A 144,179-nucleotide genomic window follows, 5' to 3' on the forward strand; every position below is an offset into this window, starting at 1 on the left:
GTAAGAAGCGAGGACGTAAAATGCAATCAGTGGATAAGAGAAAAAACTAATTGTGGACATGATATTGACTGGTGCGGTATTAAAATGAAGGATAGCGCGAATGGGGTAATGAAGCGATGGGATATTGACTGGTTGGTACGTTTAATTCACCACGGTGAACCATACAGGATGGCGTAAGGATGGGCACAACACAGAAATAAGCAGGACAAACCTGAAGCCGAAAAGCTTAAGATGCTAATCGATAGAGAAGTGTTAAGGAGTTCTGTAATAAGTAATGGACGACAATCGTTGACGACGCCGAAGAACACAGCAAACTAGATCGATTCTGCGTTTCTCGACTTATATAAAACTAGTAATTGCGTAGTACATCATCATCATCTAAACGACATCTGTTCGTATGAAATAAATGACCAGTATGAGAAATATCATGCGTCTTGAATCGCGATCGTAGAACTCAAATTCATTAATGCTGATGAGAACTGCCGTCCACATGTTCCCCAGTGTATACACACATAGCTTGACGGAAGGAGTGAAGCTCCCATATGACATGGTCGGATGTCTATGTAACTTCGTATACTTACTCACACGAACGGTCACGAGAGTGCATTAGTATTGTTCGTTTTTAGTGTTTTAACCAGACCTAGTAGGTTATATAAGGGGGTGAACTGTTGATAAGTTACTGGGAAGCTCTCCTTGTGTAAAGTCTGGAAGGTAGGAGACGAGGTACAGGCAGAAGTAAAGCTGTGAGGACGGGGCGAGAGTCGTGCTTGGGTAGCTGAAATGGTAGAGCGCTTGCCCGCGAAAGGCAAAGATCCCGAGGTCGAGTCTCGGTCCGGCACACAGTTTTAATCTGCCAGGAAGTTTGACAAGGGAAATATTTCTTTTCTTAGACACAATTACTGATTAAAAGTTTTCTGATTTCTTTCCTACATCTGTACTGTGAACCTTGTTTCTTTCCAGATGTCATGTTTTGTCGTGGGCCAACGGGAAGTGCCCTATAGGTTTTGATGAGATCACTAGTACGAAAATGGGACATAAATGGCCGTATCTTTCCACTGCACTCATGTTGAAGTTCCAAAATTTTTGCACCTCCAACTGGTCGTATACCTTACTGTGCGACATAAATTTCAACTCGATATGTCTAGTCGTTCCTGAGAAAAAGGAGTGTTAACGGTGGGAGAGATAGGCAGACGGACGAAAAACTGATCCTGTTAGTGTTTGGTTTTACTGATTGAGACACGGAACCATTAAAAGGAAAACTCGTTGAAATATGTTGCTCAGTTTGTCGGGAACATCTTGTGCGTTATGCATATTTATGTCTCCTACCAATAAAAAATATGAGACAAATACCGTTTTTCATGCGAAAATTCGAGTTCCCTTTTCATATTTTATGCTTCCGCAGAGTGTTCGTGCTCCATTAAGCAAGCTGCTAGGAAGCTAGAGTTACGTCATTACTGATATTTAGGCTGGAAGGGATTGCTCAAACCGGGCCGGAAAATTACGCGCAGCCATTACACGCTACGAATTTAATGGAGCTATCCGCGCCTGCGTCTTAGATGCCGCGGCACTCGCCTTGATAAAGAGACGGGCAATATTGCCAACTTGCCGGCAGCCGCAAGGCGAAGCTAGCTGCCGCGCCGCGCCGGTTTAATCTGCCAAGTTTCAGCCGAAATTCGTTTAGACCTCGTTACACCGTCTGACAGGGTTCGTCTGACGAGGGCGTATAGGGGCGGCGAAATACGGTCTAGAGCAAGTTCCTCGCACGATGAGTAATGCGAGGCGAAACGTTCCGGCCTGCTGTGGCGGTTAGGCTAATTGTTTTGAGCGTGCACGCGCGCGCGCCCTCGCTGTCGTACACACACACACACACACACACACACACAAGAATGGTGACATCGGAGAATCTCTGGCGAAGACCTGGCCTTGGCGGTTTCTGTCTGAGGAAGGGATGGGGACGTTTTTAGTTACAGCTGACAGGTAGTGCTGACAAATGCTCGTGTGTTTCATCTCTGATAATGGACCATCTGGCATCGCTTGAGCAATATGGCTGCAGTTCACTCAGATGTCACAGGTGGCAAAACGGTTAAGATACTGAACATCATTGCGGAGAGGAAGGAGAGGTAGGAGTGGGATAAGTGGAAAGAGAGGGGTGAAGAGGGGGGGAAGGGAGGAAGAAGAAGAGAGGAAGAGGGAGGGAGGAGAGGGAGACGGAGAGAGGAAGGGAGACGGGGAGAGGGAGGGAGACGGGGAGAGGGAGGGAGACGGGGAGAGGGAGGGAGGGAGACGGGGAGAGGGAGGGAGGGAGACGGAGAGAGGGAGGGAGGGAGACGGAGAGAGGGAGGGAGGGAGACGGAGAGAGGGAGGGAGGGAGACGGAGAGAGGGAGGGAGGGAGACGGAGAGAGGGAGGGAGGGAGACGGAGAGAGGGAGGGAGGGAGACGGAGAGAGGGAGGGAGGGAGACGGAGAGAGGGAGGGAGGGAGACGGAGAGAGGGAGGGAGGGAGACGGAGAGAGGGAGGGATGGAGACGGAGAGAGGGAGGGAGGGAGAGAGGGAGGGAGGGAGACGGAGAGAGGGAGGGAGGGAGACGGAGAGAGGGAGGGAGGGAGACGGAGAGAGGGAGGGAGGGAGACGGAGAGAGGGAGGGAGGGAGACGGAGGGAGGGAGGGAGGGAGACGGAGGGAGGGAGGGAGGGAGACGGAGGGAGGGAGGGAGGGAGGGAGGGAGACGGAGGGAGGGAGGGAGGGAGGGAGAGGGAGAGAGGGAGGGAGGGAGGGAGGGAGAGGGAGAGGGAGAGAGGGAGGGAGGGAGGGAGGGAGGGAGGGAGGGAGAGGGAGAGAGGGAGGGAGATATTCCCCATATATATATATATATATATATATATATATATATATATATATATATATATGTTCAGAGAATGAAGAGAGAGAGGGTGAGGAAAAAAGAAAAGGGTGTGCGCAGTGTGTTTGAACCTTGTATACGTAACAGGTATTTCATATTAATCAGAAATTTCATTATCAGTCTCTTTAATGCAATGGTTACGCGGTGTAGTATAATGGTTACAGAATAGATCAATCACAAGTTTCGGTTCTCGCTGTTTGCTATATTCCAGATGGGCCAGCTACGTAATCGCTTTGCGCCTTTTTTCTAATTTCCTTTTCGACGCTGCCGTAACTCTCCCATTCGCTCCGCACTGGACTTTTTTTGCTTTTTGTATTCCTTTCCACCTGAGCTTTCTTCTGACTGGTGTTCTGTACTGGGTGTAACAGAAACGTACAGCAGACGTTTCAGGGAACATTCCCCGCACATAGAAGAATGAAATGTGTTGTATGGACCTAGGACCGGAAATGCTGCATTTCAGTATCATAGTTCGTCTTCTACTTTTCTTCATGGTCACAGTAATCACGGGAAACAGAACGTACGAGCTTAGTATCAAAAGTTTCCTTACATGAAATGTTCATAATATCATCTTGGTTACGTTTGGTTACAATATACAGGGTGTCCATAACCAAAGTTTGTTTCAAAACGCTGTAGGAACAGAACAGCTGCTCAGAATGCCGTCAAATTTGAACAGCATGTTATTGACGCATGGGGAAAAGTCGTGGGACAAAATAATTTAACGAAAATATGACGGTGTAAGCGACAGAATATTCAGACCAACAGACGGGCGGCACATTGCTGTTCCTCAGTCTGCGTTGGAGACGAACAGTGTGGATGCCTCCATGAAGGATCGCACGCTGCTGGTAAAGCTGAAGAACGATCAGTCACCGTGTGCCATTAGCATTGCAAAAGGTACGAACAGTGAAGCGTTTGAAGAAAGATATTGGTCCGTTTCTGCTAAGAACTAAGACTAAACTCCGACGGACAGGCCATGAAGACCGCAACGTTGCCGACCGGCCGCCATGTCATCCTCAGACCATAGGCGTCACTGTAGCAGATATGGAGGGGCATGTGGTCAGCAAACCGCTCTCCCGGCCGTATGTCAGTTTACGAGACCGGAGCCGCTACTTTTCAGTCAAGCAGCTCCTCAGTTTGCCTCACAAGGGCTGAGTGCACCCCGCTTGCCAACTGCGCTCCACAGACGGGATTGTCACCCATCCAAGTTCTTGCCCAGCTCGACAGCGCTTAACATCGGTCATCTGACGGGAAGTGGTGTTACCTCTGCAGCAAGGTCATTGGCTCCGTTTCTGCTAAGGGGCTGGAGGAAATGGTGACAAAATTCTAAACGTCAGATTCACTTAAAATGCATTGTGGCAGAGGGAGAAAAGTCTGCCGTGCGACATTACATTTCAGCTTCAAGTTTCCTCCCGTCTTCCCAAAGCGCTGAAAACCATTGTGAGGATTATATATATATATATATATATATGCCCTCTATTCAGCCCATCCTCATTCATCATCTCCCCCATTCCGTTTGCTTGCCTGTAGATGCTGCCTGGCTGTAGCATTAGAACTATACATATCGGACCTGTGATTTTTCTGAAAATTTTGCTTGGTTCGGCATCTACTATCCTGCTGTTACATTCCCATGCGTTTGATTCCCTCCACACTGTATACTCTGCAAGAAACATTATATATATTCCATATCTATCATCACATTTGTCTAAACTGAATAGGAGTTCCAGTTTCAGTAATATCACACACTACTACTACTACTACTACTACTACTACTTCTTCTTCTTCTTCTTCTTCTTCTTCTTGTTCTTCTTCAACTCACCCGCTCCCTCTCTGTCGCTGTGTGCGTGCGCACGCGCGCTTTCTGCCCCCTATTCAGCCCATCCTCATTCATCGTCTCCCCCATTCCGTTTGCTTGCCTGTAGATGCTGCCTGGCTGTAGCATTACAACTGTACATATCGGACCTGTGATTTTTCTGAAAATTTTGCTTGGTTCGGCATCTACTATCCTGCTGTTACATTCCCATGCGTTTGATTCCCTCCACACTGTATACTCTGCAAGAAACAACCTACCTTACGGTACGTGGCGGACGGTACTCGTGGCACCGAACTTTTTTTCCTCCTTTCCAGTTGCATTCCCGAGAGGTGTGTGGGAAGAGCAACTGTCGTGACGACGTCAGAGTTGCTATTACCCTCGTTCTCTCACTGTGCGAGGTATAGGTGGGCCGAAAAAATACAGGGTGATCCAAAAAGAATACCACAACTTTAAAAACGTGTATTTAATGAAAGAAACATAATATAACCTTCTGTTATACATCATTACAAAGAATATTTAAAAAAGGTTTTTTTCACTCAAAAACAAGTTGAGAGATGTTCAATATGGACCCCTCCAGACACTCGAGCAATATCAACCCGATACTCCAACTCGTTCCACACTCTCTGTAGCATATCAGGCGTAACAGTTTGGATAGCTGCTGTTATTTCTCGTTTCAAATCATCAATGGTGGCTGGGAGAGGTGGCGAAACACCATATCCTTAACATACCCCCATAAGAAAAAATCGCAGGGGGTAAGATCAGGGCTTCTTGAAGGCCAGTGATGAAGTGCTCTGTCACGGGCTGCCTGGCGGCCGATCCATCCACAGTGCTTGAACCAATTTCAGACGATAAGGTTTCATAACTAACCTTTTTCGTAGGACTCTCCATACAGTTGATTGTGGAATTTGCAGCTCTCTGCTAGCTCTGCGAGTCGATTTTCCTGGGCTGCGAACAAATGCTTGCTGGATGCGTGCTACATTTTCATCACTCGTTCTCGGCCGTCCAGAACTTTTCCCTTTGCACAAACACCCATTCTCTGTAAACTGTTTATACCAACGTTTAATACACCACCTATCAGGAGGTTTAACACCATACTTCGTTCGAAATGCACGCTGAACAGCTGTCGTCGATTCACTTCTGCCGTACTCAATAACACAAAAAGCTTTCTGTTGAGTGGTCGCCATCTTAGCATCAACTGACGCTGACGCCTAGTCAACAGCGCCTCAAGCGAACAAATGTACAACTAAATGAAACTTTATAGCTCCCTTAATTCGCCGACAGATAGTGCTTAGCTCTGCCTTTTGTCGTTGCAGAGTTTTAAATTCCTAAAGTTGTGGTATTCTTTTTGAATCACCCTGTATTTTACCCGATGGTTCTTGGAACCAACTACGCTCTGGAAATTTCAACGGAAAACCTCTCCGCGAAACACAAATTATCTCATGTAACATCTACGACCTTAATGTTTTTAACATATCCTAAGGCTCTCGCTGCTTCTAATACGATCCCGTCACGAAACTTGCCACCTTTTGTTGGAACTTTGTTTTCCTTTGTAGTAATTCCTTCTGTTATTGTTCCCAGACCGATGATCAGCTCACAAGAACCAGTTGAACGACGGTTTCGTAGCCAGATTCTTATAGGGTGGAAGGCATTTGTTCAGATTCTTTCAGTGAAACATAACCTGTTCCCTAGTTTTATGTGGCCATTCCGCTCTGTACGATTCTTCCCAGGTATTTTATTGTTGTCTCCGAGTATTGGTTCAAATGGCTCTGAGCACTATGGGACTTAACATCTATGGTCATCAGTCCCCTAGAACTTAGAACTACTTAAACCTAACTAACCTAAGGACATCACACACATCCATGCCCAAGGCAGGATTCGAACCTGTGACCGTAGTGGTCACGCGGTTCCAGACTGAAGCGCCTAGAACCGCACGGCCACACCGGCCGGCTCTCCGAGTAATGCAGGGTAACGATGTATCCACTTCTTTTAATGTAAGTGTCTCATTCTTATGTTTTGGAGTGTGCTATATACTACCGTAATAAAACATTTTTTATTTAATGACCACTCAGAATTAGTTATATACAAAAATATGAGCTCGTTGTCTTTCCAGGAGGGTGGAAGTAATACAAAGCTCTTAGGCTCTATAAATATTTTTTGTTGCTTCTGTCTTGAGTTTGTGATTTAAGGAAGATCACAGAAATGTTACAGATTTCTTGGAAAATTATGGGAAGCAGTTTTGGACATGGAAGAAGTATACCTAAGGACACGTGATTTTTTCTGCTCGGTGTTTCAGTATAGTGACTGTATAAGAGGCGGTCAAAACGTAAGGAAACAGATCGAAAAAAATTTCGGGTAACAGCGGCTAGAGTTCGCGCACCAAGGGTTCCGTACTGCAGACTCAATTATGTATACAGACAGTTCATCCATCCAGGAAATCGAGAATCTCCTCGACCTTTTCCCTGTTATCGATACTGGCATGGTATAGGTGCCGTGAATTGCAGGACTTTCGAGAATGTTTTAATTTCCAGTTTAAAGTTCAAATTTTTTGTATAATTTACTTCTTATCATTGCAATTTCTGATTTATTTTACTAATTTTGGAGTTGCATTAACATGCCATGCTAACTGGCAATTGTAAGCATCTTACGTATTATGCTACTCGCTAACTGACTCACCAAAACCTATAGGGTACTTCCCCGTTCACCTAGAAACGTGAAGTTCAGCAAGAAGCAAGGTTTCATATTAAAGGCAGGCGATAAAAAATCCTAAAATTGCTAATTACACCGCCAAGGGACCGTAAGGCTTGGTACGACACATGAATTTGAACTTGATACAAGTTCCTAAAAAGTGGTCTTAGCATACAGACAGACATTGATAACAAGTTAAAATGGTTCAAATGGCTCTGAGCACTAACAGCTGAGGTCATTAGTCCCCTTGAACACAGAACTCCTTAACCTAACTAACCTAACTAACCTAAGGCCATCACACACATCCATGCCCGAGGCAGGATTCGTACCTGCGACCGTAGCATCCGCGGTTCCGGGCTGAAGCGCCTAGAACCGCTCGGCCACCGTGGCCGACATATAATAAGTGACAAAAAATTTGTTTTGTGTATGATGAAATTATATATTAACAATTTCCGATTTTCAATTTTCTTGTCCTGCGAAAGACTGGTACCTGGCTAATTTCGTGATTATGGGTCAACGGAAAATACCACACACGTTTTGATAAGAGAGCTTGCGAGAACAAAAATATGTGAGATAAAGAGGAGTGTCTTTTGATCTCCGTTAAATTAGAAACGTAAATATTTTATACCGCCAAGAGACAGTAAGCCATAATATCTGACAAATTTGAAATTGATACGTATACTAGTTGCTCGAAAAAAGGGTGGTTTTAGAGTCTTCACTAAAGAGGACAAAGTAAATGTTCCAAAATTCGAATCAAAAACGACTGCCACCACGAGTAAGAAGTAGATATCCTCGGAGTAGTGAAGCAACATATATCACTCGATAAAACCAAGTCTTCTGGTTCAGATTGTATACCAATTAGGTTGCTGTGAGAATATGTTGATGCAATAGCTCCATACTTAATCATATACAGCCGCTCGCTCGACGAATGATGCGTACCCAGAGATTGCACTGTAGTTCCTTCTCTAGATTGTCACACAGATGACAAAATGGTAGATATCGAAATAGACGACAGAGGGATAGAGAAACAATTAAAATCGTTCAAAAGAGGAAAGGCCTCTGGACCTGATGGAATACCAGTTCAATTTTACACAGAGTACGCGAAGGAACTTGCCCCCCTTCTTGCAGCGGTGTACCGTAGGTCTCTAGAAGAGCGTAGCGTTCCAAAGGATTGGAAAAGAGCACAGGTCATCCCCCGTTTTCAAGAAGGGACGTCGAACAGATGTGCAGAACTATAGACCTATATCTCTAACGTCGATGAATTGTAGAGTTTTGTAGCACGTATTGTGTTCGAGTATAATGACTTTTCTGGAGACTAGAAATCTACTCTGTAGGAATCAGCATGGGTTTCGAAAAAGACGGTCATGTGAAACCCAGCGCGTGCTATTCGTCCACGAGACTCAGAGGGCCATACACACGGGTTCACAGGTAGATGCCGTGTTTCTTGACTTCCGCAAGGCGTTCGATACAGTTCTCCACAGTCGTTTAATGAACAAAGTAAGAGCATATGGACTATCAGACCAATTGTGTGATAGGATTGAGGAGTTCCTAGACAACAGGACGCAGCATGTCATTCTCAATGGAGAGAAGTCTTCTGAAGTAAGAGTGATTTCAGGTGTGCCGCAGGGGAGTGTCATAGGACCGTTGCTATTCACAATATACATAAATGACCTGGTGGATGACACTGGAAGTTCACTGAGGCTTTTTGCAGATGATGCTGTGGTGTATCGAGAGGTTGTAACAATGGAAAATTGTACTGAAATGCAGGAGGATCTGCAGCGAATTGACGCATGGTGCAGGGAATGGCAATTGAATCTCAATGTAGACAAGTGTAATGTGCTGCGAATACACAGAAAGATAGATCCCTTATCATTTAGCTGCAAAATAGCAGGTCAGCAACTGGAAGCAGTTAATACCATAAATTACGCATTAGGAATGATTTAAAATGGAATGATCATATAATGTTGATCGTCGGTAAAGCAGATGCCAGACTGAGATTCATTGGAAGAATCCTAAGGAAATGCAATCCGAAAACAAAGGAAGTAGGTTACAGTACACTTGTTCGCCCACTGCTTGAATACTGCTCCGCAGTGTGGGATCCGTACCAGATAGGATTGATACAAGACATAGAGAAGATCCAACGGAGAGCAGCGCGCTTCGTTACAGGATCATTTAGTAATCGCGAAAGCGCTACGGAGATGATAGATAAACTCCACTGGAAGACTCTGCAGGAGAGACGCTCAGTAGCTGGGTACGGGCTTTTGTCAAAGTTTCGAGAACATACTGAAACGTCCCCTTAGAACAATTATACAAGACTGTGCTTAAACTGACACACAATATTTTTTTTAGCGCAACGCAATCTGACTTTCAAATATCCCTACAAAGGAATGGCCCTGACTAACATTAACCTGTACCTTTCACAAATCACTTACCTCACAAAAATCTTCGTTACTCGAACTACTGCAATACAGCGAGCGCCACTATTGCCAGCTAAATAAAAGTTTCAAACTACAGAAGGCACTAACTACTGATAGTGATAGTTAGCAAATGAAAGATATTAATAGAGAACAAACAATGTATTTACCTTAATAGTCATAATATATATAGCAGTTCATGACAAATTACAAAACTCCGCCATCTCTCTCCTCACATCCACCACTGCTGGCGGCTCACCTCCAACTGCGCAACGCTACGCGCTGTTCACACCCAGCTGCCGCTGCCTAACACTACAATGGCAGACAACAATGCAAACTAACCACAGACTGCACACAGCACAGCCAGTGATTTTCATATAGAGCGCTACGTAACGTTGCCAATAAGAAAACATAAACAGCCTACTTACATAAAGGAAACATAAACAGCCTAGTTACAATACCTTCACCGAAGAGTCAAGCAGTATATTGCTCCCTCCTACGTATATCTCGCGAAGAGACCATGAGGATAGTATGAGAGAGATTAGAGCCCACACAGAGGCATACCGACAATCCTCCTTTCCACGAACAATACGAGACTGGAATAGAAGGGAGAACCGATAGAGGTACTGAAGGTACCCTCCGCCACACACCGTCAGGTGGCTTGCGGAGTATGGATGTAGATGTAGATGTAGATTGGAAAGTTGCACAGGACATACCTGTATTGATGAAGGTAGTATGAATAATCCACTGAATTACACGCCCATATCATTGACGTCGATACGGAGAGGGATCTTGAAACATATAGTGTGTTCGAACATTATTATTTTCCTCGAAGAGAACGGTCTATTGACAGAGTCAACAGAGATTTAGGAAATGTAGTATTGTGAAACCCAACTATCTCTTTAGTCACACGAAGTGTTTAATGCTATTGACAAGGGATTTCAGATTGATTCCGTATTTCTAGATTTCCAGAAGGCTTTTGACATTGTACGACACACAAGTGGCTTGTAGTGAAATTACGTACTTACGGGATATCGTCGCAGTTATGTCGCGTAATACGTGATTCCCTCTCATAGGGGTCACAATTCGAAGTAATTCACGGAAAGTCATCGAGTAAAACGTAAGTTATTTTTGGTGTAACCCGAGGTAGTGTTGTAGGTCCTTTGCTGTTTCTTATCTGTGTAAACGATTTAGGAGAAAATCCGAGGAGCCGTATTAGGTTGTTTGCAGATGACGTTGTAGCGTTTATCGTCTAGTAATCTCATCAGACGATCAAAACAAATTGCAAAGCGATCTAGGAAAGGTATGTGTATGGTGTGAAAATTGGTAATTGAACCTAAATAATGGAAACTGTGCGCCATCCACGTGAGTGATAAAGGGAATCTATCAAATTTCGGTTACACGATAAATCAGTCAAATGTAAATGCCGTAAATTCAACTAAATACGTAGTAATAACAACTTCGGACAACTTGAATTTTAAAGAACACAGAAAATGTTGTGGGGAAGGCAAACCAACGACTGCGTTTTATTGGCAGAACACTTACAAAATACAGGGTGATTCAAAAAGAATACCATAACTTTAGGAATTTAAAACTCTGCAACGACAAAAGGCAGAGTTAAGCACTATCTGTCGGCGAATTAAGGGAGCTATAAAGTTTCATTTAGTTGTACATTTGTTCGCTAAGGTGAACGTTTTCTGTGCCATTTCAGCCAATAAAGTTTTTGGTTCCTTTTTCTTCGAAGGTGCTACTGTAACTGGACTACAGTATCTGGAGATGTTAGAGAATTGCTCGAACAAGAAGCGCAACAATTCATATTTCAGCAGGATGGAGCGCCACCACATTGGCACTTATCTGTCCGTAACTACCTGAACGTCAACTACCCGAGGCGATGGATCGGCCGCCAGGCAGCCCGTGACAGAGCACTTCATCACTGGCCTCCAAGAAGCCCTGATCTTACCCCCTGCGATTTTTTCTTATGGGGGTATGTTAAGGATATGGTGTTTCGGCCACCTCTCCCAGCCACCATTCATGATTTGAAACTAGAAATAACAGCAGCTATCCAAACTGTTACGCCTGATATGCTACGGAGAGTGTGGAACGAGTTGGAGTATCGGGTTGATATTGCTCCAGTGTCTGTAGGGGGCCATATTGAACATCTCTGAACTTGTTTTTGAATGAAAAAAAAACTTTTTAAATACTCTTTGTAATGATGTATAACAGAAGGTTATATTATGTTTCTTTCGTTGAACACACATTTTTAAAGTTGTGGTATTCTTTTTGAATCACCCTGTATAACGCATCTACTAGAAAGACTGTCTACACTACGCTTGCCCGTCCTCTTCCGGGGTAGTGCTGCGTGGGGGAGGGATCCTTGCCAGATATCCCGAAATACGGGCGAGAGCGGCACGGGTGTGATACATGAGTCGGGGTAGACGTCATTAAAACGAAAGCGTTTTATGTTGCGGCGTGATGACCTCACAAAATTTCATTCATCAATTTTCTCCTGCGAATGCTAAAATATTTTGTTAACGCCGACCTACATAGGGAGAAAAGATCATCATAATAAAATGAGAGAAATCAGAGCTCGCACGGAAAGGTATAGGTGTTCGTTTTTCCACGCGCTGTTCGAGTGTGGCCTAATAGAACATGATTGTGTAGGTTATTTGATCAACCCTCTGACAGGCAATTAAGTGTGGTTTGCAGGGTATTCATGTAGATGAGTCGGACAGACGGATAACTGAGTAATCCTGTGAGGACTCGGTTTTTACCCACTGAGGTACGGAACGCCGTAATTGTCAGTACATTTATTCAACTGTTAGATGAGACAGTCAGTGGCTTTATGGAACGATGTGAACAGTTGCCGACGGAACCATGGTTATACGCAGGCGTGCAGCTCTTCGTCCGAAGCAAATCTACAGCCTCTAACCTCTTTGCTCAGGACTCCAAAAATACGAAAATCGCGAAACTTCTTGTTTGCGTTCTTCTGTTGCTTTTTTTTGACCGTGGACGAGTGCCGCCTATCTTTGGGCAGCAGTGCCACCTAACAGCCTCCTCTACTTTAAACAGTGTTGTTACCAGGACCAAAGTCCTGCGTTACACTCGTCACATACCGTCCTCCTCCTACTTTCTCGATGATTCTCCCCCGTGTGAAGCAATGCAGATGTCTCCGGGCAGTGTAGAGATGATGAACTCCAGGACAGCCCATCGTTCCTGGTTCGAATCCTGCCTCGGGCATGGATGTGTGTGATGTCCTTAGGTTAGTTAGGTTTAAGTAGTTTTAAGTTCTAAGGGACTGGTGACCTCAGATGTTAAGTCCCATAGTGCTCAGAGCCATTTGAACCACCGTTCCTGCTCACCGATTAACCCAGATGCTAATCCACTATTCTACACTGTTTTGTCATTTGACTTGACTTTTTAAAAATAATCTTGTCACATTATGACGTATTTTGCATTATGTCTACGTCTTAGTTCCTCCTTGCTCTTGCATGATCTAAGCGAAGTATTAAACCATTTTTTTTTTCAAAGGTGCGTTTCAGCCACCTAACAGCCTCATCGGCAGGTAAAAAAATATTTGTTTCTTATTTTGCTCTGCACTACTAGACATTCATTCAAACCCGATTAAAATCGAAGTGTATCCTTTGAGTACGTTTTCTTGCAAGAAACCATAAGAACTATGTAAAAGTTTCTGGCACCACAGTGGGCAGACAGACGTCCGAATTGTAGCAAACCTCGATCGCGAGGCAACTGGGAGAGAGGGAGAGGGAGAGAGAGAGAGAGAGAGAGAGAGAGAGAGAGAGAGAGAGACCGCAGGAACGGTGGGCGAATAACGGCGGAGGCGCGGTCTTGGTAACACGTCCGCTCTGCCGCAGGCTTCCTTATCTGCGAGAAACCTGCGCGGACCGAACTCCCCGCGATGTTTTTTGCTTCCCTTTCCGGGAAATTTCCTTACGGCGGCGTCGGCGTCCGCGTCTCCAGGGCCGCACCGCGCGCGAGCTAACCTTTACTGTGTTTTCCCTGGCGGGACGCGAAAATATGGAGGCAAATCTTTTAAAGGCTCCCGCGCCGTCTTTATTTCCTGTGTTTTTTCTTATTTTTTTTTCCTTATCTTCTGCGATGGGCCGACTTCTGTGCCTGCCTCCCCCGGCACCATCTCTTAGCAAGAATCGCAACTGGGCTACAATTTACATAGCTAAGTGCACGGCGGCGATGAATATTTTATTCACGGTGACGCTAGCGGACCCACCCGCTGCTGCTGCTGTTCGGTTGCTCGGTGTGTGTGTGTGTGTGTGTGTGTGTGTGTGTGTGTGTGTGTGTGTGTGTGTGTGCGTGCGGGAGGGGGATTCAGAGGGAGCAGAACGGCATCGGGAAAGCGAACGAGAGCTGTTTCCTGCCGTATGTCACTGCCCTTCGTACTGCCTGTTGATAAATAATTCATGTCGGCGAGAAACCTTCGATACGCAAGCGCTAGACGCGTTTTTAATAGCAGGTCTAGGGCCCGACAAAACAGAGGTCGCTTGAACCCTGTTGCGTGGTGTCTGCCGACCTGTGAATTAGCCAGGTCGTATCCTGACGTAGTGAAACTGTGCCGGCCAAAGTGTCGACAGCTGGCGAGAGAGCGTTATGGAGATGCTGAACAAACTCCACTGGCAAACATAACAAGAGAGAAGTTGTGCATCACGGAGAGATCTACTACTGGAATTTTCGGACAGAACTTTTCTGGAGGAATCGACAACGTATTACTTCCCCACCACATCTTTCTTTCACTTGCGCCTGTGTCCCGTAATGTTCGCAAGGTCGGCATGGTTACAACGGATTTGGCAAGGTTAATTTAAAGGGGTGGCCGGATGCCCTTCCTACCACCACCCCATGCCCCCCAGGACAGAGTCAGTGTACCCCAGCTGTCTGCGTCTAGTGTAAACCATGAAATAGTGCAGAAGTGTTACAAATGTGTGCGTGCCGTGTAACTGACGTGGGATGTGCGGACCAGCCCAGTTTTCACATAACGGGATGTGGAAAACCGCCTAAAAACCACATCCAGGCTGGCCGGCACATCGGCCCACGTCGTTAATCGGCCGGGCGGATTCGATCCGGGGCCAGTGCGCCGACCCGAGTCCAGGAAGCAGCGCATTAGCGCTCACGGCTAACCTGACGGGTTTACTTACCCCCCACATACATCTCGAATATTAACCACAAAGAGAAAATTCGGGAGACTAGAGCCAATACAGATGGTTACCGACCATTGTTCTTCCCACGCTTTGTATGCGAGTGGAACAGGATTGGAGGGATCAGATAGTGGTACCGAAAGTACCCTCTGCAACACACCATTAAGTGGCTTACGGAGTATGACGTAGATGTAGATGCAGTACACCGATTGGCAAAGATGTAGCCAGAAGATCGATAGTAGGCGCTGGATCAAGCGCGCCTGTCAGGAGAGATTCTCAAGACAGATTCCCAAGCGACGCCCAAGCGACGCACAAGCGACGCCCAAGCGACGCCCAAGCGACGCCCAAGCGTAAGCGACGCACAAGCGACGCACAAGCGACGCCCAAGCGACGCCCAAGCGACGCCCAAGATACGACCAAGCGACGACCAAGCGACGACCAAGCGACGACCAAGCGACGACCAAGCGACGCCCAAGCGACGCCCAAGCGACGCCCAAGCGACGCCCAAGCGACGCCCAAGCGACCGCAAGTGTTTAGATCGCCGCCGCTGACCGGAGAGCTCTGTCTCGGTCTGTCTACTGTCAGTCTTAGTTTCCAGCTCAGTCACTGGCGCACTTAGTCGCATCCTAGTTTGGCGACTGTCTTTCATCTCATAGTGGGACTTGCACTTCACTAGCAGTGAGGCTAACATGGACTAATTTGGAAGAGCTTGTACCACAACACATGGACACTGTTAAAGTTAAGTAGCAGCTATCTGTTTAAGTACATAAGGAACCCTGTTAAAGAGACATTGTATGTCCTATCCCGCTAATGTTAAATTATCGAATTTTGTGGCCAATTATCTTGGAAACTTTTTAAGACACCAATCTACAATTTTCCATAGTTATTGAATGCACCTTTCTATATACACTGAACTAGAATTATTACTAAAATTGTATTGTGGAGCATGTTATCTTTTTTTCAAACACTCATTCTTTTGAAAGAATTTTATGAATAAATGAACATAAAAACAAAACCACTCAGGATATATTAATTATTCCAGCTCCACATGTGTTGAATTTCACACTTGGCATGCTATGAAAATTTAATCTGTTTACCATCAGTACTTTTCTAGAAAACGGGTCATTCATTGCAAAAAATGTATTTCGGAGATATTGAGGTTTAAAACGATTTTTATTACAAATTCTTATACGGACTTATATTTCTGCGTCTTTTACGCACTAGAGTTGCTCTGGCCCCATAGTCAGTCTTCTTCAGTGTCACAACAGCCCAGTGCCTGCCTCCTTTTCTTTCTTGCTTCCTTGCTTCGTTTGACATACCCAGTTCCCGCAGTCCTTTAGCTGTGCTGTGTCCAAATCTTACCCCTAATTTCTCCAGAACCTGAAGTCTTCCATAGTTCCCACAATTAAAAATTACAGCATCAGACACACTTAACTTGAGTCATAAAGCCAAAAAATACATTTTTAGCCACACGGCACCACTCAACATTACTGAAGGACTCATTCACATTCTGGGTCTTCACATGTAAACACTCCTTTGGTAGCTCAGTATTTGTCAAATCTCAGTAAATAGCTTAGATTGCCTCAATTACTGCCAACGGTAGAGAATGTAAATGCATGCAGGGTGCCAGAAAATACAGCTTCCCTGTATTTACACTACATGTTTGGTGGAGGTGGACACAAAGCATGACATGGCTTTTCATCAGTTGATATTCGATGAAAGAAAGCGCCCCACACAGCTCTTTTCATCTTCTCTAAATTACCACAGTTAACTCTAATGGCCTTCTCTTAATTTTCCTGTACTTAAGCTTACTGCAAAAATCGCCTATAATCACACTACTTTCAATGAGAACTAGTATGAGAAACAAAGGACTAATTTGATTTTTCGTAATGCGAACTTCTGATACGTAGCAGCAGGCGCAAAACAAAGCAATTCATAGCCTTTTAGACTCTGTAGTTCCCAAGGTATGACTGCTCAACTATGGCAGTATATGTGTAGACGCGAAATTTGACAGTCACACATCAACATTCAAAACATTATTTGAAGGTCTCAGAATTGTCTGATTTTAATGTATTTCATACCAAAATGTTCAGGAAAGTCCAAAGTACATTATGGAGTAGAAAACAGAAAATATTAAATTTCAACGAATTTCACGCACAATGTCCCCTTAATACATGTACGCAGTTGTGTTGTAGATGGAGGATACCGGCCACCGAACAATATCCACTCCCTTATGAAACTTCCTGGCAGATTAAAACCGTGCGCCCGACCGAGACTCGAACTCGGGACCTTTGCCTTTCGCGGGCAAGTGCTCTGCCATCTGAGCTACCGAAGCACGACTCACGCCCGGTCCCCACAGCTTTACTTCTGCCAGTATCTCGTCTCCTACCTTCCAAACTTTACAGAAGCTCTCCTGCGAACCTTGCAGAACTGGCACTCCTGAAAGAAAGGAGTCTCGGTCGGGCGCACAGTTTTAATCTGCCAGGAAGTTTCGTGTCAGCGCACATTCCGCTGCAGAGTGAAGATCTCATTCTGGATGTCTAGTTTTGAATATAGGCTTGGAAGTTACGCAGAGACGAACAGGTTTCCAAAGGACGGACTACCGTGCAGACCTGTATCAAACAGTTCTGCAGACGACAACGATAAGAATATCGTGGCAGAGACGCGCGAACGGTAAACTTATGACAAAGGCATTGCCTGAGCTTATCGCCGCATCGCGTCGCTGTGTGCTGTCGTGCAAGTTTGTACTTTACATCAGATCTCCCGCTTTCGCGATCAGTTGGCGTCCACCCACAAAGCAAGTGCTGGGCTCGTACCGGCTTATTGCAGGATTTAATTTCCCTCTGTACCGCGCACACGCAGAGACCCGTATTTGTGCACGGCCGTGCGTCTACGGGCGACATATGAAACAAAAACAAAAAGGCAAGATAAAAGAGAGCACCATTCAATAAGGGGGAAGCGCTGTTCATTGCGAGGGAGCACGGAGCGCGCGGCACTAAAACTTTTTTTTTTTTGAAAAATTTTGTTCTGAAAAATAACTGTAGCCAGCAAAAGCTTAATTCTTTGCCGGGTGCGCGAGGGGCTCTTTATTCCGCGCGACCAATGGGAGGCGCGCATACGTTTTTAATGAGAATTTCATTCCCATTCAGAGCCGGTATGTATCCGTTTTTATTAACATTTTATTGAGGGTTGCGCGGCGTGCGTTTCATCGGCCGAGCGGACGTCCATTTGATATTGGAAAATTTCCCGTCGCTAATCGTATTAGTCACGTGATCCCGGGCACGCGGGTTCGCCCGGCCTTCCTTCGCGCGCTGGACAGACCTTTTATGCTTCCGGTCGCGGACGTAATAACTGCGTTTTCCATTACACCCGTCGCGAAATTGCCCCGTCACTGAAGGAGTATCTGGTAATCTGGGTACGAATAACGGCTCTCTTCCCATCCCCTTCCGCCCTTTCTCCTCCCGTAGTAGTGCTCGGAGCCGGCCAAAATAGTCTGTGTACAGTTTCCGAGAATATCCGTTTAATTGCCACCGCTGCGCGCGGACAGATCGAATATTGCGTTTTGATTGTCGTCCGATTGCTACCGAATTGCACCAGCAGTTTGAGCCCATTTATGAATAATTCCGCTTTGCTCGTAACACTTCTCCCGCCGAATTGCTACATTAAGCGATGTTTTTGTCTTATGTGAGCGATAAAACGCAGACATTTTCCACCCAATCTAGGTCTGAACATAAGCTTCCTCATAGCACATTACTTCCGTTCTGTGACCAAGGTCTTCGAGTTCTTCGCAGCTGCTTGCGGTACCTAAGTAATCAACACCCTGTTTCTCGTCTACACTCCTGGAAATTGAAATAAGAACACCGTGAATTCATTGTCCCAGGAAGGGGAAACTTTATTTACACATTCCTGGGGTCAGATACCTCACATGATCACACTGACACAACCACAGGCACATAGACACAGGCAACAGAGCATGCACAATGTCGGCACTAGTACAGTGTATATCCACCTTTCGCAGCAATGCAGGCTGCTATTCTCCCATGGAGACGATCATAGAGATGCTGGATGTAGTCCTGTGGAACAGCTTGCCATGCCATTTCCACCTGGCGCCTCAGTTGGACCAGCGTTCGTGCTGGACGTGCAGACCGCGTGAGACGACGCTTCATCCAGTCCCAAACATGCTCAATGGGGGACAGATCCGGAGATCTTGCTGGCCAGGGTAGTTGACTTACACCTTCTAGAGCACGTTGGGTGGCACGGGATACATGCGGACGTGCATTGTCCTGCTGGAACAGCAAGTTCCCTTGCCGGTCTAGGAATGGTAGAACGATGGGTTCGATGACGGTTTGGATGTACCGTGCACTATTCAGTGTCCCCTCGACGATCACCAGTGGTGTACGGCCAGTGTAGGAGATCGCTCCCCACACCATGATGCCGGGTGTTGGCCCTGTGTGCCTCGGTCGTATGCAGTCCTGATTGTGGCGCTCACCTGCACGGCGCCAAACACGCATACGACCATCATTGGCACCAAGGCAGAAGCGACTCTCATCGCTGAAGACGACACGTCTCCATTCGTCACTCCATTCACGCCTGTCGCGACACCACTGGAGGCGGGCTGCACGATGTTGGGGCGTGAGCGGAAGACGGCCTAACGGTGTGCGGGACCGGAGCCCAGCTTCATGGAGACGGTTGCGAATGGTCCTCGCCGATACCCCAGGAGCAACAGTGTCCCTAATTTGCTGGGAAGTGGCGGTGCGGTCCCCTACGGCACTGCGTAGGATCCTACGGTCTTGGCGTGCATCCGTGCGTCGCTGCGGTCCGGTCCCAGGTCGACGGTCACGTGCACCTTCCGCCGACCACTGGCGACAACATCGATGTACTGTGGAGACCTCACGCCCCACGTGTGATCAATTCGGCGGTACGTCCACCCGGCCTCCCGCATGCCCACTATACGCCCTCGCTCAAAGTCCGTCAACTGCACATACGGTTCACGTCCACGCTGTCGCGGCATGCTACCAGTGTTAAAGACTGCGATGGAGCTCCGTATGCCACGGCAAACTGGCTGACACTGACGGCGGCGGTGCACAAATGCTGCGCAGCTAGCGCCATTCGACGGCCAACACCGCGGTTCCTGGTGTGTCCGCTGTGCCGTGCGTGTGATCATTGCTTGTACAGCCCTCTCGCAGTGTCCGGAGCAAGTATGGTGGGTCTGACACACCGGTTTCAATGTGTTCTTTTTTCCATTTCCAGGAGTGTATTTGTATACCATCAGCCCGCTATACTGTAAGTCCCAAGCGTCCCAGAATATTTGTTTCACATCGTTACAAAGTTCTCAGTAATACAGTACCTGTAGCATGCTGTTTTGCTGCTACCACAGCGTTTAGTCAGAGGCGGAATATTTACAGATAGTGGTAGCGGAGGGGGAAGTTAGAGCGAGGAGATGTGGGGGACAGTTCAATGAGAGATACAAAAACGGGTCGGACGAGAAAGAAAAAGAAAAAGGACGAGTGTAAGAAATTATGTGAGGATATTGTGGCGTCACCGCCAGTCACCACACTTGCTAGGTGGTAGCCTTTAAATCGGCCGCGGTCCTTTAGTATACGTCGGACCCGCGTGTCGCCGCTATCAGTGATTGCAGACCTAGCGCCGCCACACGGCAGGTCTATAGACACTTCCTAGCACTCGCCCCAGTTGTACAGCCGACTTTGCTAGCGATGGTTCACTGACAAATTACGCTCTCATTTGCCGAGAGATAGATTGATGCTGCAAAACGTGTACCATCAAGAGCGATGTTCACCAATTATGGATTAAAGTTAAGTATTCCAGCAGCTACGTACTTTATTTGCTAATCTCATATCCCTATCCCAGACCTCACGCCAGTCTGCGTGAGCTTAATCGCGTGCCTTTCGGCTTCCTTTCATAGTGGATTGGCTGTCTTGCCAGTCCACAACAGATATTATGAAGACAGAGGACAATAAAAAGAAGAGGAAGACAAGAAGAAGAAGAAGAAGAAGAAGAAGAAGAAGAAGAAGAGGGGCAAAACCTCCCAAAAAGAGAGATTTTAAATGACGGTGGGGAAAGGAGGAGGTCATAATGAAACAGAAAGGGCTGCGCACTGGAAAACAAAGTTTGACTAACCACTACTGTAGTGCCATATTTTTCGGTTCGAATTACTCATTACACGAACAATTTTCTCTAGTTGTGGTTAGGAACGGCTTACAAATTCTTCCAAGTTGACATGTGTTTTTTGAAACGATGACATTTATATTTTGAAACTTCCTTTGTGGTGTACGGGAAATACTCTACATTGTTACTGCAGATGATACGGTCATAAGCTATGAAGGGCAATGTTCATATACTCTCAACTTTACTGCTTTGCTAGAACCGTTAATATACTGCTGAAAGTCCGCCTGCTTAGCCGAGAAGTAACGCGCTTGCCTCCCATGCAGTGGGCCCGGGTTCGATTCCCGGACGGGTTGGGGGGATTTTCTCCGCCCACGGACTGGGTCATCAGTTATCATCCTTTCATCCTTATCACCGACACGCGAGTCGCCCAATGTGGCGTCCACAGAAATAAGACTTGCACTTGGCGGCCCAACTTCCCCGAATGGAGCCTTCTGGCCGACAGTGCCACAGAGTCATTTCATTTTGCCGCGCGGGGCAGCCACGTGGTTTGAGGCGACTTCTCACGTTCTGCGCGGCTCGCCCCATCGGCAGTTCGAGTCCTCCCTCACAATTTTTTAAAAATACTGCTGAAAGCAACTGGTACGACCAAAACAACGGATGGAAAGAAAGGGGAAGAGAAGAAAAGGAGAAATGCAGGTAAGGGTAAAAGAGTGGGGAAACTGAGTGATAATTGGTTGGGTTGCTTTGTTTGGGCAGGCGTTGTGCATCACATAGTCTTTTATTGATGACTGATGACTTTATAGAAGAGTAAACTGGGTTGGGTGGGTTGTTTGGGGGGAAGAGACCAAACAGCGAGGTCATTCGTCTCATTTGATTACGGAAGGACGGGTAAGGAAGTCGGCCATGCCCTTTCAAAGGTACTCCTGGGGGTCCCAAGGTCACGTGGCGGCGGTCCCTGTCCCGCTGAGATAATTTGTCCTTCTAGGACAATTATCTGGGCAAGCACCCACGCCAGCAAAAGTTGGCGCGTGTAAAAGATGTCTTTTTGGAGTGACAGACATGTGAGTATTGATAACTGAAATTATTACTATTAAAAACAGTCTTGATCACGATTTATTTAACAACAATCAGTTGTGATTCTCCAACAGAAAGGGGTTCCTACTCAATGGTCTGAAGATGACCACAGTAGTGGTCGAAACCGGTCACCTTGTTAAATAAATCGTGATCAAGACTGTTTTTAACAGTAATTATTTACAAGACATTGATCACTGCTGTTCCCGTAATGCATTCAAAAGTAATAACTGAAATTGCTTAGCAACCAATCCAGTATACAAGGGGCATGAAATTGTTGTCTTCACAGTATGTCCTCTGAATCCACTACGGGAACGTCTATTGTCTCTGACGAGCTGCCAGAAATAGTAAGTACATTTCTGTATAATGGAAACTTTGTACAACCTTGCACGAATTGCCGTTTGTGGAAGACTCCAAAATGCCTTGGATGTTTATCAATTGGAGTTGCCACAAACTATACGGGAAGATATTTTATTGGAATTTCGTTATTAAAAATTTAATTTCATGTTAAATTCGTATAGACTGCCAGAATGTTATATATTTGATAAAAGTGAAAATGTTCCCATGATTAATGAAATAGTAAATGATGCAGTAGAAGCTTGTGCAAAAATAAGAGCGGGAATTCCAGTTCCGTGGGAAACACTCGGTTTGATTACAATGTCTTTTTTTTATATTACTACATTCTGGCAAAGTAGATTTAAAATTAAAGTATTTTTTTACGAAGTTACTTACAAACATTTCGTATATACTATTTGTGAGAATTGTTTATACAAATTATTTACCTGAAGCGAGTTAGGGAAATCACGGTAAACCTAAACCAGGATGGCCGGACGCGGGATTGAACAGTCATCCTCCCGAACGCGAGTCCAGTGTGCTAACCACTGCGCCACCTCGCTCGGTCGAGTGATAATTGAGGGTAGATATGGGGGAGTGTAAAGAGAGCTGAAGGAGTATAGGGAGATGAGAGGAAGACAGGGACGGATAGGAGGTGAACGATAAAGAGGCAAACAAATGGAAAAGTCTGAAGAAGATGAGCAAAATGTTTCAAATGGAAGATGATAAATGAGAACCAAGAGAGATGGGGATAATGAGGAAGAAAGACATGAGAGCGAGAGTGTGTGAGCCAGAGGGAGAAAGGCCAGTGCATTAGAGGAAAGTAGATAAAAGTGATATGGAGAGAGAGACAGGACGGTATAAGTCCCATACATGACGTCATTAAATGGAGCTCTTACTCAATTTGGCCAAGTGTGAGGATGGATATGCACCATGGTCTTTGCAAATGAATCATCCTCACTTTGGTCTTTGTGTTGGTGTAGTGTTCATTGGATGTTAAGGGTTGTGTTACAAAGTTTACCATCATCTTATTTCACCCCGTTTGGTGATCAGTTGCTTGTTTCTTTTTATTGAGTTTTGCTATTGTATTTGCTGTTTTGCAGCAGGTTTCTAATTTTTTTTTATATTATTGCCGTTCCTGCCGTGTAAGGCCTTCAGCCGTGATTGTGATCACTTGCCTTAAAAATCTAATTTGTATTCACGCAGTAAGTCTTGAAAACCTTATTTACTGCCATTCCTGGAGTCTGATGCCTTCTGCTGTGTTTGTGACGATTTGCCTTTAATATTTCAGTATCTGTAATTTTAAGCTGCACCGAGTTGTAAACTATTTGTTGTGAATTGGCAGGAACCAATTCACGGAGTTTGGAGGAAGCCGAAATGCACGCTATAAGCTCACGCAGAATGGCGTGAGGTCTGGAACAGTTAAAGGAGATGAGTCTACTAAATAAAGTACGTAGTTGATGTAATACTTAACTTTAATCCATAATTGGTGTACATCGGTCTGATGGTTCATGCTTCATTAGATACATAGCAAAGGATAAATGGCGCCTTGCTAGGTCGTAGCAAATGACGTAGCTGAAGGCTATGCAAACTATCGTCTCGGCAAATGAGAGCGTATTTGTTAGTGTAGCTTCGCTAGCAAAGTCGTCCGTACAACCGGGGCGACTGCCAGGAAGTCTCTAGATCTGCCGTGTGGCGGCGCTCGGTCTGCAATCACTGACAGTGGCGACACGCGGGTCCGACGTATACTAGCGGACCGCGGCCGATTTAAAAGCTACCACCTAGCAAGTGTGGTGTCTGGCGGTGACACCACACTATTCTTAATTTATTACCATTCCTGGCGTGTAAGGCCTTCTTCCCAGATCACAGTGGCTTGCCTTTAAAACATTATCTGCTGTATCTGTATTTAATCGTGATTTGCTAAATTGTAACTCACTGAAAACACTATTATTTACACAGTTGTTTATTCCTTCATTAATAACGTGTGGTATTTTTATTTATTGTTGAGTCTGGAATCGCTAGTTTAAAATAAATTGTGTGTCACTGTAAAAGGCAATCAGTAGTAACTGATTACGGCCCCGTCCACAATAGTAACCGAATCCTGCCTTCCTTCGACTACCTGGTTTCAACGGGGTTTCTTTACTAAAGTTACATGCTACAAATTTTATTATTGCCTGTAAGACCATTGTGTCGGATAGCTATTAGGCATAGATGTAGATTCACTCTGTAAAGTACCGGCCGGTTTTCTCGAGTCTCCATCCGGCAATAAGAATTACCTTAGCGCCAGAGTTAGTGCGCAGAAGTCGTTGCGGTCAGCTAAGCACCTAACGGCGCTGAATGACGGATCCCTGAATGGACGCTGATGGTGTCGACGGAGGTGTGAGAGAACCGGACGCGGCCAGAAGAGAGCGACGCCGAAATCCGGTCGACCTATTAAGCGTGTTTTACTGCCTCGGAGACGGGCCAGAAATCCCAGGAAGCGGGTGGGGGGGAAGGAAAGGGAACGGAGAAATTCACGTAAAGTGAGACGCGAAAAGGGAGGTAAACAGGAGACGCGGCGCTGCGGCAATTAAACAACAATTTATTCCGGTCATTTCGTTCCCTCACTGCGAAACAGACACAAGCAACCCGTTATTTGCCGGGTCTGTGCGTCAGGGAATTCTGCCGCTGCAACAACTAGGTGGAAACGGCGCGACAGACCTGCGATCGTAATGGTTGCCATTACACCGCGTATCGTCCCCGGAGAGAAGGAAAACAAAAACAGCGCAATTAAAAAGACGCGGCCGCCTTAATGGGTTTACGTGTAATGCAGTTAAACAGCGTAACTCGTCTCGCCGACGGATGCCTCCTTACCCAGGGTAGGCGTTATGGGGAGTGAGAGAAACGGATGGGATTCTGGTATTGAGGGATCAGTACTGTAGCCGTCTGTGGTGTGAATTGGCAGGAGCCAATTCACGGAGTTTGGAGGAAGCCGAAATGCACGCGATTAAGCTCACGCAGGCTGGCGTGAGGTCTGGAACAGGTCAGAGAAATAAGACTAGCAAAACAAGAGTAACTGGTAGAATACTTAACTTTAATCCACAATTGTAGAACATCGCTCTTGTTACTGTACAGGCTTCACAATATTAATTATCAAATGCTATGGCGCCTTGCTAGGTCGTAGCAAATGACGTAGCTGAAATGCTAACTATCGTCTCGGCAAATGAGAGCGTATTTGTCAATGTAGCATCGCTAGCAAAGTCTGCTGTCCAACTGGGGCGAGTGCTAGTACGTCTCTCTAGACCTGCCGTGTGGCGGCGCTCGGTCTGCCATCACTGACAGTGGCGACACGCGGGTCCGTCGTATACTAGCGGACTGCGGCCGATTTAAAAGCTACCACCTAGCAAGTGTGGTGTCTGGCGGTGACACCACAGTCTGAATTTTGGTTTAAGATTTGCGAATGACTTAAAAGGCCGTCAGAATGAAACAGAATGCTTACTTCGTTCTGCAATGTCCTGGAGGTAATGAACACACCGAAGCAGATTTCGCATTGCATTAGCGGTCGCATTCATATCAATGATACTGCTACGAACAGAGATGCGTTGCTCAACCTTCTTGGTAGTCTTGCCGACCAATGTCTGTCGATTTCAACGCAGAATGCAAAATAAAATACTTCCAGGCCAACAGTAAAAAAACAAGGGGTCGACAGCAGTAACATATAACCTAGATTAGTAACCACCACATCAGTCAGTTTGAGAGAAACTACACTAACAGAAAAATAAATATTTAGGTGAGTTACAGGGAGTGGAGAAAAATACGAAAATACCAAAATCACAACACATTACCATTCCCAATAAGGCGTAGGAACATGGTTGGTATCTACGACGTGCATTCAAGCTCTAAGGCCTCCGATTTTTTTTCTAATTAACTACTCACCCGAAATCGATGAAACTGGCGTTGCTTCTCGACGTAATCGCCCTGTAGACGTACACATTTTTCACAACGCTGACGCCATGATTCCATGGCAGCGGCGAAGGCTTCTTTAGGAGTCTGTTTTGACCACTGGAAAATCGCTGAGGCAATAGCAGCACGGCTGGTGAATGTGCGGCCACGGAGAGTGTCTTTCATTGTTGGAAAAAGCCAAAAGTCACTAGGAGCCAGGTCAGGTGAGTAGGGAGCATGAGGAATCACTTCAAAGTTGTTATCACGAAGAAACTGTTGCGTAACGTTAGCTCGATGTGCGGGTGCGTTGTCTTGGTGAAACAGCACACGCGCAGCCCTTCCCGGACGTTTTTGTTGCAGTGCAGGAAGGAATTAGTTCTTCAAAACATTTTCGTAGGATGCACCTGTTACAGTAGTGCCCTTTGGAACGCAATGGGTAAGGATTACGCCCTCGCTGTCCCAGAACATGGACACCATCATTTTTTCAGCACTGGCGGTTACCCGAAATTTTTTTGGTGGCGGTGAATCTGTGTGCTTCCATTGAGCTGACTGGCGCTTTGTTTCTGGATTGGAAAATGGCATCCACGTCTCATCCATTGTCACAACCGACGAAAAGAAAGTCCCATTCGTGCTGTCGTTGCGCGTCAACATTGCTCGGCAACATGCCACACGGGCAGCCGTGTGGTCGTCCGTCAGCATTCGTGGCACCTACCTGGATGACACTTTTCGCATTTTCAGGTCGTCATGCAGGATTGTGTGCACAGAACCCACAGAAATGCCAACTATGGAGGCGATCTGTTCAATAGTCATTCGGCGATCCCCCAAAACAATTCTCTCCACTTTCTCGATCACGTCGTCAGACCGGCTTGTGCGAGCCCGAGGTTGTTTCGGTTTGTTGTCACACTATGTTCTGCCTTCATTAAACTGTCGCACCCACGAACGCACTTTCGACACATCCATAACTCCGTCAGATGTCTCCAACTTTCGACGGGCGTTTCGTAGGATGTGGAGGACGTATAAATTGGTCAGCCCGTTCTCCTGATCTTACACCTCTGGACTTCTTTCTGTGGGGTACGTTAGAGGAGAATGTGTACCGTGATGTGCCTACAACCCCAGAGGATATGATCAACGTATTGTGGTAGCCTGCGACCACATTACGCCAGATGTAATGCGGCGTGTATGACATTCATTACGCTAGAGATTGCAATTGTATGCAGCAAATGATGGCCACCACATTGAACATCTATTGGCCTGACATGTCGGGACACACTCTATTGCGCTCCGTAATTGAAAACGGAAACCACGTGTGCACGTGTACCTCACCCCTCATGGTAATGTACATGTGCGTCAGTGAAAAAGACCAAAAAAAGGTGTTAGCATGTGGACGTAATGTGCTGTTCCAGTCTCTTCTGTACCTAAGGTCCATCACCGTTCCCTTTGGATCCCTACGTAATTCGGTGCTCTCCGATACACACGATCGAAGAGCGGAGGAGTGGTACTAGAGCGTCAACTTTAGGTTACAATATCTCCGGATGTAATTAACATTTTACAATGCAACAAACGCCACTGATTACGTATTTGTTTATATATTCAGATGTGCTAACAAAACTAACGGGGTTCCATTTAAAAAAACGTAGGTTTGTGTTAAAAAACATACTTCCGTGCATTTTTGTATGGTTTGTATTAAACAATTACTCTAGCCCCTCTCCTTACGTTCGGCCTGTGGAATCGGTTCGTCAGTATTTGATGTGGTTTACGAAATATATCCAGCGGTAACGTTAGGTGACTCACCCTGTATATTCCCCTACACTGATCACTTAAAGCTCCCAAGTTTTACTCTGCATTACCGGACTAGGGGGAACGAGACGAGGTATACCCACTCGTAACACAGATGAAGCCAAGAAATTAGCATAAGCGGGATTCAATTCTTAATAACTTCGTACCGCTGTCTATCGGCATTAATGTCTGACTCTCTCAGACATGAAAATAAAAATTAATGTAGAGTAAGGGTACTCAGTCGAATTGGGTGAAAAGATATTCACAGCAAAGTTTCTGTAAAAGAAGATATTCTGAGGCATGGATGAGTCGACATGTTCAAAAGCTGTCGTAGGCTGCAGTCGTTATGCAGGAATGAACAGGCTTGCACGGGACAGAATAGCGTGCACAGCTGCGTCAATTCACTCTTGCAAACGATTACTGCAAAAACTAACAAATGGTCATCCTGAAAGCGTGTTTCCCCATGTACTCGTTCGATAATAGGAGAGGAAATGTGTGTGTGTGTGTGTGTGTGGGGGGGGGGGGGGGGGGAGGAGGAAACATTGATTAGTGCCTGTAGTACCCTCCACTACACATTGGGGGCTTCGCATCAGACTGGAGAAGAAAGATTCCCTGGTTCCCTGGGATGCCTATGCACTGACACACTATTGTGGCATCATGTCAAACACGATATCTTTTGCACGAGGTAGACTGAATATCGTCATTAAGCATATTCATTACTGCACGTGTCTCAATGCACACGCATGTGCACACGTCTCTAGAAACTTTTGTAACGTTATTGCTTTAATTTTCCATGAAAGCGGTGCTGATAGACAATAAAGCGGTTTAAAAGCTGTGAGCTGTCTGGGGAAGTTAACCTCGCATTACTGAGCAACTGTTTCACCAGGTATCCAGGCTAGCTTACCAAATTCCCAACCAGACTAACATTAATTATAATCTTTTAATAGTCATACGACAACCGGTGATTTTTTATATATATAAAGAGAATTTAAATAAAAAGAAATAAATCACTTTATATTTGGAAATTTATTTTAACATTGATCATTGAAATTTCAGCATATTAAACTTGAGTCATAACTAAGCTGGTGCCTTATTTAGGATTGTGTAAATGTGAGTTTGTAATCTTACAGAACACATCAAATAGGGAGCCAAGATTGGGAGACTACATACAACACTGCATTCATAAAATAACACACGAAGAACGTTGAAACATATGCAAGAGGAAATTAACCACAACCAACCGATTCAATTTTCACCCAAAGAAGTTACGTTCATAGCGCAATCCTGTCCGTCATGTAATTACCACACACTGGTATACTAAATTCATACTAACACGCTGTGAAATCTTCCTGAAAAGAATAGCTGAGGGCTACTTTGATGATTACACCACATGCTTCACGTGGTCAACTTGGTTTACACAAATAGTGTAACTCCACAATAATTATGATAATTAAAATAAATTAGACCGAAAAGCAATTTACAAAAGAAAAACCTCGAACTGGTTACTACCGTCTTACTATTAACCTGATGGGTCAAACAATTGTATAAGCACGTGGTACTGGTCTCACAAAGTACACCCCACGTGGGTGTAAAGAAAAGTTGCTATATTGAAAAATATTGTCAAGACGAGACCTTATAATCTCACGCACATTCGCATTTAAGATTGATGATCTTAGTTAGAGTTACTGATCAACACGTGCTTCAACTTTACTCACAAAGTAGTGACAAAGTAACTATTGGAAGATATTCTGAACTTCACACTCGAAATACACTGCGTTGCAATCTAAGATAACATTAGATATTTTAGAGCTAAACCTGATATAAAGGTGATTAAATTTTCAGTCAGGCTGAACTTAAGAAATCCATTGTCCTACGGACTTAGCAGACACGCGCTTAGCCAGAGATCTTACCACTTCAGACGCTCGCCACGGGCAGACTGACCTGGTCCCTTCCTGAGGGTGGCTCACAAATACAAACGGAAGTGAGCAGAGAGGCAGCTTCCTATACCAACATGACAAGGGACGGACAGGACCTTATTAAGGATAGAAACCCCTTTGCTTTTAGAAAGCGTAGCTACCTGTTCCGACGTTGGTCCTACTGTTCTCTAGCAGACAGGCTTGTCTGCTACCCTCAAGCATGCAACTAGGAATACATTTTCTCATTCATCCTCTCACACAGAAGGGAAGGGGGATGACAGTATCTTATCATATACAGTATATAAAAGAAAGCGGATGTAGGTTCCGTATCAGACCGTGTGACATGAATTACATATAAACTGTGCTTTAAAGTGTAGTAGTGTGACAGATCGTTCTTGTTTATGTGTAAAAGCAACATGTTTCATGCTCAGTCTCCTCCCAGATAGTCAGAAACACCACAGTACAATTAGAAGAGGAATTTATGCCGTAAATGACAACAGATTTAAGAAATTAACATGAAAGGAATCCAACAGAGACCTTTCACTTTGCGCTTTTCATGCATGTTTGTAATCTGAAGTTCACCAGCAAGCAACAGTAGCCTACGCCTCTAAACATGGCAACACTCCATACAAATACTTTCAGAAGAGACTTCCTGACTCTTTCATCAATACTCGATGTTAACAAATTTCACTTCTTCAGAAACGCTCTCCTTGCCGTAGGCAGTCTACATTTTATGACCTCTCTACTTCGACCATAATCAGTTCTTTTGCTTGCCAAACAGCAAAACTATTCTATTACTTTAACTATCTCATTTCCTAACCTAATTCCTTCAGCATCACCCGAATTCATATATGGAACAGCTCCCCCTCTGCTCAAGTGAAAAATATAAGGCCGACGTCTACTGAAGGCAACGGGCCGTACAAGTGAGCCACTGACTTCGGTAAAGCAGATAAAGAAATGAATGAAACCGTAATGACTTTGAAAGAGGGAACGTCGTAACAGCGTCAAATTTTAATTCAAAGTTAACGACTCCAAGTTAACTGCATCCTCCACCTCGAGACAAAAATCGCCTGGACCATATGTACGCGCTTTAGGGTTAATCTGTCTCGATATTTCCCTGTGGACCACAGAGATTTCGGTAACAGTGAGGAATCTGTTTACAGGTGGATCTAATCAGGAGTAAGTCTCCAAAATTTTATTTTTTTTCAGCTGGACATAAAATTTAGCGAGCGCGTAATTTACTCAGCGAGACCTAGTACTGCTGGATACGAGTGCAGGGAAGGGAATAGCTACCGAGAGATTCCGTCTTCCTCCTCCACCCCCCCCCCCCCCCCACCTCCGGAGACGGTGCTAACATTTAATTGTTGTTTTAGTACCGGGGATTCCCCCGTCGGCGCTTTACGACAGTTAGTTGTCCAGCCCCTTCTCCCCCCCCCCCCCGGTCTCCACCCACCACTCTTACCCCTGACAATTATTGTTTCGCCATTCTCCCATAACCCCCACCCCCTACCCATCCCATCGCACGTTGTCGTAAAACGGTCTCAACTCGCAGTGGGGCAATCCTAGGATCGAGCGGCGCAGAGACGATTAAAACGCATCGCAACGCAACACGACGTAACGTAGCGGAACGACCGCCCGTCAGCCTAACGAGGGGGAGACAAAGCAGAGTGGTCGGACAAAATACGAGTAATGATGCGGGGAAGTAGGGGAGACGTATTTCCGTTTATTGCCTCAAAAATTTTAATTTAACGAAGCAGACGGAAGAACAATACAGACGAACACCGAAAAGTGACAATACGTTGAATATTACAAATACCTTTGATATTGAGATGGACGGACAGGTAATGGTGAAATGGAATACACAGGCTGTATCGTAACTAATGGCGTAAACGCACGGGCAGAACACGATGCTAGAAGAAAAAGTGTCTCAGTAAACATGGGCTCTACAACACATACCTTACGAGCTATGATCACTACATATTCTATAGTGTGGAACGTATCTCTTCTGGTGCAAGATCATTGTTTTCCATATTTTGCAATGAGGTAGTATGGACAAGACGTAGATGGCCAGTGAATATGTGCTCTAAAATGCATACCTTAGGAGCTATGAGCAACAGTAGAAGACATCTGTTTAACAGCAGCGAAGATGTGCTCGTTGCTCTTAATATGTGTGTTGTAGTGCCCATGTTTACTGAGAATTTTTTGCTTGATAAACTGTATGTGTTTACCCCACTGACTAGGATACACAGCGTACAGACTCGCAAGATGTGGACGATATACGCATATAAGAAATTACGAAGTATATGATCACCGTGAAGACGTGTGAAATACGAGGTGATTTCAAGTACTAAGGCCTCCGATTTTTTTTCTAATTAACTAATCACCCGAAATCGATGAAACTGGCGTTGTTTCTCGACGTAATCGCCCTGCAGACGTACACATTTTTCACAACGCTGACGTCATGATTCCATGGCAGTGGCGAAGGCTTCTTTAGGAGACTGTTTTGACCACTGGAAAATCGCTGAGGCAATAGCAGCACGGCTCGTGAATGTGCGGCCATGGAGAGTGTCTTTCATTGTTGGAAAAAGCCAAAAGTCACTAGGAGCCAGGTCAGATGAGTAGGGAGCATGAGGAATCACTTCAAAGTTGTTATCACGAAGAAACTGTTGCGTAACGTTAGCTCGATGCGCGGGTGCGTTGTCTTGGTCGAACAGCACACGCGCAGTCCTTCCCGGACGTTTTGGTTGCAGTGCAGGAACGAATTTGTTCTTCAAAACATTTTTGCAGGATGCACCTGTTACCGTAGTGCGCTTTGGAACGCAATAGGTAAGGATTACGCCCTCGCTGTCCCAGAACATGGACACCATCATTTTTTCAGCACTGGCGGTTACCCGAAATTTTTTTGGTGGCAGTGAATCTGTGTGCTCCCATTGAGCTGAATGGCGCTTTGTTTCTGGATTTAAAAATGGCATCCACGTCTCATCCATTGTCACAACCGACGAAAAGGAAGTCCCATTCGTGCTGTCGTTGCGCGTCAACATTGCTTGGCAGCACGCCACATGGGCAGCCATGTGGTCGTCCGTCAGCATTCGTGGCACCCACCTCGATGACACTTTTCGCATTTTCAGGTCGTCATGAGGATTGTGTGCACAGAACCCACAGAAATGCCAACTCTGGAGGAGGAGAAGGAGGATATTAGTGTTTAACGTCCCGTCGACAACGAAGTCACTAGAGACGGAGCGCAAGCTCGGGTGAGGGAAGGATGGGGAAGGAAATCGGCCGTGCCCTTTCAAAGGAACCATCCCGGCATTTGCCTGAAGCGATTTAGGGAAATCACGGAAAACCTAAATCAGGATGGCCGGAGACGGGATTGAACCGTCGTCCTCCCGAATGCGAGTCCAGTGTGCTAACCACTGCGCCACCTCGCTCGGTCCCAACTCTGGAGGCGATTGTTCAACAGTCATTCGGCGATCCCCCAAAACAATTCTCTCCACTTTCTCGATCATGTCGTCTGACCGGTTTGTGTGAGCCCGAGGTTGTTTCGGTTTGTTGTCACACGATGTTCTGCCTTCATTAAACTGTCGCACAAACGAACGCACTTTCGACACATCCATATCTCCATCACCACATGTCTCCTTCTACTGTCGATGAATTTCAATTGGTTTCACACCATGCAAATTCAGAAAACGAATGATTGCACGCTGTTCAAGTAAGGAAAACGTCGCCATTTTAAGTATTTAAAACAGTTCTCATTCTCGCCGCTGGAGGTAAAATTCCACCTGCCGTACGGTGCTGCCATCTCTGGGACGTATTGACAATGAACGCGGCCTCGTTTTGAAACGATGCGCATGTTTCTATCTCTTTCCAGTCCGGAGAAAAAAAATCGGAGGCCTTAGAATTTGAATGCACCTCATATAATGCAACTTCTATTCAGCTGAGACTGGTAAGCCTATTCGATGTGTATTGGAAATGTAGAGTCATTTCAAGAGTATGGCAACAAACAAAAGTTACCAGTACATAGCTGTTTGACGAAAGGAAGTACTGTGTGATCAAAAGTATCCGGTCACCCAAAAAAAAGTTCGTTTTTCATGTTAGGTGAATTCTGCTGCCACCTACTGACAGGTATTCCGTATCAGCGACCTCAGTAGTCATTAGACATTGTGACACAGCAAAATGGGGCGCCCCACAGAACTCACGGACTTCGACATGGTCACGTGGTTGGGTGTCCCTTATGTCATACGTCTGTGTGGGAGATTTCCGCACTCCTAAACATCCCTAGGTCCACTGTTTCCGACGTGATAGTGAAGTGGAAACGTGAAGGGACACGTACAGCACAAAAGCGTACAGGCCGCCCTCGTCTGTTGACTGACAGAGACCGCCGACAGTAGAAGAGGGTCGTAATGTGTAATAGACATCTACCCAGAGCATCACACAGGAATTACAAAATGAATCAGGATCCCCTGCAAGTACTGTGACAGTTAGGTGGGAGGTGAGATAACTTGGATTTTATGGTCGAGCGGCTGCTCATAAGCCACACATCACGCAGGTAAATGCCAAACTACCCCTCGCTAGGTGTAAGGAGCGTAAACATTGGAAAACCGTTGTGTTGAGTAACGAATCACGGTACACAATGTGGCGATCCGATGGCAGGGTGTGGGTATGGCGAATGGCCGGTGAACGTCATCTGGTTCAAATGGCTCTGAGCACTATGGGACTTCTGAGGTCATCACTCCCCTAGAACTTAGAACTACTTAAACCTAACTAACCTAAGGACATCACAAACATCCATGCCCGAGGCAGGATTCGAACCTGCGACCGTTGCGGATGCGCGGTTCCAGACTGAAGCGCCTAGAACCGCTCGGCCACACGATCCGGCCGAACGTCATCTGGCAGCGTGTGAAGTGCCAACAGTAAAATTCGAAGGCTCTGGCCTTATGATGTGGTCATGTTTTTCGTGGAGGGGACTTGCACCTCTTGTTGTTTTGCGTGGCACTATCACAGCACAGGTCTCCATAGATGTTTTAATCATGTTCTTACTTCTCACTGTTGAAGAGCAATTCGTGTTGCATCTTGCAACACGATCGAGCACCTGTTCATAATGCACGGCCTTGTGACGGAGTGGCTACACGACAATAATACTTCGACACGAACGGTCCAGGAAAGCTGTGTAGAACACGAAAGACACACCCGTCTGCGGTAACGTTTAAAATCAGCAGTAGCAAAACATTGGATTTCCATGGGACATTCAATGGAATACAATAATACCAAAATTTGAGCACCGGTTTCCAGCTTCTGGGACTGTGTGATTAGAGAATCCGTGGAAATACTAATGAATAGTGATAACTGCTTTCAGATGGATAAAAAATGGAATCAAGCTATTAAAATTATGTGGTCACAACGGGATGGACATGCTCAGTCGATACTCGCCGATTAGATTGTTCTTACTTCACCACTGGGGGCAGCATACACAAGTTGGCTGCCTCTCGTATGTCACCCCCTACTTCATGCGCCGTAAACCGCCAGTCCGATTCGCATGCGCGGAATTCGCTATAAATACCATAACTGCATCAGGTGTCTTCAGTACCTCGTCTACTCACCTGAGGACAGCCGGACGCCTCTGGGCCGAAATATCAGGGCTGAATATTGATGGGATCCGGCTGCAAACCAGAAGAGTACTGGAAGAATATTGATGATAATGACAGTGAGTGTTGTGTCGGCAGATTAGCCAACACAACGTACACTAATTTAGAGAGGAGGCCGAAATGCACGCGTCAACTCACGCAGGCTTGCGGTAGGTCTGAAACAGGATACGTAATGAATGCTATAAAGAAAAGTACGTAGCTGCTGGAATACTTAACTTTAATCCATCATTTGTATACAGCATTCTTGATGATACAAGTGAGACTCTCTCTAGAAATGGTTAATGGCGCCTTGCTAGGTCGTAGCCATGGACTTAGCTGAAGGCTATTCTATCTCTCGGCAAATGAGAGAAAGGCTTCGTCAGTCTAGTCACTAGCAAAGTCGGCTGTACAACTGGGGCGAGTCCTAGTACGTCTCTCTAGACCTGCCGTGTGGTGGCGCTCGGTCTGCAATTACTGACAGTGGCGACACGCGGGTCGGACATGTACTAATGGACCGCGGCCGATTTAAAGCTACCACCTAGCAAGTGTGGTGTCTGGCGGTGACACCACAGTGAGAATGGTGATTACACATGGATATTAACATGAAGGGAAACTCTCCATCTGTCGGAGGAGGAAAAAGAAGTTCAGATGAACTACTGTAGATACACTGATGGTTCGCTTTTTGTACGCAACAATGGCTGAGTATCGCCAACATCGAACAGAAAAACAAGAATGTGCTTTCCGTGTAAAATGTAAATACCGACACCACTGAAACAACTGCACAACATAGTATGTCTCGCTTGACGTCATAGTGCAAACAGGAGTTACATCACTGGCGGCTATCGAAGCACATAGTCGCCAGTAAAAAAACGTGGGTACTGCATGCTAAGCAAACGCGAAAAGGTCAAAGAGACATAATGACTGGCATATCAGCGGTGGTGTTGAGCGACCGCAGATTGGGGTGTACATTTTGGCCTCCTTTGAATATCATCCTGTTCTTACCATGTTTCGAGGATTATGCCTCTCCTAAATGTCCCTTAGTAGAAAAGACATCGACATGGTATGCTAAGGAGCCGGCATACTACTTTCCGTGTCTATACATGTACCGAAGTTCCAAAATGGCTCTGAGCACTATGGGACTTAACTGCTGTGGTCATCAGTCCCCTAGAACTTAGAACTACTTAAACCTAACTAACCTAAGGACATCACACACATCCATGCCCGAGGCAGGATTCGAACCTGCGACCGTAGCAGTCGCGCGGTTCCAGACTGTAGAGCCTAGAACCGCTCGGCCACCATGTACCGAAGGAAAACAGCTCTGTTAATGATTTCTTGCTCTGTTCACGAACATGAAATGACTTTTAGATAGTATTATCATCAATGAAAATATTAAAATTTAACTATGTAAAATATTTTGAATGATTATACTGGTTGAGAAATCCAGTGGAGTCTAAGGTGCATTTCTTCATAATTCTTTTATTCCGACCGACCATCGAGAACAATGACTATTTCATAATGGAGGAGATTGTTGACAAAAGCAGATAAGGGAAAGGTAGAACTTGGATGGTGTTAACTATGTGGATGGCTTCTACAGGGTGTTACAAAAAGATACGGCCAAACTTTCAGGAAACATTCCTCACACACAAATAAAGAAAAGATGTTATGTGGACATGTGTCCGGAAACGCTTAATTTCCATGTTAGGGCTCATTTTAGTTTCGTCAGTATGTACTGTACTTCCTCGATTCACCGCCATGATTTCATACGGGATACTCTACCTGTGCTGCTAGAACATGTGCCTTTACAAGTACGACACAACGTGTGGTTCATGCACGATGGAGCTCCTGCACATTTCAGTCAAAGTGTTCGTACGCTTCTCAACAACAGATTCGGTGACCGATGGATTGGTAGAGGCGGACCAATTCCATGGCCTCCACGCTCTCCTGACCTCAACCCTCTTGACTTTCATTTATGGGGGCATTTGAAAGCTGTTGTCTACGCAACCCCGGCAACAAATGTAGAGACTATTCGTGCTCGTATTGTAGACGGCTGTGATACAATACGCCATTCTCCAGGGCTGCATCAGCGCATCAGGGATTCCATGCGACGGAGGGTGGATGCATGTATCCTCGCTAACGGAGGACATTTTGAACTTTTCCTGTAGAAAGTGTTTGAAGTCACGCTGGTACGTTCTGTTGCTGTGTGTTTCCATTCCATGGTTAATGTGATTTGAAGAGAAGTAATAAAATGAGCTCTAACATGGAAAGTAAGCGTTTCCGGACAAATGTCCACATAACATATTTTGTTTCTTTGTGTGTGAGGAATGTTTCCTGAAAGTTTGGCCGTAACTTTTTGTAACACCCTGTATAGAGGACTGAGAAGGAACTGAGGGATCACTGATAGCAGAAGAATTCCCATAAACCTCATGGAGATACTACAAAACTTCTGCAACAAGAGCCACGTGTCGAAAATATTACCCTGCCCTATATTATTATTTATGTAACTTTCAGTTTTTTCCGTTAGATTGTTTCATAACCCCCACATACTTGAAAGACTTACATCCACTGATCTTATTGGTACCCACCGCTATATCCCCTATGGTATTGTTGCCAACCTCCATATATTCGGTTTCTGAGAAGCTGATTGTTAGGCCCCATGTGTCAACTACACTCCTGGAAATGGAAAAAAGAACACATTGACACCGGTGTGTCACACCCACAATACTTGCTCCGGACACTGCGAGAGGGCTGTACAAGCAATGATCACACGCACGGCACAGCGGACACACCAGGAACCGCGGTGTTGGCCGTCGAATGGCGCTAGCTGCGCAGCATTTGTGCACCGCCGCCGTCAGTGTCAGCCAGTTTGCCGTGGCATACGGAGCTCCATCGCAGTCTTTAACACTGGTAGCATGCCGCGACAGCGTGGACGTGAACCGTATGTGCAGTTCACGGACTTTGAGCGAGGGCGTATAGTGGGCATGCGGGAGGCCGGGTGGACGTACCGCCGAATTGCTCAACACGTGGGGCGTGAGGTCTCCACAGTACATCGATGTTGTCGCCAGTGGTCGGCGGAAGGTGCACGTGCCCGTCGAACTGGGACCGGACCGCAGCGACGCACGGATGCACGCCAAGACCGTAGGATCCTACGCAGTGCCGTAGGGGACCGCACCGCCACTTCCCAGCAAATTAGGGACGCTGTTGCTCCTGGGGTATCGGCGAGGACCATTCGCAACCGTCTCCATGAAGCTGGGCTACGGTCCCGCACACCGTTAGGCCGTCTTCCGCTCACGCCGCAACATCGTGCAGCCCGCCTCCAGTGGTGTCGTGACAGGCGTGAATGGAGGGACGAATGGAGACGTGTCGTCTTCAGCGATGAGAGTCGCTTCTGCCTTGGTGCCAATGATGGTCGTATGCGTGTTTGGTGCCGTGCAGGTGAGCGCCACAATCAGGACTGCATACGACCGAGGCACACAGGGCCAACACCCGGCATCATGGTGTGGGGAGCGATCTCCTACACTGGCCGTACACCCCTGGTGATCGTCGAGAGGACACCGAATAGTGCACGGTACATCCAAACCGTCATCGAACCCATCGTTCTACCATTCCTAGACCGGCAAGGGAACTTGCTGTTCCAACAGGACAATGCACGTCCACATGTATCCCGTGCCACCCAACGTGCTCTAGAAGGTGTAAGTCAACTACCCTGGCCAGCAAGATCTCCGGATCTGTCCCCCATTGAGCATGTTTGGGACTGGATGAAGCGTCGTCTCACGCGGTCTGCACGACCAGCACGAACGCTGGTCCAACTGAGGCGCCAGGTGGAAATGGCATGGCAAGCCGTTCCACAGGACTACATCCAGCATCTCTACGATCGTCTCCATGGGAGAATAGCAGCCTGCATTGCTGCGAAAGGTGGATATACCCTGTACTAGTGCCGACATTGTGCATGCTCTGTTGCCTGTGTCTATGTGCCTGTGGTTCTGTCAGTGTGATCATGTGATGTATCTGACCCCAGGAATGTGTCAATAAAGTTTCCCCTTCCTGGGACAATGAATTCACGGTGTTCTTATTTCAATTTCCAGGAGTGTATTTACATTGAAGCAGTTAAGTTTTCCGAGTGAGTGCCATAAAACTAGGAAATTCAGGGTCACTGGAGTTTCCTGTTCCAAAAGACTAGTCTATAGGTGTACTCTAGTAACGACACTATTGAAATCTATGTGGAGGAAGCACTTAAAGCCTGGAGGAACAAATGTGAAGGCTTTAGGGGTGGGGGATGGAATCTTTTACACACCTCTCTTCGCTGGTGACCAGCTCACCGCAGCAAGAGATCGGACAGATGCTCGGTACATGCTTCGGAAATTAAAACAGGAGTGTGGAATATTTTGGTTAGAACTAGAAGAGGGATTCAGGGTTGATGGGATGCATCCTGAGGCCTCAAGGAATGGTCCATTTGGTAAATGAGTGGAGTGTGTGTGGTAAAAACCTTGGAGGGAGACCATGGTTTGACTGCAATAAGTAACTGAAAATGGGTGTACGTTGCAGTAATCATTCAAAGATGAAGGTGCTTGCACAGTGTAGACTCGCACCCAGCTCTGCATCGGATCAACCTTCCGAACGAAGACTATGAATGTAATTACAGCAACACGTGTACGGTATGGAACAACGAGGGTATGCTACATAATCTGCTGTGTAAATCTGTTTGGTACCACAGTTGCGGCTATTTCCTCCACCATATTAATTCTAGTATTCATCTTTTCCGAACGTAATCTGCGCAACACCTTAGTAACCATCTGTAGCGATGCATTTCAAACGCTACAATTTCCGTCTGCTCCAGTTTTCTCACTGCTGTAAGGGCTCAACAAGATGCAGTATTATTTCGAAATCACCAATTCAGTTATTGAACAGAATACTCCGTGTCATCTTTATCTCTGCCTCCACGCTCACACATACACCACGCGAAGATGTTTATTAGTCCAGCACTTGGGCTTCTCTCTACGGCTTTGTCTCGAAATACGATGACTGTTTCCGCTGGCAAAGCGGACATGCTTATTATTGTGAATCTTCAGGTTTTCGCGGCGCAAAGACTGCTCCATTAAGTTTCGGGAATGCAGCCGCATGACTTCTGCTTCTTCTTCTAATATTTCGGCTGTATATCTTTCAGCCATCTTCAGAGAGAGCCGTAAAGATCTCAACCCGCCAGGTTAGCCGAGCGCGCTAACGCGCTGCTTCATGGACTTCGTTGGCTAGGCGCGCCGGTTTGCCGGCCAGCCTGTATGTGGTTTTTAGGCGGTTTTCCACATCCCCCTAGGTGAATACCGGGCTGTTCCCCACGTCCGGCCTCAGTTACACGGCTCCGCGGACATCTGAACACTTTTGCACTATTCCACAGATTTCGCTAGTCGCAGACAGTTGGGGTACAATAATTCCTTCCCGCCCGGTGTCGGCAGGAAAGGCATCCGGCCACCCCTTCAACTGGCTCTTACAACAGTAAACCGGCTGTGGCAGAGCATTGTATTGATTCTGGTCACTCTATGGTATATGAAAATACCGAAATTCTGACTTCTGTTTCATCTTTCTGGGACTCCGTAGTAAAAGAGGCCATTGAAATCGGCTTGAAGAATTTAATTAATAGAGACAGCGGTTTCACATTAGATAAATCATGGAATCCGGCACTTTCAATATTGAACTTCCAAAGACGTCGCTACAGTTCAGCTCCCAGTAATACATCGACCTCCCAGCATGGATCGAATGCGCAGCCACAGACGTAACTCGTGCACATTGTACGTCTTTGCCGCCGATCAACATCACTGGCGCCTTGTTTATCTGTGGCCGCATGCGCAGCGGCGCGGTCCGCGAGTTTAAAAGGATGGAGCGAGCGCTGGAGTGTCAGTCGTACGGCTCTCTCTGAAGGTGGCTCAAAGGTATACAGCCGAAATATTAGAAGAAGAAGCAGAATTCATGCGGCTGCATTCCCGAAACTTAATGGAGCATGCTTATTATTGCAAATCTGCATCGTTCTAAGAGTGTATGGATTATGCATACGCATATGTTGAGAAAGATGCTTGCACCAATACTCATAGCCTTTCTAGTGTGTGATGTGCAAAAAGGACGCACAGCAACTAGGAGCAAAGTGCACATGCGTGAACGCTCCTTTGAGTACTGTACCTACTATTTCTAAAAGCAGAGTTAAGGGAGTTTTCAGAGCGTGAGTATTGCAAGTAACCAACTTTCATTTCTCTTCTCCATCTCTCGTAGTTCCACCGCACGTCATTTGAGTATCCGATGCAACAACAGCGGAGTAATAGTGACCCTTGACACGTACGTAACACAGGTAAGTGGAAAAGACATACGTACTAGTTCGCTGAGGTATCCTGTCAACAAACTGTTTATCTCGAGAATAAATTACGACGCACCCACCAGATCATTCGCTAGGGCGCAGCGATTAAATAACGGCAACCAAACACAGAGTGTTTACAGTCTAACATCGGAACACAGCTTTACAGAATGCTACAAGCGTTTGGCTTTGTCAGCCATCCATATCGCACACATATTCCAGGGATTTGGAAATGCATTCATAGTCATACCTTGTCAACATTTCAGCGTAGTCTCACTAAACCACAGCAGAAACGGCTTCAATTTGATGTCATTGAATACATATGTTGAATGGAAGAACAAAAGATATTAAAAATCGTTATGTACCAGATATAACATACAACACAGTCGAAATCCTGGAAGTATTACATTCTGGCCTTACATTCAGTAAACAGTGCAGAAAGTTGTGCATGTGAAAATCACGAATACCTACATCACAATAGCTTAACACGGACCGTGGCTCACGTTCCCAATTGCAAATTTTCTTTCTAATGGCCTCCAAAGGCAAATAAAACTTGATTTTCAGTATCTCATATAACTGCTGTCCAAATTTTAAGACGTACAATGCTGATCTACTCATTTACACATATAATATTATTTTAAAGTTTTAAATAGTACGCCAACTACTACAGTTAGAAACTGTGTATGTGTCTCGAAGCAGTGGACATCATTGCGCACTAATACCTGGATTACATTAAATCAGTATTTAAGAATGGGAGTACAAAGGAACTTCCAAAGGACTTACCACTTAATTTCAAACATTTACGAAACTTCCTCGCGAGCCCCGTCCTCACACGCACACAAAATTACGAAATGAAAAAAGCTTATCGCTTGTTACATTTTCGTTCTTGTTACAGTAAAACCTTAGCATTAGGACCGACGTTTTAATTTGTTACTTCATATCTGTTGCTTCAAACACACACACACACACACACACACACACACACACACACACACACACACACTGGTGTCCAATTAAAGCAACAACCCGCTATTTCCCTATGCTGTGTCACAGGAACGGTGAACCAGTGTCCGTACGACATTCTTCTGCACAGAAGACAGCATTCCGGTCCACGGACAACCCTGCCAACGATGACTTCGGGCCACTTATGAAACGATATAGTGTGCGTTGGGTAGTCCCACATCCACAACCGCTGTGTACACAGTCACAGACGGTGCAGTTTGGCACAGAGAAATCGCCTCCCTGACCTTGCAGTGGAGAGGTGCAGGAAGAATGGAAGCAGAACAGTCGCAAATTGATGTCACCAGATGGCGTAAAGTCAGTCGTTCTGTTGTTTATCGGATGTGGCGCCAATTTATACAGATACACTAGGTGGTGATAAGCTTCGGGACACCTGGCTGAATATGACTTACAAGTTCGTGGCGCCCTCCATCAGTAATGCTGGAATTCAGTATGGTGTTGGCCCACTCTTAGCCTTGATGACAGCTTCCACTCTCGCAGGCATACGTTCAATCAAGGTTTCTTGGGGAATGGCGGCCATTCTTCACTGACAAGGGAACCTCCCTATCGCACCCTCCTCAGATTTAGTTATAAGTTGGCGCAGTGGATAGGCCTTGAAAAACTGAACACAGATCAATCGAGAAAACAGGAAGAAGTTGTGTGGAACTATGAAAAAAAATAAGAAAAATATACAAACTGAGTAGTCCATGCGCAGGGATAGTGTGAGTTCGGGAGCGCCGTGGTCGCGTGGTTAGCGTGACCAGCTGCGGAGTGAAAGGTCCTTGGTTCAAGTCTTCCCTCGAGTGAGTCGTCTCATTTTTTATTTTCAGACAATCATCACCACACGTACTGTTTATCAACAAATGTAGGAAATAATCATGCAAATGTTCGACAATCGTTCGATCCCTTAAGGAACTTTCCGATGCCTTACACTTCGGAAAATATTCATTAACATTGTTATTGAAGTCGCGAGCTCTATTTGCTAGATTCATATTGCCCACGGAATGCATCTCACGTATTTAATGCACTCTCTTCCAAAGTAGCGAACAGTCAACTGCCAGCCAGGGAGCCTCGTTTGCAGGAATACTCTCTCTTCCGTGCGCTGTAGTCGACTGACGTCGTGTGTTTCGATGTTTGTTTAGGTGTAGCGTCCCCATACTACGGCGCCGTTACCTCGCATCTGACGGCCGGACGTACAGGTAATAATTGTCTGAAAAGAAAAAAAATCAAATTTTCACTCGAGGGAAGACTTGAACCAAGGACTTCTCGTTCCGCAGCTGCTCACGCTAACCACGGGACCACGGCGCTCCCGAGCTCCCTCTGTCCTTGTTGTTGCGTATCTTGCGCATGAACTACTCAGTTTGTATATTTTGCTTATTTTTTTCATAGTTCCACACAACTTCTGTTTTCTCGATTGATCTGTGTTCAGTTTTTCAAGGCCTATCCACTGTGCCAACTTATAACTAAATCTGAGGGGGGTGCGATGGGGATGTTCCCTTCTGAGTGCTGCACTGAGGAGAGGTATCGATGTCGGTCGGTGAGGCCTGGCACGAAGTCGGCGTTCCAAAACATCCAAAAGCTGTTCTATAGGATTCAGGTCAGGACTCTGTGCACGCCAGTCCATCACAGGGACGTTATTGTCGTGCAACCACTCCGTCACAGGCCCTGTATTATGAACAGGTGCTCGATCGTGTTGAAAGACGCAATCGCCATCCCCGAATTTCTCTTCAACACTGGGAAGCAAGAACGTGCTTATAACATCAGTGTGTGCTGTGATAGTTACACGCGCTGTGATAGTGCCACCAAAACAAGGGGTGCAAGACCCCTCTATGAGAAACACGACCACACCGTAACACCACCGCCTCCGAATTTTACTGTTGGGGATGGCTACACACGCTGGCAGATGTTCACTGGGCATTCGCAATACCCACACCCTGCAATCGGATCGCCACATTGTGTCCCGTGATCGTCACTCCAAACAACGTTTTTGCACTGTTCAACCGTCCAATGTTTACGCTCCTTACATCAAGCGGGCCGTCCTTTGGCACTTATCAGCGCGATGTGTGCTTTATGAGCTGCCGCTCGAACATGAAATCCAAGTTTTCTCACCTCCCGCCTAACTGTCATAGTACTCGCAGTGGATCCTGATGCATTCTGGAATTCCTGTGTGATGGTCTGGATAGATGTCTGCCTATTACTGAACGAACCGACATGAATGACACCTCTAACCCGACTCAACAATCAGGTCCACATATGATGCCTTAGAACAAGTATTTTTCAGTTTGTTTCTGTTATGGTGTTCTACAACAGCAGTGTCAAAGACTTCCTTTGGAAAATTTTACCGTGTCGTTCGTGAAGAAAGTTCAAATACGTAAATAAATGTGAACATTTCAAGATTGGATGCCAGGCACACTGAAATATCACCACCAACAAAAATAAACGCCTATAAAACCACCTTGTTTACACTAATTCACGTAAATTATCTTCAGTTTAAACAGAGTATTCTGTTACATCCACAATGGGCGAACGTTTTTTACTAATGTTAAGACGAGATGGAATAGAAGAACAAAATTCGGAAATGAGATACGCAATCACAGACGACAATAAATTCCGGTTTCTAGCCACTGATAGGTCTTTCGAGCGTTTGAAATTTAGTGTATTAATGTTCACACCACTACCAGAAAGCATTTTTAAAATATTTATCGGAAAAAGTTTTTAGTAACTGATGACACAAGTGGTTTGTTTCTTTAACACTAAAGAAATTAAGCCACCGTTTCTTTGTTCATTTTAGTTAGTTTAAAAGTTGAAACCGCTTGCACTTAGTGTATATCGACTGAAGGAAAGAAATGTCAACTTTCAGAAGAAATATCAACTTTCACTAGTCAGCATCACGAGTTGCGAACTGGAGGCGAAATGGGCTTAAACCGAAATATCTGAAAAGGCGTACACGGCGGAGAATTATGCGACCGTCTCACTCATTCTCCAACTAATTTCTTCTGCGGGCCGAACTAAAAACCATCGTGGGTCGGATCCGGTCTGTGGGCCGCCTGTTGCCCACCACCCGTGGTTTATGGCGTCGCAGCGTATCCTCCGTGTCGCGACTCTTTAACCCTCCCTCTCCCCCCCCCCCCCAAAAGGGAATAAGTGTACTCTAGCACTCAGTGTGCAGCGTTTTTCACCTGATAGTGAGCGAAAGTTTTCTAAATGTTTGCGAATGGTTTAACTGTGGTGGGACATGGGAACCAGTCAGGTATTCATCTAGTGGGATGTGGGAAACCGCTGAAAAACCATATCCAGGCTGGCCAGCACACCATAGTTAATTCGCAGAGCGGGTTCTATCTGGGACTGGCACAACTGCTCGCTGTTAACACACGCAGCCATCCTGTTGGCTTTTCCACTCCCCGCTAAAATATTAATTTCAAATGTAACACTAGGAAAATTAGTATCAAAATGTTGCTGAATTACGAAAAATGAGTGACAGTTGTAAGACGTGTATATTTCTATTGTTTATTGTCAAATCACAATTTATGAAAGATGTTTATATTTTATTAGTCGGTTTAAGTAGGAACAATTAATATTTGTCATGTTGGAATAAATTGTGGTAGCAGGGAATATCTGCACCGAAGTATTGTTGATATAACTTTAAAAAGGGCGGGAGAAACCGCGTACGGATACATTTTGTAATGGTAGCAGGGATTGTCTGCACTAGAAAGCATTGTTGGCAGGAGATGTCAGTAGTAAGCGAGATGTAAAGCGAGTCGGTAGCAGGTGTGAGGCGAGAGATTGAGAGGAGCAGTGTGCCTGCCAGCGATCAGCTATGATTTACAAGAGACTATAAACGGATGTACAGAGACATCAGCTAACAATTATCGTAAGAGGAACTAATAATATTGAATTATTTTCTTTGCGAAACTCTGGACTACTGAAGGTATGTATGCGCAATTCTAGTTGTAAGATTATTGTAAAAAGTAAGTCCCATTTGAACGTTTGTAAAATCATGTCATTACCAGCAGTAAATATTTGAAGAAACGTTTTCAGAATATAATTAATTTTTGCCAGCAATGTTGCATTACTGATTATAATCCATCCCAAAACCATCAACGTAAAACTTTGCAAAAATTTTATTGTTGTCAAGAAAAAGTGTAACTATGAATTACGTAACTTCAGTCAAATTAATTAAAGAATAACGTCAGCTTTGCTATTAAAGAATAACGTCAGCTTTGGTAATAAATATAGCCACTTATTATGAAATCGGACCAGCAGCTAATATAGCGAAACAGAGTAAGTATATTCATGTCGCAGTTCGATGTAGCAGTCAGATGGCGATCCAGTAACAGTAAAAAAGGGTAAAGAAGGTAAGGAACAGCTTTGGGTTATTGCAGATAACGACTGAGGGCCACGACGACGACACATTCTATGTTTCGTCGAAATAATCAGAAAATCACTTTTAATAAGTAGCAATTAAATTTGTATGCGAAGATAGAGGAAGAGAATAAATTTGAAAGGGAAGATTTCATTTGTTATTATTAAGCAAGAGATAGAAATCCTAAGGAAAGGTTTCATAGTTTATTGTAAAAGGGAAGGTTATCAATAACAAAAGAGGTATAGAGGAGACGGGAAGGTTTCGCAGTGGTAAAAAAGTTCATTTATTAATTATTTTGAGAAACGTTATTTCACGTAAGTGGAGTGGCTATGGGTACTTGAAATATTTAGTTCAAATTTGTGACATCACTTGGACCACGTCAGTGCCATATCGATGACGTCACAGTCCACACCCCCATTATCTGACATCATCATCATCATCATCATCATCATCATCATCATCATCATCATTACAGAAGCCGCGCCCCTTTTACACGACGTAACGCTGGTGGGAACTTAAAAACTATCGACCTAGCAGCAATTTGTTACGAGCCGACATGTTCAAAAAATTGTGCAAACGATCTGAATTTTATGCGCCATGTCGTAAGGAAAAAATGATCCATACGAATTTTATTATTTACTGTAGTGACTAAGCCTGTTAAGAAGCTAATGCGTTGTGTTATTGAATTGTAATATATCGTTTAATTACATTCAGTCTGTGACGTACCAGTGATAACATTTGTTCACTGTCATCACACTTTCCATCACTTTAACCCAATAAACTATACTAAAAAGAGTCATTCTTACGAGGTCGTTAATGTATTGCTTAATTTAAACTGTGTACTTTTGTGCTATGCAAGTACAACTTCGTAATTCAGCCAACCATCTCCTCCCCAACCCTCTCTGTCCACTGCCGCCCTCCCATCTACGTACCTATCCTCTTACCGCACCCCCACCCCTACCCACACCTCTGACCCGACCCCCACCCCCACCCCGATCCCCACCCGTGACCCGACCCCCACCCCGACCCCCAACCCTACCCCTACTCCCACCCGTACCCCTACCCCTACCCCCATCCCCACCCATCTCTGACACTGAGCCTTGTTTATTGCTCTAAAAGAAACCTTGATTGGGAATTGAAGTTGCCTAAAATGAATGAGTAAATCGGTTGGGATCATTCCAGTTTGGGATTAAGCGCCCTGCTATGCAATTAGAGCGAGAAATAAAACTGTACATTTTCAGAGCATAGCATTTTCTTTGTCGCTGTCTGTGTGAACATAAAGGTGTACACTGGTGTTCAAAAGATATTGAGACACTTTCTGTCTGAATGTATCTCAGTCGCGTAAGAATCTGAAGTAGCTCGGTCAAGAACTTCGAGATTTTTGTTAACTACGTTTCCCTAGTATGACAATGCTTGCCTATTATACAATGAAGAGCCAAAAAGTCTAGAACATATGCCTAGTACCGTATAGGGCCCCGAGAGCACGCAGAAGTGGCGCAGCACGACCTGGCATGAACTTGAGTGATGTCTGAAGCAGTGCCGGAAGGAACTGACACCATTAATCCCACGGAGCTGTCCATAAATCAGTAAGAGTGGGACGGCGTGGAGACCTCTTCTGAACAACATGTTGAAAGGCGTCCCTGACATGCTCAATAATGTTCATGTCTGGGGAGTATGGTGGCCAGCGGAGGTGTTTAAACTCAGAAGGGTATTCCTGGAGCCACTTTGTAGCAATTCTGCACGAGTGCTATGTCGCATTGTCCTCCTGGAATTGCCGAAGTCCTTCGAAATGCACAATGGACGTGAATGGATGCATGTGATCAGACAGGATGTTTACATACTATGCTTGATGTTTTACGGGATTCCTGGTATCCACGGTACACTCATGAAATGGTTGTACTAGAAAATCCGCACTTCATCGCTCCCTCGGAGATACTGTGCCCATCGCTCCTGTGCCGACTATAAGAACACGTTCGAACAGAAATCTTGATACGCTGCCATTGTAGCAGCAGTAGCCGATCTAACAACTACGCCAGACACTTGACGTAAATAGGAGTCGCCCTATTCTGCCTGTGTATTGGAAAACACATGCCTATACCAGTTTCTTCGGCTCTTCATTGTATATTCTATATATTTAAAAATAACATAGCCGATGTTCATGTGAATGTTCGTTATAGCATAGCATAAAAATTTGAAGCGAATTGGCCAAGAATTTCTAGAAATTTTTAGTAACAACGACTACTACACCGTGTCTTTGTACAGTGGTTCAGATGTAATCCAGAATGACGTTCATCACGGTCTAATATACACTACTGGCTATTAAAATTGCTACACCACGAAGATGACGTGCTGCAGACGCGAAATTTAATCGACAGGAAGAAGATGCTGCGATTTGCAAATGATTAGCTTTTCAGAGCATTCACACAAGGTTGGCGCCGGTGGTGACACCTACAATGTGCTGACATGAGGAAAGTTTCCAACCGATTTCTCATACACAAACAGCAGTTGACCGGCGTTGCCTGGTGAAACGTTGTTGTGATGCCTCGTGTAAGGAGGAGAAATGCGTACCATCACGTTTTCGACTTTGATAAAGGTCGGATTGTAGCCCATCGCGATTGCGGTTTATCGTATCGCGACATTGCTGCTCGCGTTGCTCGAGATCCAGTGACTGTTAGCAGAATATGGAAGCGTGCTGGATCTGAACTGCCTCGTATCACTAGCAGTAGAGATGACATGCATCTTATCCACATGGCTGTAACGGATCGTGCAGCCACGTCTCGATCCCTGAGTGAACACATGGGGACGTTTGCAAGACGACAACCATCTACACGAACAGTTCGACAACGTTTGCAGCAGCATGGACTATCAGCTCGGAGACCGTGGCTGCGGTTACCCTTGACGCTGCATCACAGACAGGAGCGCCTGCGATGGTGTACCCAACGACGAACCTGGGTGCACGAATGGCAAAACGTCATTTTTTCGGATGAATCCAGAGTCTGTTTACAGCATCATGATGGTCGCATCCGTGTTTGGCGACATAGCGGTGAACGCACATTGGAAGCGTGTATTTGTCATCGCCATACTGCGGGCAGCGGTGGCCGTGCGGTTCTAGGCGCTGCAGTCTGGAACCGCGGGACTGCTACGGTCGCAGGTTCGAATCCTGCCTCGAACATGGATGTGTGTGATGTCCTTAGGTTAGTTAGGTATAAGTAGATCTAAGTTCTAGGGGACTTATGACCTAAGATGCTAAGTCCCATAGTGCTCAGAGCCATTTGAACCATTTGAACCATCGCCATACGGGCGCATCACCCGGCGTGATGGTATGGGGTGCCATTGGTTACACGCATTGACGGCACTTTGAACTGTGGACGTAAGATTTCAGATCTGTTACGACCCGTGGCTCTACCCATCAATCGATCCCTGGGAAACCCTACATTTCAGCAGGATAATGCACGACCGCATGTTGCAGGTCCCGTACGGGCCTTTCTCGATACAGATAATGTTCGACTGCTGCCCTGGCCAGCACTTTCTCCAGATCTCTCACCAATTGAGAACGTCTGGTCAATGGTGGCCGAGCAACTGGCTCGTCACAATACGCCAGTCACTGCTCTTGATGAACTGTGGTATCGTGTTGAAGCTGCATGTACCTGTACACGCCATCCAAGCTCTGTTTGACTTAATGCTCAGACGCATCCAGGCCGTTTTACGGCCGGAGGTGGTTGTTCTGGGCACTGATTTTTCAGGACCTATGCCCCCAATTGCGTGAAAATTTAATCACATGTCAGTTCTAGTATAATATATTTGTCCATTGAATACCCGTTTATCACATGCACTACTTCTTGGCGTAGCAATTTTAATGGCCAGTAGTGTATTTAAAAATAACATAGCCGGTGTCCGTGTTAATGTTTGTTATAGCATTGCATAAAAATTTGACGCGAATAGGCCAAGAAGTTTTCGAAATTTTTAATAAGAACGATTACTACACCTTGTCTTTGTACAGCGGTTCAGACGTAATACAGAATGACTTTCATCACTGTCTAATATAAAATTTTAGGACTCTAACGCTGTGTTGAGAAAGGACTCGCGTGACTGTGCGCCAGCACAGTAGTTTTTTCTCGAGACACACTCTTCTTCTCCACCACACGGCCTCCACCTTTTCGATCGGGAGGACTCGTGGCGTATCGGTTCCCGACAAATAGGCGGCGGTGCGGTGAATGGTGTTGACCGGCGGCGCGTCCGTGTCCATCAGCGCCCGCGGGCGGCGGACAATGGCCGCCGCGGAACAGGCTCTATTATGTCGGACACCTTGCAAGATACACGGCGCCTCTAACAGCCGCAAGGCGGGAGCTGTTAGCCGCCGCGTGGGCGCACAATGTGTGCTCAGCCGGCCCACAGCCCTAACTCAGCCGGCCGCGACACGTGTTACCTGGCCGCCATTGGCGCACTGAATAATTACCTCCCCCCCACCCCCCTACCTATTGTATGCAATCGCAAGTGACGTGTGGCTGATTGGTACTGTGCGGATTGCCTCATTATCATGTATTTACTGCACTAACAGACGTTGAAAATATGGGGGGCCCACATCATTAACGGATACTACTACACTCTCAGGCAGTTACGACGACAGGATCGCAAGGCTGCAATATAGTTGCTGCGTATGAGCAATTTTTTTCTTTTCTGTACTTAGACATGCAGAAGTACAGGGCTATTACAAATGATTAAAGCGATTTCATAAATTCACTGTAGCTCCATTCATTGACATATGGTCACGACACACTATAGATACGTAGAAATAAAGTTTTGTTCGGCTGAAGCCGCACTTCAGGTTTCTGCCGTCAGAGCTCTCGAGAGCGCAGTGAGACAAAATGGCGACAGGAGCCGAGAAAGCGTATGACGTGCATGAAATGCACTCAAATCAGTCAGTCATAACAGTGCAACGACACTTCAGGACGACGTTCAACAAAGATCCACCAACTGTTAATTCCATTCGGCGATGGTATGCGCAGTTTAAAGCTTCTGGATGCCTCTGTAAGGGGAAATCAACCGGTCGCCCTACAGTGAGTGAAAAAACGGTTGAACGCGTGCGGGCAAGTTTCACGCGTAGCCCGCGGAAAATTGGCTCGTGCCAGAACTGGAGACCGACAGCGCCGACTTCATCTTTCAACAGGATGGTGCTCCACCGCACTTCCATCATGATGTTCGGCATTTGTTAAACAGGAGATTGGAAAACCGATGGATCGGTCGTGGTGGAGATCATGATCAGCATTTCATGTCATGGCCTCCACGCTCTCCCGACTTAATCTCATGCGATTTCTTTCTGTGGGGTTATGTGAAAGATTCAGTGTTTAAACCTCCTGTACCAAGAAATGTGCCAGAACTGCGAGCTCGCATCGACGATCCTTTCGAACTCATTGATGGGGACATGCTGCGCCGAGTGTGGGAGGAACTTGATTATCGGCTTGATGTCTGCCGAATCACTAAAGGGGCACATATCAAACATTTGTGAATGCCTAAAAAAACTTTTTGAGTTTTTGTATGTGTGTGCAAAGCATTGTGAAAATATCTCAAATAATAAAGTTATTGTAGAGCTGTGAAATCGCTCCAATCATTTGTAATAACCCTGTAATGGAAAGTAACAACAAGCACGAGGGCGAGCTCAAAAATTGTACCTCCCCATTTTTTACGTGAAACTTCTTAAAGCGTTTTAAATAGAACTGTGAGCTCTTTCTACACAGCATTGAAGCACTATGCCTCGTCAACGTGTGTATCGTCAACGCCGGCACCGCATGCCTGTTTACAAACATATAGTAAGTTTGGAGTGCTACCGACCCGAAGACACAAAGTAGACCTATTTATGTATAAGGTAACATGCCATTTACATTGCACACACGTTCAAGTAGGGAAGTTAGTAATGACGAAAAATTACATGTATGGCTGAAAGGACTTGGTGTACTCGCAGAGAATGTAACTGTAACAGGAGATGTTACTCTGTATTATAATTATTAATAAATTGTGATCTGTGACCTTAGTAACCTGTAGATGTACATCTGGTGAACAGGGGCTCAAGGATGCAACATTTTAAAAAAATTCGAAAACTTAGTATAAGTAGGCTGTTTAGGTTTTTATATTGGTAACGCCTCGTAGCGCTCTGTATCAAAATCACTGGCTGTGCTGTGTGCAGTCTCTGGCTGGGTGGCATTGTTGGAATTTGCTATTGTAGTGTTAGGCAGTTGGATGTGAACAGCGCCGTTGCGCAGTTGGAGGTGAGCCGCCAGCAGTGGTGGAAGTGGGGAGAGAGATGGCGGAGTTTTGAGAGCGGATGATCTGGACGTGTGTCCATCAGGGACGGTAAATTTGTAAAACTGGATGTCATGAACTGATACATATACATATAACGACTTTTGAACACTATTAAGGTACATACATTATTTGTTCTCTATCAAAATCTTTCATTTGCTAACTATGTCTATCAGTAGTTAGAATCCTTTATTTAGCTGGCAGTAGTGGCGTTCGCTGTATTGCAGTAGTTCGAGTAACGAAGATTTTTGTGAGGTAAGTGATTCATGAAAGGTATAGGCTATTTTCAGTCAGGGCCATTCTTTTGTAGAGATTATTGAAAGCCAGATTGCGTTGCGCTAAAAATATTGTGTGTCAGTTTAGTGATGATCAGAATAAGTAAAGAGAGAAATGTCTGAGTACGTTCAGTTTAGCTCAGCTGTTTGAAAATCAAATAACGTAAGATATTTATCAGCACAGTAATTCATTAATTTTCTAAGGGGACGTTTCAGTATGCAGAAGGGAGTCATCATCTTCAAACCTTGTTCCACGAAGAGCGTCTTTCAGTTTCCCAAATAGACGATAGTCATATGGAGCCAGGTCAGGACTGTAAGGCGGATGTTTCAGTGTTGTCCATCCGAGTTTTCTGATCGCTTCCACGGTTTTTGACTGACATGTGGCCGTGCATTGTCGTGCAACAGCAAAACATCCTGCTTTTGCCGATGTGGTCGAACACGACTCAGTCGAGCTTGAAGTTTCTACTGTGTCGTCACCTATGCATCAGAATTTATGGTGGTTCCACTTGTCATGATGTACACAAGCAAGAGTCCTTCGGAATCGAAAAACACCACAGCCATAACTTTTCCAGCAGAAGGTGTCGTTTAGAATTTTTTTTCTTACGTGAATTTGCATGATGCCACTCCATTGATTGCCTCTTCGTCTCTGGTAAAAAATGGAGCCATGTTTCATCACCTGTCACAGTTCTTCCAAGAAATTCATCTCCACTATTCTCGTACTGTTCCAAAAGTACGCTGCATACCGTTTTTCTTGTTTCTTCGTGAGCCACTGTCAACATCCTGGGAACCCACCTGGCACAAACCTTTTTCAGCGTCAACACTTTCAGTATGCTGCAAACACTTCCTTCCCCTATCCCAACGTAGCGTGACAATTCGTTCACTGTGATACGTCTGTCAGCAGTCACCAATTCGTGAACACTCTGCACATTGTCTGGAGTGTTTGCAGTACCGGGCCTGCCGCTGCGAGGACAATCCTCAATATTGCCGTGCCCGCTTTCGTCACGTAACCTGCTTGCCCACCGACTAACTGTACTGCGATCGACAGCAGCATCTCCGTACACAGAATGACATTTTCACTCTGCAGGGGAGTGTGCGCTGATATGAAACTGTGCTATAAAAACGAGACAGTGCGAAACATCCACAAGAGGTTGAAAAAGGTGTATGGATATGAAACTTCCTGGCAGATTAAAACTGTGTGCCGGACCGAGACTCGAATTCTGGACCTTTGCCTTTCACGGGCAAATACTCTACCACCTGAGGTAGAGGAGACGAGATACTGGCAAAAGTAGAGTTGTGAGGACGGGGCGTGAGTCGTGCTTGGGTAGCTCAGATGGTAGAGCACTTGCCCGCGGAAGGCAAAGGTCCCGAGTTCGAGTCTCGGTCCGGCACACAGTTTTAATCTGCCAGGAAGTTTCATATCCATACACCTTTTTCAACCTCTTGTGGATGTTTCGCACTGTCTCGTTTTTACAGCACAGGAATTCTATGACAGCACGTTGCTTCTGACGAACGTCAAGTGTAGCAGCCATCATGAAGACATGCTGTGACGGCGCCACTCACGGGAACCGGTTGAACCGAGTTTGAAAACAAGCGGGAAGGATGTATCTACTAGAGTGCTGGAACGCTCAGTGTTTGACCGGTCACGGCTCGCCTGTTGACGGGGGGACCGAGCAGCTGTTGTCCGGCCCCACACGACTCGGCTCGGCCACGTACTCGCCCCATGTCTGTTGTCCGGATTCCGGACACGCGGATAACCGTGCATGACCGGTCACCGCTGACGTCTTACCTCGCCTCGCCCTGGCTCGCTGCACTGTACTGTACTGTACTGTACAAATCCAACGCCTCTCTCTCTCTATCTCTCTCTTTTAATACAAAAGTAACATTTCCAAGAACGGGTACGTGACACAGCTAAATTCATAAAGCACCTGGAAAGTAAAATGATATTTCAATAAAATCGCGGATAGAAGACGAGTCTCCTTTCCGAACAAAAGAGATATTTTTCCTTTTATTTATAGGAAACATTAAACAAGTGCTTTCCCTGTAATCTAGAAGACAACCATCTTCATAAAGAAAGCATACAAAGAACATTAAACATTTACAGACGTAACTTGTCATGCGTTTCAATTGTTTGCAACATAAACAAAATTATAGTTATTGTTGATCAGCAGGAAATCACTAACGTTCCCGTTTCTCTATAATACACTTTCCACTAACTATGCAAAAACGATTATGTTAATGATTGAATGTTGTACCTCCGTACGTAATACACATTTGTCGCACATTGTTAAGAATTTCCTGCTTTTCACTTATTTCAAGCATATTAAGATAACGGCCAAAGAAACGATCTTTGTGAGGTTTCTTGCAACTGTGTTTCTTTAAACGAGTGGTTCCCGACTGGGAAAACAACTAAAGTGGAGCAGTTTATGCACGATACGTACCCAGTAGACGCACTGTTTTCATCTACAACCAACAGAAATGTACTCCATACTTGGCTTTTTAGACCCCGTTTCTTTAATGTGTAAACATTGGTTTCAATCTTACGTCTTACTACACTGGCTTCCTCGCGCTGCATGATTACAGAGAGAGACAGACCACAAATAAGAAGCCCGTACTGGCTGCAGTGTCACACGGATAATGACACGTGTAATGTGTTTGAAGTTGCGTGCTACGTATTCGGTCACGGCTTCTATGCTCGGTGACAAGAACTAGTGCGGGTAGCCTATCCAGTTAGGGTGTGCTCGCCCCACCTCGTATTTTGTGCTCGCTTACTCGGTCATGTAGGACTCGAGTATCTACACACTGTAAAACTTTCACCCATACAGAATGAAAGCTGTATTTTTACAAAAATAGTGTGGATTTCTTTTGGAGTGACCCTCGTACTACACTCTCTCAGTCAGTTGCAACGAGAGGATCGCAAGGCTGCAATATAGTTGCTGCCTACGAGCAATTTTTTTCCTTTCTGTACTTAGACATGCAGAAGTAATGGAAAGTAACAACAAGCACGAGGGCGAGCTCAAAAATTGTGCCTCCACATTTTTTACGTGAAACTTCTTAAAGCGTTTTAAATAGAACTGTGAGCTCTATCTGCAACAGCACTGAAGCACTACGCCTCGTCGACGTGTGTATCGTCAACGCCGCCACCGCGTGCCTGTTTACAAACATATAAGTTTGGAGAGTGAACTAGGTGTAAATGGAACAGCCCAGAACGTAATTCTGAATGGACCTTTTTGATTCCGTGGCTGTAGAGTAAATTTTACCCTAGACGCCGGCACTGGACATTCTGGTAGTGGTAGATCCCTCTTAGTGTCTCCATATGTATTTCTCAACAGTCAGCCTGGCGATTAACATATTTCTCCAGAGAGATCAGCTGTTCTATACCATCACTGTAGGATTTTTACTTTGTTGACGGAACCACAACCTCACCTCTGCGTACACCGATTCATCAGTATCACAGCAAAGTCCTCGAAGGCGTTCTTTAAGTTTTTAGAACAGATGAAAATCGGATGGGGCTAAGTTGGGACTGTATGGAGGATGACCGGTGACAGTAAAGCCAAGGCATCATATTGTCGCAGGTGTAGTAGCGCTCGTGTGCGGCCCGGAATTGTCATGGTGAAGAGAGGGTGCTCCATGTTGCATATTTTCAGTTTAAGGTCTCGCACTACGTTTAAGAGTCTATGATGGTGTCATTAGACATGAATTCCAAATGCAAAACACCTTGCCGAAGTGATATACTTGTGACCTTCGATGTAGTGTCATTGTTTACCATGATGCCTGTAACCGAAGCTATTCCATATATAGCAAATATTTTTCCGACTGACATGGTGCTTTATTGAAGTACTGCCTGACGACAACTAATTTCCAGTACAACAACAAGTTTTACGAACAGCTCGACGGGATGGCGATGGGAAGCCCTCTCAGCCCAGCTGTTGCCAATTTATTTATGGAGATCTTCGAACAGCGAGCGCTGCAGACTGCCAGTAAAAAGCCTGCTAAAAGGTACCGTTATGTTGATGACATATTTGTAGTGTGGACTCATGGTGAAGAAGAGTTGGATGTCTTCTTGGTGCATATGAACAATATTAACCCGAAGATACAGTTTACGATGGAGAAAGAGAGCAACGGTCAACTCAATTTCCTCCATGTGTCGGTAATTAAACACGTGGATGGGACGCTGGGTCACAAGGTATATAAAAAGGACACTTACACGGATCGATACTTCCACAAGAAGTCAAACCATCATCCTAGGCATAAGAAGAGGTGTCATGAAAACGTTGGCGCACAGAGCCAACAAAATCTGCGAGCCGGCTTACTTGCAAGATGAATTAATCACTTACGGTCAGCTTTCATGAAAAACGGATACACCAGCAAGGAAATCCATCGAGCCCTCCATCAAAGAAGAACAGAAGCCAACAACGGTCACCTACTGGAAAAGTTTTCCTACCGTTCGTTAATAAAGTCACGGACCGTATCGGGAAAGTTCTGGCCAGGTATGGGATCGAAACAATCTTCAGACCCACCAAGATGATTAAGGAATATTTAAGAACTGCAAAAGACGCCCGACACCCCCTAGCAACATCTGGGGTATACAAAATTCCATGCAGTTGTGGACAAGTATATACTGGAACAACGAAAAGAAGTGTAAACACCCGCTTAGCCGAACATAAAAGAAACTGTCGCTTAGGACACTTCGAAAAATCAGCCGTAGCTGAGCATGTTTTCCGAGATGGAACCACGAAATTAAATTTAATGAGACAAGCGTTCTTGCACGCATCATCATGCGCGCATGTGTAGAGAAGCAATAGAGATACACGAACACCATAATAATTTTAATATAAAAGAGGAAGTTTTCAAGTTGGACAAAATATGGATGTCGACGTTGCGCCAGAAGAATGACAATCGATTGCTTTTAATCGACAATGATGACGCCTCCGAAAGATAGGCATACCGTCGGCATCACGTGACGAATGGTGGTGCCCTCTATGCGCTCTATAAATGCGAGAGTACCTGGAGCCTCAGTCACCCTCCCTCCCTTCCTTTTCCCCCGTCCCCTCCCTCCACCCCTCTTCCCCCGGGCTTCCCCTCCCCCTTCCTCCCTTCCCCCTGTCCCCCAGCGCATGGCCTCTGCTCTCCCCTCTCCCTCTCCCACCCCCCGTCCTCCTCTCTTGGCAGGTCCCCGGACTCGTACACGGTTAGTGAACATTCGCGCGCCGGAGATCAACGCCTCGTGTTCTGTGTGTGCCGTCGTTTTGTGCTTAGTTTCTGTCTGTGTCCAAGTGTCTGAATAATTTTATCTTGGACTCTACGCCCGTGAACGGCACCTTGTATTTTAAAAAGTTTTTGTCTCCGTTTATATGTCCACCATCTTTTTTCTCTCGTTGTCTTCATTGTATCTTTGTTTTTCTCTGCGGCCAAAGAGCGGCGTAGTATGCTGCTGCAGGCCTGCCTGTATACAGGTTTCAAAATGACAATAAAGAAAAAAAAAAAAAAAAAAAAGAGCCTCAGTGGCAGTAGCCGGACGGCCTCAGAAGATGTCTCCCGCAGATGGAGACGAAACGTTAGGCGGAAATTTTATACATCTATCACGGCCTCTCAGCTCAGAAGTTTCAGCTGGAGAAGAAAGCCTGCACGTCCCAGAACCCAGCGGGCGTGACTTTGCCTACCGCTGGCATGGTCTACAACTTTTTTGGTGTAGGTGATCCTTTCTGACCCAACTCCACCCGTGTTTTCCAGTTTCTCGGGTCAAAATGGTGAAGCCAGCTTACACAATGTTGTTAAGAAATCCGATACTTTCAAGCTGAAAACGCAATAGAGGCCAACCTCCTATGCTTCATGTCAGGAGCGAACATTCGGGGCACCTGCTGTGGACACAGTTTTACGTACCGCAGTTCGACAGAAACTGCACGCTTTCGTGATATACCACACTTACCTGGGAGCTGTGACTGTCTCTCTCAACGATTTTCTCTGATAATCTCGTTAACCCGACTACATTTACATCTACATTTATACTACGCAAGCCACCCAACGGTGTGTGGCTGAGAGCACTTTACGTGCCACTGTCATTACCTCTCTTTCCTGTTCCAGTCGCGTATGGTTCGCGGGAAGAACGACTGTCTGAAAGCCTCTGTGCGCGCTCTAATCTCTCTAATTTTACATTCGTGATCTCCTCGGGAGGTATAAGTAGGGGGAAGCAATATATTCGATACCTCATCCAGAAACGCACCCTCTCGAAACCTGGCGAGCAACCTACACCGCGACGCAGAGCGCCTCTCTTGCAGAGTCTGCCACTTGAGTTTGTTAAACATCTCCGTAACGCTATCACGGTTACCAAATAACCCTGTGACGAAACGCACTGCTCTTCTTTGGATCTTCTCCATCTCCTCCGTCAACCCGATCTGGTACGGATCCCACACTGATGAGCAATACTCAAGTATAGGTCGAACGAGTGTTTTGTAAGCCACCTCCTTTGTTGATGGACTACATTTTCTAAGGACTCTCCCAATGAATCTCAACCTGGTACCCGCCTTACCAACAATTAATTTTATATGATCATTCCACTTCAAATCGTTCTGCACGCATACTCGCCGGCCGCGGTGGTCTAGCGGTTCTGGCACTGCAGTCCGGAACTGCGGGACTGCTACGGTCGCAGGTTCGAATCCTGCCTCGGGCATGGGTGTGTGTGATGTCCTTAGGTTAGTTCGGTTTAAGTAGTTCTAAGTTCTAGGGGACTTATGACCTAAGATGTTGAGTCCCATAGTACTCAGAGCCATTTGAACCATTTTTGCACGCATACTCCCAGATATTTTACAGAAGTAACTGCTACCAGTGTTTGTTCCGCTATCATATAATCACACAATAAAGGATTAAATTTGTAATGTATTGCGAATCTCGTCAGCCGCCCTATGCAATCGTCCACTGCAAGCTCTGTCACACACGTGAAGTTTAGCCTCTCCGTTTCTTTCATAACGAGCACGAACAACACAACGTCGGAGATTACGATGTCGAGACAATCACCAAAGTACAAAGTTTTCATTATTCTATGGATTCCAAATTGTAGACAACATTTCTACGGTTAGAAACACTGTAAAAGCATGTTGTCTCTCACGCACCAGCGCACTTACGTTACACAATCCAATGCTACACACCACAATTCTGAACCCTCTAGCCGCTGAACGTTGCAACATCCGTCAGCGGAGCAGGGATGTCGACCGAGCATTACGTGTAATACCTCACCAAACACTGACAACAGAATAAAAATTCGAAGACATTGCTTTTCAGCGTCACCTACCACAATGGTGTCCAAGACGAAAGCCGCAAAAGGAAATTTTGCAAGGTTGCATTTATTTTGCCACAAAACAGTATGAACAGATGATTGTAAAGTAGAAACAATGTACAGAATGCAGAACATAATCAATTGCAACATACATAACGGTAAACAAAAATGTTGTTCGCTTTTATCCAACTCAACGGATTTGCACACACACTCTGACAACTGGTTAATGTGCTAACTATGGCATGTGACGACCTCTCGCACAAATACAGGCCTGACAACGATGGGAGTTGTGAATGATGTCATCAAACACCTGTTGAGGCAATAACGCCCATCTTTCCTGCAGAGCTTGTAAGGTGTCAGGCAAATCCAACACCTTCCATGAAAACCCTGACATGATAAGCAAAACCAGTAGTATGTCACACAGCTCCGAATAAATCGTGACATTAAATTAACCGAAGTAATACGAGTAACGAGTGAGCGAATGGAATACCACAGACTAACACAAGAATGCCTAAATGCATGTCATACCTTCCCACCGTGGGACAGACGCAGTTCCGAGGGGAGAAACGAGAAGCCGAGAGCAGAACCGTGCTAAGCTGGAAGGCCCTACGATAAGGGACGGACATACACCCACGTCGCCAGCTAACCGCTAGGACCACACCACCCGCAAGTTTTAGCGTCAGACTTTTTCGCGTCTCTGTTACGTCAAGACCACACCCCAGCCAATGTTAAAAGCTAGAGCCCTCCAGAAGAACAGTATAGATCTTACGATAACGCTAAAAGGACCACACCAGCTGCAACTTTTAGCGTGAGACTTTTTCGCGTCTCTGTTACGTTGCAAACTTTAAAAACATTGCCCCACCACGAAAAGTATAACGTTTCTCATTGGATAGACAGAATTTTTGTAGGCGGAGTTTAAGGTTAACATTGAGACCCTGATTGGTCAGATGAAAACACAGCCAAATAGGTTTTTTAAAACCAACTTCAGTAAATTGTAGTAAGGAGAAGTTGGGAGAGAGTTGCTTCCGAGAGGGCGAGCTGGACGGAGCTGCGCCGGCCGCTGCCCCCTGACGAACACCGACAAGGTAATGAACACACGTGATGCCGCATTTTTGAGCGCATAAGGCTTCACTCAGAACTGCAGAAGTCTCATCTGTTACATCCCCTTTTTGCGTAATACTAGTGACGATCGTCAATTAAAGCTCATGGTGTTCACATTTGCCACTTGAAGTAAAAATCTGAAATGCGATGATTTTTCTGTTATATAGTTATTGAGAAGCCACATCAGCCACTGTAATTTACGACAAGTTAGATAAGTAATTAAAGATAATTGAGGGTCACTGTAGACCATTTTGATAGTTTTCTCTTTTGTGAAACTTAATTTAAACCCAGATTATAGATGTGATATGGCATAGGTCATCCTTCGATCCATTGTAGAACTTGGAAACCCATTCAGGGAATATTCGTTCACATTTTTGTTGAACGCAGTTGGTTTTTACCATCCTGTATTAAAACATTTCCTTTTATCAATAGTGCAATTTATAAACGATGTTTTGTGAGTAGAATAAAATTTCCAATGGTAAACTTAACTGCTTTTTCGACGTTATTTTATAAGCTAACTAAAAATAGGAAAGCCTTGAACCCCTTCCACTAAATTTAGTTAGTGTTAAGATTCTTTTACAGGGAGTGCAGTGGAGCTGGCGCTGAAATCATTAAGTATTTGGTTATATCATCGCTAGCCTCACTGCACTCTTCTGAATTCTACATGTCATGTGTGGTCTGGCGTCTCCTTACCAGCAACAGGTCCTAGGTTCAAACTAGTCAATTCCCTAAAAAACACGCTCAGAGCGTTGTTGCGCGAAAGTGGTAGGGAGACACTATTAGAACAGACACCACGCAGAATGTTTAGAAGCTGCTCGTAAGTCTTGGAGACTAGTTGGTGGACGCAGGCCGTCTTCATAGTGCGTCCCAGACATGATCTATGGGATTCTGATAGAGAGAGCGAGCAGGCCACACTACGCGTGCAATATCTTTCATTCCCCAAAAAGCACCAACTACCCATGCTCTATGAGGTCGAACATTATCGTCCATCAGAACGACGTCTGAGCCCACAGCACCTGGCAACAATCGCGCATGAGATCCCATCATCATCTCACGGTACCTGACACCAGTTACACCTTTCTGACTGACCTGCACAAGAGGTGTTCTAGTGGTCAGTATAATCTCTGCCCACACCATCAGGGACCATCCTCGATATCTCTCTCTTTCCACTATATGTGGGTCCGGAAATCGTGGACCACGTACCTTCCAGAAGCAAATCCATCGAGAATCACTCTCTAGACCAAATCGGGACTGCGCTACAACACGTCCAGGGGATTCTGCGAGGTGTAGTAAGGTGGTACCGTCGTGCCCTTACAGGTAGCGGTCTTCTCTTTCTGATGTCACACGTGGTCAGCCCCATTGTCTCCACGACACAGTGTGTGGCTCTTTACACTGTCGCCTCCTCCGAGAAATAACAGAAAGATTCACATTAATATATCGGGCCACATAAGTTTGCGACTCTAGTGCTAATATTCTTCCTATGGCCCTCCACAGCAGATAGTCTGTAGGTCTTCTCTGTGCCATACTCCTCCGTCTGTGACTCTGTACACAGCCATTGTGGAAGTTGGGACCTCCCTGCGAACACTACCCCACTTTATAGGTGCCGTAACGTCATTTCTGGCGTGGTTGCCCGTTGATCGGAATGCCGTCTTCCGTGCAGAACGCGATAGTAACGACGTGTGTTGACAGTTTGTATGATCTCATGAATTATATACAAGACACGGAAATAGCAGTTTGTTGCTTAATTTTGGACACAGTGTACCTACATAGATCTTTTTCTTGTACCTTTGTCCCACATCCGCGTAGCGTCATCGTCATTATTAATAAACTTTGCATGGTTAATTTAATGGAAGGCCTTGCTGCTGCCGACCCATTAGTCGGCAGCGCGGAATGTGCATATCCTATCTGCCAGCAGTACGAGGTGCATTCAAATTCTAAGGTCTCAGATTTTTTTCTCCGGACTGGAAGAGATAGAAACATGCGCATTGTTTTAAAATCAGGCTGCGTTCATTGTCAATACGTCCCAGAGTTGGCAGCACCGTACGGCAGATGGAATTTTAACGCCAGCGGCGAGAATGAGAACTGTTTTAAATACTTAAAATGGCGACGTTTTCCTTACTTGAACAGCATGCAATCATTCGTTTTCTGAATTTGCGTGGTGTGAAACCAATTGAAATTCATCGACAGCTGAAGGAGACGTGGTGATGGAGTTATGGATGTGTCGATAGGGCGTTCGTGGGTGCGACACTTTAATGAAGGCAGAACATCGTGTGACAACAAACCGAAACAACCTCGGGCTCGCACAAGCCGGTCTGACGACACGATCGAGAAAGTGGAGAGAATTGTTTTGGGGGATCGCCGAATGACTGTTGAACAGATCGCCTCCAGAGTTGGCATTTCTGTGGGCTGGGGGTTCTGTGCACACAATCCTGCATGACGACCTGAAAATGTGAAAAGTATCATCTAGGTGGGTGCCACGAATGCTGACAGACGACCACACGGCTGCCCGTGTGGCACGTTGCCAAGCAATGTTGACGCGCAACGACAGCATGAATGGGACTTTCTTTTCGTCGGTTGTGACAATGGATGAGACGTGGATGCCATTTTTCAATCCAGAAACAAAGCGCCAGTCAGCTCAATGGAAGCACACAGATTCACCGCCACCCAAAAAAATTTCGGGTAACCGCCAGTGCTGAAAAAATGATGGTGTCCATGTTATGGGACAGCGAGGGCGTAATCCTTACCCATTGCATTCCAAAGGGCTCTACGGTAACAGGTGCATCCTACGAAAATGTATTGAAGAACAAATTCCTTCCTGCACTGCAACAAAAACTTTCGGGAAGGGCTGCGCGTGTGCTGTTTCGCCAAGACAATGCACCCGCACATCGAGCTAACGTTACGCAACAGTTTCTTCGTGATAACAATAACTTTGAAGTGATTCCTCATGCTCCCTACTCACCTGACCTGGCTCCTAGTGACTTTTGGCTTTTTCCAACAATGACAGACACTCTCCGTGGCCGCACATTCACCAGGCGTGCTGCTATTGCCTCAGCGAATTTCCAGTGGTCAAAACAGACTCCTAAAGAAGCCTTCGCTGCTGCCATGGAATCATGGCGTCAGCGTTGTGAAATATGTGCACGTCTGCAGGGCGATTACGTCGAGAAGTAACGCCAGTTTCATCGATTTCGGGCGAGTAGTTAATTAGAAAAAAAATCGGAGGCCTTAGAATTTGAATGTACCTCGTAGAGTTACAAATGTGGAAGTGAGCGAAATGTTCTATATGTTTAAGAATGATGCAACTGTGACAGGAATATCGGACGAGCTCGGTATTCACATAGTGGGCTGTGAGAAACCGCCGAAACACCACATCCAGACTGGCCAGATCATGGCCCACCTCGTTTATCCGCTGGTTGGATTCCATCCGGAGGTGACGCATCTCCCCGTCCTTGAATAGGCAGTTTAACACACACGGCTGTCTGGGCGGGTAACATTAAGCAGCTCACTACATAAAGTATTATAAGACCACCTAATAAGGCACAACGAACGCTTTTGAGCACTGTAGATGATGTGGAACAGATAGGAGATAGTGTTGTACATAGCAACACATTAAGTTTCCTGGTCGGTACTTTAGTGATTAATTTCAGATCCAATAGGGAATGCCCACTAATAACTGCTGTACGTTGTTACTGGGATTTTTTACTGTTTTTGTTGTTTTGAAACTTGAGGTTGTCTTTTGTGGCGCATTCGCAACTACAGCGGTTTCTACCCATTTAAATGCTGTATAACATATTAAACGCATTTGAAATAACTTTTCAACTAGTTATCGAACCCGGTTTTGCCTCAGTATTCATTCTGCCAATCTTCTACCATAAACAGAAACCAAGAATGAACTGCGCTTGAAGCGTAGTAGAAAAAAATTTACTACCCATGTATTCGTGAAAACACCTCTAAAATTATGAAATAGTCCCACAAAGAAATATGCTTAGAGTACAATGCGTACGTACAGCTGCTTTGCGTGTCTACGACCCAGTTTTGTGAACGTCTCTACAGCGCTCTACACGGCTACTGTCCACGCCTACTGTCGTTTGCGATACTCATTTGAAAGTTGTCAAAGGAGTTGCGAGTGTCAGGGATTTCCTGAAGTTGACCCAACTGTGGGAGTGTCTTGCAGACAAGCAGATGACGAAAACGACTTGCAAAATTATTTAGATATCTGTATGGTGCGAAAAGTGGCAGTTGACCCTGAATAAAGTAAAGTGCGAAGTTATTCACATGAGTACTAAAAGAAATCAGCTAAATTTCGATTACGCGGTAAGACACACAAATCTGAGGGCCGTAAATTCAACTAAATACTTAGGGATTACAATTACAAATAACCCAAACTCGAACGATCACATAGATAATATTGTGGGTAGAGCAAACCAAAGACTGCGATTCATTGGCAGAACATTTAGAAGATGCAACATGTCTACTAAAGAGACTGCTTACACCACGCTTGTCCGCGCTATTCTGGAGTATTGCTGTGCTGTACGGCGTGGGATCCGCATCAGGTGGGACTGACGGATGACATCGAAAAAGTACAAAGAAGAGCAGCTCGTTTTGTATTATCGCGAAATAGGGGAGATAGTGTCACAGACATGATACGTGAATTGGAGTGGCAATCATTAAAACAAAGGCGGTTTTCGTTGCGACGGGCTCTTCTCATGAAATTTCAATCACCAGTTTTCTCCTCCGATTGTGGAAACATGTTTTTGCATTCACCTACATTGGGAGAAATGATGATCACGATAAAATAAGAGAAATCAGGGCTCGCACAGACAAATTTAAGTGCTCGTTTTTCCCGCGTGCCGTTCGAGAGTGGAACGGTAGAGAGACAGCATGAAGGTGGTTCATTGAACCGTCTGCCAGGCACTTTATTGTGAATAGCAGAGTAATCACGTAGATGCAGATCTCGCTAATACTGAACCGTGATGTCACTTTTGGCTTGCTTGTATGTTGTTTTAATTCTTCATGGTAATTAAGCCGTGGTAAAAATTGCTATTTTGAAGAGCACGACGCTGTTGAGAAGCATGATGAAACTGCTATGAACTTTTCAAAATTACAGCACTACGACATTACAGATGAATTTAAGTTTTTCTCTAACGAGTATTCCTCAGTAATAATTAATAAAATTGTTACGTATGTGTATAGGATTAACGTTAGAATAGAACGTTTGACACTGGATGATAGAGCCAATAAAAAAATATTTGAGGACCAAGGTGCTCTGGAGAAAGTTCGTATAGCATGTAGTAATAAGATTGGTGGGTTTAGTCTTAATCCGGAACGTTCATCTGATGTACCATGGCGTAGATATAGTAGAAGAAATAGATTTAAGTTTGTAACCTATTCCAAGCCTGAGACAAGTGCTGATATATCAAAAGTAAAATCATGGACAGATTTGGAAACCCAGTGTCGAGCTAAAAATAAATTATTTCAAGGTATTAATCCATTTTATATTGGCCTTCAAATTGCCGGTGATGAACCTGCGAGGAATGATGCAGTTCAGAGTGAAGTTAAATATGTAACATTTGTTGTTAGAAATAGAATTTATATGACTTTTTGTAAAAGGAAGGGTACTGTTACTTCTGAATAAAGCTTGTTGTTTACAGCTAATGTCTGCGTTGGAGTTTTTTTATGGCAACTGGGACCATATCAGAAATTATCCGGACGACCTGCGCCTCGCCTTCCTTGTTCCTACCAACCAAGAAAGGATTGATAAATTAGCTATTACCTTCTATGGAAACAAAATAAATTATTCAGCAGCTATTATTGTACTTGAGGAACTGTGGTATTATAAGCCAAATCTTAACGATTTAATTCGTCAATTCAGGGATGTATATAGAGAGTTTGTGTTTATGCCTTATGGAATAAGATGTGCACATAGGTATTACGATTTCAGACAATACGCCCTCCGTTTCTGGTGGTGGCGCCGATGTGGCAATCGCAGCTTTGGTGTCTCCCTCTGGTGGGAAAGGGGAAAGGTTGCCTGTTCACGTGCATTTAAGGGGCGCTATGAGCTCGCCAGTAGGTGAGTCTGGGTGAGTCTGGAGTCAGTCTGGGTCAGTCCCTCGACCCCAGCTTACTAGTCTGTCTCTCGTCCGCATTTGTTAGGCAGTGTGTCTGTCTATCGTTCGGATCAACCTTTAAAGCCGGCAAAATGAGGGTCTTTCCACTCCGCCAGTAAGAGAACTCGGCGAGTGGTCGCCCGGTCGGTGCTTAGTTCCTGCATCCAAATCTGCGCGTTAGGCCGCCAGTCATTGCTCAGGCAATGGTCATTGGCGGTTGGATCGTTTGGTTGGTCGGTCGCGCACTGAGACACAAGATGACTTGTCCGTCTTGAGCGTCGGCGCATGTGAGGTCGCCACGTCAGTCCAGTGGGCCGCGCCGTATAGCGAGGGGTGGTGACTTCGCGGCAGACACGAGAGCAACAGGAATCAACCCACGACATCAGTCTGGCCGGTGCGAGCTGCGACGCCGTGAGACGGGATATCGGCGCGCCTTCCTGCGTCCGTTGAAGCGGCTGGCAGTGGACGGATCGGGAGAGCGATTTGGGGGTGCTGCGCCAGGTCTTCTCGAGAAATCGCAGTTTATTAGAGGTTAAGTGATTGGTGATATGTTGTTTGATTTACTCTTGTTAAATTCTACTTGTTTTCTTGGTGAGGTCATCAGCCGTTTTGCTTTGAGGTCCTCCCACCATTCTTGTCCGTTTGCCCACCCGCGGGAAGGTGGTTGTTTATAAATTGGGTGGTCCGTTTTTCCCTTGTGGAGTAGGGGTGGGTTAGAGCAAATTGCGGTTCGGCTTGTTCAGTAATCTCCCTATCAATCTACCGTACGATAGTAGCTGCCTCTGTCATGTTTGTCTGATTTGGTGTGTTAAGAAATTTATTGCTTGGAGTGTAACGGCCTAATACCTGAAATAGGTTTTGATCTTTGGAAACTTTGATATTATTGCCTATGATCTTGAGAAGCGGTATCTGTGTACTGTAGAGCATCTTAACTATTGTTTGGCCAACCTTGTAGAATTTATATAAGATTGCTTTACATGGGCTTTGATTAAAATGATCATTTTAGTATATAAAGTTGTCGCCCTTTCACCGTAAGACTTTTCTTAGAAGTTAAAATCAAGTATCACCTTCAGTGGCATGGTTAATATTTTAATTGTTAGTGTTTTGTACCATTTCCATCCCTCCTACGTGGGGTGCATAGTTGTGTGCTTGCATAAATGTTAAAACTCTTAGTTTAAAGTTATCTGCTGTGATGCAGATTTGCACCAGTGTAGTCTTTCAGAGGCTGTTGTGAGTGGTCGTAGCTACGACGGTGTCAAAAGGGAGCGGTAAGGTTCTCTGCCCGAAAGCTCAAACACTCAAAACTTGTTTCTTTCTGCCTCTGTTTAAATTGTAACTTTGATATTTAAAGGGTGCTTTCTGATTATAATTTTAAATGTTTCTTTTAAAAAATGCTTTAGGCACTATTAACGTGAATAAAATTCTCATTTGTTGAAAGGAATTTGGTTATGATTTCCATGCTTACATCGTGTGAATAAATATGTAAATAAAATAAATTCTTAAGAATATTCATTGAAAATAAATCACGGTTCGGTAATACAGACTATGAAGCTTCGTTCGTCTCTCTCTCTCTCTCTCTCTCTCTCTCTCTCTCTCTCTCCCCCCTCCTCCTCCTCCCCCCACCCCCACCCCTACTGAGTACAGGATAGCGCTTTCAAATAATCCGGGAATCCCAAGTTGCCAACATACAGGCGCAAATCGCATCAAGCGAGTTAAAATCTCGACTCCCGCCGGTCTGAAGTGTACGACCTCAGACGATCCTCTGGTTCCGCATTATAGACGCTACACCGGAGAGGCGCCACGTGTGGGGCTACTCTATGCAGCCGACTCTTCCGATGGCAGAGTTCCAGAAAATTGGCCGGTTCCAGCGCGGCGCGAGTGAAGTGCGGACTGGAGGCGATTTCTGGAATAGTTGTCAGCCGGTGGCGGGGTAGCCCGACTGGAGCCGTAATTGGCTGGCGGTGTCAGAGGTCCGCCGAGTGGCCAAGTTTTGATTGCAGCGGACGCCGCACTGGCAGAACCGCAGGGGGCGGCCAATAACAGCTGCGCCGGTTTTGCCGCCGCCATTGGCGGCAAGTCGGCCGCTTGCGGCTGCGCGGGATTTTAGTGCAACCACGTCCACAGTGCGCCCTTCTGCGACAGCCGGGCCGTAAGGCCAATGTCAGCCAGGGCTTCTGTTTTCCCCCGGCGGCCTGCCGAATGTCAGCGACGTCGGCGCCGGGTGGCATTCAGTAACGCTTGGTGTAATAACTACTTCCCCAACAGCAGATGTATCTTGAGCACACCGATACAGACGCATGTTGTATCCAAATGCATCACTGTTTAGTGAGCAACATCAAGCAGCCACTTCACTCAGAGACGGAAAAGCGACCGGTTAAACCCGATCCTATTAGTTAATAATGAGCGTATGGCGTACGGAGACTTGCATGTGAATGAGGATGAAATGAAGATGAAAGACACACGACACCCAGTCATCTCGAGGCAGAGAAAATCCCTGACCCCGCCGGGAATCGAACCCGGGACCCCGCCCGCGGGAAGCGAGAACGCTATCGCAGACCACGAGCGGCAGAGTAGTTAATTATGAATAACCGGTAATTTTATCTTGGAACGTTTGCAGTTCGTCCCTGTTTGCATAGAAAAATAACAGTATCAGAAATTGAGGCCACCTTGATGCAAAACACCTTGCTATTGTATATATGACGGTAGTATCTGTTCCCGAAAGAACAGTTACCGTGGATGACCATGCAGCTTTGCTAGAAATGGAATGATAATTAAATGGACACCCTAGCTGCAAACAGGTGTTGATGTACTTCATTGGGGACATGTTGAAAATTTTCATTTTCAACATGTCCCCAATGAAGTACATCAACGCCTGTTTGCAGCTAGGGTGTTCATTTAACGATGATTTCATTTCTAGCAAAAATGGTTCAAATTTTTCATTTTCAACATGTCCCCAATGAAGTACATCAACGCCTGTTTGCAGCTAGGGTGTTCATTTAACGATGATTTCATTTCTAGCAAAAATGGTTCAAATTTTTCATTTTCAACATGTCCCCAATGAAGTACATCAACACCTGTTTGCAGCTAGGGTGTCCATTTAATGATGATTTCATTTCTAGCAAAAATGGATCAAATGGCTCTGAGCACTACGGGACTTTACATCTATGGTCATCAGTCCCCTACAACTTAGTACTTAAACCTAACTATTCTAAGGACATCACACAACACCCAGTCATCACGAGGCAGAGAAAATCCCTGACCCCGCCGGGAATCGAACCCGGGAACCCGGGCGCGGGAAGCGAGAACGCTACCGCACGACCACGAGCTGCGGACCATTTCTAGCAAAGCTGCATGGTCATCCACGGTAACTGTTCTTTCGGGAACAGATACTACCGTCATATATAGTTAAAATATGGCTTCCCGGCCATTGACCTTCTTGTGCGAACGCACACGCTATGCCCGAACTCGTACGGGACTTGGTAGATTAATCTGCCACGAGTAATGAGTATGATGGGCAAACATCTATCAGGCGCACTACGAATGTAGTGGTGTGGACATGTTGGGAATGTGGATCTCAAGGGGAGCGTGCAAGGGATAAGTCCCTGCAGACGCACTATCCTCTGTGCCCGCGGTGGCTCAGATGGATAGAGCGTCTGCCATGTAAGCAGGAGATCCCGGGCTCGAGTCCCGGTCGGGGAACACATTTTCAACATGTCCCCAATGAATTACATCAACGCCTGTTTGCATCTAGGGTGTCCATTTAATTATCATTTCACCTTCCTATTCATTTATTTTTTATTTTCCCAAACTAATTCCGGCGACCAATATCACCATCATCAGTGGGTTTTTTAATTTAAAACATGCAGAAAATAGCACGGTTACACAAACTATTACTTTTTTGAAATATAGTTTTCTATAGGTACTTTCATACTACCTTATTTATTGTTATTTACAGCATGGTTTTGAGAATTATTGTCGTTGTTTGAGACATATTTTCTGTACGCATTTTTTTTGTTGCCGTTTTTACTCAGCGAACATCATGTCGTCTGCAACTGTGTGAGCGGCTGTTAGTAAACAAAATACTAATTATTTTAACTAAAGTTCAGTCTTGATCATAACACTTATGTCTCAAGAATATAGGTGACCGGTTTCAGTTTTATTTATATAACAATCTTCAGACCCATGGCTTTCTTGGAGGATGGTAGGCGGAGCTCCCCTCAGATGCTACGAAGTCAATATAACCGAAACCGGTCATCTATGTTATTGAGACGTAAGTGTTCTGATCAAGACTGAACTTTAGTAAAAATATAATACTTTATTGATCACTGTTCCAAGAATGTTTACCAAAACTGTGAAAATACTAAATGATGAACTTCGTATGTCAGCAGTATACACTCGGGGTAGTGGCAGTGTTGTGGAATCCAGTTATTTGGTGTCTACTGAGCTGTTACTTAGCTATTCGTGCAGTCACGTTCGTTGGATGGTATGTAAAAATGTAGTAACATGCCACTGTGTTTATATAAGCATGCTGTTTTTTGCATGTTTTAGATTAAGAAAACCACTGATGTTGGTATGTGTCGCCGAAAAGATTTTGGGAAAATAAAGAAATAAACGAATAACGAGGTGTTTTGCAACAGGGCGGACTCAATTTCTGATACTGTTGCTGAATAACCGGTATATCTCGATATTTGTTTTGTCTCTGTTATGAAACGCACTTTTCAATTTTTACTAAAAACCGGAAAAATAACAGCAGCGTTAAACTTTTTTGATTTTCTCGAAAATTTCTCGACCCATATACTCCCAATTTTTTATCCGATACCCTAACGTACATTTGCACGGATACCCTAACATAATCTTCCCCCATGAACCATGGACATTGCCGTTGGTGGGGAGGCTTGCGTGCCTCAGCGATACAGATGGCCGTACCGTAGGTGCAACCACAACGGAGGGGTATCTGTTGAGAGGCCAGACAAACATGTGGTTCCTGAAGAGGGGCAGCAGCCTTTTCAGTAGTTGCAGGGGCAACAGTCTGGATGATTGACTGATCTGGCCTTGTAACATTAACCAAAACGGCCTTGCTGTGCTGGTACTGCGAACGGCTGAAAGCAAGGGGAAACTACAGCCGTAATTTTTCCCGAGGACATGCAGCTTTACTGTATGATTAAATGATGATGGCGTCCTCTTGGGTAAAATATTCCGGAGGTAAAATAGTCCCCCATTCGGATCTCCGGGCGGGGACTACTCAAGAGGACGTCGTTATCAGGAGAAAGAAAACTGGCGTTCTACGGATCGGTGCGTGGAATGTCAGATCCCTTAATCGGGCAGGTAGGTTAGAAAATTTAAAAAGGGAAATGGATAGGTTAAAGTTAGATATAGTGGGAATTAGTGAAGTTCGGTGGCAGGAGGAACAAGATTTTTGGTCAGGTGATTACAGGGTTATAAATACAAAATCAAATAGGGGTAATGCAGGAGTAGGTTTAATAATTAATAAAAAAATAGGAGTGCGGGTTAGCTACTACAAACAGCATAGTGAACGCATTATTGTGGCCAAGATAGACACAAAGCCCATGCCTACTACAGTAATACAAGTTTATATGCCAACTAGCTCTGCAGATGATGAAGAAATTGATGAAATGTATGACGAGATAAAAGAAATTATTCAGGTAGTGAAGGGAGACGAAAATTTAATAGTCATGGGTGACTGGAATTCGTCAGTAGGAAAAGGGAGAGAAGGAAACATAGTAGGTGAATATGGATTGGGGGAAAGAAATGAAAGAGGAAGCCGCCTTGTAGAATTTTGCACAGAGCATAACTTAATCATAGCTAACACTTGGTTCAAGAATCATAACAGAAGGTTGTATACCTGGAAGAATCCTGGAGATACTAAAAGGTATCAGATAGATTATATAATGGTAAGACAGAGATTTAGGAACCAGGTTTTAAATTGTAAGACATTTCCAAGAGCATATGTGGATTCTGACCACAATCTATTGGTTATGAACTGCAGATTGAAACTGAAGAAACTGCAAAAAGGTGGGACTTTAAGGAGATGGGACCTGGATAAACTGAAAGAACCAGAGGTTGTAGAGAGTTTCAGGCAGAGCATAAGGGAACAATTGACAGAAATGGGGGAAAGAAATACAGTAGAAGAAGAATGGGTAGCTCTGAGGGATGAAGTAGTGAAGGCAGCAGAAGGTCAAGTAGGTAAAAAGACGAGGGCTAATAGAAATCCTTGGGTAACAGAAGAAATATTGAATTTAATTGATGAAAGGAGAAAATATAAAAATGCAGTAAATGAAGCAGGCAAAAAGGAATACAAACGTCTCAAAAATGAGATCGACAGGAAGTGCAAAATGGCTAAGCAGGGATGGCTAGAGGACAAATGTAAGGATGTAGAGGCTTGTCTCACTAGGGGTAAGATAGATACTGCCTACAGGAAAATTGAAGAGACCTTTGGAGAGAAGAGAACCACTTGTATGAACATCAAGAGCTCAGATGGCAACCCAGTTCTAAGCAAAGAAGGGAAGGCAGAAAGGTGGAAGGAGTATATAGAGGGTTTATACAAGGGCGATGTACTTGAGGACAATATTATGGAAATGGAAGAGGATGTAGATGAAGATGAAATGGGAGATAAGATACTGCGTGAAGAGTTTGACAGAGCACTGAAAGACTTGAGTCGAAACAAGGCCCCGGGAGTAGACAACATTCCATTAGAACTACTGATGGCCTTGGGAGAGCCAGTCATGACAAAACTCTACCATCTGGTGAGGAAGATGTATGAAACAGGCGAAATACCCACAGACTTCAAGAAGAATATAATAATTCCAATCCCAAAGAAAGCAGGTGTTGACAGATGTGAAAATTACCGAACTATCAGTTTAATAAGTCACAGCTGCAATATACTAACGCGAATTCTTTACAGACGAATGGAAAAACTGGTAGAAGCCGACCTCGGGGAAGATCAGTTTGGATTCCGTAGAAATGTTGGAACACGTGAGGCAATACTGACCTTACGACTTATCTTGGAAGAAAGATTAAGAAAAGGCAAACCTACGTTTCTAGCATTTGTAGACTTAGAGAAAGCTTTTGACAATGTTGACTGGAATACTCTCTTTCAAATTCTAAAGGTGGCAGGGGTAAAATACAGGGAGCGAAAGGCTATTTACAATTTGTACAGAAACCAGATGGCAGTTATAAGAGTCGAGGGGCATGAAAGGGAAGCAGTGGTTGGGAAAGGAGTGAGACAGGGTTGTAGCCTCTCCCCGATGTTATTCAATCTGTATATTGAGCAAGCAGTAAAGGAAACAAAAGAAAAATTCGGAGTAGGTATTAAAATTCATGGAGAAGAAGTAAAAACTTTGAGGTTCGCCGATGACATTGTAATTCTGTCAGAGACAGCAAAGGACTTGGAAGAGCAGTTGAACGGAATGGACAGGGTCTTGAAAGGAGGATATAAGATGAACATCAACAAAAGCAAAACGAGGATAATGGAATGTAGTCGAATTAAATCGGGTGATGCTGAGGGGATTAGATTAGGAAATGAGACACTTAAAGTAGTAAAGGAGTTTTGCTATTTAGGGAGTAAAATAACTGATGATGGATATAAAATGTAGACTGGCAATGGCAAGGAAAGCGTTTCTGAAGAAGAGAAATTTGTTAACATCGAGTATAGATTTAAGCGTCAGGAAGTCGTTTCTGAAAGTATTTGTATGGAGTGTAGCCATGTATGGAAGTGAAACATGGACGATAACCAGTTTGGACAAGAAGAGAATAGAAGCTTTCGAAATGTGGTGCTACAGAAGAATGCTGAAGAAAGGTGGGTAGATCACGTAACTAATGAGGAGGTATTGAATAGGATTGGGGAGAAAAGTTTGTGGCACAACTTGACTAGAAGAAGGGATCGGTTGGTAGGTCATGTTTTGAGGCATCAAGGGATCACAAATTTAGCATTGGAGGGCAGTGTGGAGGGTAAAAATCGTAGAGGGAGACCAAGAGATCAATACACTAAGCAGATTCAAAAGGATGTAGGTTGCGGTAGGTACTGGGAGATGAAGAGGCTTGCACAGGATAGAGTAGCATGGAGAGCTGCATCAAACCAGTCTCAGGACTGAAGACCACAACAACAACAACAATAGAAAAAGATACATTTTATTCGTAAAATTTGCATTGCTTTGAAATATTGTGTTGTTATTGAAAATAGGAAAAACCATCAGTGGTGTTTTAATAAAAATGCCGACAAACAACAGACACACGGCATAAGACAATGACTTCCCTGTAGCTGTGTTTCGTGGCTTATGGTGCGCGTGTACGAGCTGCGTACAGAACTTGCACCCACGGTCTTGCTATCGTCGCAGACGTCCGTAGGACTGCAGAAAGGGATAAACTGTAGTGGGGACAAATTTTTGCGAAATGACATCGCAATGACGTGCAACGCTTCATTTGGCTTCAATAGATCAAATATTTGTCACTTGTATGCAATAACAAGAGGAAGACAATAACAAAAGTAATGTTCAAAAATGTTCAAATGTGTGTCAAATCTTATGGGACTTGACTGCTAAGGTCATCAGTCCCTAAGCTTACACACTACTTAACCTAAATTCTCCTAAGGACAAACACACCCATGCCCGAGGGAGACATGGGACCAGCTGCACAATAATAACAGTAATAAATTAAAAACTTAACACCAATTCAAGCATAGTATACAATAAAACTGTAAAGCAGCCGATCTGCTGCCTGTGTCTATATAATACGCTTCCATCTGCTTGAAGCCTCTAAAAACGCAGTTCTTCAGCCTGTTTTCACCCTGTAGCACTGACTATTTATAATGCCGAAATAGTATATTTTGAGCAAAGTCTGAACAACTTTGAATCAATAGTAGACTACTGGTTATTTTTGTAGTATTCAACGACCACTTTTAGAGAAAAGCAGTGAACGGTGAACATGCTAAGTTTTCCTGTATTTTCATGTTTAATATTTTCATTCTGTGTATCTTGAAAGAGAGTGTCAACATTTTACCATCTTTTTATCGATTTCTACGTTTACCGAATATCGATTATTTCAGAAAAAGGTTATTTTGAGCGGTTTTAACCGACAGGTTAAACTGGCGTGGAAAAGGCCTATATAACCGCAAACTGGCTATTTCAGCGATTACCGTCATCCCTACCCTCTATTCATTTTTGTGAAAATTTTGTACGCTCCACTGTTTGTAGTACTGCTGTCTGCAGATGATTCATGGGGCCGTGCCCGAAAGTGCACTCCACCAGTATGTTCCAAACAGCCGAGCGGTTAAGTGCCATTTTACGGGAGGGTCATATCTCGGGTTCTGTTTACCACAAAGATAAGGGGTCAAGGTAGCCCTGGGCATACAGATTGTTTGTATATCTATTGGAAGAACGGACGTATTGTAGCTGTTCTTCAGTACAGGCTCAAAGTTTGAACTTTATACACTCCCTCCAGGCCAGACGAACAGAGACAATTGCCCGGTTCTTTGGCATTAGGTCTGGTCAAAGGTGGCCCTCAGGCAGCTTATAAAAGCATTTCTGGTTCATGCGCGGTTCCTGAGAAAATCCCGAAAAACCACGATTATCGGGTACTAAAAGCACCAATTGCGGGGATGGCCATTTCTGTGAATTCTGTTCATGGCAGATCGTCGAAATTTGTACCGTATGTTGTAAGTAGGCTGTTTATGTTTTCTTTATGTAAGTAGGCTGTTTATGTTTTCTTATTGGCAACGTTACGTAGCGCTCTATATGAAAATCACTGGCTGTGCTGTGTGCAGTCTGTGGCTAGTTTGCATTGTTGTCTGCCATTGTAGTGTTAGGCAGCGGCAGCTGGATGTGAACAGCGCGTAGCGTTGCACAGTTGGAGGTGAGCCGCCAGCAGTGGTGGATGTGGGGAGAGAGATGGCGGAGTTTTGAAAAATGTCATGAACTGCTGTATATATTATGAATATTGAGGTAAATACATTGTTTGTTCTCTATTAGAATCTTTCATTTGCTAAGACTATCAGTAGTTAGTGCCTTCCGTAGTTTGAATCTTTTATTTAGCTGGCAGTAGTGGCGCTCGCCGTATTGCAGTAGTTCGAGTAACGGAGATTTTTGTGAGGTAAGTGATTTCTGAAAGGTATAGTTTAATGTTACTCAGGGCCATTCTTTTGCAGGGATCTTTGATAGATTGCGTTGCGCTAAATAATATTGTGTGTCAGGTTAAGCACAGTCCTGTACAATTGTTCTAAGGGGACGTTTCAATGTTACTGAGATAATATACTCGAGAAGTTTCAAAAAATTTTTTCCTTATCGTTATTCGTTTACCGATATCCAGAGTTTCGAAGTTCGGTAGTTACGCACGTAAGATATGCTCGTAATATCAGCCCTGACCCGTAAATGTAGTTTCAACCGACGCAGTGCGCAAATGGTAAGTGTTCTAGGGTCATCCCAAGAGTTCTGAAGGGTCCAAGCAACGTTTAAGATCAGCACTGCAGTACCAATAAAACTTCAAGACGCGCTGTCTATATAAAGGACACTTCACGCCTGTACAAAATATTCCGAAAGTGGTACTGCAGTGACAAAAAAACCCGCTAAGAAGGGTGCATTCGTAGATGGCGAAACTGAGGAGGCAAATTCAATTTTCTTGTGTCCACACTCACTGCGCAGAACTTACATTGATTTTAGAGGGACTTAGCGGTGAAACGAGTGCAAGGATAAACAATAATCCTTTTATCACATTCAGACTCAGTACTGATAATCTGAATTGCAGCGAAGTCCACAATACCAGTATTATCCTCGCACAAACGAAAAAATGGCTGACAGCGAAATAAGTGTCCAAGGAATAGAAAAGCAACTGGAATCACTCAACAGAGGAAAGTCCACTGGACCTGACGGGATACCAATTCGATTCTACACAGAGTAAGCGAAATAACTTGCCCCCCTTCTAACAGCCGTGTACCGCAAGTCTCTAGAGGAACGGAAGGTTCCAAATGATTGGAAAAGAGCACAGGTAGTCCCAGTCTTCAAGAAGGATCGTCGAGCAGATGCGCAAAACTATAGACCTATATCTCTAACGTCGATCTGTTGTAGAATTTTAGAACATGTTTTTTGCTCGAGTATCATGTCGTTTTTGGAAACCCAGAATCTACTATGTAGGAACCAACATGGATTCCGGAAACAGCGATCGTGTGAGACCCAACTCGCTTTATTTGTTCATGAGACCCAGAAAATATTAGATACACGCTCCCAGGTAGGTGCTATTTTCCTTGACTTCCGGAAGGCGTTCGATACAGTTTCGCACTGTCGCCTGATAAAGTAAGAGCCTACGGAATATCAGACCAGCTGTGTGGCTGGATTGAAGAGTTTTTAGCAAACAGAACACAGCATGTTGTTATCAATGGAGAGACGTCTACAGACGTTAAAGTAACCTCTGGCGTGCCACAGGGAAGTGTTATGGGACCATTGCTTTTCACTATATATATATATATATATATATATATATATATATATATATATATATATATATGACCTAGTAGATAGTGTCGGAAGTTCCATGCGGTTTTTCGCGGATTATGCTGTAATATACAGAGAAGTTGCAGCATTAGAAAATTGTAGCGAAATGCAGGAAGATCTGCAGCGGACAGGCACTTGGTGCAGGGAGTGGCAACTGACCCTTAACAAAGACAAATGTAATGTATTGCGAATACATAGAAAGAAGGATCCTTTATTGTATGATTATATGATAGCAGAACAAACACTGGTAGCAGTTACTTCTGTAAAATGTCTGGGAGTATGCGTGCGGAACGATTTGAAGTGGAATGATCATATAAAATTAATTGTTGGTAAAGCGGGTACCAGGTTGAGATTCATTGGGAGAGTCCTTAGAAAATGTAGTCCATCAACAAAGGAGGTGGCTTACAAAACACTCGTTCGACCTATACTTGAGTATTGCTCATCAGTGTGGGATCCGTACCAGATCGGGTTGACGGAGGAGATAGAGGAGATCCAAAGAAGAGCGGTGCGTTTCGTCACAGGGTTATTTGGTAACCAAGATAGCGTTACGGAGATGTTTAACAAACTCGAGTGGCAGACTCTGCAAGAGAGGCGCTCTGCATCGCGGTGTAGCTTGATCGCCAGGTTTCGAGAGGGTGCGTTTCTGGATGAGGTATCGAATATATTGCTTCTTCCTACTTATACCTCCCGAGGAGTTCACGAATGTAAAATTAGAGAGATTAGAGCGCGCACGGAGGCTTTCAGACCGTCGTTCTTCCCGCGAACCATACGCGACTGGAACAGGAAAGGGAGGTAATGACAGTGGCACGTAAAGTGCCCTCCGCCACACACCGTTCGGTGGCTTGCGAAGTAAAAATGTAGATGTAGATTACAAAATATAAATTCTGTCCCCCTTTGGAAATCAGATATGGAAACTGGAGAGATGAATAACAGTCTGTGACCGTTGTTTCCATCATCCTGTCGTCTTCTAAAATTGTGTCCCCAGTGAAGAGGACAGCTAGTCTGTCGTGGCTTCTTCTTCTGCTACGCTGTCAGTTCAAACCTGTGACTGTGCTTCTTGCGGGATGCACTTGCCCAGGATAGTCTCTGTACCTAGAGGGCAAGATCTGTAGTACTGACAATGACGGTAGGTGTCACTTCTCATTGATGTACCCTGTTTGGTTATGCAAATATTCACAGATTTACACTGACTTTTACAATACTCGTCATAGCTTTCTTAGTTGCATGGTAACTTTTCCACCCAACTTCCGAAATATGATACACATGTCCGGTTCTCCGGTACACAGTAGATAGAGTATTAGATATCCACAACTAAGTTACGCCCGATGTACATGTCCGGCTCTCAACAACACCCGAAACAGTCTGAATAGCGCAGCCGAAGAACTTCGCCAGCCAGGCGCGCCAAAGCGACCCGAAGCTGTCCGAAGCCCTTCTGTTGCAATATCGTTAGTCTTATGTTTCTCAAAACTAGTGAAATTTGATAAACAAAAACTACAGACTCGTGGAGTGACCATGGGGGATTGTCATACTAAAACCTAGGTTAAATACAATGAAAAGTATATAAACAGTTAATAAGAGAAGTTAGGCGTTTTGGTGTCTAGCATCCGAACGTGCCGACCAATCAGAAGTTCGGTACAACTGCAGGACTCTCCCACGCGACTGATGCATACTGTACCATCTGTCGCTGGCACCTCACTCCACTTTTGTACCGTAAGCGGCTTCACGTGTATCAAAGCTGCATCAAGTCGAACTTCTAGCAAAATAAAATACTAGCGGCCACAGACAGGAGTATCACGAAAAGCATTTCAGGAGTTTCCCCACCTAAATAAGACGACCATTCTGAACAGGGTGAAGGGTCAAAGAGGGATAAAGGGAAATGAGAACGAATATGTATACAGGGTGAGTCACCTAACGTTACCGCTGGATATATTTCGTAAACCACATCAAATACTGACGAATCGATTCCACAGACCGAACGTGAGGAGAGGGGCTAGTGTAACTGGTTAATACAAACCATAAAAAAAATGCACGGAAGTACGTTTTTTTTTAAAATGGTACCCCATTAGTTTTGTTAGCACATCTGAACATATAAACAAATTCGTAATCAGTGCCGTTTGTTGCATTGTAAAATGTTAATTACGTCCGGAGATATTGTAACCTAAAGTTGACGCTTGAGTACCACTCCTCCGCTGTTCGATCGTGTGTATCGGAGAGCACCGAATTACGTAGGGATCCAAAGGAAACGGTGATGTACCTTACGCACAGAAGAGACTGGAACAGCACATTACGTCCACATGCTAACACCTTTTTATTGGTCTTTTTCACTGACGCACATGTACATTACAATGAGGGGTAAGGTACACGTACACACGTGGTTTCCGTTTTCAATTACGGAGTGGAATAGAGTGTCTCCCGACATGTCAGGCCAATAGATGTTCAATGTGGTGGCCATCATTTGCTGCACACAATTGCAATCTCTGGCGTAATGAATGTCGTACACGCCGCAGTACATCTGGTGTAATGTCGCCGCAGGCTACCACAATACGTTGTTTCATATCCTCTGGGGTTGTAGACACATCACGGTACACATTCTCCTTTAACGTACCCCACAGAAAGAAGTCCAGAGGTGTAAGATCAGGAGAACGGCCTGGCCAATTTATGCGTCCTCCACGTCCTATGAAACGCCCGTAGAACATCCTGTCAAGGGTCAGCCTAGTGTTAATTTCGAAATGTGCAGCTGCACCATCATGCTGATACCACATACGTCGACGCGTTTCCAGTGGGACATTTTCGAGCAACGTTGGCAGATCATTCTGTAGAAACGCGATGTATGTTGCAGCTGTTTGGGCCCCTGCAATGAAGTGAGGACCAATGAGGTGGTCGCCAATGATTCTGCACCATTCATTTACAGTCCACGGTCGCTGTCGCTCTACCTGCCTGAGCCAGCGAGGATTGTCCACGGACGAGTAATGCATGTTCCGTAGATTCACTGCCCCGTGGTTTGCGAAACCCGCTTCATCGGTAAACAGGTAGAACTGCTACGCATTCTCTGTTAATGCCCATTGACAGAATTGCACTCGATGATTAAAGTCATCACCATGTAATTGCTGATGTAGCGACACATGAAACGGCTGAAAGCGGTGACGATGCAGTATGCGCATGACACTACTTTGACTCAGTCCACCGGCTCTCGCAATGTCCCGTGTACTCATGTGTGGGTTCATGGCAACAGCAGCTAAGACACCAACTGCACCCGCTTCTCCTGTGACGGGCCTGTTACGGACCTGTTTGCGTGCTACGATCACACCTGTTGCATACAGTTGGCGATAGATGTTTTGCAATGTGCGGCAAGTTGGATGCTCTCTGTCCGGGTACCGTTCTGCATACACCCTGCAGGCTTCAGATGCATTTCGTCGACACTCGCCATAGATGAGTATCATCTCCGCCTTTTCAGAGTTCGAATACACCATGGTCACAGTTCCTACAACACAGACGTCTGGTAACACGGTGTACTACAGTTGGTCTGCGTGCGGAGACGAATGCAGAATAACAATAGCAGCAAGCTCTACATGCGGACACTGCGACAGCTAGACCAAACCACAACAGTGCACTACAGCCACACTCGTAAACACGGTCGTCATCGTGAACATGTCTCTGCAGATGCTGCTCGCCGACCGTGGCCCGTGTTTGTTACAACACGCAACTGAACGTCGGAGGTTTCAAGCGTCAACTTTAGGTTACAATATCTCCGCATGTAATTAACATTTTACAATGCAACAAACGGCACTGATTACGTATTTGTTTATATGTTCAGATGTGCTAACAAAACTAACGGGGTTCCATTTAAAAAAACGTAGGTTTGTGTTAAAAAGCATACTTCCGTGCATTTTTGTATGGTTTGTATTCACCAATTACACTAGCCCCTTTCCTCACGTTCGGTCTGTGGAATCGGTTCGTCAGTATTTGATGTGGTTTACGAAATATATCCAGCAGTAACGTTAGGTGACTCACCCTGTATATTGGTTCCGTGATAGATGATCAATTGACCTCTGACGATCTTCGCACCAGAAGGCCTCTGACCAGAGAATCTCCAACAGTCTTACGAAATTAGAGGAAGACACTATACTGCAGTGATGCCGAATCTCCCATCGCGTCTTTGGTACCGTAACACAAACTTAATAGTAACAATGGCAAGACTTCGTTTCAGTCACGGGAGATAAAGGCAACATCTCTGCCGCTTCAATATGATCACATCTTCATGTGAATGCGGCACATTTTCTCCAGCTGAAACAGGTGTCAGGAAACTACGAAAGAAATAGAGAATCTGTTGCCCTCAGAAAACGCCCGACCGGCAAACATAGAAAGTGTTCTAGCAACAGAAAACATGAATGCGTGTGAGCTCTTGTGAGATTTTGTAACAGCGGGTCAAATAAGACACTACTAAAAAATAGTTTTTACAGTGTAACACAGGATGTTAATTTGTTTAGGTCACTGGCTTAGGTTCAGTTTAAATAGCTGTAACGTAAGTATTTTTTTCAGCTTCTGGGGCTGGCTGTATGGAAGATGCCTAAAAGCCATTAATAAATGTATAGAAGTTGTTTTTCTGTATGTTTGACGTTTGAAGCTTTCTTGTAATGGCGGAAGTTCGGGAAAATTTGAAACTATGTTTCAAGTTTGCTGCAGTCACTGATTGATCTCATTGTCAAATACAGGGTGATTACAGTCTGCGTAATTTGTACGCATTGAGTTACACTGCCTCAAGACATACATACACAGTATGTAACTGTAACACTTGTCTTACCATCTTGAGCCTTTCACCTAAGATTGTGCCTCTCAAGGAGTGAATTATGAAGCAGTTTTAGTTTTTGAATTATGTCACTATTTATGTGAAATATCGAAAACCGAATTTTTCTTGCCTTGGAAGACTCTAGACGGACAACTCGCAACTGCGATTTTGTTCGGTGCCCGGGATGGTCGCTTAGTGATACAGATTCTTCACTATTTCTGATTTATAACACCGCCTGGTTAAGAAATCTCTGACAGCTAATATACAGTGCCTTGGTGCGTGTACGGGTAGGATCTCTCGCAACGTAGTAAAACACTTTACGGTATGTACTATTACTGAGGGAAAACTTTGCAGCCGAAGTTTGACATATACTTCGTCGTTAGTCGTTCCCAACAAACAGCTATTTGAAACGCAGTTTTTCAGTTTGCAACATAAACGCTCATCGTCATCTCGCCTTCTGCTTTCCAAGATTATTATTTGAAAGCTTCGATAACTTTTTTCTTTTGCTATGGTTTTAGGGCGCAAAACTGCTACGGTCATTAGCGCCCGGTCTGTGACTTCGGAAAAGGTAAAAAAAAAAAAAAACTGGAAACCAGCAGCTATGGGAGCGAAACTCAGAAAAAGTGAGGAAACTAAAAACAGAAGGAAAGCTTAAAAACCACTATAGAAGGGGGGTCGTTTGTCCCAAAACAAAAGCTTCAAATGGCTGACGTCATCTCACTGACACTAATAAACTTGAGAAAGCGATAGGCTGAGCGCGTGTCATCTGCTAAAATGGAAGATATATCAGGCGACAGCTGTAGACGGGCGCGTAACGGAGTAAAATAGGGGCACTTAATTAAAAGGTGTCTTACCGTCCACAGCTGAGAGCAGTGGGGACAGAGTGGGGGAGGATCGCCACTTAAAAGATGTCGATGGCTAAGAAGACAGTGCCCTATCCGGAGTCTAGTTAAAACTACCTCCCCACGACGACGAGTTAGGGAAGAAGAGGTCCAAGCACAGGGAAGAGCTTTCACGTCCAGCAATTTATTATTGGGAAGTGTCGACCAATGTGCGTGCCATAAAAGAAAAACACGACTACATAAAACGCTCCGTAGATCGGCGAAGGGAATCGATCGAATAGCTGGCCGGAGAAGAGAGGCTGCAGCCTTTGCCGCTGCATCGGCCGCCTCGTTTCCGCGGATACCAACGTGTCCTGGGATCCAGAGGAACGCCACCGAGACGCCCCCGAAATGGAGCAAGCGCACGCAGTCCTGAATCCGGTGGACCAGAGGGTGGACAGGGTAGCGAGCTTGGAGACTGAGGAGAGAGCTGAGAGAATCTGAACAGATAACATACTGTATCCGCTGATGGCGGCGGATGTATTGGACAGCCTGGAGAACAGCGTAAAGCTCCGCAGTAAAAACCGAACATTGGTCGGGAAGCCGAAATCGATCAGAGGTGTCGCCAACAATATAGGCAGTCCCAACACCAAATGATGTGGCTTCGATAAAGACCGCATAACACTGACCAGAGCCTTTCCAGTTACAGTGTGCGTCTCCGCATCTCACAGAACGCTCTATAGTTGTCGTTCGCTCCTTATGAGCTCCGGTATTGAACATACATTGGCACTACGACGCAACAACTAACAATTTGAAACTTCCTGGCAGATTAAAACTGTGTGCCCGACCGAGACTCGAACTCGGGACCTTTGCCTTTCGCGGGCAAGTGCTCTACCATCTGAGCTACCGAAGCACGACTCACGCCCCGTCCTCACAGCTTTACTTCTGCCAGTATCTCGTCTCCTACCTTCCAAACTTTACAGAAGCTCTCCTGCAAACCTTGCAGAACTAGCACTCCTGAAAGAAAGGATATAGCGGAGACATGGCTTAGCCACAGCCCCAGCTCTCTCCCCAGGCTGTGCTTCGGTAGCTCAGATGGTAGAGCACTTGCCCGCGAAAGGCAAAGGTCCAGTGTTCGAGTCTCGGTCGGGCACACAGTTTTAATCTGCCAGGAAGTTTCATATCAGCGCACACTCCGCTGCAGAGTGAAAATCTCATTCTGGAACTAACAATTTGTTAACAAACGCGCTTTTCTCTGAGAGCTTCATACAGCTGTAATCTCGGAGACCATAGAGAATAGAAAAGCATTGTTAATAAACTTTTCACTAATATTAACATATAATATTTGTCACCTGTTCACTGCATCTTTGAAAAATGCACGCAGCTCAAAATCTGTTTGAGATTTACGCAGGACATCTTCATAAAATACGAGCGCATGCAAAACCAAGACCTTGGTGGAATTGAGGGCGACGTCCATCAGAAGTGTTGAAATTCCTGGAAATATCGCAATGACAAAGTTGCAAGGCAAAGGTAATGCAAAAATTAACAAAACAATGACACTATACACGTCGTTTTTTATGCTAACTCATCAAGCCAAGCTCAGATTTTGCGAGTCCAAAGGAGTGTAATATGAATTATTGTATTTGTTGTGTGGATGTAAGAACGCCATGGAGGAGTCTATTCGAAGAGGTGTGTGTGCTAATTTGCTCAGTAAATTATTTATAATCAAGTTTGTCAGAAGTAGCAAATTCGTCTTCCAAGCGAACAAGCTACTTCATGAATAAGTAATAACCATGACCAAACCTCCATGAAGCTTTTAAATCAATCCCTTCGGTCCATTAAGGCATCCATTACTAAGGAACACATGTTTTCATAAACTTGCAACAACAACAAATACAATTTAAGGGAAGACTGAGTTACTAATACTCAGCTACTCCGACTCCAGCAACGAATGTGGCAACTCACCCAGATAATGTGCACACCATTCCTCAGCACCATTCACCGCCTTTGAACAGTGCCGCTGTCAACAGGCGCGCAGTTACAATATCTTAGCTGAAACTATGGAAGATGCAAAAACGCCGATAGGTCTCCAAGAAATTTTCAAAAGCAAGCCAACGTATATCTTTTGAAATATCGATATATGGCAGATGAGATGGAGGCACCGAAATACACATAAGCTGATTATGTCTAAATAAAAAGGGCTACACGATTTAAATATGTAGGTGAATTACTTTGCACAACGAAGCTGAATTAGCAAGAACAAGGAAAATGGGGGAACTGGCATTCCAATTAACGAAAATAATATATGACAAAAATTCCTTAGCCATAAATGACTCCGGCTCTGCAACACTATCATTATCCCAGAATGCCTCTATACGCCGGTCGTCGGTGGCCGAGCGGTTCTAGGCGCTTCAGTCTGGAACCGCGCGACCGCTACGATCGCAGGTTCGAATCCTGCCACGGGCATGGGTGTGTGTGATGTCCTTAGGTTACTTAGGTTTACTTAGTTCTAAGTTTTAGGGGACTGATGACCTGAGATGTTAAGTCCCATAGTGCTCAGAGCCATTTGAACCATTTTTTTGCCTCTACGCTTCACACTGTCTTTCGTGGAATAGAGCCGAACAGTTGGGTGAAACAGAAAATGTGAAAAGAAAAAGAATCAGGAAATCTTGAGACCAAAATTTGACAAGGGTAAACTGATATTAAGAACTTCATGAAAGAATAGAACGAATGTTAGACGCAGTGGATTGTTAGGAGTTGTATTCTATTGACGCCTACAAAGGTTCGATGAAAACAACAAAAACAATATTTTAATATGTTTATAGAAACCCAAGAACGTGAATGACGTGGATCCAAGAAGTTGCAGCAGACCTGAGGGAAATAGAAGTAGCGTGGGAAGAAATAGCAGAACGAAAAAAGTTTAGAGCGAAAGTGGAAAGCATCAGGGGTATCCAGGAAGTAACGAAGCGAGACAGTGAAGCATGTGCAGAAGAAAGAAGGGAGCAACATAGGGAATCAATGAACAACTACTGGAAAGGAAGGGCAAAAGAAAGAAGACTTAAGTTATTTCAGGTGGTCCACAGTAAGCCACACCAATAAAATGTCAACGGTGACGTCACCGGTCAAAATACAACATACGCATTTTTCAATATACTCTCAATTATTAATTATATCACATAGCGTGAATGTTATGTAACTCCTGACACTGCTTCAGTATAATAAATAACTTTGTAATCAACGCTTTTATTAAGGTTTCTTTGTCCTGGCGTCGCGTGGCTACAGTATGTTAATAAATACGCAACGCACCTTTGTACGTGCGCATTCATGCATCTGTACTGAGGGTATTACTCAACGTGTGAATAAGGAAATATGATATTTTAAGCTCTTCCACGTCCATCCTAGTAAAGTCATCAGAAGATCAAAACAATATGCAAAACGATTTGGAAAAGGAACCTGCATGGTGCGATATTTAGTAATTGACGCTAAATAACGAAGAGTGTGATGTCATTCGCAAGAGTGATAAAAGGAATCCGTTAAACGTCCTTTACAATATTAATCAGTCAAATCTGAAGGCCGTAAACTCAAGTGAAATCCTAGGAGGTACAATTACGGAAACAAACTGGAAAGAACACACAAAAAATGTTATGTGGAAGGCGAACGAAAGACTGCGTACACTGCGCTTGTCCGTCCTCTTCTGGATTACTGCAGTGCGGTGTTGGTTCCTTACCAGACAGAATTAACGGAGTTTTGTATTATCGCAAAACAGGGGAGAGAGCGTCACTGAAATGATACAGGATTAGGGATGAATATCACTAAAACAAAGGCACTTTTCGTTGCGAAGGAATCTTCTCACGAAATTTCAGTCACCAACTTTCTCCCCCGAATTTGGAAATATTTTGTTGACGACGAGCTACACAGGGAGAACGACCATCATAATAAAGTAAGGAAAATCAGAGCTTGCCCAGAAAGATAAAGGTGTTCGTTTTTCTGCGCGCTGTTCCAATGTGGAATAATAGAACATTATTGCGAAAGTGGTTCGATGAACTCTGTTAGGCACTTAAGTGGCAGAGTATCCATGTGTATGTAGACGAACATCTCACTTAAGCCTAAAACACTATGGACGGGTCGGCCGGAGTGGCCGAGCGGTTCTAGGCACTACGCTCTGGAACCGCGCGACCGCTACGGCTGCAGGTTCGATTCCTGCCTCGGGCATGGATATGTGTGATGTCCTTCGGTTAGTTAGGTTGAAGTAGTTCTAAGTTCTAGGGGACTGATGACCACGGCAGTTAAGTCCCATAGTACTCATAGCCATTTGAAGTATGGACGGGGCGAGGGCGGGATATACATGTTGCATTGCTACTAAATCATCGTGGAGTTTAATACTCCACATTTTACTCAAAGGAAGTCATAATTTGTCTATTATGTGTTAGTTAGTTGCCGGCCGGTGTGGCCAAGCGGTTAAAGGCGCTACAGTCTGGAACCGCGTGGTCGCTACGGTCGCAGGTTCGAATCCTGCCTCGGGCATGGATGTGTGTGATGTCCTTAGGTTAGTTAGGTTTAAGTAGTTCTAAGTTCTAGGGGACTGATGACCTTAGAAGTTAAGTCCCATAGTGCTCAGAGCCATTTGAACCATTTTGTTAGTTAGTTACCATTATTAAATCTACAATGGTATGTTACGCACCAAATTTAGTACAAAATGTCCCGTTTTACACCCTACTGTAATAGCAAATTTTACGAGGGTTCACTAATTAGGGTTGAAAGGTGTAGAAAGAATATTAGCATACGAGTTCCTTTGTTACAAACGTATTACGTATTTTTGATTTAAAAGCGTTTTGCGCAAACTCGATAACCACTTCAGCATAAATCCACAGAAGCAGCACTCTTCATACAGGGGGAATACGAAAGTGTCCGACTCCACCCGTCTGCTTTGACCCATGACGTCATCAATATGGCGGAAATGGCTATTCTACGCGTCTACAATATGGCACCTATGATATCACTGCTTACACACAGCTGCAAAAATACAGTCAACCGCGGGAAATTGGGGGGTTCTAGGGAGGGGACAAGCTAAATATAACAGAAAAAAACACCCACCATGATCTCAAAATACGCAATATGAAAAATAAAAGTACAAAATCTACAGGACTCTGTCACTTCCCTTGACCCGTATAGGTCTAAGCAGCTGACAATACCAAAACACCAACGCCTACTGCAAAAGCTACGGAAATTGGAATCAGACATTTCCCTTGACCACAGCTGACGGCACCAAAACACCAATACCTACAGATAAAAATACAAAAATTGGAATCCGTCATTTCCCTTGACCTCATACAGGATGACTATTCATTGTAACTAATTTTGAGTCTAAAACGCTGCTTATCTATGAGAATGGCCTATGTTGTCATCTCTCGATGTGTGTGTATGAGTGTGCGCGTGCCCACGAGGGAGAGGGAAATGGAAAATGGGGGGAGGGGAGGGAGAGGGTTACGTAGCAAGAAACAATGAAGTAGCGACTGTTCTGCTATTAACAGCCGTTGCTACAGCTGTCCCTGCAGTTCGGCTGCGTCCCAGCGTGGCGTTGGAGTACGCATTCCGAACGTAGCCCAAATATTGTAACAGGGTTAGAAAAAAAAAAAAATTTCAGGCGTGCTGAAATCGGGAAAATCAGAAGTTTCACCTCTTGCTTGAATTACATATGGTAAATAATGAATTATAAAATGAATATCACCTCCAGATGAACATAAGTGTTACGATCGATCATCGCTTTCTGGTATGATTTTTTTTTAGTCCTTTAATTGAAAGCTTTGTTGCTTTGGTAAAAATAAAATTGGTTCTTTTTGTCGTGACAGAATAAATTGCTATTAATCACACCAGATTTGTCGGAGAACAGCAGCAACAGGTGTAATTGATCCAGCTTTAAGAAATTCTATTACCTTTTAGCGGAAAATTCGTGCGGTACTCTCCGACGTTAGAAAAGTCGTGGTGTTCCGTTCGGAGCAGGAGGCGGCTGTCTTTCCTCATTCGCGATATCGAAAATTACTAAAAAATGAACAGATTTTTTTTTTCGGAGGAAGATCGCGCGGAGAAAACAGACAGAAGTTACATGAAAGAAACCTAAGGGACCAACTAATTGGATTTGTACGAACATATAAACGGAACTGAAAGAACTTGGAATAAAACGGAACTGAAAGAACTTGGAATAAATACTATAACGATGTCGTCACGACAGCCTCCTGTTCCGACAGAACACACGCTGGATCATAAGCTGCATAAATCTTTTAAGCAGAAAAGATTATCACAAGTATAATTAATGAAAATAAGGTTGAGAGATTTTCTTTGAAATTAAATAAACTTCAAGGCTTCAAGTATTATATTATGAAACGGAAACTTACATTAACATGGCCACCCATTGTGGCGGTGGAGCGAATTTTCATGATACACATTCTCGCTTGTTTGTGGCTACATATATTTTTAATCACTTAAACTCTTAACTTTACAATAAAATGATTATATCAGTATGGAGCACAATACTTTTGTGTCCGACCCGCAACACATTCACAGAAGAACAGCTAGAGAGCGGCGCGGCTCCCTGCAGAAGTAAAAATTGGCAATTGCTATTTTTGAAACATAGGTGCATCATTTTTTTACTGATCGATAGCAGCGTATAACAGTTTATAGCTATCGTGATATTCTGCGCTTTTCAGGAGCGCGGCAAAGGTATCTGGTTACAACATTCATTGCTATATGTTAAAAGTTCGCACATACTGACGCGAATACAGAAAAAAAAACTTTTACATGTTAAAAATCGCAGTGATAATGGCTGTAATGTCACAGCTTCTGCGACAGTTCATTTTGACAATGGAACTACGCATGGAAACTAGTTACCTGCCCTTACAAATTACATTGTAGAACATTTCGTCAAACGCTCTTTGAGCTCTAGCACTGAAACAACAGCAATGAAACGTCTTTCGGAAAGTAATGCAGATGGTGTATGAACATGTATAATAAAGTACTTAGATTCGACCTATGACAGGGGGAGTCTGCGTATACAGAGGTAGTAAACATACGTCAGCCTTTTTTCAAGACATAATTCACGACACGATTAGAGATCAAATGTCTTACGCATCCATTCCAAAAATGTACGTTGTTAGCTATATTACACTGCTACCGTATAGTCGCAGATGCTCAAAGTTTACGAAAATGTATGTCGGCAGACAGCGTAACTATAGAAACATTTCTTTGCTCATTAAATTTTCCGTAAGTGTGACATATTAACATTTAGTACAACACAACGAGCCTTAAATCTGGGCATGTATAATCTAGTGCGGCGCAGTATAGCAAATTACACGCAATAGTCGTTGTTGAACTAACCGACAAATTAATAGTACTCTTTACTTGATGCTAGCCATTCGTACGATAAAAATGTGAAAGAATGTAAAATGTCGTAGAAGGATCAAGAAGTTCTCGAGCTCAACGCACGAATATCGAGCTACTTAGCCGCCACTAAAGTTTGAATACTACGGTAGCTGGAATAGCTACCGTAGTTTCTACAAGTAAATAGCAGGTTGCAGGTATGTTTACCTTTGGCTGCGTTGTGTCTGCGACGACGAAGGCAGAACATGGGCCCGGATTCGCGCACAGCCCGCACCGAACGCACGCCGTTAACTGAGGCGCCGCGGACACGTGATTGGCAGGCGTGACGTCACAGTTGCTGCCTGGCCAATACGCTCAAAATTTTTCGCGATTTCAAAGACATGTAGAAGCCGCTGGCGATTTGCCAGGCAACGTCAACAAGTATTACGAACGCCAACTGCATCGCGAAGTTCTGCTGTGACTAACTAACTGCGATGTTTACCAGCAGTGGCAGTATATCTCCGTATCACCACGAATGCTTGAAAAAATAAATAAATAAATAAATAAATAAAAAGTGACTTGGTAAACTTGTTTTGAAACGTTTTTCTTTGGAATTTTAGGGTACTTTACAGATTACATTACACTTTTTACTAACGCAAAGTGGGATGTGTACATCTTCCTAGTGTGCCAGTATAGTTCGTTTATTATTCCACAATTCCGCTTTCATCCGTTACTCTTGTAGTTTGACTGCAGATATTTACACAATGTGTTTTGCTGCGTCGGTGTGTCTACAGAAATTCCGTAAATAGCAGCAATAAGTGATTGCCATAATTTTTGTTATAGAAGTATGAGGGACAATTAGGTTATATGAAATTACAACGAACTTGACTACAGGTGTATAATAGTTTTGCCTTGAATAATTAAATTAAAGCTTCCGCTTAATATTACTGTAAGTCATTCTGTTAAGAAGTTAAACTTTGATAGTGCGGTCAATTGTTCCATGAATAGCTCAAAATTATCAGTTTGAGCCCATAGCATTGAAACTATTATTAAAATGTTCCCATCATTACTACTAGTGCTACTACAACTTCAAAATTTTAAGCACTATAAAATCAGGGGTTTATTTTCATCTACGTCTACATGGATACTCTGCAAACCAAATTTAAGTGCCCTGCATAGGGTTCATCGAATCACCTTCACATTAATTGTCTGCTATTCCATCGTCTAACAGGGCGCGGAAACAACGTGAGAGCTCTGATTTCTCTTATTTTATTGTGATGATCGCTTCTCCCTCTGTAGGTCAGTGTCAACAAAATATTTTCGTACCCTTAGAAGAAAGTTGGTGATTCAAATTTCGTGAGATGATTATGCCGCAAAAAAAGCCTTTATTTTAATTATGTCCACCCCAAATCCTGTATCATGTCAGTGACACTCTCTCCCTTATTTCGCGATGACATAAAACGTGTTGCTCTACTTTGAACTTTCTCGATGTCGTCCGTTAATCAAATATGGTACAGATCCCAGACCGCGCAGCGCCGCTCCAAAAGAGGACGGACAAGCGTAGTGTAGGCAGTCTCTTTAGTAGATCTGTTGCATGTTAAAAGTGTCGTGTCAACAAAGCGCAGTGTTTGATTTGCGTGCTCCGCAACATTTTCTATGTGTTGTTTCCAATTTAAATTGTTCGTAATTGTAATGCCAAAATATTTAGTTGATTTTACAGCATTTTATTTGACTGATTTATCGTGTAATCGAAGTTCAAAGGATTCCTTTAAGCGCTTATGTGGGTGGCCCCACACTTTTCATTATTTAGCTTCGTCCCAATTTTCGCGCCATTCAGATTTTTTTTTTCTAAAACGTTTCGCAGTTTGTTTTGATCTTCTGATGAGTTTACTAGACGATAAATTACACCATCATCTGCGAACAACCTAGGACGGCTACTCAAATTGTCTCTTAAATCGTTTATATAGGGAAATAACAGCACAGAATCTATAACACTAACTAGGTGAACTCCAGAAATCACGTCTATTTTACTCGATGACTTTCCGTCTATTACTACGAAGTGTGACCTCATTGATAGGAGATGGCGAATCCAATCACATAACTGAGGCGATATTCCATAAGCATACTATTTCACTACAAGTCGCTTGTGTGGTACAGTGTCCAAAGTCTTATGGAAGTACAGAAATTGTATTACCTCTTAATATAAATGGCAACCCCGTCCTCGAATTTCACTTCTCAGAACAGTTCGTGAATAACTATAAATTATAATGTTATGTTCTTGCTCAAGGTGGGCAAAGCGAAAAGAAACAAAATGAAACTACAGCATGCCCTTTGCGACGGATCTTGTCGAACCATCGCTCTTGTATGGTGACAAAGATGTATGGTAACACATGAGCAACGGACAGCAGCGCCCGATCGCTCATTGCTCGTAATCCCAAGTAATCCGATAAATCGACTGCGATGAATCGCCCGTGTGATTCGTCTCTTTCGCTGTTTGGCGTGATTGTGTAGTTTTGCTTCGTTTCCCTATGCCCACATGTTGTAAACACATTACGACAGAATTTAGAGTTTTCCAAGGCGCACGCATCAGTCTAGAGGGTGAACTGGAAGGTGGAGTTCCTACTTGTATTAGCTAGGAATAAAAATCTACGCAAATCTAATTAGTTAGATTCGTGTTCCATGGACCATTTGTATGATTATTCTTGATGATTTGGAACAAGTCATTTCACATGACACATTCATATGTAAATATTGCTACATGCCGACCTATAACAAGTGAGTTTTGCAGTGATCAGTAATTGGATGCTTGTGCTGAAGAAGTGGAGTTGATGGTTTCTTAACAACAAAATTCACGATACGCGTGTGACTTTGCGTTACTAACGAAACAACTGGACGCATTACTTAAGTCTTCAACTTCTAAACAAAATGAGATGACATTAAGTGGACATTTTAATTTCACTGTTTAGAGCATATATAAATTTCTTTTACTTTACGTCTATGGTCAAAAACTTTTCGTCAACAGATTACCTGTCTCGGTCTATAATGTCCATCTTCAGATCTGTTTTATTAAAAAAAATGTGTCCTAATGTATTGCAGTCATAGTGGCATCGTCAAATGTTAAATGCAGAATCAGCACCATCGTCAGCATATGCATGAGTCACGTTGTCAGCAGCACTACTGTTTAAAACGTGCTGTTTCCAGCGCAAGGAACAACAACTGTAGGAGAATGTAGGTCGGTGAACATTTATTTGAACTCATGCATTTCACTCAGGGTGGTGGAAGCAAATAGGCCCCACGCGTGTTCTACACTACTGGCCATTAAAACTGCTACACCACGAAGATGACGTGCTACAGATGCGAAATTTAACCGACAGGAAGAAGATGCTGTGATATGCAAATGATTAGTTTTTGAGAGCATTCACAAAAGGTTGGCGCCGGTGGCGACACCTACGACGTGCTAACATGAGGAAAGTTTCCAACCGATTGCTCAAATGGTTAAAATGGCTCTGAGCACTATGGGACTTAACATCTATGGTCATCAGTCCCCTAGTACTTAGAACGACTTAAACCCAACTAACCTAAGGACATCACACATATCCATGCCCGAGGCAGGATTCGAACCTGCGGCCGTAGCAGTCCCGCGGCTCCGGACTGAAGCGCCTAGAACCGCACGACCACCGCGGCCGGCGAAAACGATCTACTGACACACAATCAGCAAGGATTAAGGAGATATCGTTTTTATGAAACGAGACGAAGTAGTGAGTGCTATCGACATGGAATCTCAACCAGATACGATATTTCTGGATTTCCAATGGGCATTTGACACAGTTCCTCAGAAGTGGCTTGTAGTCAGACTGCGTGTCTATGCAGCATCGTCTCAGTTGTGTGATTGTGTGACGTTACCACTCCTACGCCAGTGTTGCCAACTCTGAAGCAAAATTTCCCCTAAATTAGGCCAGAACCATCTACATCGTTTACCACGCTTAGTGGCTACATTAGTTCCTTTTTCGTTTCTCTGGAGGAGTTTGGTGTGTTCGGAAACATTTAAACAAGTTTTAACACTTTAGATGACCCAGTTGTGAACACTTCTTTCAGAGAAGGCGATGATCTGCCCAACGTTTATATCATTATAAAACAGATGCAGTTTTATGAAGTTTACACATATAATTTTTCGGTGTTTGTAAGTATTTCCTACAATGTTTGTGTTACATTTTAAATGAATTCCATACAGAGTAAGATCCAACTCGGAAATTTTTATGTTTTAGGTTCAAAAATGGTTCAAATGGCTCTGAGCACTACGGGACTCAACTGCTGTGGTCATAAGTCCCCTAGAACTTAGAACTACTTAAACCTAACTAACCTAAGGACATCACACACATCCATGCCCGAAGCAGGATTCGAACCTGCGACGGTAGCGGTCGTGCGGTTCCAGACTGTAGCGCCTTTAACCGCTCGGCCACTCCGGCCGGCATGTTTTAGGTAATCAATCAAGGGATTTCTCACTGGAAGTACGGAATTTAACTCCATTGGTTACGACAGACGCTCGCTCCGACGATATGGCTGCATTTGTTGCTGTAGGTACAATTTTGTTCATAAGTAAGAGAGATTCTTTGATGAATTTTGCACAGTATACAAACCATACTTATAGGTGACTAAAAATCTAGAATTTTCCAAATCTATTAAAAACTGTGCTAAAGATTGAGATAAATAACTATAAAATTTGAAACTTTATGGCAGATTAAAACTGTATGCCGGACTCAGACTCGAACTCGGGACGCTTGCCTTTCGCGGGCAAGTGCTCTACCAACTGAGCTACCCAAGCACGACTCACGCCCGTCCTCACAGCTTTACTTCTGCCAGTACCTCGTCTCCTACCTTCCAAACTTGACAGAAGCTCTCCTGCGGACTTTGCAGAACTTGTATAAAATTTGAGTTTATTCTAAACATGAAGTTTAAAATGCAACAGCTCATTAATGAATTAAATAAATTCTAGAGCTTCATATACCTGTAAGTATGGTTCGTAACCTGTGAAAAATTCATCGAAGAATCTCTCTCACTTATGAAGAAAAGCGTATTTCTAGCAACAAAAGCAGCCAATAGTAAGCGAGAAACGATGAAATTTCACATGTAAAAAAAAATTATGTTGTTATATTTTTGAACTTCCTCTGCTATGAGTGGGAATCCTGAATCCTTCCTAATCATGCTGACGAATGTTACCAATTTATTTGTAAAAGTATAGACAGTGGAAATTAAAATGTCCTGTGGTGCCTCTCCTCCTCCAAGTCGGCCCGTTTGACGTCCTACACCCCCTTAACAGAGACGGCTGTGTGTGCAGGTGCGTTGTCGTGTTGGAAGGACCGGTCTCCCATCTGCCACAAATCGGATCTCTTTTGATTGAACCGAGCTCCAAGACAACCAACTAATCTTTGACTGTTGATCAATTGTCTGTCAGCGGTCTGTGAGCACAAGCTCTGGAATTTTTTCAACATTTTCATTTTCGTCGACTCGGGCAGCTGATGAAAGTCAAGAACGAGGTTTTTCGTCAATCGACATGTCGCTATTTTAGAATCGATCAAACCACTTGTACAATTGAGGTTTCCCCACAGTGTCATTTTGGTAAGCTATTTCCAACCATAAGTAGTTTCAGCAGCATTTTTACCGAACAGAAAACGAAATTTCACAGCTACTCGTTGTTTAATTAGACTTGTCATAATACAAAATGGGAATAAGAACAAAACAGCGCTGGCGAAAATAATCACTGCAAATGAACAGAACAAGCCAGATTGACAACACAGGCGCCAGCGAACTGACAAGTACTTGCACTATACACGCCTAGCGGCAGAAATGCGTACTACATAAACTCCTCCCACGGCAGTCGTAATCCAGTTTTCTCTTGGCTGCCCCTTCGTATAACGCGTTTCTTCAAAACAGAGAGATACCTAATCAAAGTGCAAAGCTGCTTTTCAGTCGTTACATCAGTGGTTTCACTAAACAATGCGGAGAATTTCCTCTTTCCACGATTAAATCGCCGCGCGGGATTAGCCGAGCGGTATAAGGCGGTGCGGTCAAGGACTGTGCGGCTGGTCCCGGCGGAGGTTCGAGTCAAATGGTTCAAATGGCTCTGAGCACTATGGGACTCAACATCTTAGGTCATAAGTCCCCTAGAACTTAGAACTACTTAAACCTAACTAACCTAAGGACATCACACACACCCATGCCCGAGGCAGGATTCGAACCTGCGACCGTAGCAGTGCCGCGGTTCCGGACTGCAGCGCCAGAACCGCTAGACCACCGCGGCCGGCGGGTTCGAGTCCTCCCTCGGGCATGGCTGTGTGCGTTTGTCCTTAGGATAATTTAGGTTAAGTAGTGTGTAAGCTTAGGGACTGATGACCTTAGCAGTCAAGTCCCATAAGATTTCACACACATTTGAACATTTTTTACGATTGAATCCTCTTTAACACTAGCACTACTAAATTTTTAACGATCATGGTACATTTTGTGCGATGTATTTTTATACCCCGAAAAGAAAATAAAGGATATAAACACTGGCACCAGTTCTGCTAGGTTATAAACGGGGGAGTATTGGTCAACATAAACCATAACTTTTTAATTCTGCCTTTTCAACATGGTTGTCGATTTATAGGGACTTTATTTTTTTATATGACTTTGCTGTTTTTCCCTTTTACGTTTCCATTCGTGTCTTCTGCTTTTTGCGTGATCTATCAGATCCTTTTAATGATCTTTAAGCGTTGAATGCAATATCTGCAAAAGGCTCTCCCTGACAGGTCACGGGCCAACCAATGTGAAAAACAAAAAGTAGGAGAGAAGAGAATTAATAATTAATAGTAATCCCTTTATAACACTCATTAAACACACAGAGAGCAGTAATTATTATTATCCTCATCGATAAAACCTTCCATTACAACTCTGCATTTCGAGCGATGTATTCATTCATTCATTGCAAAACTCCATTTCGGAAAAACGTGAACTTTTAATATTCTATGCTTGACTGTTTACTTAAAAAAGCATTATTTACCGCACGTCATACTTTTCAGTCATAGCAAGAGCTAAATAATTTTTAACTGATACGTATCATCCATATTGGAGAAGCGCCTAAAAATACCTCACGAAGCACACTTCCCCCTACATTTCTCCCTGAAGCACTTACTGGAATCTCTCTAAATTCCTCCCTATGGCAGGTTATGCCACCGAACTAAGGGGGAAAACCGCCAAGTTGGCCGCACTGTTCTACGACTCTATCGATTGGAGAAAAAATACAGCCTCTGTGAGACGCGGAAACGCGTGGTTAAACCTCTCCGATTTACAGCAGTCACACGGTTTAGATGCGTAGAGCGGGAGACGTGGTTGTCATTCAGATGATGATGATGATGATGATGATGTTGATGATGATGATTGTTTTGTGGGGCGCTCAACTGCAAGGTTATCAGCGTCCGTACAAATTCCCAACTTTTGCTCAGCCCAACCCCGCCACTTTCAGGAATGATGATGAAATGATGAGAACAGCACGAATATCCAGTCATCTCGAGGAGCCGGGCGGAGTGGCCGAGCGGTTCTAGGCGCTTCGAGTCCTGCCTTGTATGTGTGTGATGTCCTTAGGTTAGTTAGGTTTAAGTAGTTCTAAGTTGTAGGGGACTGATAACCTCAGAAGTTAAGTCCCATTGTGCTCAGAGCCATTTGAACCATTTCATCTCGAGGCAGGTGAAAATCCCTGACCCCGCTGGGAATCGAACCCGGAAGTTAGAACGCGACCGTGAGAACACGAGCTGCGGACTTGCCGTTCAGAGTTGGCCGGAATCGTTAAGAGACGATCTTAAAGTGGTGTCGTAATATTCGGTCGGCCGCGAGAGCGATTGACGTCTAACGTTGATGTTTTTACAAATAGAGAGTTATATTATTCTTCAAGTGATTTGTGCAGGTGATTTGGGCTCCTGCAGCTGGTCATAGCAACTTCTCTTCTCCCTTGTTTGTGTCGGCGCTGACTCCCACAGTAACTGACACAACATTCAGAACCACTTTCTTATGTTATGCGTAGTTTTTATGGGCTGTGTGTACACATAGAAGAACGCATCTCTTGTTGATTATGGACTGCAGTCACAGGAAATAGCTGTGGATATAACTACTTTACAAACTGTCTAGTTGGTCGGGGACTGCATTGTCAAAGTATCGTCTTGTAACTCTCGAAGCGCAGTAACTAAGCTAAATCAAAAATATTGCAATTACTTAATGCTCTATGTTTTTCATTTCGAATCTTTGTGATACGTAGTAAATACAGGATGGTCCATTGATCTTGACCGGGACAAATAACTCATGAAATAAGCATCAAATGAAAAAACTACAAAGGACGGAACTCGCCTAACTTGTAGCGGGAAACCAGATGGCGCTATGGTTGGCCCGCTAGATGGCGCTGCCATAGCTCAAACAGAAATCAACTGCGTGTTTTTCAATAGGAACCCCCATTTTTTATTTCATATCCGTGTAGTACGTAAAGAAATATGAATGTGTTGGACCACTTTTTTCGCTTTGTGATAGATGGCGCTGTAATACAGGGTGATTCAAAAAGAATACCACAACTTTAAAAATGTGTATTTAATGAAAGAAACATAATATAACCTTCTGTTATACATCATTACAAAGAGTATTTAAAAAGGTTTTTTTTTCACTCAAAAACAGAGATGTTCAATATGGGCCCCTCCAGACACTCGAGCAATATCAAACCGATACTCCAACTCGTTCCACACTCTCTGTAGCATATCAGGCGTAACAGTTTGGATAGCTGCTGTTATTTCTCGTTTCAAATCATCAATGGTGGCTGGGAGAGGTGGCCGAAACAGCATATCCTTAACATACCCCCATAAGAAAAAATCGCAGGGGGTAAGATCAGGGCTTCTTGGAGACCAGTGATGAAGTGCTCTGTCATGGGCTGCCTGGCGGCCGATCCATCGCCTCGGGTAGTTGACGTTCAGGTTTCATAACTAACCTTTTTCGTAGGACTCGCCATACAGTTGATTGTGAAATGTGCAGCTCTCTGCTAGCTCTGCGAGTCGATTTTCCTGGGCTGCGAACAAATGCTTGCTGGATGCGTGCTACATTTTCATCACTCGTTCTCGGCCGTCCAGAACTTTTCCCTTTGCACAAACACCCATTCTCTGTAAACTGTTTATACCAACGTTTAATACACCACCTATCAGGAGGTTTAACACCATACTTCGTTCGAAATGCACGCTGAACAACTGTCGTTGATTCACTTCTGCCGTACTCAATAACACAAAAAGCTTTCTGTTGAGCGGTCGCCATCTTAGCATCAACTGACGCTGACGCCTTGTCAACAGCGCCTCAAGCGAACAAATGTACAACTAAATGAAACTTTATAGCTCCCTTAATTCGCCGACAGATAGTGCTTAGCTCTGCCTTTTGTCGTTGCAGAGTTTTAAATTCCTAAAGTTGTGGTATTCTTTTTGAATCACCCTGTAGTCACGAATGTGTAAGTACGTGGTGTCGCGTAACATTCCGCCAGTGCGGACGGTATTTGCTTCGTGATACATTACCCGTTTTAAAATGGACCGTTTACCAATTGCGGAAAAGGTCGATATCGTGATGATGTATGGCTATTGTGATCAAAATGCCCAACTGGCGTGTGCTGTGTATGCTGCTCGGTATCCAGGACGACATCATCCAAGCGTCCGGACCGTTCGCCGGAACGTCAACCATGATCTGCAACAAATGATGATGCCCAAGCAGGTGTTTTAACTGCTGTCGTGGCTAACCCGCACATCAGTAGCAGACAAACAGCGCGAGAATCGGGAATCTCAAAAACGTCGGTGTTCAGAATGCTACATCAACATCGATTGCACCCGTATCGTATTTCTATGCACCAGGAACTGCATGGTGACGACTTTGAACGTCGTGTACAGTTCTGCCACTGGGTACAAGAGAAATTAAGGGACGATGACAGATTTTTTGCACGCGTTCTATTTAGCGACGAAGCGTCATTCACCAACAGCGGTAACTTAAACCGGCATAATATGCACTATTGGGCAACGGAAAATGCACGATGGCTGAGACAAGTTGAACATCAGCGAGCTTGGTGGGTTAATGTATGGTGCGGCATTATGGGAGGAAGGATAATTGGCCCCCATTTTATCCATGTCAATCTAAATGGTGTAATGTATGCTGATTTCCTACGTAATGTCCTACCGATGTTACTACAAGATGTTTCACTGCATGACAGAATGGCGATGTACTTCCAACATGATGGATGTCCGGCACATAGCTCGCGTGCGGTTGAAGCGGTATTGAATGGCATATTTCATGACAGGTGCATTGTACGTCGAAGCACCACACCATGGCCTGCACGTTCACCGGATCTGACGTCCCCGGATTACTTTCTGTGGGGAAAGTTGAAGGATATTTGCTATCGTGATCCACCGACAACGCCTGACAACATGCGTCAGCGCATTGTCAATGCATGTTCGAACATTACGGAAGGCGAACTACTCGCTGTTGAGAGGAATGTCGTTACAAGTATTGCCAAATGCATTGAGGTTGACGGACGTAATTTTGAGCATTTATTGCATTGATGTGGTATTTACAGGTAATCACGCTGTTACAGCATGCGTTCTCAGAAATGATAAGTTCACAAAGGTACATGTATCACATTGGAAGAACCGAAATAAAATGTTCAAACGTACCTACGTTCTGTATTTTAATTTAAAAAACGGACCTGTTACCAAGTGTTCGTCTAAAATTGTGAGCCATATGTTTGTGACTATTACAGCGCCATCTATCACAAAGCGAGAAAAGTGGTCGAACTAAAACATTCATATTTCTTTACGTACTACACGAATATGTAATAAAGATGGGGGTTCCTATTTGAAAAAACGCAGTTGATATCCGTTCGACGTATGGCAGCGCCATCTAGCGGGCCAACCAGAGCGTCATCTGGTTTCCCCCTTCAAGCTAGACAAGTTTCGTACTTTGTAGTTTTTTCGTTTGACGCTTATTTCGTGAGATATTTGGCTCGGTCACGATCAATAGACCACCCTGTATTATAGTTCAAGGACCTGAAATCTCGAACACCAGGCCGTACCGTGAAATTGTCTTGAAAGCTACACAGAATTGGCGAATATTAATAATGTGGCTGAGTGGTTTGCTCTTGACCTGTTTCTAATGCAGTTTATAAACGTAACGAACACCGAAACGTCGGTGAACATTTGTTCACCACGTCTTCCTAGCCTGACCGCACTGGTCGAATGACGGTTATTTTTCTTCTTCAACTACCGCATTTAGTACCTACAGATAAAACACACGTCGTACTGGACTAATATGGGAGAGCGTCCTAATGAACGGACGCTTCGATTCCGATATAAAAACCATTGTGCCTAAAGCGGGTAACACACAGACGCTTCCCCTTAGAACTGGGCTTCGCATTAAGGACAAGTGGGCTGATTACAGCAAAAATAAATTTCTAAATGACCACTGAAACAGACTAAAAACTGACCGCTCTTTTTAGAGACTAGCGGTATACATACACACTTTTTGATGTGCCTGACTTTTCGATCACCGTAAAATACAGAAGTAACCAGACAAGTCAGGTAGAACACAGTTGTAGAGTGTCCATGGTCCTTTCTCGCGACGCCAAGTAGCAACATCAAAGTCACTGAAACAGATGAATATGCAAACGCTGCTTACACACGTTTACAGCCGAAATCAAGCAACGCTTTTAATTATGTACAGGGCGGTCCAAAGGTTCGGAAACACCCTCATAAAATTCAAATGGAGTAGCAAACTAGGAAAAAGAGTCCGTACACACGAGGAACGGGAAGGGGGAAACTATATACGCTATGAGATCAACATGGCGGCCGTCTTGAAAGCCGCAATCTTGGATTCAACTCCAAAATTTCAAATGGGAATGTGGTCATGTGACATATCAAACAGATAGAGAATTTCACCAGAAAAACGATGCCTTTGTTATTTTAAACATAGCTTTATTCATTCTTGGGTTATAGCTAGTTACATGTGGCAGCGGTGGGACGTTCGGCAGCGTCGATATTACACAGTCCCGAGAGACCACCAACAGTCACAGGAATGGCTCGGTATGTTGTCCATTACGTTTGATTGTTAATGCTATCGTCCAAACCCAGTCCTGATGAACTTTGACCAACACATCTGGCTGAATTTGACCACACACATCAACAATGCGCTGCTTTAGATGATGCAAATCCCGTATTTTCACAGAATAAACCAGTGCTTTGATATGAAAGATAAAAATCCTAAGGAGTCAAATCTGGTGAACGTGGTGGCCACTCCACAGCACCCCTACGACCAATCCACTTTTGAGGGAACTGTACATCCAAGTATGCTCGCACATTGTGCCCATAATGTGGTGGGGCACCATCACGCTGGAAGAATTCCGTAAATGTTCCGTCCTCCGATAACAACGAGGGAAACACTTCTTCATCCAATAACCTCAGATAACCGTTGGCTGTTAACGTACCATCAATAAAAAAAGGTCCAACGACTTTGGTACCCCACACACCACAGCAGACGAGACCATCACTTTTTGTGAGTCGACCGTTTTGGAAGGATCAATCCAGTGCGGATATGTGTCGGACCAGTATCTGTGATTCTGCTCGTTCACTTCACCATTGATAAAGAAATTGGTTTCATCACTGAACAGCACCTGATAGGGGAAACGTGGGTTCATCTGCAGCTGCTGTGTCACCCATTATGCGAACTGCACCCGACGGTCTCGGTCATTCTCGTTCAGGTGTTGGAGCAGCCGAATTTTGTACGGGTGCCATTTGTCCTGCGATAAAATTCGCAGTATGGAAGTATGGCTAACCCCACATTCTTGTGACAGGCGAAGAGTACTCCGTTGCCGACTCTCGCCAAATGATGCCAACACGCTGACTGTTGTTGCTTCATCGGTGGCGGGTTTTGGTCTTCCAGACTTCGGTTTATCTGCGACAGAACCTGTTGCTCGGAATTTGGCCAAAAGCTTGGCAAATGCGCTGCGAGTGATGGGCTGTCTGGTTGGGTGACGACTGTGCTTCTTTCTCCTGATATCAAGATGATTTCAATGCGTTCTTCATGCGTTAAGGACATTTTGTAACCTGTAAATAAGGAAACAATGATTAAAACGTTAGCATGAGTAAATGATACCTACAACACATGTAACATATCAGGCATGGTATAGTCACTTTGCACCGTTTCAGACTCCATTTTATGACTTCTCAGTACGTGATACTCACGCTGCGGAGCGTCCCACCGCTGCCGCAAGTATCTGGCTATAATACGAGAATGAATAAGGCTATGTTTAAAATAACAACGGCATTGTTTTTCTGGTGAAGTTCTCTATCTGCCTGATGTCACATGACCACATTCCCATTTGGAATTTTGGAGTTGAATCCAAGATGGCGGCTTTCAAGATGGCCGCCATGTTGATGTCATAGCGTATATAGTTTCCCCCATCCCGTTCCTCGTATGTAGGGACTCTGTTTCCGTGTTAGCTACTCGATTTGGAATTTATCAGGGTGTTTCCGGACTTTTGGACCACCCTGTAGTCTATCAATAGTACACATGTATCGCTGCAATCAACCTAACTTCAGTGGAAGTCTTTGTTTTAAAGCGATGCTTATTATTCGTAAGTCCGATCTGGTAAAAGAATAAGAGTGTGTAAAATTTATTTAAAATTCTTCTGGTGGATACTTCTTACAAGCGTCAGAGCTACCTATTCGGGAATAAAATCACATTTTTCAAGTACGCCGTCTATCATTTGGATCGCCATTCACGCCGGACTGGAAGATAGACCACCCGCTTGTAGAAAGCCTTTCGTTTCCAGTCGAATCCTCGAAAATAAGTGTAAAATTTATTTTCTGTTCTTATTAGGAACAAATCCACTATTTTATTTATAACAGCTAGTCTTTACGTAATATCGCAGTACTAAACCGAGTACAGATATTGAAAGAATATTAAGACGTCATAATAGAATGGGTGTCCGCCCCCGGTAGCTGAATGGTCAGCGTGATGGACTGTCAGTCCTCTGGATCCGGGTTCGATTCCCGGCTAGGACGGAGAATTTTCTCCGCCCAGGGACTGGGTGTTGTGCTGTCATCATCATCTTCATCCTCTCATCCTCATCGACTGCAGGTCGCCGAAGTGGCGCCAAATTGAAAGACCGACACACGGAGAACGACTTGCCAGACGGGGGGCCGTAGCTATACGAATAAATAAATAAATAATAAACCGGAGACATGCAGTAGTAAGATTTTGTCACCCCAAAATCCGTTGTTTTAAGAATTTTGGATCTGTGAATGAAGAAAAGAATCCCAGATTTCACATCTTCTAATGCAAGGAAATTTAGTACTTCAAAAATGAAACTTCCTGGCAGATTAAAACTGTGTGCCCAAACGAGACTCGAACTCGGGACCTTTGCCTTTCGCGGGCAAGTGCTCTACCATTTTTTTTTTTTTTGCAGGTAAGGAGGAAACAAATAAAACCCTCTTGTGTATGAAAATAAAAGACGACATTCTTCATAAAAATAACAATATTCTTTGAAAACGTAAAACATAAAAGGGAGCTATTTCCGCAACGGCCTTCTTTTTTTATTTATTTATTTATTTATTTAATTATGTGTTTGTTACATGTGTAAGGAAAAAAACTGAGAAGAGGAGGAGAAAAGAGAAGTGAAATAAAATAGGAATACTTTCCACGCCATGCTCCACTTTGGCGCGCCATCAGAACAAAATGCATTCTTTCATTGACCATTAAAGGGGAACGTGGGATCGTCCAGTCTTGGCTGGCACAGTTCGTTGAGATTCCAGCTTTGAGGCGGGTTGGTGAAAATACTCTGTAAATAGTTCGCGAAAGTGGCCCGATAGTGTCGACGTCGGCGAAGGGTGTGGTGATGTACTTGGAGGCGTGTCCAAAAGTCCGCCGGATCGACGATGTCGTCCCGGAAGAGGTAGTTGACAGCCATGCCACTGATCCAAGTGATGGCGTGCCACTTCGCCGATGGAAAGTAGGTCGAGTCGGGATATATCATCATGGTAGGAGAAACGTGATGTGGTGGTACTCGGAGGTAGAAAGGCACAATCTTCTGTGCGAGGGTCCAGACAGCTGCTGCTGGCCCACACTCAAAACGATGTAAACCTGTATCTTCGACATTGCACTTGAGGCACAGGGGTGAGTCCACCAGTGCGATGCGATGCAGTTTCTGTCTTGTAGTATACTTGCCGTTGACGAGAAGGTACCACATAGAGGTGGTGTCAGTGGTGTGATACGGTTGGTGGATCGCTTTCCAAACTGTAGGCCATGAAACCTGGGGGTGACGTGTTTCGACGGGGTTGCGGGGTGGAGACTTTCGGAGAAGGCAATAGATGTCGCGGGTGGTCGTCTTCCTGGTCCTGGGGAGCTCGGTGCATATGTAGCTGTACTCCAAAAAGAAACGGCCGATATGTGACATCGGAGGTGGAATGTGTGCCAGAGACGTCGGTGGGCGTCTCGAAACAGGTGCGAGCTCAGTGCTCAACATTCCAGTAAAATTAACATTTTGGCTTTTCCATAACCGGAGCATAGTATTGGTGTAAAGTGCCGTAGTCCTGGCTCTCACATTAACTAGATCGAGGCCACCGTCCCGCTTCGGTAAGGTGAGTGCTTCATACTGGACTTTGAAGATGTGTCCAGAACAAACAAAATAGCCGAAAGGCGCCTGTAATCTGGCCGCCATTGCCGCAGTGATGGGCAGAATCTGCGCTATATGGGGTATCCGGGCTGCCAGATGGGTATTGACGAAAGTAACTCTCTGGCATATATTCAGCGGGCGTAGTATGTTGGCCCGGATGCGTTGCAGTAGTGCCCGAAAATTGATCGCCGAGGTGCGGCGAATGTCTCGCGTGTACACCAATCCGAGACAACGGAGGGTGTCCACCAGTTGAAATGGGACTACGCTGTCTGCGGGAAGGCCGCGGCCGATCTTCATGGCGCATGATTTTGCCACGTTCATAGCGCTCCCTGCCCCTGCACTGTAACGGGTAATCCACTGCATCGCAGCTTGTACGTCGGCCGCTGAACGTACGACGAGGACCAAGTCGTCCGCGTAAGTTCGACAGCGGAACATATGATCCCGGAGTGGAATACCTGTCAAACGTCGCCGTAATCCGCAAATGAGTGGTTCCATCGCAATGGCATAAAGCACCGTAGACAAAGGGCAACCCTGCCGTACTGAGCGTTCAATCCGTATAGGTTCTGTAAGTCTGCCGTTGACGAGAAGTCTGGACGTTGCCCACGAAGGAGCCGCATAATCACTTGCGTGAACGTTGGGGGAATTGCCATTCGGTCCATCACTGCGTTGAGGAATGCGTGATTGACGCGGTCAAAGGCTTGTTTGAAATCGATGGAGATTAAAGCGCCTGGCAGTCGGGAGTGTGTTGCCACAGCGATCACATCTCGATATTCACTGAGGGCTGTCTGTATATTACGATCGCCGCCTAAGGATGTTTGTTCGTGGGAAACAATATCTCGTAAGACATGTTTGAGTCGCATTGATAGAAGGCGTGTGAAAATCTTGAAGTCGGAATTGAGTAACGTGATCTGCCGATAACTGTCGAGTCGTGTTCCTCCTGCGGGTTTCGGGACTGGTACAAGTAAGCCTTCCATGAACATTGGTGGCGGGTTCGCCGCGCCGGACAAAAGTTCCCTGTACATGGCCCTCCATCGTGGCATCATCAAATCTTGGAAGGTTCTGTAAAATTCGAGCGGTAAACCGTCCGGGCCGGGAGATCGATTCAGAGACCCTTTGGCCAGAGCGCCTTGGACGTCGTCGGTGGTCACTTCAGAAGTCAGGAGGGTTGCAGCTGCTGCGTTGAGTGTACCAAGTGTCTCCTGGGCAACCTCACCTGTGGCCTCTGCACCGGCAGGTACTTCTTGATAGAAAAGTTTGTAGTGCGTTGTGAATGCATCCGCAATGGTAGCTTGCGAAGTCAGCCGTCGTCCATCAGGTAAGTCTAAAGTTGTCATTAAAGCCTGTCGGCGTCGACGAACATTTTGAACAATATGATGCATAGAAAGTTCTTCACCGTTAATCCTATCTCGACTGCGTGCTCGTACAATGGCTCCCTCTAGACGGCATCTGGTCAAGGTTAAAATCTTTGCCTTGATGCGTTGAGCTTCTTTTAGACGATCCGGGGATGGAGGATGATCCATGAGTTCACGTAGAGCGCTATAGTAGAAATCAGTTGTACGGTGATTCCACCGGGCTTTGGCTCTGCCATAGTATGTCAATGGGCGTCGGATGGCCGGTTTGGCGCACAGCAACCACCACTGCAGTGTGGTCTCGTAACGCATAATGCGTTGAACACAGGTCTGCCACGTGTCGGTGACCTGTTGTTGACATTCAGGGTCCTGCAGTAACGCGACAATGAGTTTCCAAGGTCCTGCACTGCGCCATATAGATTGTCGACGTAGGTTCATGGTACATATGTAGATGTCATGATCCGAAAAGGCAGACGGCCAACGTTCCGCGTCGAGGAGAACCGATTTCAGAGCGTCAGAGATGTATATTCTATCAAGTCGGCTGGCGGAGTGGCTGCTGATGTGTGTATACCCCGGGCGGTCGCCGTGTACCACTCGCCAAGTGTCGAGGAGACGAAGGCGGCGGACGAGGAAGCGAAGTTCCGGACATGTGGTGAAATGGGGGTATTGGTCTGTGCGCTCGAGAACACAGTTGAAATCTCCACCTAAGATGAGGTGATCGTATCGGCCGAGGAATAAAGGCGTGATATCTTCTGCGTAGAACTGGGAGCGATCCCTCCGTTTATCAGTGCCCGATGGGGCGTAGAGATTTATGATTTTGAGTCCTTCAACCGTTCTGGCCACCCGTCGCGCCGTTGGGAGATATACAACTGCGATCCCTTCTCGTAGGAGGATGGCTGCGCCTGTGTGTTCCATAGCTGCAGGGGCGGCGTACGTCTCATATCCGTAACACCCAGTCCAAGTTGCTGTCCTCAGTTCTTGTAACAGGGCGATGTCGATGTCCGCTGTTCTTAGCGTGTCACGGAGCAGTTGAAGTTTAACGTGGGAGCCGATATTATTAGTATTGATAGTAGCTATTCGGTACGCCTTATGGGAGATCCGTGCTGCCGATAGGTTCGTAGCTGGTGAAGATTGTCTTGGTGGATGCGTGAAGTCCATAGAAGTCGCAAGAACCGCCGTAGAAACTTCCCCCATTTTAGTGTTGGTCTAACGGAGGAACAAATCTCATTTCCGCATCGGATGGAGGTGGGAAATCCGTGTCATCCGCCCATGAAAAATGTCCGACAGGTTTGACATCGGCGAGAGGTGGCAGCACTGGCCGAGTCGGCTCAATTGCGTCGATGACAACAGGCGTGCTATGTTCCATAGCTTCTGGGCGCGGGACTTGAGCACGATCTCTGTTGGACGGTTCACCGTCTTGTGGATGACGCGTCTCCGTGGCAGAGGAGAAAGAGTTATCGTGTTCTCCGTCAGAGTGATGTGCCATCTCCTCGTCCTGTGGAGGGGGCTCAATGGTCGATTCTGACGTCTTGCGACGTTTTCTTCGTCGTTTGGGCGACTTCTGCTTTCGGCAATGAGTTTCGGTGTCTGAAGAAGGAAGAGATTCACGTCGTTCCGGTACAAAAGCCGTGGGTGTTATGATGCGGTCGTCATCCTCCAGAACAGTCTCGTTGGTATCCTTGTGATCTTCGAGCGTGGGCGAGTCCGGCTGTTGGACATGTTCACGGGCGGCGTCGCAGGTGTCAAGGTGCTGGGACGCCTCCGGGTGTATCGGACCAGAGAGACGCTCATGAATGGCGTCTTGTGAGGGCTGGACGTGCAGTGTCGCCGCATAGGTGACTGGAAGGGTGGTTGTGGTTCTGTCGGTGTTCGTGTCGTCGTGCCTTAGTTGTGTGATGCGGCGTTGCAGGCATTCATTACGGACGTGGCCTTCTTTGCCACAACCGGAACATGTTCGAGGTTGTCCGTCGTAAATGACCACCGCACGGCAGCCGCCGATAGAAATGTACGATGGAACGTGCCGTTTGAGATCCATTCGGACTTGTCTCACACCATTAAGCACCGGATACGTCGTAAACTGGGCCCATGTCTCGGCTACGTGGCTCTGGACTTTCCCGAAAGGGCTTAGCGCCGCGATGACTTCATCTTCATTTACCTCGAAAGGCAGTTCGAATACACGGATCGTCCGAAGGCCAAGTCCTGCATGGTCGACATCCATAGGCCCGATGTTTCCGTCGGAGTGTCGAAATTTTAGTCCATGTCGTGTCCGTTGAATAATCTCATTGCAGGCAGCGTCGGAAGTCATCTCAACATAAACGACGCTGCTAATGATCGATAGGTGTATGCCGATGAGTTCGTCACGGGGGATCTTCACATCTTCGCGTAGGAAGCGTTCGACGGCCAGTGCTTTGGGTCGTGCGTATTCATTTGAGAAGGTGAACTTAAGAGTGTTCTTCCTGTAAGAGTTGGCCATTGTATGTTGTTCGACTAAGAAGCGCGGTGACGAGGAAGTAAACAAAACACACCGCGCGCGCAGCGGCGTGGACGGCCGAGCGCGGTGTGCACTGCTGCCCTGCCGAACGCAGACTGTGCCGAAGCACGACTCACGCCCGGTACTCACAGCTTTACTTCTGCCAGTATCTCGTCTCCTACCTTCCAAACTTTACAGAATGTCTCCTGCGAACCTTGCTGAACTAGCACTCCTGGAAGAAAGGATATTATGGAGACATGAAACTTCCTGGCAGATTAAAACTGTGTGCCCGACCGAGCAAGGTTCGCAGGAGAGCTTCTGTAAAGTTTGGAAGGTAGGAGACGAGATACTGGCAGAAGTAAAGCTGTGAGTGCCGGGCGTGAGTCGTGCTTCGGTAGCTCAGATGGTAGAGCACTTGCCCACTAAAGGCAAAGGTCCCGAGTTCGAGTCTCGGTCGGGCACACTGCTTTAATCTGTCAGGAAGTTTCATATCAGCGCACACTCCGCTGCAGAGTGAAAATCTCATTCTGGAAACACTTCAAAAATGGTTCAAATGGCTCTGAGCACTATGGGACTTAACTTCTGAGATCATCAGTCCCCTAGAACTTAGAACTACTTAAACCTAACTAACCTAAGGACATCACACACATCCATGTCCGAGGCAGGATTCGAACCTGCGACCGTAGCGGTCGCGCGGTTCCACACTGTAGCGCCTAGAACAGCTCGGCCACATCGGCCGGCTTTGGTACTTCGTCAGTGATGAATTTGATATCAGTGATTATGATTACGTATGAAGAAATTACGACGGTCACATTAAGGTTAGGGAAAAAATTAACGGTTGCGTCATTGTATCTAAAACTCACAGCCGGCTTCGACGCCACATGGAGAGTTATCGGCAATAGTTCTTCCTCCGAGGCACACGCGACTGGACAGAAAAAGGTGAAACTGGCACTGGTACACAAATTACGCTGCACCGCACACCGCAAGGTGGCTTGCGAGCTGTAAATGTAGGTGTAGTAGTTGAAGATGTAGAATGTTGAAAATTACGTGGACTGATAAAATAAGGAGTGACAAGTTTCCCTAAAGATCGGCGTGGAAAGGAACGTACGATGGAGAACACTGACAAGAAAAATGTAAATCGGGTAGACCGTTCGTCGGGTCCAAGTCTTTCGATTTGACGCCACTTCGGCGACTTGCGCGTCGATGGGGATGAAATAATGATGATTAGTAGGACAACACAACTCCCAGTGACTGAGCGGAGAAAATTTCCGACCCAGCCGGGAACCGAACCCGGGCCCTGAAGATTGACATTCTGTAGCGCTGACCACTCAGCTACCGGGGGTGGACAGTGACAAGAAGAACGGACGACGGGATGATAGGTCATCTGCTCAGACATCAGGGAATAACTTCCATCGTAGTAGAAGGAGCTGCAGAGGGTAAAAACTATAGAGGAGGACAGAGATTGGAGTGCGACCATGACATAAATGCGGTAGTTGGGGTAAGGACAACTCTCAGATGAAAGGGTTGGTGCACGAGAGGAATTAACAGTAGATAGCATCAGACCACTGAAGGGTTGATGATAAAACAGAGAGTACCAGTTCAAAAGGCATAGCAACACAAGAGTGCACCATCTGTGATTGGAGTACTTCTACGAAGGCAGTGTGGTTTTTAAAACAGCCTTTGGGTTTGAATTCTTCCAGGCAGCCTTGTATAATAAAAAGAGGGGTAAATTGAACATGTCACATGGTCCTTACGGAAGGTGTAGGTGCACGACTAGAATAACTTTAGTTCGTATAAGGAGCAAGGTAACACAAAATACAGTTGCACGGTGAAACAAAAAGGTAGTCAATAGAGCGTAGTTTACGTTACGTGGTTTGTTTATCCGCGTCCGAAAGCATTTAGAATAGAGAGGCGGCATTTGATGTCGTCATCGCATTATCCCTGCGTCATTGGTAATGGCGCTGCGTCATTAAAGGAGCATGCCGTCGTAATGCGATGTCTAGCCGACATGACATTTGCATAAAGCCGCTAAATGGACGGCGAATAATTTAATCACACGGTACTGTCGACAGAATGCGGTCGACTAGTTGACGCTGAATACCCCGCAGCGCTGTTTGTGCAGTGGGGCGGCAGCTTTGCTACGAACGTGCCGGAACAAACCGTGACAGTTCTGTTACGTCGACAAACATCCAATTACTTTTTCGTTTAACAAAACCGTGTAACACTGCGCGAAAGGCAGGCAAGTATTACGGAGGATACGGGATAAAATTTCCCATCGGCTGTATAGAAAGGGAGAACGAAGTAAACAAAGATGAGATGAAAGATATGATACTGAGGGAAGTATTTTACACAAAAAAAAAATGTTCAAAACGTGTGTGAAATCTTAAGGGACTTAACTGCTAAAGTCATCAGTCCCTAAGCTTACACACTACTTAACCGAAATTATCCTAACGACAAACACACACACCCGTGCCCTAGGGAGGACTCGAACCTACATCTACATCTACACTTATGCTAAGCAAGCTACCCAACGGCGTGTGGCGGAGGGCACTTTACGTGCCACTGTCATTACCTCCCTTTCCTGTTCCAGTCGCGTATGGTTCGCGGGAAGAACGACTGTCTGAAATCCTCCGTGCGCGCTCGAATCTCTCTAATTTTACATTCGTGATCTCCTCGGGAGGTACAAGTAGGGGGACGCAATATATTCGATACCTTATCCAGAAACGCACCCTCTCGAAACCTGGAACCTCCCCATCGCAGCCCCATCAGATTTAATTATAAGTTGGCACAATGGATAGGCCTTGAAAAACTGAACACAGATCAATCAAGAAACCAGAAAGAAGTCGTGTGGAACTATGAAAAAATAACGAAAATGTACAAACTGAGTAGTTGATGTGCAACGTAATTAACATCAAGGACTCTATGATACCAGGAGCGCCGTGGTCCCGTGGTTAGCGTGAGCAACTGCGGAACGAGAGATCCTTCGTTTAAGGCCTCCCTCCAGTGAAAATTTTAATTTTTTATTTTCATTTTATGTGACAAACTCTTATGTTTTCATCACTTTCTTGGGAGTGATTATGACATCCACAACAAAACCTAAATCGGGCAAGGTAGAAGAATGTTTTTACCCATTCGCCAAGTGTACAAGTTAGGTGGGTCGACAACATGCCGTCACCAGTGTCGTATGGAATATATCAGACGTGTTTTCCTGCGGAGGAATCGGTTGACCTATGACCTTGCGATCAAATGTTTTAGGTTCCCATTGGAGAGGAACTTCCTTTCGTCTACTAATCGCACGGTTTTGCGGTGCGGTCGCAAAACACAGACACTAAATTTATTACAGTGTACAGAGACGTCAATGATCGAACGGACAGATCATAACTTTGCGAAAAAAAAAAAAAGTAAATTTTTCACTCGAGGAAAGACTTGAACCAATGACCTCATGTTCCACAGTTGCTCACGCTAACCACGGGGCCACGGCGCTCCTGAGCTGACAGCGTCCTTGATGTTAATTATGTTGCGCGTCAACTACTCTGTTTGTATATTTTCCTTATTTTTTTCATAGTTCCACACAATTTCTTCCTGTTTTCTCGATCGATCTGTGTTCAGTTTTTCAAGGCCTATCCACCGTGCCAGCTTATAACTAAATCTGAGGGGGGTGCGATGGGGAGGTTTCCTTGTAAGAGCACCCGAGGTTTAGCGCACACAAAAAATGGCTCTGAGAACTATGGGACTTAACTTCTGAGGTCATCAGTCCCCTATAACTTAGAACTACTTAAACCTAACTAACCTAAGGACATCACACACACCCATGCCCGAGCCAGGATTCGAACGTGCGACCGTTGCAGTCGCGCGGTTCCAGACTGTAGCGCCTAGAACCGCTAGGCCACCCCGGCTGGTTTAGCGCACACACATTGGGTGTGAACCACATGGCAGTGTGGCAGTTTCTGCACAACGAGCACCTTCACCAAACACCAGAAGGCTCATGCGGTGACTCGGGATGACTTTGCTCATCCTGACAACATTTGGTGATGAGAGCTCGAATATAGAATGCAGGACATTTCTATGAAATATCCTTTTTCCTGATGAGTGCACTATTACCAACGATGGAATATTCAACACCAGAGCCTGCCAAGTTAGAATGGAAGAAAATCCTCGCGCACTCCATATCCGAGCCCACAAACGACACTTTGCTGTCAGTGTGCGGGCAGGAACCATCGACAACCTTGACAAAAGCCTGTCCGTATTGATGGTCCCAAATTACCTTGTATTTATGCGAGAGGTCATACCCAGGTTGCTGGATGAGGTGCCTCTGGACACCCAATGAGCCATGTGGTTTCAGCAGGATGGCTGTGCAGAATTCTTGTACAGCGTTAAATGTGGCCACTTGAATGACTTCTTTGGCAACAGATGGACAGGTCTCGGCGGAGCAACAGCATGACTCCTTCGATGACTGTGACACCACTGGATTCATTTTTGTGAGTACGTGAAGACCCTGGCGAACGAGACACCTTCGGAGTCCCCGCAAGATCTTGTGGCACGAACACAGGTAGCAGGTGGAGTCATCTGTGATATGCCGCCAATCTTTCCAAGGGTTCGCCACGTCATCGTCAGGTGAGGCACAAAATGTACAGAAGTTTGTGGGAGTCGTTTTGTGCATCTTCGGTAACTGAATTAAACTGGTGACCATTGCCTCTCTTACTCCTTGGCCAGCTACGCCAAGCGTTTTGGAACATAAATGTATTAGCACAATCTATTCACCTGTTATTCATCTACTAACCACCATGCTTTGTAAGATATCTTTTGCTATATCCTACATAGAGTACGTTTCAAAAACACTTTTACGAACTTTAGTAAGAGATTTCTTAAGCCAAGATAAGAAAAATACATCTAATAAACGTGAGCATTTAAAATATATAACTTAACATGGAAGGCAGTATGCGGTGTGGACAGGGCCTTAGCTACCGTTGGTTACTCAGTTTCCTTTTTTTTTTTTTTTTTAAATCACGTTCACTTTATTTGGAACCAATTGCAAATGAGGTTGACAGCAAGGAACAATTATCAAATGACTGTTAAGACACAAAGTCTAATAAAAATTCCCATTCAAGCTGCACTCAAGGCTGAAGGCCTTATTGACCAGAGATTCAAATGATCTGTCGGCTGAAGGCCCCAATAGTAATAACTCAAAAACAACGGCTGAAGGCCCGTATAGTAAATTCTTAAGAACAGTTAACTTCTCAAAGTGATACTAAAATATTTTTAGAAAAAAAACAATCAATACAAACTGATCAAACTAAGAGAGAAGTGGGCTTCAGACAGTGCTTCGAGGATCGGCCTGGCAAAGTGACTCAACTTCGTAACCCATGAGACAGGCAGCAAAGAGTTGTATTCACTTAACCGGATGGCAGCTCACACTAGTGCCAGTTTAAACGCAGACCAACACTCTTGCAAAATATACCTAATGTCGGGTAACCAACACAACGATGGCATAACCCAGGCAAGGTGGAACCGGCGGACAGCACTGCATCTTCTGAATCTGGTGTTTAGAACATCCAGAAACATAAGGAACCACTACGACCAAGGTAGTCCAAAAAAACAAAAATATCCGAACCACAATCAAGGAGGGTGTCGAACTACACGCCTTACCGGACAGCAGCAGCGCGGCGAGGAAAGGTATACTGCAGCGAAAATACGCTAACCTCCAGGGCAGGTAACTGGGGAAGAGGGGGGGGGGGGACGCAGAAAAATACCACTGGCTGCACTTCATCAATAAACACAGGGAATTCAGTGATTAATAATAAGAAGTGGAGGACGGCTAATTAACTTCGCCAGCTCCAAACACTCCACTCGTTGCTCTTCCTCTCAGCGACCCTGCGAGCAGCAACGGGCGAACAGACGGCGTGATCTCAAAATAGTGGAGGCTCCACTACTGGGTTAATGTTCACTCAGTTCAACGCTGAGTGCGGTGGACAAAGAGGTTGTGGCCCTCGAAACTACAGCCCCTCGATCCGGCAGTGCCTGCAAACTGCCAGCGGTCCCAGCATGTCCTCACACTGCCAGACCTCACTGCTGCTCTGTCCCAACCAAACTACCGACACACTCCGACCCGGAAAACACTTTACGTTCTTCCAAAGACAGTATCACGGTGCTATATATCGATAAGCGCTGCTGCTGCCACTCGCGGACCGACAACACTAGCAAACGTAGTGGTGCTAGTAAACGCAAGAAGACAACAAACGCCACTATCCCTATTACATGATACGATGGGGAGGCTTGCTTGCCTCAACGATACAGATAACCGTACCGTAGGTGCAACCACAATGGAGGGGTATCTGTTGAGAGGCCAGACAAACGTGTGATTCCTGAAGAGGGGCAGTAGCCTTTTCAGTAGTTGCAGGGGCAACAGTCTTGATGATTGACTGATCTGGCCTTGTAACAATAACCAAAACGGCCTTGCTGTCGTGGTACTGCGAACGGCTGAAAGCATGGGGAAACTACAGCCGTAATTTTTCCCGAGGGCATGCAGCTTTCTCTCTTTCAAATTCTAAAGGTGGCAAGGGTAAAATACAGGGAGCGAAAGGCTATTTACTATTTGTACAGAAACCGGATGGCAGTTATAAGAGTCGAGGGACATGAAAGGGAAGCAGTGGTTGAGAAGGGAGTGAGACAGGGTTGTAACATCTCCCCGATGTTATTCAATCTGTATATTGAGCAAGCAGTAAAGGAAACAAAAGAAAAATTTGGAGTAGGTATTAAAATCCATGGAGAAGAAACAAAAACTTTGAGGTTCGCCGATGACATTGTAATTCTGTCAGAGACAGCAAAGGACTTGGAAGAGCAATTGAACGGAATGGACATTGTCTTGAAAGGAGGATATAAGATGAACATCAACAAAAGCAAAACGAGGATAATGGAATGTAGTCGAATTAAGTCCGGTGATGCTGAGGGAATTAGATTAGGAAATGAGACGCTTAAAGTAGTAAAGGAGTTTTGCTATTTGGAGAGCAAAATAACTGATGATTGTCGAAGCAGACAGGATATAAAATGTAGACTGGCAATGGCAAGGAAAGCGTTTCTGAAGAAGAGGAATTTGTTAACGTCGAGTATAGATTTAAGTGTCAGGAAGTCGTTTGTGAAAGTATTTGTATGGAGTGTAGCCATGTATGCAAGTGAAACATGGACGATAAACAGTTTGGACAAGAAGAGAATAGAAGCTTTTGAAATGTGGTGCTACAGAAGAATGTTGAAGATTAGGTGGGTAGATCACGTAACTAATGAGGAGGTATTGAATAGGATTGGGGAGAAGAGGAGTTTGTGGCACAACTTGACTAGAAGAAGGGACCGCTTGGTCGGACATGTCCTGAGGCATCAAGGGAACACAAATTTAGCACTGGAGGGCAGTGTGTAGGGTAAAAATCGTAGAGGGAGACGAAGAGATGAATACACTAACCAGATTCAGAAGGATGTAGGTTGCAGTAGGTACTGGGAGATGAAGGAGCTTGCACAGGATAGAGTAGCATGGAGAGCTGCATCAAACCAGTCTCAGGACTGAAGACCACCACAACAACCACCTACCAACGGCACCAACGCGAGCCGCACACGGCTCAAACAGCTATGAGAAGCAGTTCATCTTCCATAATGTAAAATATCTCTCTTCTGGTGTAAGCTCTTTACTTTCCGTATTCTGGAATTAGCTAGTATGGACCACAAGAGCAAAATAATGTTCAGTAAACATGGGCTATGAGCGATTGTTCATCTGCCTTAACCTGAAACATACTCTGATAAGCCAATACATTATGACTGTCGACCTATGATCGATCCATCCAAGCGATGGCATTGTCACCACCGAGGAATCACTGTTAATCGGCTTTTCGTCGGTTGTGACAATGGATCAGACGTGGATGCCATTTTTCAATCCAGAAACAAACCGCCAGTCAGCTCAATGGAAGCACACAGATTCACTGCACCAAAAAAATTTCGGGTAACCGCCAGTGCTGAAAAACTGATGGTGTCCATGTTCTGGGACAGCGAGGGCGTAATCCTTACCCATTGCGTTCCAAAGGGCACTACGGTAACAGGTGCATCCTACGCAAATGTTTTGAAGAACAAATTCCTTCCTGCACTGCAACAAAAACGTCCGGGAAGGGCTGCTCGTGTGCTCTTTCACCAAGACAACGCACCCGCACATCGAGCTAACGTTACGCAACACTTTCTTCGTGATAACAACTTTGAAGTGATTCCTCATGCTCCCTACTCACCTGACCTGGCTCCTAGTGACTTTTGGCTTTTTACAACAGTGAAAGACACTCTCCGTGGCCGCACATTCACCAGCCGCGCTGCTATTGCCTCAGCGATTTTCCAGTGGTCAAAACAGACTCCTAAAGAATCCCTTCGCCGCTGGCATGGAATCATGGCTTCAGTGTTGTGAAAAATGTGTACGTCTGCAGGTCGATTACGTCGAGAAGTAACGCCAGTTTCATCGATTTCGGGTGAGTAGTTAATTAGAGAAAAAAATCGGAGGCCTTAGAACTTGAATGCACCTCGTAAAACAGGACCACCAAGAACGAAGTGCTCGGATTGAAAACGGTGTAAGAGAGGGGGGGGGGCTTGGGTTGTTTGGGGAAGTAGACCAGACAGCGAGGTCATCAGTCTTATCGGATTAGGGAAGGACGTGCCCTTTGAAAGGAACCGTCCCGGCATTTGCCTCGAGCGATTGAGGGAAATCACGGAAAACATAAATCAGGATGGCCGGACGCGAGATTGAACCATCGTCGTCCCGAATGTGAGTCCAGTGTCTAGCCACTGCGCCACCTCGCTCGGTTGTAAGACATGGATGTAGACTTTCACCCCTACTGTCCAATCTGCATATGAAAGAGGCAATGATGGAAATATAAGGAAGGTTCAGAAGTGGGACAAAAATTCAAGGTGAAAGTATATTCGCTGATGACATTGCTAACCGGAGCGACAGTCGGAAGAATTACAGGATCTGTTGAATGAAGAGTCTAATGACAGGATATGGACTCAGAGTAAATTGAAGAAATACGAAAGTAATGAGGAGTAGCAGAAACTAGAACAGCGAGAGGATTGATTGTCACGAAGTAGATGAAGTTAAGGAATTCTGCTACGTAGGCAGCAAAAAAAATAATGACAAACGGAGGAAAGGTGACATAAAAAGCAAACTAGCACTGGAAAAAAGGACATTTCTGATCAACAGAAATCTGCTAGCACGAAACATAGGTCTTAATTTGAGGATGAAATTTCTGAGAATGTACGTCTGGAGCACAACATTCTGTAGATGTTGTGGTCTTCACTCCAAAGACTGGTTTGATGACGCTCTCCATGCTACTCTATCCTGTGCAAACGCCTTCATCTGAAAGTATCGACATCCCTCTAAATCTGCTGATTGCATTCATCTGTTGGTCGCCCTCTACGATTTTTACCCCACATACTTCCCTCCAGTGCTAAATTGGTGATCTCGTGATGTCTTAGAATGTGTCTTACCGACCGATCCCTTCTTTTGATCAGGTTGTATCACAAATTTCTTTTCTCCACAATTGTGATCAATGCCTCCTCACAAGTTACGTGATCTATCCACCTAATCTTCAGCATTCTTCCGTAGCACCACATTTCAAAAGCTTCTAATGTCTTGTTGCCTGAACTATTTATCGTCCATATTTCACTTCCATACATAGCTACATTGTATGCAAATATTTTCAGAAAGAACTTCCTGACACTTAAATCTTAGCTTGACATTAACAAATTTCTGTTATTCAGGAAGGTTCTAGTGAAATATGGATTGTGGGAAAACCGTAACAGAAGAGAATCGAAGCATTCGACATGTGGTGGTACAGACTCTAAACATTCTGCTTGGTATCTGTTTGTTCTATATTGTGTCTCCCTACCACTTTCGCGCAACGACGCTCTGAGGGTGTTTTTTAGGGAATTGAATAGTCTGAACCTGGGACCTGTTGCTGGTAAGGAGACGTCAGACCACACATGACATGTAGAATTTAGAAGAGTTCAGTGAGACTAGCGATGATATAATCAAATACTTAATGATTTCAGCGTCAGCTCCACTGCACTCCCTGTAAAAGAATCTTAATACTAAATAAATTTAGTGGGAGGGGTTCAAGGCTTTCCTATTTCATAGTTAGCTGGTAAAATAACGTCGAAAAAGCAGTTAAGTGTACCATTGCAAATTTTATTCTACTCACAAAACATCGTTTATAAACTACACTATTGATAAAAGGAAATGTTTTAATACAGGATGGTAAAAACCAACTGCGTTCAACAAAAATGTGAACGAATATTCCATGAATGGGTTTCCAAGTTCTACAATGGATCGAAGGATGACCTATGCCATATCACATCTATAATCTAGGTTTAAATTAAGTTTCACAAAAGAGAAAACTATCAAAATGGTCTACAGTGACCCACAATTATCTTTAATTACTTATCTAACTTGTCGTAAATTACAGTGGCTGATGTGGCTTCTCAATAACTATATAACAGAAAAATCATCGCGTTTCAGATTTTTACTTCACGTGGCAAATGAGCTTTAATTGACGATCAACACTAGTATTACGCAAAAAGGGAATGTAACAGATTAGACTTCTGCAGCTCTGAGAGAAGCTTTAAGCGCTGTTATGCGGCATCACGTGCGTTCATTACCTTGTCGGTGTTCGTCAGGGGGCGGCGGCCGGCGCAGCTCCGTCCAGCTTGCCCTCTCGGAAGCAACTCTCTCCTAACTTCTCCTTACTATAATTTACTGAAATTGGTTAAAAAAAACCTATCTGGCTGTGTTTTCATCTGAACAATCAGGGTCTCGATGTTAACCTTAAGCTCGCCTACAAAAATTCTGTCCATCCAATGAGAAACGTTATACTTCTCGTGGTGGGGCAATGTTTTTAAAGTTTGCAACGTAACAGAGACGCTCAAAAGTCTCACGCTAAAACTTGCGGGTGGTGTAGCCCTTTTTGTGTTATCGTAAGATCTATACTGTCCTTCTGGAGGGCTCTAGCTTTTAACATGGGCTGGGGGATGGTCCTAACGTAACAGAGACGCGAAAAAGTCTCACGCTAAAACTTTCGGGTGGTGTGGTCCTAGCGGTTAGCTGGCGAGGTGGGTGTCCATCCGTCCCTTATCGTAGGGTCTTCCAGCTTAACACGGTTCTGCTCTCAGCTTCTCGTTTCTCCCATCGGAACTGCGTCTGTCTCACGGTGGGGAGGTATGACATGCATTTAGGCATTCTTGTGTTAGTCTGTGGTATTCCATTTGCTCACTCGTTACTCGTATTACTTTGGTTAATTTAATGTCACGATTTATTCGGAGCTATGTGACATACTACTGGATTTGCTTATCATGTCAGGGTTTTCACGGAAGGTGTTGGATTTGCCTGACACCTTACAAGACGAATGTTGAAAATTAGGTCGACTGATAACGTAAGGAATGGGGAGGTTCTGTACGGAATCATGGATGAAATGAATACGTGGAAAACACTGACAAGGAGATGACGATGAGGTCCCATACTCCGAGGAGCGTAGGGGACGATGCGGGAGACCCGCACCGCCGTACTAGGCAAGGTCCTAGTGGCGGTGGTTTGCCATTGCCTTCCCCCGACCGTAATGGGGATGAATGATGATCATTAAGACGTCACAACACCACTCAGTCATCTCGAGGCAGGAAAAAATCCCTGACCCCGCCGGGAAACGAACCCGGGACCCCGTGCGCGGGAAGCGCGAATGCTAGCGCAAGACCATGAGCTGCGGACTGGATGATAGGACATCTGTTAAAGCATCAGGGAATGACATACATGGTACTAGAAGGAGGTGTAGAGGGGAAAAACTGCGAAGGCAGAGATTGGAATACATGCAGCCAGTAACTGAGGACGTAGGTTGCAAGCGCTGCTGTGGGATGAAGAGGTTGGCACAGGAGAGGAATTCGTGGTGGGCCGCGTCAAACTGGTCAGAAGACTGATGGCTCAAAAAGAAAGAAACTAAGTGCTTCCGATGTACGTCTTCTCTAGCGTGAATTCGGCTCTCATTTCATTTTTAAGGACGACAATGCGCGACCGCATGGTACAGCGCAAGTGGAGGAACTCTTGGAAGGAGAGGGCATTCGGAGGATGGACTGGCCTGCTCGTTTCCTCGCCTTAAATCCCATTTCTCATGTGTTGGATGCTTTGAGGAGACATACTGCACCAAGTCCAGACGCACCAACAACCATCCAGCATTTGTCAACCCCGTTGGTGGGGGAATACAGGGTGTTCGAAAAGACTTTCCCTGATTACATAAATTGGTTACTGAGGCTGGAAGTAAGATACAAATATGAAACTTGTGTCGAATTGTTTACAACTATTAAAGTTTCTTTTCTGTTTTAGGTTCACAGTACGGAAGTAGCGGATGAGGTGCAGTGCCCAAGAAGCCATGTTAACCAGTCAGGAGAAGGCACAGTGTGTCCTGTGGTACCGTGAGACACGATCACCAACCACAGTGCAGAGACAACATTTGGAAGGAATCCACCTGATGTCAAGAGCATTAAAGCCTGGTATGAGAAGTTCAAGAACACAGGATCGTTTGCTGACTTTCCGAGGTCTGGTCGACCAAGAACCTCAGCAGACAGGGTGTAAGCTTTAAGGCAGTCTTTTCTGCTAAGTCCGAAGAAATCGGTTCGCAGGGCCACACGTGAATCACAGATGCCAAAAAGCTCTCTCCATGACATTTTACACAAACGTTTAGTGTTTCGTGCATATAAAGTGCAAATCGTTCAGGCCTTGTTGCCCAATGACCGTACACGTCGATATGATTTTGCGGTCGAAATGTTATCACGTATTGAGGACGATGATGGTTATCTCAGACGAATTGCCTTTTCCGACGGAGCGACCTTTTTTGTCAGTGGAGTAGTGAATCGCCATAATGCGCGCTTTTGGGGTTCACAACCTCATGGCAAGGTCATGGAGTGCACCAGAGGCAGTCCAAAGGTGAATGTTTGGTGCGCGCTATTGCACGATCGAAATATCGGGCCATTCTTCTTCGCTGAGGCTACCATCACATCTGCAGTGTATCTGGACACGTTGCAACTGTATGCTGTTCCTCAGCTGCTTCAGTATCACCCCGATGTCTTTTTTCAGCAAGACGGTGCACCGCCTCATTGGGGTTTGGACGTCCGTGCTTATCTCGATATGACCTTTCCTGGGCGATGGATTGGTCGTGATGGGCCAACGGTTTGGCCTCCACGCTCTCCTGACATAACCCCATTAGACTTCTTTTTATGAGGTTATGTCAAGGACGAGGTCTAGCGAACACGTGTACCAGATCTTGAAACCCTGCGCCAACGGATAACCACAGTCGTTGAATCGATCCCTCCAGTGATGTTGGCTAATGTGTGGACGGAAATTGAATATCGCCTAGATGTGCTACGTGCTACCAAGGGTGCTCAGATGGAAGGTTACTTTGATAGTTTGTAAACAATTAGACACGAGTTTCATATTTGTATCTTACTTCTAGCCTGAGTTATCTATTTATGTAATCAGGGAAAGACTTTTCGGACACCCTGTACAACGCCTCGCCACAAGATCTACTTACCAACCTTGTGGTCAGTGATGGAGCACGTCGCAGAGCGTGCATTGATGTCCGTGGCTATCACACGGCCTATTCAGAAGAACGTCTCGCCTTTTGTAATGTTCAGGGGACCATCACAAATAGCTGTGACTTCAGTGTATTTATTGTCTCTAAATATCAGGGCCATTCCTGTTCCGCTCATTATGTGTTTCTTTGGTAGCTTGTCTGGTGTACTGTTGCAGTTCGTTCTGTGTATGGCCGAACTTTGATCCACCTTTTAACACCATGTCAACATTACATCGGTGCTTAAGTTTTGCTCACCATTATAACTCCGTGTTCATCCCTGGCCGTTAATGGGATAGAAAAACACGCTGCTGCCCATTAAAATTGCTACACCAAAAAGAAATGCAGATGATACACGGGTACTCATTGGACAAATATATTATACTAGAACTGACATGTGATTACATTTTCACGCAGTTTGGGTGCATAGATCCTGAGAAATCAGTAGTCAGAACAACCAACTCTGGCCGTAATAACGGCCTTGATACGCCTCGGCATTGAGTCAAACAGAGCTTGGATAGCGTGTCCAGGTGCAGCTGCCCATGCAGCTTCAACACGATACCACAGTTCATCAAGAGTAGTGACCGGCGTATTGTGACGAGCCAGTTGCTCGGCCACCATTGGCCAGACGTTTTCAATTGTTGAGAGATCTGGAGAACGTGCTGGCCAAGGCAGCAGTCGAACATTCTCTGTATCCAGAAAGGCCCGTACAGGACCTGCAACATGTGGTCGTGCATTATCCTGCTGAAATGTACGGTTTCGCAGGGATCGAATGAAGGGTAGAGCTACCGTTCGTAACACATCTTAAATGTAACGTCCACTGTTCCAAGTGCCGTCAATGCGAACAAGAGGTGACCGTGACGTGTAACAAATAGCACCCCATACCATCACGCCAGGTGATACGCCAGTATGGCGATGATGAATACACGCTTCTAATGTGCGTTCACCGCGATGTCGCCAAGCTTGGATGCGACCATCATGATGATGTAAACAGAACCTGGAATCATCCGAAAAGATGACGTTTTGTCGTTCGTGCACCCAGGTTCATCGCTGAGTTCAGCATTGCAGGAGCTCCTGTCTGTAATGCAGCGTCAAGGGTAACCGCAGCCATGGTCTCCGAGCTGCAAACGTCGTCGAATTGTTCGTGCAGATGGTTGTCGTCTTGCAAACGTCCCCATCTGCACGATCCGCTACAGCCACCCGGATAAGATGCCTGTCATCTCGACTGCTAGTGATACGAGGCCGTTGGGATCCAGCACGGCGTTCCACATTACCCTCCTGAACCCACCGATTCCATAGTCTGCTAACAGTCATTGGATCTCGACCAACGCGAGCAGCAATGTCGCAATACGATAAACCGCAATCGCTACAGGCTACAATCTGACCTTTATCAAAGTCGGAAACGTGAAGGTACGCGTTTCTCCTCCTTACAGGTGGCATCACAACAACGTTTCACCAGGCAACGCCGGTCAACTGCTGTTTGTGTGTGGGAAATTGGTTGGAAATTTTCCTCATGTCAGCACTTTGTAGGTGTCGGCACCGGCGCCAACGTTGTGTGACTGCTCTGAAAAGCTAATCATTTGCATATCACAGCATCTGCTTCCTGTCGGTTAAATTTCGCATCTGTAGCACGTCATCTTTGTGGTGTTGCAATTTTAATGGGCAGTAGTGTATATAAAACCTAACGACGGCAGAAACACCAGTTACCGGCCCCACCTTACAGTACAGGGTGAGTGTTCGCTAGGACGGACAGTTCCGGCAACCGCTATACACGTGGAAGGCCTCTGGGGCTGCAGCCGCTGCCACCCTTATATACTGTGTCAGCCCTGGCACCGCGTGAGCGTTATAAATGTGGCAACCCTGCTCGACCTCACACCACTCACGCGCGACAATATTTTAAGCTCTCTCCCTCCCTCCCCCTCCCTCCCACCCTCCCTCCCTCCTCCTTCCTGCGTGCTTTCTTCCTCCCCCATCCTCCCCCAATTCCTCTCCCACTTCCTTTCCTGCGCCTTCCTCCAGAATAATGTCAGTATGGTGTCGAGACAAAGACACTAGCATGCCATATCTATTAAAAGGATTTACGAGGAAATAATTCTATTTCATTTCATCTCTCTCTCTCAGTCTCTCTCTCTCTTTCCCCCTTTCCCTCTCTCTGTGTCTCCTCTACTCCTCCACAAATCCACACGCGCCACTATCTCCGCTGCCCAGTACTTCCCACCCCCTACAGTGCAACAGCCCCCGGCCCAGAATGAGCAATATTCCCGCCCCCAGACCCCGAAAATGCCTCTGAGTCGCCTCCGCGTCTAGACAGTGTCCCACACATCGTACATAATCTCTTTTCGCTCTCCACCCATTATCCTGTCCCCCCTTCACAGTCCCCCAGATTTTCACTCTATCTCGCAATACATTACTCTTATCAGCGGAAAGATTCCCCTCTCTCTCCCGCTAGCTGAAGAATGTCTTTCCGCAAGTCATCCCGTTACTGCCAAGATGCAGTAGTTCCCCTGACGTCTCAAAATGGATTAACGACGTACTTTTTCACTTCCTAGATAGTTATTATGACAGTCCATATATAACATACCGTGTCTAGGAATCGTGATTTGTGATGTTAGTGTCTTCGCTAGCAGTCGAGTTAGCATCTAGAGGTGCTATGCGCGCGAGATTTAAAAATTTTGTCGTCTTTCTCTTCCGCTCGTGCAGTACAAGAATAGTTATATAGCAATGAACGGCCATCTTACATCCTTCAACCTGCAGTTGTTCGTTGAACAGACAGCTGGTTCAGATACGGGATGCTGGAAAGTCTCTCCGCAGTGCCGTATGATTGTTCGCCGCGCGTGCCGTATGTTTGTTCACCTGCCTGGGTTACTTCCCTTCTAGTGGACTCTCCCAACATTCCGCTGTTTCATTTATCTCAGCCAGCGTCAATAGTATCGTTGGTGTGTGTCGTTACGTGTTGAGGTGAACGTGTTTAAGTTTAGTTCCCTTGTTCGTTCGTCTCGTTTCTGTCAGTGTTAAAATGCTAACCATTGAAGAACGTGTGTTTTTAGTTGAACAAGTGTTCAAAGCTGGCGGTAAATACAGTTTCAGTCCGTCAAACATTTAATTCAGTTTTCCCGGAGACAACACTCCTACATCGCGATACTGTGAGAGATTTGATTAACAAATTTCGAAGTACGGGTTCAGTGACAGATGCACCGAGAAGTGGTCATCGTAGCGTTTTGTCTGAGGATAAACTATTCGATATTTCCGATATAATGTCCACGAGTCCGAACAAGTCAGTAAGAAAACTTGCCCAGGAAATCGATGTTAGTGTCGGAAAGGCCCACACAGCTGTAAGGAAAAAATTTAGGACTCTTCCCATACAAAGTGACAGTCGCGCAAGAACTGAAAAATACTGATCAAGGCAAGAGACTGCATTATTGTCAATGGTTCAAAAATTTCATTCATCAAAATGGAAGGGATATTCTTAATGAAACGTTTTTCACTTATGAGGCGTGGTTTCATTTATCCAGGTACATGAACTCGCAAAATTCTCGTATTTGGAGTATTGCAAATCCATTGTGTACTCCTGAGGAACCAACTCAGTCTGTGAAAATAGGAGTTTGGATTGCAATTTCTAGACGTCGGATTGTGGGTACCATATTTTTCAACGAAACAATAAACGCACAATGATACTGCAGTGGGTTTCGTTTCGGTATATTCACTGCGGCATACGGCACTCGCGACTAACAATCATATGGCACTACGGAGAGACTTTTTTGAACACCCTGCATTTGCATCATCATCATCATCATCATCATTCTTTTGAGGATTAGGCTACTGCCTGTGGCAAACTCTCAAACAAAATCACTCCCATCTCTTCCGTGTTCTTCCAATATATCTTTTCCCAATTGGGTTTGTAGTTCAGGATATTCTGAGATATATTCTCATTACGTGTTGTCTCCAGTTTTGACAACACTTTTGGATTTTTCATTCACGTTGGGAATATTGAATTCTGTCCTACTTTTATCTAGTGATAACGCTCATATTTAATTTGTTCTCTATTTAATGAAATGGTTCAAATGGCTCTGAGCACTATGGGACTCAACATCTGAGGTCATCAGTCCCCTAGAACTTAGAACTACTTAAACCTAACTAACCTAGGGACCACACAAACATCCACGCCCGAGGGTGGATTCGAACCTGCGACCGTAGCGGTAGCGCGGTCCCAGACTGAAGCGCCTAGAACCACTCGGCCACATCGGCCGGCTGTTCTCTATTTAATCCATCTATTCTGGTAGCTCTCTCAGCTTTCCTATTCTTCATGCCTTTCAAAGCCTCTTGTAGCTCTTCTGTATTAACTGGATCTGCTGTTTCATTGTACACATAGTAGACGATCAAAAAGTTTCTGTTTAAGGGCATTGCTGCAGCGTGTACGCAACCCCGGGCAACTCCGATGTGGGTGTACACAGTGTTTCCGTAAGGGCGTGCAAAAATTGAACAGGACAAGAGGATGCTCCACTGAACAATTTGAGGTAGGGAACCTGGGATCGGAGAAGCCAGCTTATGGAGATAATAGGCATAAAATGACATTACTGTATACTTTTTTATTTACATTAGTTACAATTGACTGCAAGTACCATCACTGACACAATGAACGTACTACGAGGTGCATTCAACTTCTAAGGCCTCCGATTTCTTTTCTCTGGACTGGAAAGAGATAGAAACATGCGCATTGTCTTAAAATGAGACCACGTACATTGTCAATACGTCCCAGAGATGGCAGCACCGTACGGCAGGTGGAATTTTACCGCCAGCGGCGAGAATGAGAACTGTTTTAAATACTTAATATGGCGACGTTTTCCTTACTTGAACAGCGTGCAGTCATTCGTTTTCTGAATTTGCGTGGTGTGAAACCAATTGAAATTCATCGACAGTCGAAGGAGACATGAGGTGATGGAGTTATGGATGTGTCGAAATTGCGTTCGTGGGTGCGACAGTTTAATGAAGGCAGAACATCGTGTGACAACAAACCGAAACAACCTCGGGCTCGCACAAGCCGGTCTGACGACACGATCGAGAAAGTGGAGAGAATTGTTTTGGGGAATCGCCGAATGACTGTTGAACAGATCGCCTCCAGTGTTGGCATTTCTGTGGGTTCTGTGCACACAATCCTGCATGACGACCTGAAAATGCGAAAAGTGTCATCCGGGTGGGTGCCACGAATGCTGACGGACGACCACACGGCTGCCCGTGTGGCATGTTGCCAAGCAATGTTGACGCCCAACGACAGCATGAATGGGACTTTCTTTTCGTCGGTTGTGACAATGAATGAGACGTGGATGCCATTTTTCAATCCAGAAACAAAGCGCCAGTCAGCTCAATGGAAGCACACAGATTCACCGCCACCAAAAAATTTCGGGTAACCGCCAGTGCTGAAAAAATGATGGTGTCCATGTTATGGGACAGCGAGGGTGTAATCCTTACCCATTACGTTCCAAAGGGCACTACGGTAACAGGTGCATCCTACGAACATGTTTTGAAGAACAGATTCCTTCCTGCAACGCAAAAAAAAACGTCCGGGAAGGGCTGCGCGTGTGCTGTTTCACCAAGACAACGCACCCGCACATCGAGCTAACGTTACGCAACGCAGAACTTGAATGCACCTCGTATTTGTACTGTACCTTACAAAATGTGCGAAACTGACGACCATCAACGTAAGTGCAATCATGTCATCGGCAAACAAGATTCTGACGCACCATGAAAAATATCCCTGGTGTGTTTCGAATCACAGGCAGCTACAATTCTGGCAACTAAAAGAGTTTGGTACACCTAGAGGTGGGAACCTGAGCACGCCACTTACGAGTAAGCCAGGCAGCGTTCGGCCACTACGCAATTCTAAAACTAATGACAAACTCACAAACAGCATTGGATACACTACTGGATCGAATGGTGACGACCGTATTACGAGAAATAAATAATTATTGTGATTAATTCGAAAAAAATATTTTGTGTTCATTTCTAATAGGTCATTACCCTTTATTTAAAATATCATTAAAGACAATATTAATTTAGCTTATCAAATGGTCAAATGTGTATGAATTCATATCGGACCAAACTGCTAAGGTCATCGGTCCCTAGACTTACACACTACTTAAACTAACTTATGCTAAGAATAACACACACACACACACACACACACACACACATGCCCGAGGGAAGGGAGGACTCGAACCTCCGGGGTGAAGGGCCGTGCAATCAATGAGATGGTGCCTCTAACCGCGCGGCCACACCGCTCAGCTTAGATTAGCACGCGTACTGACAGAAAGTTTACGGCAGAGATCAAACATAATGAGTTATGTATTTTCCTGGCTGGTGAGGCAATCAACTGAGACGTCTTAAGGTAATTTTGTTTGGGCACATTTTCGAACCTGCATCTTCCTGATTTAATTTACAAAATAAATCCTCTTGAGACTTACAACAAAAGTTAAATGTGTCATTACCATAAGTAGACAGCCAGAAGAGGAAAATATTAGATGAGTTAGCCCCTTTTTAAATAGATTGCCATACAACAAGGATAAATCGTAATTGATCTCACATTATAACCGCAGCTCAATGACAGGACTAATTTTAATACATTATATGTTATGCGTATTTTACGCTATAGCATGCAAGGAAAAATTCTTATATGGCACGTGGAAAGAAAATAACTTAATGTGGTTTATAGACTTGAGTGAACGAAATAAATGGGAGTAACAGAATCTTCGACATCTGTCACTCCCTCCGTTGCTCATATTTACACAGGGCGTAAAAATACTGCGAATACAAGTATGTAGAGTAATTAGACGAGATAAAAAGGAACACTCTACGTTATCTGACGACGGCAGGCGTTCCGTTTGTCCACTAAGGGACCTAGAAGGATTTTACGCTGGACTTCACTCAGACCGTTCACAGTTTATTTAGGCTGCTTCGTTCACAACACGAGGTGCATTCAAGTTCTAAGGCCTCCGAATTTTTTTCTAGTTAACTACTCACCCGAAATCGATGAAACTGGCGTTACTTCTCGACGTAATCGCCCTGCAGACGTACACATTATTCACAACGCTGACGACATGATTCCATGGCAGCGGCGAAGGCTTCTTTAGGAGTCTGTTTTGACCACTGGAAAATCGCTGAGGCAATAGCAGCACGGCTGGTGAATGTGCGGCTACAGAGAGTGTCTTTCATTGTTGGAAAAAGCCAAAAGTCACTAGGAGCCAGGTCTGGTGAGTAGGGAGCATGAGGAATCACTTCAAAGTTGTTATCACGAAGAAACTGTTGCATAACGTTATCTCGATGTGCGGGTGCGTTGTCGTGGTGAAACAGCACACGCGCAGCCCTTCCCGGACGTCTTTGTTGCAGTGCAGGAAGGAATTTGTTCTTCAAAACATTTTCGTAGGATGCACCTGTTACCGTAGTGCCCTTTGGAACGCAATGGGTAAGGATTACGCCCTCGCTGTCCCAGAACATGGACACCATCATTTTTTCAGCACTGGCGATTACCCGAAATATTTTTGGTGGCGGTGAATCTGTGTGCTTCCATTGAGCTGAGTGGCGCTTTGTTTCTGGATTGAAAAATGGCATCCACGTCTCATCCATTGTCACAACCGACGAAAAGAAAGTCCCATTCATGCTGTCGTGGTGCATCAACATTGCTTGGCAACATGCCACACGGGCAGCCGTGTGGTCGTCCGTCAGCTTTCGTGGCACCCACCTGGATGACACTTTTCTCATTTTCAGGTCGTCATGCAGGATTGTGTGCACAGAACCCACAGAAATGCCAACTCTGGAGGCGATCTGTTCAACAGTCATTCGGCGATCCCCCAAAGCAAGTCTCTCCACTTTCTCGATCATGTCGTCAGACCGGCTTGTGCGAGCCCGAGGTTGTTTCGGTTTGTTGTCACACGATGTTCTGCCTTCTTTAAACTGTCGCACCCGCGAACGCACTTTCGATACATCCATAACTCCGTCACCACATGTCTCCTTCAACTGTCGATGAATTTCAATTGGTTTCACACCACGCAAATTCAGAAAACGAATGACTGCACGCTGTTCAAGTAAGGAAAACGTCGCCATTTTAAGTAGTTAAAACAGTTCTCATTCTCGCCGCTGGCGGTAAAATTCCATCTGCCGTATGGTGCTGCCATCTCTGGGACATATTGACAATGAACGCGGCCTCATTTTAAAACAATGCGCATGTTTCTATCTCTTTCCAGTCTGGAGAAAAAAATCGGAGGCCTTAGAACTTGAATGCACCTCGTGTAAGACAACAAGTGTGTGGCGTAGTTGATGGATCCATTACTGGTGCTACAATGGCAGGTTGTCAAGATTTAATTGACTTTGAGCATGGTGTTATAGTCGGGGCACGAGCGATGGGACACAGAATCTCCGTGGTAGCTATGAAGTGGGGATTTTACCGTACGGCCATTTCACGAGCATACCGCGAATATTAGGAATCCGGTAAAACAACAAATCTCCGACATCGCTGCGGCCGGAAAAAGATCCTGCAAGAACGGGACCAACAACGACTGAAGAGAATCGTTCGACGTGGTATAACTGCAACCCTTCCGCAAATTGCTGCAGATTTCAGTGCTGGTCCATCAACAAGTTTCAGCATGCGAACTACTCAACGAAACGTCATCGATATGGGCTTTCGGAGCCGATGGCCAACTCGTGTACCCTTGATGACTGCACGACACAAAGCTTTACGCCTCGCCTTGACCCGTTAACACCGACATTGGACTGCTAATGACTGGAAACATGTTGCATGGTCGGACGGGTCTCGTTTCAGATTGTACAGAGCGGATGGACGTGTACCGGTATGGAGACAACCTGACGAATCCATGGACCCTGCCTGTCAGCAGGGGACTGTTCAAGCTGGAGCAGCCTCTATAATAGTGTAGAGCGCGTGGAGTTGGGTGATATGGGACCCCTGATACGTCTAGATACGACTGTCACAGGTGGAAAGTACGTATGCATCCTGTCTGATCACCTGCATCCATTCATGTCCACTGTGCATTTCGACAGACGTGGGCAATTCCAGCAAGACAGTGCGACACCCCTCCACGTCCACAATTGCTATAGAGTGGCTCCAGGAATACTCTTTTGATTTTAAACACTTCCGCTGGCCCCAACACTCCCTAGACGTGAACATTACTGAGCACATCTGGGATGCCTTGCAACCTGCTGTTGAGAAAAGATCTCCACCCACTCGTGTTCTTAAAGATTTATGGACATCCCTGCAGGATTCATGGTGTCAGTTCCCTCCAGCGCTACTTCAGACATAACTGAAGTCCATGCCACGTCGTACTGCGGCACTTCTGCGTGCACGTGGGGCCCTACACGACATAGGCAGGTGTATCTGCAAAACTTTTTTTATGAAAGCAGGTTGGTTTTAGTAAGAATTCCGTAGAAATGTTGGAACACGTGAGGCAATACTGACCTTACGACTTATCTTAAAAGAAAGATTAAGGAAAAGAAAACCTAAGTTTCTAGCATTTGTACACATAGAGAAAGCTTTTGACAATGTTCACTGGAATACTCTCAAATTCTAAAGGTGGGAGGGGTAAAATACAGGGAGCGAAAGGCTATTTACAATTTGTACAGAAACCAGATGGCAGTTATATGAGTCGAGGGACATGTAAGGGACGCAGTGGTTGGGAAGGGAGTGAGACAGGGTTGTAGCATCTCCCCGATGTTATTCAATCTGTATATTGAGCAAGCAGTAAAGGAAACAAAAGACAAATTCGGAGTAGGTATTAAAATCCATGGAGAAGAAATAAAAACTTTGAGGTTCGCCGATGACATTGTTGTAATTCTGTCAGAGGCAGCAAAGGACTTGGAAGAACAGCTGAAGGGAATGGACAGTGTCTTGAAAGGAGGGTTTAAGATGAACATCAACACAAGCAAAACGAGGATAATGGAATGTAGTCGAATTACGTCGGGTGATGCTGAGGGAATTACATTAGGAAATGAGACACTTAAAGTAGTAAAGGAGTTTTGCTATTTGGGGAGCAAAATAACTGATGATGGTCGAAGTAGAGAGGATATAAAATGTAGACTGGCAATGACAAGGAAAGCGTTTCTGAAGAAGAGAAATTTGTTAACATCGAGTCTAGATTTAAGTGTCAGGAAGTCGTTTCTGGAAGTATTTGTATTGAGTGTAGCCATGTATGGAAGTGAAACGTGGACGATAAGTAGTTTGGACAGGAAGAGAATAGAAGCGTTCGAAATGTGGTGCTACAGACGAATGCTGAAAATTAGAGGGGTAGATCACATAACTAATCAGGAGGTATTGAATAGAATTGGGGAGAAGAGAAATTTGTGGAACAACGTGACTAGAAGAAGGGATCGCTTGGTAGGACGTATTCTGAGGCATCAAGGGATCACCAACTTAGTATTGGAGGGCAGCGTGGAGGGTAAAAATCGTAGAGGGAGACGAAGAGATGAATACACTAAGCAGATTCAGAAGGATGTAGGTTGCAGTAGGTACTGGGAGATGAAGAAGCTTGCACAGGATAGAGTAGCATGGACAGCTGCATGAATCCAGTATCAGGACTGAAGACCACAACAACAACAACAACAACAACATATTATTCGCACTCTTTTAGCAGAAATACCCTGTTGTTGTTTTTTAAATAATCTCCGTTCAACGCGACGGTCTTACGCCACCTTACTGTGAGAACCTGTATGCCCGCATGGCACCATTCTACTGGTCGACGCCATATCCAATATCTTGCTGCATCAATCACCTGGCCATTATCATCGTACTGCTTCCAGCGGAGTGTATCCTTCGTTATGGTCTTCTGTTGGACGGTGAGGTATCCAGCTGGCACACAACTTTGAGTGCCCCAACTGGTGGATGAATGTGTCAGCAGTACAAATAGAGACGTCCAGCTGAGCAGCGAGGTGAATGATTGTGATCCGAGAATCACATCGACTGAGTGTGACAGCGTGTCCCTACAGTGCAACAGTCTCAGCTTTGTACGGCCGACCTGCATGCTACAGATGGGATTGGTATGCACGACCTCTTTGCAATGATGACAGAACCTCGCTCAGTGACTCACCGTACATTTGTTCACTACTATGTCTCCGCAAACGTTCCTCAAGCAAATGTGAGTATATGCGATGTTCTACATTTCACCAAAAGGAACTCAATGAAAGCTCTCTGCTTGGAACGCACCTCTGTTACGAACTCCATTTCGAAGGCTACTTATACCGCCGTGATCCATCAGAACCTTCTTTATGAAAGTATAGGTGCTGAGACGGGAGTACTCCGCGATGTCCCGTAGCTAGTTCCTCATGTTTTCAACCGGAATTGGCCGAGGAGAAAATTGTGTTATATTACGCTCATCGTAATTGACGTTGCGCACATATAGAAAAACTAAAATACTTGTTTTTGACTTATTACATGTGCTCCATATCGGCCCTCTACTGGTTCTGGAGATATCAAATCGATAATCAAGTTCTTCCCACTTTCAGCACTGCACGTCCCTATGAATCTGTTCAACTACACTGTTCATGCGAGCTCGCAGGTCTGGTAGGTTTCTTCGTGGAAGAGGCGAAAACAATGAATCTTCCACATAAACCCCACACAAAAAAATCGCATAGGATTAGATTGGCAGAGCTTGAGGCCATGACACTAATTGGTCACCAACTTCACCACGATCGGTCCATCGGTTTCTCAATTTCCCTGAAAGTGTAGGGGGGGGAGGGGAGACAGAGAGAGAGAGAGAGAGAGAGAGAGAGATGAAGTCCACACTGCCGGTCTCCAGTTAAGGCAAGACATTTTTTACCATTTCCAGACACATGTGGCCTGTAACGGTATTGTCGCATAAGAAAAACTTTAAACCGTGAGACTGCACACAACACATTAACTTTTGGTGAGTCTCGAATGTGCTTCACGACGGAGAGGAAAGTCTCTGTCCCCCATATTCGCACGTTGTACCACTCATAAAAAATGTTGTTCCATCACTGCACAAGAGCAGTTAGGCAACATGGCAACAGGACGCTTATGTTGTGCTCGAACTGCTGCATTCACATCTTTTATCATCTGCACATTGTACCATTCACAAAAAATGTTGTTCCATCGCTGTAGATGAGTTTCCTCTTCTTTTATCATAAGCTGTTGCAACTGTGCCGAAACTTGAAAGAGTCTGATTTTGTGGTCGACAGTCAGGTATTCAAATATGGTTCAAACGACTCTAGGCACTATGGGACTTAACATCTGAGGTCATCAGTTCCCTAGACTTAGAGCTACTTAAACCTAAATAACCTAAGGACAACACACAAATCCATGCTCGAGGCAGGATTCGAACCTGCGACGGTAGCAGCAGCGAGGTTCCGGACTGAAGCGCCTAGAACCGCTCGGCCACAGCGGCCGGCCAGTCTGGTATTGTAGCAACTGCAAGTGGTAAGACTTCAGCTTCCCTCTTTTCCTTAAGGTCTTCCAAACCGTCGCTTGTGGAGTGTTCAGTTCTCTGTTTGCTCTGTTCTGCTTCTGTGTGTTACGAGCGGAACTCGACCGCACGCGATAAACAGTTGCTTCACTCCCTGCAGGCCGACTCGTTGCCCTTGCTGAAGTATTCTGAAGGCTTAAACCGCGCATACAATTGCCAAATTGAGTTATCAGGTGGTGGATCTTTGTTGAACTTCGCTCTGAAGTGTCGTTGCACTGTTGGGGCAGACTGATGTGAATGCAGCAGTTCGAGCACAACATAAGCGTCCTGTTGCCATCTTGCTTAACTGCTCTCTGCAATGCTCTCGTGGCAGAAACCTGGAGCATGGTACAACACCACAGAACTTCCTGTATTTTTCTATACAAGAGTTTTGCGACAATATCTCAGTTAACGCAGCTATTTATGAGAATACTTCAGTCATTTATAATAACTATGTAATTACAATGTTGCTTGCCTGTCAAATCTGCCCTCTCCAAAAAATCAGTCAGCGGCTTTACGTCGTTTCGTGGAAACAAATTCCATATGCAGTGTAAGATAAACAAGCGGAAATCCTTTCCCCGCAGATAAAATCAGTAACATACACAAGTGCGGTCCTAAGTTTTATTAGCAGCGAAATTGACGTTCTCGGATTGACGAGCAATTACTGCCACCGAACCGAACAGTATCGCAAAGAGAGACAAACAACGGGAGGATATACGGCTGAGAGGAGAACCAGCTTACGTTTTAGCGCTGTTGTGAGGACCGCTGACGATTTCACAATTCATCGGGATCGCGCGACGTTAACGTCCCCGCGTAAACAACACGCGAGCAATGCTGGCGGCGTCATTTCGCTACCGTAACGGTCCCGCACTGTGCGGCGAGCAAAGGTCGGCGCCTGCCGCGTAGGCAACCAAACGTTCACGCCTGTCACGCGGGTAACAATTAACGCCTGGACCCGGCGGGGCCATGTGGTTCCGCGCGGCGGGCTGGTGCGGTGGTGGTGCGGCGCGCAGCGCCAAACAAACGACAGTGCGGGCGCGGTGCAACAGGCAGTCGCCACAAATCCGCTCACCACCTCTGTGTGGCGGGGGAGGGGGCAGGTATTTAGCAGGATTGCCAACCTCTCTGGAAAATTGGTGTCGGCCGCAGAGGCAGCAGGTGCGGTTTCGTCCATGTTGCGGCAGCAACTCCAGCACGGCAGTCTACACAGCACTGCCGTTAGGCACACAAACAGGCCTGGCCGTGAGTCTGATCTCATCGTTAAAAGTATACAAGGTGGGTTCCAAACAAAATGAGAATCACTGTTTTTTGGAAAGAGTCTTATTTACTCGTCTGTATGAACGTTTCCCGTTCAAAATAGTCCCCACTATAAAGTTATAGCAGCACTTTGTCAATACCCAAAGCACTTCTAGAACTCTATATGTGGAATAGTTTTTAGTGCTCTCAGTGATGTTGAAATGTGTGTGAAATCTTATGGGACTTAACTGCTAAGGTCATCACTCCCTAAGCTTACACACTACTTAACCTAAATTATCCTAAGGAGAAACACACACACCCATGCCCGAGGGAGGACTCTAACTTCCACCGGGACCAGCCTCACTGTCCATGACTGCAGTGCCTGAGACCACTCGGATAATCCCGCGAGGCTCTCAGCGATGCATTTTTAATTTAGTTCACTACTTGTAGAGAAACCAGATGGGACTTTTAAGAGGCGAAGGCAATGAAAAGGAAGCAGCAGTTGGGAAGCCTATTCCCGATGTTATTCAGTCTCTACGCAAAGCAAAAAGTAAAAGAAACCGAAGAAAAATTTGGAGAAGGAATTAAAGTTCAAGGAGAAGAAATAAAAATTTGAATTACGCCGATGATATTTAATTGTGTAACGGACAGCAAAGGACTTGGAAGAGGAGCAGCTGAGCGGAGTGGACAGTGTCTTCAAAGGAGAATATAAGGTGCATATTAACAAAAGTAAAACGAGGGTAACGGAATGTTCGAATTAAACCATGCGGTACCGAGGGGACTGGATTAGAAAACGAGGCAGCAAAAGTAGTAAACGAGTTTTGCTATTCGGGCTGTAATATAAATGACGAAGGCGGGAGTAGAGACTTTATAAAACGCACACTGGCAACGGCGAGAAAAGCGTTTCTTAAGAACGGAAGTTTGTTAAGATCGAATATAGTTTTAAGTATTAGGAAGTCTTTTCTGAAATTACTTGTGTGGAAGTGATACAGGGACGATATACAGTTTAGACAAGAAAGGGATAGCGGGTTTTGATATGTGGTGCTACAAAAGAATGCAGACGAGTAGATAGGTAGAACCTGTAACTATGAGGAAATGCTGCATAGAATTGGGGGGACAAGACATTTGTGGTACAACCTGACTAAAAGAATGGATCGATTGGTAGAACACATTCTGAGACATCAATTGATCACCAATGTAATACTTGTTGGAAGTGTGGGGTGTAAACATCGCAGAGGGGGAGAAAGAGATGAATACAGCAAGCAGTTCAAGAAGGATGCTGGGTACACGGAGATGAAGAGGCCTGGATAACAGCATCAAACCAGTCTTCGGACTGAAGACCACAACAACATGCTGGTGACACGACGGCTGATTAAGGTCTTTATTATCTGTTGGAACATGTCGGGTGAAAATGGAGACTGGAGCACCATTACAACAATTTTTCTGGCGAAAAATTCACCGATGAGTAAAGGGCTGCGAGTAGGTGCATTATTGTGGCGCAAAGCCACCAAGTGTTCCACCACATATCTGGGCATTTATTTCGGGTTCGGAGGTTTCAGCCATAAAGTTTCGCGTCCCGTTAAACCATTGTTCCATCAGCTGTCATGACAAGGTTCGTTAATTCTGCATAGTTGTTAACTTTGGCTAGCAACTCCTAAACAGCTAACATTCATCGCTATTTCTGTTTCAAATTCAATATTTTCGGAGCAAATATTGGTGATACAAGTTTCATACCCAAAACATGCAGTACCATTACATGGCCTGAGTCAGCTTCTACACCAAGTATCATTGGAGACTCTACTAGTGACTCGGTGATCGCTCATAACCATTTCTTTCACTTAACGTAAGACTTTACAGGTTGATGATGTGCTGGGGAGTCAGGACCACTCCTCATCTTCGAGGTCTTCACAGCCTCCTTCGAAACCGCTACGTCACTCGTCAACCCTTATTTTACTCATAGGAGATACACGAAATCCACTATTTAACATTCCTACAACTTCCCTAGCCTTTACTCCGTTCTTCGAGCAAAATTTAATACAAATCCTCTGATCTATTTTATGCATAATAAATAATGGCTGATACTGGTAATATACACTCCTGGAAATTGAAATAAGAACACCGTGAATTCATTGTCCCAGGAAGGGGAAACTTTATTGACACATTCCTGGGGTCAGATACATCACATGATCACACTGACAGAACCACAGGCACATAGACACAGGCAACAGAGCATGCACAATGTCGGCACTAGTACAGTGTATATCCACCTTTCGCAGCAATGCAGGCTGCTATTCTCCCATGGAGACGATCATAGAGATGCTGGATGTAGTCCTGTGGAACGGCTTGCCATGCCATTTCCACCTGGCGCCTCAGTTGGACCAGCGTTCGTGCTGGACGTGCAGACCGCGTGAGACGGCGCTTCATCCAGTCCCAAACATGCTCAATGGGGGACAGATCCGGAGATCTTGCTGGCCAGGGTAGTTGACTTACACCTTCTAGAGCACGTTGGGTGGCACGGGATACATGCGGACGTGCATTGTCCTGTTGGAACAGCAAGTTCCCTTGCCGGTCTAGGAATGGTAGAACGATGGGTTCGATGACGGTTTGGATGTACCGTGCACTATTCACTGTCCCCTCGACGATCACCAGTGGTGTACGGCCAGTGTAGGAGATCGCTCCCCACACCATGATGCCGGGTGTTGGCCCTGTGTGCCTCGGTCGTATGCAGTCCTGATTGTGGCGCTCACCTGCACGGCGCCAAACACGCATACGACCATCATTGGCACCAAGGCAGAAGCGACTCTCATCGCTGAAGACGACACGTCTCCATTCGTCCCTCCATTCACGCCTGTCGCGACACCACTGGAGGCGGGCTGCACGATGTTGGGGCGTGAGCGGAAGACGGCCTAACGGTGTGCGGGACCGTAGCCCAGCTTCATGGAGACGGTTGCGAATGGTCCTCGCCGATATCCCAGGAGCAACAGTGTCCCTAATTTGCTGGGAAGTGGCGGTGCGGTCCCCTACGGCACTGCGTAGGATCCTACGGTCTTGGCGTGCATCCGTGCGTCGCTGCGGTCCGGTCCCAGGTCGACGGGCACGTACACCTTCCGCCGACCACTGGCGACAACATCGATGTACTGTGGAGACCTCACGCCCCACGTGTTGAGCAATTCGGCGGTACGTCCACCCGGCCTCCCGCATGCCCACTATACGCCCTCGCTCAAAGTCCGTCAACTGCACATACGGTTCACGTCCACGCTGTCGCGGCATGCTACCAGTGTTAAAGACTGCGATGGAGCTCCGTATGCCACGGCAAACTGGCTGACACCGACGGCGGCGGTGCACAAATGCTGCGCAGCTAGCGCCATTCGACGGCCAACACCGCGGTTCCTGGTGTGTCCGCTGTGCCGTGCGTGTGATCATTGCTTGTACAGCCCTCTCGCAGTGTCCGGAGCAAGTATGGTGGGTCTGACACACCGGTGTCAATGTGTTCTTTTTTCCATTTCCAGGAGTGTACATGTGACTTTGTTGACAACTAACAAGAGGCTAAATACTGGAAGTGGTTGACGCTGTACATATATCCTACGGTCATGTTTCCCAGCACAACAACGAAGACATAGCTGGAAGTGTCGGAATATACCACACGAAATTACAGAACTTCCTTTACTTTTTGGAAACACCACGTACTTCTCCACTCGATATGCATCTACAGAGAAGAATGCTATCAAGCACACACAACTCCGACAAGTAGGCCTATAGAGGATGTAATAAAAAGGTATGACCAAACTTTCAGGAAACAATCCTCACACATACAGGACTAAAATGGGTTATATGGCCAGGGGTCCGGGAACGCTGTTCATCACAATCAAATTAATTGTGGGAAGCTCACAGAAACAGAATGTTCCAACATTACATGAAATGCCCGAATTACTCTCTTGTTTATGTTCAGTTAGAATACAACGTAAGTTATAATTCTTCTGTTAACCACCAGTGTTTCTTGTACAGATGGAACGAAGGTAATTTAGACAAGTGACTAACTTCATTGCTTGTGTTGACATGCGACTAACCTCGTCGCCCTGCTAGCATCAAACATGTAGCATCACGACCTTGGTTTCCGGCACAGTGTAATGGAAGTGCACTCAAATGCGGGGCTGGCAGATGCCATTTATTGTACGGATTAGCAGACGATAAAGACCGTGGCTCACAACGTTTGTGTCGGGAGAGATTTCCAGGACGACGGTGCTACGACAGGAGTACCCTTGAAGCACCTGGTCGTCGTCTTATTGAGCGTGGGACTTTTAAGCCTTGTACTTATAATGAACACAAAACAGCTGATGCGAAGTGTTTGATGATAGTAGAGTAGTGAGGTTAGTTGCATGTCAAGGTAAATAATAAAGTGAATCACATGT

The sequence above is a fragment of the Schistocerca cancellata genome, chromosome 12, assembly GCF_023864275.1.
Source record: "Schistocerca cancellata isolate TAMUIC-IGC-003103 chromosome 12, iqSchCanc2.1, whole genome shotgun sequence".
NCBI classification, from domain to species: Eukaryota; Metazoa; Arthropoda; class Insecta; order Orthoptera; family Acrididae; genus Schistocerca; species Schistocerca cancellata.